The sequence below is a fragment of the Magnolia sinica genome, chromosome 11 (genome assembly GCF_029962835.1).
Source record: "Magnolia sinica isolate HGM2019 chromosome 11, MsV1, whole genome shotgun sequence".
In the NCBI taxonomy this organism is placed as follows: Eukaryota; Viridiplantae; Streptophyta; class Magnoliopsida; order Magnoliales; family Magnoliaceae; genus Magnolia; species Magnolia sinica.
Genome location: NC_080583.1, coordinates 44,876,321 through 45,020,499, shown reverse-complemented (window position 1 = coordinate 45,020,499; position 144,179 = coordinate 44,876,321). Strand labels below are relative to the sequence as shown.

The window sequence follows — 144,179 nt, the reverse complement described above, 5'->3', positions numbered from 1 at the left end:
TTTATTAAAAATGAAGCCGCGTGGGGGGGCATGGCCCAAAAATATGAGATATGGTCACATATAACGTTTACATGTATACTTTCAAATGAAACTTTCTTTCCTTCCATCCTGCATACTGCGTATATTAGAACATCTTATCCGTCCAAAATGTGTGCTGAATGATGAAGATCAGCTGGTGAGAAAGCTGGCATGATCCATTTATCAGGCGAGCTACACTGTCTAAATCAGTATAGCAGATGGTTTGAATTGATTTATATGTGCGCCCCACCTAATGAGTAGATTGGTACGTTTTTTCGATCAAAGTGGTTTTTATTGTGCGTTCCACCTTTTGAGTTGTTCAGATGTTCTAGAAGAATGAAACTCTAACAGAAAAGAGAATATTAATGTATGTGAAATAGAGCTGGGCATCGGTCCGAGTCAGATCGGATTGGGTCCAACTCGATCTGATCTGAAATCTCAATGGCCTGACTTGAACTCGATTCGATCCAGGACCGAGTCTGGGTCACCTGACTCGGATCGATCCGAAATGTGTATTGCCTGATCCGATCCGAATCCGACTCAGTCAGGAAAACTAGTCGGATCGGATTGGGCACGGTTCGAATCTAACCGTTCGGCCAGATGATCTACATGGTTGGTCCCACTTGATACACAGTTCTCATGTCTTACACATGTGACAGACTTGCACGTGTAGACACACTAGCTGATAAATACACCCATCCTTTCTACCTCTGGTGGACTCATCAGTCATGGTGGGTGTAGTGCCATCTCTTCCTTTTCAACATTTTTTGTAAATTTTCAATCTATATTCATTCCATTCAATCTAAATAAATTCAAGAACCAGGCATCCAATTTCTAATTTTCTCAAAAACTTAAAAAACATTTCATTCATTGAAAGTAGAAAAAGAAGATATCATAATTACATGAAAAATTACCTGGTGGGTTCGGATCGAGCGTTGAAGAAGAAGAGGAGAGGAAGAAGATCGGGTATGTAGTGCTCGTTCGTTTGGCCGGGACAAGGACGGACGGCCGGACGAACGGGATACAGGCTTTAGGCAGGCAGCAGCTGGTGGGTTCGGAATCTTCAGATCGAGCGTCGAAGAAGAAGAGGAGAGGAAGAAGATCGGACAGGCAGCGGCGCAGCGCTCGTTCGTTCAGTAGGGTAAGAAAAGAGGGGAGGGGTAAACAATTTAGGGTAAAAAAATATTATTTATACTACCACCGGATCGGGTCAAACATGCCCACCTCTAATGTGAAAGTTAACATACAATGTCGTATGCAAACATTTTATTTATTATTATTTTATTTTTTTTACACACGCACGCACCACACACTCATGCACGCTATAGTAGGATTTCACCACCTATGGGTTTCGAACCCAAGACCTTGTGTTGAAACTCCTCAAAGTCTACCACTCGGGTAAGGACTGGAACTCAAGTGGTAGACTTTGAAGAGTGATTTTCAGACTTGGCTACCTAATGCTCTTTCCTTTTTTTTTCTTTGGGCTTTTTTTTTTAATGGTTGACTTCCTTATATATATATAACGACATGAGATTTGCTTGAATATACAACGTCACCTACGCTCTTTTCTTCTTTTTCTTTTTTTACAATTTTTTTTAAAGAGAGAGAGAGAGAGAGAGAGAGAGAGAGAGAGAGAGAGAAGATTTGCTTGAATATGCATTGATGTATTGTTACACCACACATGAGACATGGGGGTTTCAGTCATTGGATGTGGGTCATCTTTCAATGATTTAAAACAGGTTCTAAAGATGCGGTATTTCTCTAAAAGTGACAAAGATATTAAAATCGGCTACTAAAATTAGTATGGCGGTTCCCATCAAAATTTCTAAAATAAACAAAGAGAGAGGCAGGGTGTTCATCCTCATTGTCACCAATTCCTGTGACACGTAATCCATTGAGATGTCAATTGAAGAATGATAGTGTAAACACAGTAACAGGACAAATAGTAGGATTATAGGCAAGGAGAGTCGAAATGTGTGATACGATTATAGCAACCGTCAAATCGTGGGAAGCATCCATATGGCCCAATCAAGGCTATAAATAACAAAGAAATTGAGTAAGAAGATTTATCTCATATCAAGCAAACCAAACACTATATATTTTTCAATTACCCGTCATTTACATTCCCTAGTGTAATCACTCTACATTTTTGCGAGTCAATTACATTTCCTAGTATAATCCTTTACTTTTTGTCTACTGTTTGCATTCTATAGTGTAACCTGTAGCAACAATCAAGTAGCTAGTAATTTTAGCTATAATTTAGGACTACACACTACAAGAAACAGACTTTTACTGGTGGTCAAAACTGCCAATAAAGGCCCCAAAAACTGCTGGCATTAGCTTTACGGGTGCTTGTCAAGCGCCCGTAAAAGAGTATGTCAGCAAACCTTTATCGGCGCTAAGCCACTTTTACCGGCGCTTGTCTGAGCGCCAATAATTATGGACTCTTTTTCGGCCCCTAGTCTGACTCATGCAATGGATATAAAGAGTCTAATTGATTCAAGCCATGCTACTGGTGCGAAGGTTTCATCAAAATCAATACCTTCAATTTGAGTGTAACCTTATACCATAACCTAGCCTTGTTTCTAATTATATTGCCAAGCTCATCAGACTTATTTTTGAAAATTCATTTGGTTCCAATGATGTGTTTATCTTTAGGTCTAGGTACGAGATACCAAACATCATTTCTCACAAATTGGTTAAGTTCTTCTTGCATCGCAACAATCCAGTTTTCATCAGCAAGAACTTCTTTTACGTTAAATGGTTCTATCTGGGATGTAAAACATACGTAATTACATATATCCTCAAATTGTCTATGGGTACGAACACCAGTGAGAGGGTTTATAAGAACTGTGTGGTTGGATGATCTTTAACAGTTCTCAGTTCAGAATCAGTTTGATTAGATGAAGTATCAGATTTATCAATTACGAGAACTTCATCATTATCTGAACTTAAGACTGGTGTGTTTAAGTGATCATTAATGACTACATTGATAGACTCTTGAATCACACCAGTCCTTTTGTTCAGAACCCTATAAGCTTGACTATTTAAAGAGTATTCTAAAAAGATTCCTTCATCACTCTTCGTATTAAACTTTTCAAGATTTTCACGATCTCGTAAAATATAGCACATGCTGTCAAAAACTTGAAAGTATTTGACAATAGGCTTTTTATCGAACCATATTTCATAAGCCGTTTATTATTACCTTTACTAGTGTAAACCCGGTTAATGATATAGCAAGCTGTATTGACTGCTTCAGCCCAAAGATTCTTAGAGAGTTTCATACTATTCAACATGACATTAGCCATTTCTTGAAGCACTCTATTTTTTCTTTCAACTATACCATTTCGTTGTAGAGTTTTGGGCGCTGAGAATTCATATAATATTCCCTGGTCGCTATAGAACTTTTCAAAATTGCTATTCTCAAATTTAGATCCATGACCACTATGAATCTTACTAACTTGAGAACCTTTTTCAGTTTGAATCCTTTTGAGAACCTTTTTCACTTCTTCAAAGATTTCTGATTTGTCCCTTAAGAAGACAACCCATATATATCTGGTAAAGTCATATACTATTACCAAGATATATCTTTTGCCACCTCGACTTTCCGTCCTGGTAGGTCCTACAAGATTCATATGGAGAAGCTCAAGTGGTCTTGATGTGGTATTGGAATTCACCTTTTATGTGAGTTCCTCGTTTGTTTCCTAATCTGGCATTCACCATATATTTTATCTAATTTTTGTAGTTTGGGTAGACCTCTTATAAGTTCCCGTTTGCTCAATCTATATAGATTTCGGTAGTGTACATATCCAAGTCGTTTGTGCCACAAATCAGTCTCGTCTGTATAGACCATGTAACATGATTGATTAGATGAGCTGGAGTCGCTAATAATATAGTAGTTTTCAGACGTTCTACGTACAGTTAGTATTACTGAACCTTTGTTGTTTAGAATCTCACAGCTTTGATTAGAAAACTGTACACTCTGGTTATTATCACAAATTTGAGATATGCTTAGAAGATTATGTTTCAGACCTTTAACATACAAAACATTTTTAAACAAAGGAAGGTTATAGAGTTGAACCGTACCTTGGCCCATAATCTTGCAGTTGCTTCCATCACCAAAAGTAATTGACCCTTCAGTCATATCTTTAAAATCGGTGAATAAAGTCTTATCGCCTGTCATATGCCTGGAGCATCCACTATCTAGGTACCACTTTGAATGACTTGCAGCTTTGAAAGCAGTGTGGGCAACCAAGCAGGCAACCTTAGGAACCCATTTCAAAACTGTTTTGGGTTTGGAAATATAGTTAGTCTTCTTTTGTTTGTTGTTATAAGAATGACCTACTGAGTTAGATTTTAAGAGCTCCTTGAGTAAATCAACTATCTTTTCAGCTAGTGAGTTTCTATTCTAATTTTTGAAGTTGACATAGCTGCTTTTTGGTTTTTGAAAAGCATTTGTATTTTTAGAAAAACCTTGACTACTATTTTTCCCTTCTAAGTTAGAGGACTCTCCTTTCACAAACTTAGGAGGAGTATTCTTTTGTTTAGGAGGAACATTTTTATCGTAGCCCAACCCAGATCTGTCACGACATTTTCTAGATCTGGATAAAAGTTTTTCTAACTTTGGAACTCCTTGGGCATACCTCCATGTATCCTTTTAAACTTAGAAGAGAAGATACTTCATTTTTAAGTTTCTCATTTTCAGATTTCAGATTTTCAATCAGGGAGGTTTTGAATTCTAAATTGCATTTTGATTTTTCAAAACAATCTGAAATTTAGGATTTTTCTAAAATAAGATATTCAAAACATTCTTTGAGTTTTAAAAACTTTTTTTTTTAAGTTTAAGTTTGACAGCAATTTTATAACTTTCCTTGTATAGGGCATTGTAAGCGTCTTGAAGATCATCTTCATTTTCAAAATCACTATTCAGATTTTCTTTGCTAGTTGAATCATCATGATCTAAAAAGTGAATTTGGCTAGAGTCATAAGGGCTTTAACTTCACTGCCCAACTCGGTTTCAGAATCTTCTAATTCAGAAGAAGCTTCAAAATCAGACGATTCATCCCAAGTAGCCAACATACCCTTCTTTTTGGGTTTGTCCTTTTTAGGACACTTATTTGCTAAATGCCCATATTCTTGGCAGTTGTAACATTGACTATCTTTTAAAAACTTCCAAGTTTTAGATTTAAGTTTTGATCTAATCTTTTCATTTGATTTTTGAAAATCAACCCTCTTTTTACTCTTGAAAATCTTGTAAAACTTTTTCACTAAAAGAGCCATATCATCTTCAGAATCAGAGTTGTCTTTAGAAGATTTAAGAGCGATAGATTTACTTTTAGGAGCTTTAAAATTTAACTCATAGGTTTATAAAGAACCAACTAGTTCTTCTACCCTCATATTATCCGTATCACGAAGTTCCTGGATCGCAGCTACCTTAGAGTTGAACCATTCAGGAAGTGAGCGTAGTATCTTTGCACACACTTTACTTTCTGGGATTTTATCGCCAAGACCCCACATTGAGTTTACGATGTCATTTAATCTAGTGTAAAAGTCCATAAACATTTCATTTTCCTCCATATGAATTTCTTCAAATTTGGTTCTGAGGAGTTGGACTTTAGATTTTTTGACAATTGCAGTACCCTCGTGTGTCATTTCTAATATATCTCAGGCTTGCTTTGCAGTATCACAGGATATGATTCTTTTGAACTCATCCAGTGATAGTGCGCAAGTGATTGCATTTAGTGCTTTTGTATTGGCACTATCATTTTTCTGAAGGGTGGTCCAAGAGAAATAAGGAGTTACTCTCATTGATTTTGAACCATCGATACCAGTCACTTCAGTGGTAGGTGGGTTCTATTCAGTCACGGTGGCTTGCCACACACTCTCATCCATTGATTTGAGGAAGATCCTCATCCTGGCTTTCCAATATGCATAGTTGGAGCCATCAAAGGGTGGAGGCTTAGTGACTGATAGGCTATCAAAATTTGACATCTTATATAAAGCTTAAATCGTTAGCTAAGGAATTAAATCCAAATAAGAAAGAGAGCTATTAGGCTTTGATATCACTTGAAATGGCCAAGCTTATATGTCCTAGAGGGGGGGGGGGGGGGTGAATAGGACTATGCTAAATTTAAAATAAATACAGCGAAAATAAAGAAAGTGAGATAGCCAAATAAATAAATCAATACACAATGCTGAATGTAATCTCAAAATATTGATTGTTCTAAGGACAACCGTGTACCATAAATATGGCAGGGCAACCTTACTAAAACAATTAGAGAAACTGAAGCTCAAACTAATAAAGAAATAGCAAGGAATAAATTGTAGAAATATAAATCTAAACTATTACAATTCTCCACTGAGCTTTGAAATAAAATGATTACAATCATTCACATCCACGTATACATCCCACAAATGAATAATTAAAGATGAAATATAAATCACACAACCACAAAACACAAGGGATTATAGTGGTTCACCTGTGTGTACACCAACTGTTAATAAACAGCCACACAGCGCTACTCCACTCCTAATATCCTCACACAGGGGATATCAGCGTTCACTATCAAAGATAGGTTTTCCAGGTTCACCCAAAACCTTCACAATTGTGTTTTTCTTTATGGGCTTACACAATTAAAAAAAAAAACCCCTCTTCTGAGTTTTCCAAGCACTCCTCAGATAACCAATACAATGAGATTTTTCTAGCAAATCCCAAAACAAAACCAAATGAAAGTAAATTAAATAAATGTAAAATACCTGACTTTCTCCTTCGTTGTAGCAGCCCAGAAGAACCAAGTCAGAGAAGAGATTTAAATGTCAAAGTTCAATGTCCAATACTCACTTTATAATGGTTCTACGTTCTAATAGATTTTAAATTAAACCAAATGGAGCATAGCTCTATTTAATTTTGATTCCAAGAAGACGGAATACAGCAATTCCTCATTTCAAATAAGATTGGAATATAGGAACAAAATCAAATAAGAAAAGCTAAAGAAAGAGAATATTAAATATCCACACTTAGCTTAAAATGGAGCACAGACTTATCTCTCAGAAAGCTGAATTAAATTAACTTGAATTTCATATTTTATTCTGAGATTTGTACTCTATTTATAGGTGAACAAATCAAGTCTTCGACTAGTCTAAAGATCTCTACAACTAGTCGTAGAACCAACAAATATTTAAAAATTCAGGTGCGATAAGATCTAGCGGTTTTACGACTGGTCGTAGGTAGTCTACGACTGGTCGTAGGTCTCCTTCGATTGATCGTAGGTTGCTCATGACTAGTCGAAGCTAGACGAATTTCAACACTGTACTTTAAGTCGTAGGTTTACGACTGGTCGAAGCAACAGTCGACACTGTTCATACGACTAGTCGAACAGTCCCTACGACTAGTCGAAGCCTAACAGAAAATATCCAAATTTTACAACCAACTTACGACTGATCTAGGAAATTCTTAGACAGGTCGAAGCAGTGCTAGGACTAGTCGAACAAGGTCCGGGACTAGTCTTAGAACAGCCTAAACTCACTTATATAAACCATATGAATTATGTATCCAGAATGGCCTACTCTAAAGGTCAACCTAAGGTCAGTCATACCTCAATAGTGAAGTAAGGACATTGAAAATAGGAGATGAGTGACCTTTGAAAGTAGTGAAGATTGAAGTCTTGATGTAGCTCAAACTTGAAAGCTTCTTGAGATCTTGAGCTTGAACTGTGCTTGTCAATCAAAGCTGATCTTAAGTAGAGCTTTGTCTTGAAAGCTTCTTGGGATCTTGAGTTGTGCACAGTGCTTGTCAATCAAAGTTGATCTTGAGTAGAGCTTTGTTCTTCACATATGCAAGCTTCATAACAGTGTCTTTGGCACCACAAATTTGACAACATAAAGAGCTATAAATTATAGCACTTACAGCGTGGCCGGCTGGTGCCAACAAGCTCCTCAATGACTAGAATAACACCGATTGAACACTAAGAGATCCACCCGCCCGATGGTCTCATCCGCTAGAAGATGAAGTATCTCCACTTCTTGTGAAAGGAGACGAGCTCTAGGCCTTTTCATGGTCCCATCCATTTTTGAGCTCATGTAAGGAGATCTGTCTGTGATCTACTAGGGGTCATCCAAGCCGTGATCCCATATGCGGGGCCATGCAGCGCAGGATTTACGGTGAAGTCCCTATACCGTATGATAAGATGAAGAGGATGGTCATCCCCAATGTCATCTATACTTCACCAAGGAAGGGAGTTTGGCCTCAGTGCTTGGATACAACCCTTAGTGCTCGAGTATATCCTTCATGGGCAGGTCGACCATAGTCCATAGGAGAGCCTAGTTCAAAGAGCTCTTTGTGAGGCCTGTATCCTAGACTATACCATTCCATAGGCTTCCACGGTCCTCCCGGTCGAATTCCAGTGACCCAAGATGCGGAGATAGCAGTTGCGCACAACTCTGAGTCGTATCCCGTATTCCAGAGTCGGCTCGACCCGATACTTGTACCCTTGCGACCACGCCGTCATCGCGGTTCCGATGCCGCTCTCGTGCGCTGAGGCGATACCCAGACCAGGAGATGTGTGCCCGCGTTCAGTTCAAGGAAAATACCGCGCTTTGTAATCCCAAGAGAATCCATCACATCAAATGTCAAGTACACATCCCATCACTCCCATCACTTACACCCATCCCCAAGTACAATACCCATCCCCAAAGTCAACTCTCCCTCTTACACATCCCTTACATGTCAAGTACATCCATTACCTTTCACCCATCACACCCATCTCTTACAACCCTCTCTCTCATTTCTCCATCCATTCTCCCAAGCAACCATCCTAGCAAAAGAGCTTCCATAAGAGAGAGCTTTGTGCATGGTCCACCTTCCTACCACCCAATCCCACCCTCCATGATCAATCACAACCGTTGAATCATGTTCCATTAGAGCTCTAGCATGCATTGGCAGAAGAAGGAATAGGAGATCTAACGGTGGGTGTTAATCATCTCAATTTTTATGATTTAAGGGCCCACATATGGTGAGACCCATCTTGATGCGTGCAAAGTACAAGGAGGGCCCATAGTGGCGGGGTCCCTCCCATTCACACATTTCTTCCTCTCTATTTCTTTCTCTTTCTTTCATTTTTATGATGAGGTGTATGGCCCACCTGGTGTGTGTGAGTGTGTGGCCCACCATGAATGTATTTTATCCATACCATCCAACCAGACTGGATGTGGGAACACCTGGACGGATGTATCGACACCATTCGTCTAGAACATCCAGAGGATCTGGACGCTGACTCATGTGGGATGTACATACATATATATGGTATGTATATATTATATTATAATATGATATAATATTATATATATATATATATATATATCTGTACATGTGGTGTCACGCCCTTTACTCAGAAACTGGGCTCACAAAATTCCAGATCACCAAATCAGGTGCTGAAAGCCTCCGTAGTACCACATTCTCGGCTCCCGGCATCTATACACTAGGTTCCAATCCTGGGATCCTACAAGGAAGATTTCAAACATGATTTTGATTCAGTATAAGCATAACCCACAAATAATAACCACAAGAACACCATCATAAAATCTACTATGATCAAAAATTTTGAGTACAATGCGTATGAAAGAGAAATACAATATAATGAAAGTAACAGAAACTCCAGAAGCTCGGCTGCACACTCCAACTGCAGTGAGGCTATGGCTGCGTCCTAGTGTCACCTGCACGCATCAATCATGCATAAGCTTATAGAAAGCTTAGAGGGTGGTGTAAGTGTGTGCGCAATATGAGCGTGCTCAGAATGCAAGGTCAGAGTAATGCGAAATCGTGCTGATGAGTACATGAATAATGCAAGCAGCCGTACCAAGGCTATGAGGTGTAAGATATGAATGCTATCAGCCAAATTAAGACCATGCGATGCATGACGTAACTCAAGTATACTAATCCTCATCAAATATCAGTACAGTTCGCATTTTGGATAATTATCGGGATTTAGTACATTCCAAATGGCACTGCCCTCTCCTAACCACACAGTCCAAGTGAGCGTAAGAAATCTCACTATCCACCTGGCCAATAATCTGTCAATACCTATCCGGCATGTCGATAGCGGACCCATTCACGAGCTAGTCAAACTCAGCCTAGTAATGCCCCCTACCCTCAGGCGAGTAAGGCCACACCCCCTTCCAACCGACCACGACACAGTGGGAGATACAACCTCCTGGTATTTGGCCCTGGTGCACTCATATATCCACTCAGTCTCGATGTTGGAGTCATCCTCTAGTACCATCGGGTTTAGAAATTTTTACCCAGGGACATCTACGGCACTCCGATGATAGAAACAGTATTTTCGGTATCCAATTCAGCCACCCACGATGTGTCTGTGGAGGCTATGGCCCTGATGTTGCTAGAGCATACAATAATCACAATCACACAAATGCAAGTGCATGAATCACCCGACTAGACATGCAACAATCCTGCGTATACCGGGCGCTCATAAAGGGCAACTCCGCCTATTAGGGAGCCCATAAACAATCTACTCGATGGCATATGCTATAATCAGTCACTCCTCATATCAAACATATGTATGATGCGTATGAGCATGAATCATGGATCTATACTAAACATGTTATATGGTGATGGACTCTATTCATAACAAAGATGGGCCTAGACAGCCTACACACTACAAGTATGGGTCTATCAATGGGCCCTAGGGAGAGTTATAATGCGGACATTTAACCATCATTGTTCTTACAATGTGGACGTCAAACCATCATTGCTCCCAAGGCACGGCCGCCAAAACATCATTACATAAATCATGGTGGAATCACACATTGCAATGGGCCTTACATACATCAAATGTATCACATGAGCCGTATCACATGGGCCTCATAAATATCAAAGTGGGCCTCAACAACAGGCCACAAATACATCAAGATGGGCCTAGTCACATGGGCCTCATATATATATATATATATATATATATATATATATATATATATATATATATATAAAGAAATATATATATATATATATATATATATATATATATCAAAGTGGGCCTCAACAACGGGCCACTAATACTTCACAATAGGTCTTAACCCATGGGCTCTAAATACATCACAATGGGCCTCAATCCATGGGCCCCGAGTACATTATATTGAGCCTCTCAAATATAACAAGTAGGCCGCACCATTCATCCATCTATAGAGATTATGTGGAGCATTATCCAAATAATGAATCAGGTCAAAAGATCATCTGGACCATACCACAATGACAATGGTGATGATGATTTCCACAGATATATTTCCAATGGGCCCACTACAGTATGTATTTTCCATCCATACTGTTCATAAGGTCACAAGGACCTGAACAGGGAAGGATTGGTGGGTGTTCAACAACACTTTTCCGTAAGGTGGTCCACTTGGTATTAGATCTGCCTTATTATTATTATTATTATTATTATTATTATTATTATTATTAACTCAGCCTTAAAATGAGCTAACAAAGGAATGGACGGTAGGATTACGTGCTGGACGATGTGGATGAGACCCACACACGTGGTGTGACCCATCCAGCACTGTTGAGAAATGGACGGCTGGACTAAGCCACATGGGTCCCATGTGGGGCCCAACATAATGTTTATTTTCCTCCCAATCTGTTGACAAGGTCACGTGGACCCAGACGAAGAGGAAAACAAATTTCATAATAATTCAAAACATCTGCAGCTTGAAAGGGTTTCAATGGCAGACATTTAATTCAACACTGTTCCATGTGATGTGGGCCACCTGAGTCGTGTATATAGCTGATTTTTAAGCGTCTCGCTGCCCCGAGGGGGACCACCCAAATGCACGGTGCAGATGTTCTACACACATCACGGTGGGGGCCACAATTGGGACCCACGGTCCCCTGACCACTTATGCCAAGTAGCGTAGGACGCCGTTGGCATCCTCTGTCAGCAGCAGCAGTAGATGCTGCTGTTGTTTTTTTTTTTTAAATCATGTATTTTTGGGATTTTTCATATGTGAGGCCCGCATCAGTTGAATCCACTCTAGCCATTGAATTCCCTGGCTCAAGACAGTCCGAACGAGGCCAATGTTTGGGGTATTTTGGTGTATAGAAACATCAGGGCGAATTTCAACGGTAAAAAATACTATTTTCTATCGTATGACCCGCCAGAAAATTGGATTCATTTCATTTTTTAGCTCAACACCTAGAATGAGCTGGGGAATGGAATGGACGGCTTGGATTAGGTCCATGCATCAAGGTGGGGCTAGCATGAGCAACCCACCCTAAGGCTCAAATATATATTATATTATATTATACATTTTTTTGTTAACTTGTTGGTATACACCCATGTCAGTACGCGCACTCCATGTTAGCCACACCCGTCCAGCATCCAGAGACGCTAGACGGCATGGATATAACTCAAGCATCATGGTGGGCTCCACACATTGCCATGGTGGAGTCCACGTGTTGTGCTCAGCACGTTACCAAGGTGGGCCCCACTTCCTCTTCATGGACAGGGTGGATCACGTACATAAGCGTAGGATCCACAGCACCAGCACCGTCCAAGCTGTCTGAACAGTGGATAACACATATATCATGGTGGAGATCCACCGTCCCAACCAGGAACGGTGTGGATCTAGTTGGCCACACCCATCACAAGAGAGAGAGAGAGAGAGCGATCGGTGAGAAGGGGAGGGACCCCGCCTCTACGGGCCCTCCCTATACAATGCATACATCATGATGGGCCCCACAACAAGTGGTCCTTAAATAAAATGAAATCTAACGGTCAATCACCCACCTATTGCACTCTTCCTTGATCCCTTGGACTCCTATGCTCTTTGCCTTCACTTTTGATGGTGGTTGATGGAGTTTTGTTGGCGGGGATGAGAGATGAGAGGGTGCGGCACACTTGAGTTGCTCTTGGAAACTTGGGGAGTTTGGACATGGGATGTTGCTTATGGAGTTGGAGAGTAGAGATAAAATGAGAGAAAAAAGAGAATTAATGGATGAAAGGGATGGGTGGAGTGGTGGTTGTAAGGAAAGGAGATAGATGGGTAAGGTTTGGTTTGAAAATTTGTAAAAGAGGGATGGGTAGGGGGGAGAGAGAGAGTTGACTTATGAAAAAAGGAGGGATGGGTGTTGTACTTGGGGTATGGGGTCTACTTAACTTGAGTGATTGATTAATTGAAGGGACATGTCGTAGAGATTCCCTTAAAATTCGCAACGCGTGGCGTTTCTTCGGAATGAACGCGGACCCACAACTTCTAGCCTGGGTATCGAATTGGTGCGCGAGTCACGGTGTTGGAACTGCTGCAATGGCACGGTCGCTAGAGTACAAGTTTCAGGTTGAGTCAACTCAGGTATGCAGGACTCGGCTTCGGTTCACATGCAAACATCGAACACGGGTCGAGGGTTGTCGAAATTCGACCGGGAGGACCGTGAAAGCCTACGGAACAGTACGGACTAGGGTACAGGTCTTATAACTCTCCCCTCTAAATAAAAATTTCATCCACGAAATTTACACAATCATTGCAAGTAAACATAACTTATAATAGAAGAGGAAATAAGGCATTGTCGTATAAAACTAGGAGACACCATAAAAGATACAACATATCATCAATCATCAAAGAGATGGGGATAGCGCTCTTGAATCTCGGCCTCACGCTCCCAGGATACCTCATCAACAGAATGGTGACCCCATTGAACTTTCACCAAGGGAATGACCTGGTCCGAAGGACCTGTCCTTCCGATCAAGGATACGTACTGGCTGCTTAATGTAAGAAGCGTCCTCAAGAACCTCCAACGGCTGCCAATCGATAACATGAATTACGTCTGACCCATACTTCCTCGACATAGAGACGTGGAAAACATTATGGATGATAAACAACTAAGATGGCAAGGCAAGTCGATAGGCCACGGCACCAACGCGCCTAGTGATCTCAAAAGGTCATATAAATCTCGGGGCAAGCTTGCCCTTCGCTCCAAATCGAACTACGCCCTTCATAGACGAGACCCTGAAATACACATGATCCCCTACATCAAACTCTAAGGGATGACACTGGCAATTAGCAAAACTCTTCTGTCAGCTCTGAGCTATGCGCATCCTCTGCCTGATGATATCAATAGCATCTGAAGTTTGTTGCACAAGCTCGAGACCTAGGAGACGCGGCTCTCTGACCTCGGTCCAACAACTCGGAGATCTGCATGGTCTGCCATACAATGCCTCAAAAGGAGTCATGCCAATGGTCGTCTGATAGCTATTGTTTATATGCGAACTTAGCCAATTGTAGATGCTCATCCCAGCTACCCACGAAATTAATCGCGCAGGCCCAAAGCATATCCTCAAGGATCTGGTTGACCCTCTTGGTCTGGCCGTCAGTCTGCGGATGATACGTGGTGCTGAGCTGTAAATCAGTGCCCATCGCTCTCTGAAAGCTCCTCCAAAACTGAGATGTGAACCTTGGGTCTCGGTCAGAAATGATCGAGACTGGAACGCCATGCAGTCTCACAATCTCCTCGATGAATAATCTCGCAAGCCGGTCCAAAGGCCAAGTCAGACGAATCGCAAGAAAATGTGCCGACTTTATCAGACGATCAACAATGACCCAGATAGCGTCGTGACCATGCTGAGTCCTCAGTAAGCCCATGATAAAATCTGTCGACACGTGCTCCCACTTCCACGTCGGACGCTCAACGACTGCAATGGACTAGGGGGTCTCTAATGATCAGCCTTGACACGTCGGCATGTGTCACACTTGGCCACAAAACTGGCGATCTGGTGCTTCATCCCCGTCCAAAAATACTATCTCCTCATATCACGAACATCTTCGTCGAGCCAGGGTAGATAGAAAACCGTGATCGATGTGCCTCAGTCATAAGATCTCTGCACAACTCAGGAATATCTGGGACACATAATCGGCCTCTAAAGTGAAGTCCACCATCAACACCAATCTTCTAATTTGTCTAACTCTCAAATGCTACCTCTGCTCAGTAATCCTGTAACGACTCGTTTGTCTGTTGAGCCTCGATCACCCTTGCGACAAGAGAGGTTTGAATCGACAGGCTCGATAGCTGAACGATAAAAGACTGCAGACCAAAATCGAAGTCATATTCTGCTATATCCTCGAAAATCCTCCACTCCTAAATCATCATGTGTGCCCCAGGCCTCGTGGCTGACAGCTGAGGGCATCCGCCACCACGTTCGCCTTACCTGGGTGGTACTAGAGATCAAAATCATAGTCCTTCAAAAGCTCCATCAGCGCCTCTGCTTCATGTTCAGCTCAGACTGAGAGAATAAGTACTTCAAGCTCTTGTGGTCAGAGAAGAGCTCAAACCTGACCCCATAAAGATAGTGTTTCCACACCTTCAGTGCGAAGATGACTGCTGCCAACTCCAAATCATGCGTGGGGTAGTTCAGCTCATAGACCTTGAGCTAACGAGATACGAAAGCTACAGGTCTGCCGTGCTGCATCAGGACAACACCTAAACCAATATATGAGGCATCAGTAAATACAACAAATCCATCACTCCCAGAGGGAAGAGTGAGGACAGGAGTGGACATCAGACGGTCCTTCAGCTCCACAAATGCCTACTCACATGCATCAGTCCATACAAAATCTATGCCCTTCCGAGTCAACCTGGTCAACAGGGTTGCAATATGGGAGAAGCCCTCAATGAAACTTCGATAGTATCCCGCTAAACCAAGGAAACTGTGGACCTCGGACGTAGTTGTGGGCTGACCCCACTGACACACTGCCTCAACCTTTAAGGGGTCTACAGCGACAACCTCCCTCGTCACCATGTGACCGAGGAACTTCACCTCCTCCTACCAGAACTCGCACTTCTCCAGCTTCGCATACAGCTGGTGGGCACGGAGAGTCTACAATGCGATCTCTAGATACTGCATGTGGTCCTCACGGGTCCTCGGATATATCAGAATGTCGTTGATGAAAACCACAACAAACTAATCGAGATATAAACGGAAGACCTTGTTCATCAACTGCATGAAGACCGCGAGTGCAATGGTCAGTCCGAAGGACATGACCTAAAACTCAAAATGACCATAACGCGTCCTGAAAGCCGTCTTCGGGATGTCCTCCTCTCGGACCCAAATCTGATGATAACCAGAATGCAGGTTACTTTGAAAAGAACTGTGCACCCTGCAGTTGATCAAATAAATCATCTATCCTCGAGAGCGGGTACTTGTTCTTAATCATGACCCGGTTGAGCTCACGGTAATCCACGCAGAGCCTCAATGAGCCATCCTTCTTCGTAACGAAGAGTACCGACGCTCCCCATAGAGAACTGCTCAGACGGATGAATCCCAACTTTAGCAACTCATCCAACTGCCGCTGCAGCTCTTGCAACTTCATCAGTGCCGTACGGTATGGGGCCTTCGAAATGGGCACGGTACTGGGCACGAGATCAATCTGGAACTCAATATGCTGACGCGGCGGCAATCCCGAAATCTCCTAGAACACATTGAAAAAATCACAAACCATCGGCAACTGATCGATACACGAGGCAACGAGCTCCTCAACTACGCAGGACATGAGGCAAGACAACGACTCTCCTCTGGGCTCGACAATGAACTGGAACTGTGGCAAGCCGGGTATAAGGAATGTGACGGTCCTCACGAAACAGTCTAACACGGTGTGGTACTCGGCAAGCCAATCCATGCCAAGGATGACATCGAAATCTGACATCGGTAGCACAAATAAATCGGCGGGTAAAAAGATATCACCGACCAAAACTGGGCAAGATGAACAGAAACGGCCCAACACTATAGTCTTCCCCAAGGGCGTCAATACGGTCAACCCCTTGCGAGCAGACTCTATCGGCAATCCAGTCAAATGATAAAAATCCTCAAACATGAATGAATGTGATGCATCGAAATCAAACAGTACACATGTGATACATGCGGAGACAGAAAGAATACCCTCAATGACTCCTCCTAATGACTGTGGATCCTGCTGAGCCACATAGAACCTAGCCTGAGCTAGCTGGGGAGGTGTCTGTCCCCTCTGAGGTCCCTAGTGGCCTGTACTGCTGTCTCTGCTACTGCTGGGGCCTCGGCAGCTGAGGTAGCTATAGTCACTGCTGATGGGGTCACTGTTGCGCTGGAGGCTGCTGCTGAGGTCGTTACTGCACTGGAGGCTGATGTGGCCCTCTCGTCTACTGTAGATGAGGGCGAGGGCACTCATACATGCGATGCCCTGTCCCACCACATCCATAACAAGTCCCTGTAAATGGCTATTACTGGGGTGGCGCTGGAGGTGTTGCTGGGGCTGTCGGTGCTCTAGCAAGTGAGTGGCTCCTGTACCTCTGTGGTCATTAATGCTTCTGGGATCTACTGGAGGGGGCTTGTCTCTTCCGGCCTCTCCTCTGATCTCGATCGCCCTGTGAGCCAGCCCACTCAGTCTCGTAAATCTGGGCCCTCCGCACTATCGCTTGAAAGGTCGGGAGCTCATGCCCAATAACACGGCCTCGAAGACCGTAACGCAAGTCGTTCTTGAAACGACGGACCTTCCGTCCCTTATTATCAACCAGATACGGCGTAAACCTCGATAGCGCCACAAAACGGGGCACGTGTTGCACCACAGACATGTCCCCCTACACCAAAGTCTCGAACTCTAATGCTCTCTGATGTCGAATGTGGTGAGGGAAGTGCTGCTGCTCGAATCGGTCAATAAAATTCTCCCATGTCCACACATAACTAGGTCCTACAACACGGGTAATGGAGGTCCACCGGTGCTCGGCCTCTCCCTGGAGAAGAAATACAGCCAACCGGACTCGCTGTTGGGTCGTACATGCCATGGTATCAAAAATCTTCTCCACATCGGAGCACCACCTCTTAGCTGCTGTAGGATCTGGCTCACCCTAGAAATGCAGAGGATCGAGCTGTTTGAACTCACGAAGAAGGGCGCTTGCAAGCTCTTGCTCGGCCTGAGCTGGCGAAACAACTGGGGGCCTGCCCTGTCCCTAAAGCACGGCTGTCACAGCCTGTAACATCTGATGTAACTGAGAGGCACTCATAGGTATGGTCAGATCCGCACTGGTCTCGGGTAGAGGAATGACATCCTCAGGCTGGGGAGTAGGGATCTCTATGGGTGGAATGGGAGTTGCAGATGGTAAAGTTGGAGCCTCAGGTGGTAGAGCGGGAGCCTCAAATGGTGGAGCAGGAGTCAATCGGGTTACTCTCCTGTGCAGCATGTCCTATAAGAAGAATAAGGACGCCGATCAACCTTGAGAATAGCATATTAGGGAACTCAATCGGAAGGTTACACACTCGGAACATAAACTCATAGCAAACATGTGATGTTGTTCTCGCTTATTCCCAAGTTATGTTCTGATACCAACTTATGTCATGCCCCAAACTTGAAAACTGGGCTTACAAAATTTTCGATCACCGAATCCAGTGCCAACGGCCTTTGTAGTACCCCATTCTCGGCTCCTGGCATCTATACACCAAGTTTCGATCATGGGATCATACAAGGAGGATTTCAAACATGATTTTGATTCAGTATAAGCATAACCATAAGCATAACCCATGAACAATAATCACAAGAACACCATCACAAAATCCACTATGATCAAAAACTTTGAGTACAATATGTATGAAAGAGAAATACAATATAATGAAAGTAACAGAAACTCCATAAGCTCGGCTGCACAGTCCAACTGCAGCGAGGTTATGGTTGTGTCCTGGTGTCACCTGCACGCATCAATCATGCATAAGCTTATAGAAAGCTTAGAGGGTGGTGTAAGTGTGTGCGTAATATGAGCGTGCTCAGAATGTAAGGTCAGAGTAATGCGGAATCGTGCTGATGAGTACATGAATGCAAGCAGCCGTACCAAGGCTATGAGGTGCAAGATATGAATGCTATTGGCCAAATCAAGACCATGCGCTGCATGATGTAACTCAAGTATACTAATCCTCATCAAATATCAGTACAGTTCTCATTCTGGATAATCACCGGGGTTTAGTGCACTCCAAATGGCACTGCCCCTCTCCTAGTCGCACAGTCTAAGTGAGTGTAAGAAACCTCACTATCCACCTGGCCAATAGTCTGCCAATACCTATCTGGCACGTTGATAGCGGACCTATTCACGAGCTGGTCAAACTCAGCCTAGTAATGCCCCCTACCCTCGGGCAAGTAAGGCCACACCCATTTCCAACCGACCACGACACTGTGGGAGACATAGCCTCCTGGTATTCAACCCTCGTACGCTCATATATCCACTCGGTCTCGATATTGGAGTCATCCTCTGGTACCATCGGGTTTAGGAATTTTCACCTAGGGACATCTATGGGGCCCCGATGCTAGAAACAGTATTTTCGGTATCCAATCCAGCCACCCACGATGTGTCTGTGGAGGCTATGGCCCTGATGTCACTAGGGTATACAATAATCACAATCACACAAATGCAAGTGCATGAATCACCCTACTAGACATGCAAAAATCCTGCGCGTACTGCGCACTCATAAAGGGTAACTCTGTCTATCAGGGAGCCCATAAATAATCTGCCCGAAGGCATATGCTATGATCAGTTACTCCTCATATCAAGCATACGTATGATGCATATGAGCATGAATCATAGATCTATACTAAACATGTTATATGTTGATGGACTCTATTCATAACAAAGATGGGCCTAGACGGCCTACACACTACAAGTATGGGTCTATCAATGGGCCTTAGGGAGAGTTACAATGCAGACATTTAACCATCATTGTTCTTACAATGTGGATGTCAAACCATCATTGCTCCCAAGGCACGGCCGCTAAAACATCATTACATAAATCATGGTGGAATCACACATTGCAATGGGCCCTATGTACATCCCATTGGGCCTTGGCCCATGGGCCTCAAATGTATCAGATGGGCCGTATCACATGAGCCTCATATATATCAAAGTGGGCCTCAACAACGGGCCATAAATACATCAAGATGGGCCTAGTCATATGGGCCTCATATATATATATATATATCAAAGTGGGCCTCAACAACGGGCCACAAATACATCATAATGGGTCTCAACCCATGGGCTCCAAATACATCACAATGGGCCTCAATCCATGGGCCCCGAGTACGTTATATTAAGCCTCTCAAATATAACAAGTAGGCTGCACCATTCATCCATTTATAGAGACTATGTGGAGCATTATCCAAATAATGAATCAGGTCAAAAGATCATCTGGACCATACCACAATGACAATGGAGACGATGATTTCCACAAATATATTTTTAATGGGCCCACCATAGTATGTATTTTCCATCCATACTGTTCATAAGGTCACAAGGACCTGAATAGGGAAGGATTGGTGGGTGTTCAACACCACTGTTTTCCGTAAGGTGGTCCACTTGGTATTAGATCTGCCTTATTATTATTATTATTATTAACTCAGCCTTAAAATGAGCTAACAAAGGAATGGATAGTTGGATTACGTGCTGGACGATGTGGATGAGACCCACACACGTGGTGCGGCCCATCCAGCACCTTTCAGAAATGGACGGCTGGACTAAGCCATATGGGTCCCATGTGGGGCCCACCATAATGTTTATTTTCCTCCCAATCTGTTGATAAGGTCACGTGGACCCAGACGAAGAGGAAAACAAATTTCATAATAATTCAAAACTTTTGCAGCCCAAAAGGGTTTCAATAGCAAACGTTTAATTCAACATTGTTCTATGTGATGTGGGCCACCTGAGTCGTGTATATGGCTGATTTTTGGGCGTCTCGCTGCCCTGAGGGGGACCACCCAAATGCACGGTGTAGATGTTCTACGCACATCATGGTGGGGCCCACAACTGGGACCCATGGTCCCTTGACCACTTATGCCAAGCAGCGTAGGATGCCACTGACATCCTCTGTCAGTAGCAGCAGCAGACGCTGCTGTTGTTTTTTAAAAAATCATGTATTTTTAGGATTTTTCATACGTGGGGCCCGCATCAGTTGAATCTGCTTCAGCCATTGAATTCCCTGGCTTAAGACAGTCCAAACGAGCCCAATGTTTGGGGTATTTTCGTGTATAAAAACATCAGGGCAGATTTCATCAGTAGAAAATATTGTTTTCTATGGTATGGCCCGCCAAAAAGTTGGATTGATTTCATTTTTCAGTTCAATGCCTAGAATGAGCTGGGGAATGGAATGGACGGCTTGGATTAGGTCCATCCATCAAGGTGGGGCTTGCATGAGTAACCCACCCTAAGGCTCAAATGTATATTATATTATATTATACATTTTTTTGTTGGCTTGTTGGTATACACCCATGTCAGTACGCGCATTCCATGTTAGCCACACCTGTCCAGCGTCCAAAGACGCTGGATGACATGGATATAACTCAAGCATCATGGTGGGCTCCACACACTGCCATGGTGGAGTCCACGTGCTGTGCTCAACACGTTACCAAGGTGGGCCCCATGTCCTCTTCATGGACAGGGTGGATCACGTACATTAGTGTGGGATCCATAGCACCAGCACCGTCCAAGCTGTCTGGATGGTGTGGATAACGCGTATATCATGGTGGAGATTCACCGTCCCAACCAAGAGCAGTGTGGATCTAGTGGGCCACACCCATCACAAGAGAGAGAGAGAGGGAGAGAGAGAGAGATTGGTGAGAAGGGGAGGGACCCCGCCACTACGGGCCTTCCCTATACAATGCATACATCATGATGGGCCCCACAACGAGTGATCCCTAAATAAAATGAAATCTAACGGTCGATCACCCACCTATTGCACTCTTCCTTGATCCCTTGGACTCCTATGCTCTTTGCCTTCACTTTTGATGGTGGTTGATAGAGTTTTGATGGTGGGAATGAGAGATGAGAGGGTGCGGCACACTTGAGTTGCTCTTGGAAACTTGGGGAGTTTGGACGTGGGATGTTGCTTATGGAGTTGGAGAGTAGAGATAAAATGAGAGAAAAAAGAGAATTAATGGATGAAAGGGATGGGTGGAGTGGTGGTTGTAAGGAAAGGAGATGGATGGGTAAGGTTTGGTTTGAAAATTTGTAAAAGAGGAATGGGTAGGGGAGAGAGAGAGTTGACTTGTGGAAAAAGGAGGGATAGGTGTTATACTTAGGGTATGGGGTCTACTTGACTTGAGTGATTAATTGATTGATTGATGGAACATGTCGTAGAGATTCCCTTGAAATTCGTAACGCGTGGCGTTTCTTCGAAATGAACGCGGACTCACAACTTCTAGCTTGGGTATCGGATCGGTGCGCAAGTCACGGCGTTGGAACTGCGGCGACGGTGCGGTCGCTAGGGTACAAGTTTCGGGTTGAGTCAACTTAGGTATGTAGGACTCGAGTTAGGTTCGCACGCAAACGTCGAACACGGGTCGAGGGTTGCCGAAATTTTACCGAGAGGACCACGGAAGCCTACGGAACAGTACAGACTAGGATACGGGTCTTACATGTGGGCCCCATGTGGGACCCACCTTGGCTGTGAAGCAGATTGGCTGGTGTGGCCCCACCTCATGTATATGTTTCACCCATGCCAGCCACCATCCAGATGGGATGGTGGGGCCCTGTACGTGTGGCATCCTCACCATCGAGTAAGGATGGTGGGATCCACCATGATGTATGTGTCTCATGTCCACGCTGTGGCTGTGGGACCTACCCTAATGTACTTGTTTCATCCACCATCCACGTAGGGGCGGTTGGACCCACCTGCTGTTCGAGTGGGGTCCACCATGATGTATGTGATCCACACCGTCCACGTGGGACGTGGACCCCCACGATGATGTATGTGATGTATACCATGCCGTTCGAACCAGCTGGGTGTGAACCCCACCATGATGTATTTATTTCATCCACACCATCCAGATTGTACTGGACGGTGCTGGACAATGTTTGGACAGTGCTGATTTACATGGACAATGTTTGGACAGGGCCGTGGGCTCCATCGCGATGTATGTAGTACCCACGTTGCGCATCTGGTGGGGCCCATTTGTTGTGTATGCGAGGCCCACTTGTTATGTATATTAGGCCCATGTGATGGGGCCCACCTTGGTGTACGTATTCTATATTCACACCGTCTATCTTTAGATGGTGCCACGTGGGGCCTACCATTGATGCATGTATTGTATATCTATGTCATTCATTTGTGCAGCCTACCATGATGTGTGTTGCATGCACACAGTTCATCCTCTTTTCTAGGCCCATTGGTGTGGCCCACTTGATGTATATGAGGCCCACTTGATGTTTATGAGGCCCATTAATGCGGCCCACTTAATGTATATGAGGCCCATTGGTGCGGCCCACTTAATGTATTGAGGCTCATTGGTGCGGCCCATTGTGATGTGTATTAGACCCAGGTATGTGGCCCGTTAAGATGTATTTGAGGCCCTGGTATGTGGCCCGTTGTGATGTATTTGTGACCCATTTGATAAGGCCCATTATGATGTATTTGTGGCCGTATGGCAAGGCCCGATGTGGTGTATGTGTGGCCCTTAAGTGAGGCCCAATGCGATGAATGTGCAGACCGATGTAATGTGTGATTTCACTATAATATATGTAATGATGTTTATGTGGGTCACTGCTTGGGAGTACTGCTGGTTAAATGTCCACATTGATGGACAGTGATGGTTCAATATCCACATTGTGACCTTCCCTTAGGCCCTTTGTTAGGCCGATTACCGATTTCGATTGTCGAGGTCGATTTCGATTGTCGAGGTCAATTTCGATTATCGAGGCCAATTCTGATTGTCAAGGCCGATTTCGATTATCGAGGTCGATTCCAATTGTCGAGGCCGTTTATCGAGGCCGACTCTGATTGTCAAGGCCGATTATCGAGGCTGATTCCGATTGTCGAGGCCAATTCCGATTGTCGAGACCGATTATCGAAGCCGATTTTGATTGTCAAGGCCAATTGTCGAGGCCAAATGTATAGGCCGATTATTGATGCCGATTATCGGTGCCGGTTGTTGATACCGATTATGAGCATGTGACAGCATAGCATCATAATACATGCCCATACGCATCATCCGCATGTATGTTATGAGATCTGGTTGTCCATTGCATATGTCATTGGGCAGGTTGTTATGAGACTCTCTGATAGGCGGAAATTGTCTCACATGAGCGCACGGTATGCGTAGGATTGATGCATGATTGGATTGTATGACTCATGTATCTTACATTGTGTGTTGTGATTACTATACGCCCTAGCGACATCAGGGCGGTAGCCTCCTCATGCATGTCGTGGATGGCTAGATGGGACACCGAAAATTTGTTAATAGTATCGGGGCGCCATAGATGTCCTTGGGTGAAAGTTCCTAAACCTCCGTGGCCAGGAGACGCCTAAACATCTAAACCGAGTGGATACATGAGTGCCCGAGTGCCGAATACCAGTAGGTCACGTCTCTCACTGTGTCATGGTTAGTTGAGAATGAGGTTATGGCCTTACCTGCTCAAGGGTAGTGGGCATAGCTAGGCTATGTTTGATCAGCTCATAATTGAGTTCGCTATCGACGTGCCGGGTAGATATTGGCTGACTATTGGACAGGTGGTTAGTAAGGTCTCTTCCACTTGCATAGTTACGCGTCTAGTGGGCGGCAATTGCATGTAGAGTGTACTAGACCTCGGTGATGATCTCAAAGATATACAGTACTGATATGTAGACCTATTGAGCAGTAGTTGTATACTTAGCATTTTACTCATTCATTCATTCATTCACTATCCACTCGGGCTGGTGGTGTGCAACTAATTGATATGTGTACCTTCTCAATGACCAGGATTTTGGTTGGGGCGCGCGACCAACCTTAGATCAGGAGTTTACCACATTGAGTATGATTATCCAAATTAGGTATGAGACTGGTTTGGATAAGAGTCCCTTGTGATGGACCCCATAGCTTGCGATAATATGGACTATCATCCCGACTTCACACTCCTGCATGGTCATTTCATTTGCACCGCATATTACATTGAATCCTCGGCATCTGATAGTTGGCTCTCTATGTCTCCGCATTGCATATTCGATCTGCATTGCATACTCTGATATTGTATAATTTATAGACTTGCCAGTATTTTCGACATGGTACGATTATGGACCTGTATTGTATACTTAGCACTTACCTTGTGCACACACTTACACCACCATTTAAGCTTTCTATAAGCTTATGCACGATAGATACGTGCAGGCGGCGTTAGGTCACAGCAGCGTTGAGCTTGGAGCATGCAACTATCTTATGGAGCTTTGATTATTGATATATGTATTTCCTTTTCAACATTGTATTTAACTGTTTATATTAGTGGATATGTGATGATGATGTTGGTTTTGTGATTTGGGTAAACTTGTGGTCATGCTTGTTATGAAACAAATGTACGTTGAAAATCCTCCTTATAGGATCCTAGGACCGGAATCTAGCATATGAGCATTGGGAGCCGAGAATGGGGTACTATAGAGGCTGTCAGCACCAGATTTAGTGATCAGAAATTTTGTGAGTCCGGTTTTCGAGTTTGGGGCGTGACATCTTCCTCAGCACAGTTGAAAAGATCGGCTCGGATGCTAGACCTCAGTCTCCAACCACATGTCTTCAGAGGTCAACCACTTGATCTTATCATTGCCAATGATCTCGCGAAACGGTTGAGAAACAACACCTGATAAACATACGCCTATGATTCAGGAAGTGTTTTTCTCCACATAATTGACTCGTGACCTATAAATAGAGGCCTCATTTACAGTGAAAGGTATGCATCAGTGACCCCTCAACTCTACTGGACCTAGTTTGCTAGATTCTAACTTAGGCATTGGATGGTCCCCCTGCTGTAGCAAGGGTCTCTTTTGTTTCTTTCGTGTGTAGCCACTCAGAGGTTTGGTCCAGTGAAGGTTAACCAGATTTATGCATCAACAATTTATATTGCATAAAATTTTTAAATGTTATTTGATTATTGTTGAAGCATTGATCACTTCAAGCTCTATTGTAAGTGAATATCTAATTATAAATTATAAAGTAAACAAATTACAACTTAATCAAACAGGACCACGTATAAACGAGTTATTGACTTTACAGGCATCAAACAACCCCCGTATAGCCCAAACAAATGACACTGAGCATCGGGCAACAAAAAGAGGTCATTTACGTGTTACGCGTTTTCTTGGCATCCAAACAGCCCCTGGGTAGCCAAACAAATGATGCTGAGCATAAGGCGACAAAAAGAGGTCATTACGTGCAGCGCGTTTTCTTGGGACGACGGTCCATGGCATCCCTCCCCCCTCTCTCTCTCTTCACGAGGACAGAAATAGGCATTATAAAAAGGCGGACAAAAGCGTGCCTTTTCCACAGCACTCCTCTTATAACCCTCTTCTCCGCAGTCGTTTGTTTCCATGTGTGAAGATGAATTGGACTGGGTTTTGGTCCCTCGCCCTAACGAGATCGACGTATGGAGCTCGACCGCCGCCCAAACCGAACCGGCCGACATTCCACTCAAGGTCCGGTTCGCCGCTCCCGCAAAGCACTGGACCGATGCCGTTCCCATCGGCAACGGTCGACTCGGGGCCATGGTCTGGGGTGGGGTCCCCTCCGAGAAACTGCAGCTCAACGGTATTATTATTTCCTTCCCTATTTTTTCCTTCTCGATTTCGCGTCCATTCTCTGTGAGAGTCGCCAACCAGATATCATGCCGATTCACTCTTCAGGTGGGCCATATTGTAGAAAACTAATGGTTGGCACGCGTGCATGCTTATGGATGAGCAGGGCTCTACTCACGTGCGGGCTTAGGGAAACTGTTTTTTTGCCTCGGTTGGTAGGACTATACCTTAGGTCCAACCTGCGTAGAAAATTACCATTAATTAAATATTAAATTAAAGCCAAAGTAGAGAGGAAAATAGAGTTGCGGGCTTGGGTGGACCCCACTGTAGTGCTCATGTGAAATATACTCGGATGATTATATACATCACTCCACGTTAAGACCAGGACCAAAAAGACAGTCTCATATGTGATTAAGGGTGGACTACACAATTAAAAACAGTGTACATGCAAAATTTATTTTTCAGACTATTCTCTTGGTGTGGCCCATCTGAATCACTAATGGGCATTATTTTTTGGCAAAAGGACAAACTTTTAATATGAAATCTAATGGTGGGAGCAGATTTAATATAATTATAATCATGAGTCCTGTAAAAATTAAGCATAAATGTCTTTCACTCAACTGGTTTATTATTATTATTATTTTTTTAATTTTAATTTTCGTGGCCTTCTTGAATCACGGTAGAGAGTAATTCTTATGGATCTAGGTCTGAAATAGAATTACAAATCCAATGGGCAGAATGGATCTCTCTCTCTCTCTCTCTCTCTCTCTCTCTCTCACACACACACACACACACACACACACACACACACATAAGTGAACTGCTTTAAAAATTAAGAATGAGCTTCAAAATAAGTTAAATAACTCGAAGAGGTCACTTCCCAAAGTGGGAGCGGTGTAGGTGTTATATGCGTTGCCTTCATTTTCGGCACTGGTTGTGTGGACGTGCCAGAATTGAAATTATGTCTTCAATTCAAACCAAATAATAATGACCCCAAGCGTTGATATAGGTAGACACGTAATGTATGATCGAGATTTGATGTGACTGGTCGCCTATTTAGCCACTCGCTCAATGTGTAAAATCAGATCAGGTAATATTCAAAGGGTGGGGTTCGTCCTCTGTTGATGAGTTACACCTTTACTTTTTGTATGAAAGGACTTTTCGATAGAGAATAAATGAGATGTGAAAAGGGATTCTTACAGTCGATCGCGAATAATAGCTATGGAACACCCTTTCAACCGATGAATTGAATCCAACGCATGAGCATATACTCAAATTACAACTAAAGACTACTAGCCGGGGCTGTACACAAGCCAAGCTAGCTCGGAAAGCTCGCTCGACTCGGATCGATCTAGCTCGGCTTGAAAGATGGCTCGAGACGAGCCAAGCTTCATATGATCCAACTTGTTTTGAAAACAAGCCAAGTTTGATCATAGTAGATCTTGACTCGACTCTACTCGAACTCGGTTTGGCTCGAAACTTGAGCTCGAGCTCGGCTCGACTCGAATATTATATATATATATATATATTATATTTAAAAATAAAAAGACTTAAAACTTAAACCCTACCCTATCCGTCCCTTTCTTACCATTTTCCTTCCTTACCCAACTCACTCGCTTGAGCTCCATAGTCTCTCTCTCTCTCTCTCTCTCTCTCTCTCTCTCTCTCTCTCTCTGAGCACCACTAACAAGGTACCTCTATGGCATTATCTAATATATTATATATATTATTAATTGAATATTTGATTTGGGCGTTGGGTCGGGTGTGGGTTGGGTCAGTTAGGTCAGGTGGCTAGGTTGGGTCGAGTGGTTGGATTGAATCGGGTGTATGAAGTAATCAGTCGCAACAATTATAAATGAATCCATTCGTGATGAAGGTGGATGAATATGTCCTATCAAGTCGATTACCCAACCTCGACATGGCCAGGGTTTTATTATGAAATGTATTTCCACGCAGGTACATGCTGGACTGGCCCATTCTTTTGGCAAGCCTCACAGCTCATAGCATACTGGACATAATCGGCCAGAAGTATCCGTAACATCTAAGCATGAACCTCATCTTCCTTCTAGCTTGGTGGGCCACACAAATGCCTTCATGGACTTCCCCTATTGCTAGCAAGACTTTTTTCTTAGATGGGCATCAGAGCAAGACTCCATTGGCGCATTTGCGATACAATTCGTTGTCGATCATGATGTACTTAGCGGGTGATCTCCTCACATTTCTATTAGTTTTGGTATGTAGGCTCTACAAATAACCCATGAGGGGGGTCCTCCAATCCTCTTCCTTTAGTTCTATCTGGCATATTTCTATTATATTCCCTCTCTAAAAAATAGATGGCAAGGACCTTTGGTGGTGATCATCCGCTCAGCCGACCCTCTCAAGGCGTCGAGCCTTGTAGCGAGCTATGCCATTTCATTGACATCCGTGTTATGTTCTTTGGTGACATGCATCAACTCCACTTTTTCGAAAAGGTCAAGCATTTGGGTTGCTAAGGCATAATATAGAAACAAAGCCATACTAGTACATTTAAACAGCCTTTCCATTTGGTTGATCACCAATTGTGAATCCCCTATAATAGTCACGGTCCTTGTGCCCAATTCCAATAATAACTCCAGGCTAATTATCATGGCTTCATACTTGGCCTGGTTATTGGTACAACTAAACTCCAATTGGAATGTAAATTCCTACCTGTTTCCATTAAGAGCGATTAAGATTACACCAACCCCAGATGCATCATGTGTTCTCGACCCATTGAAGATAAATTTCTATGGTGTTAATTGCACACAATATAAATCTAAGATGCTCTGGGGTATATGTCCCTCCAGATCGGATGGGTGTTCAGCCTAAAAATCGGTTATGGCCCGACCATTCACTGCCTTCCGTGGAACATAATGGAGATCGAACTCAGATAAACTAATACCCATTTGCCAATTCGACCATTCAAAATCGGCCGATTCAACATATATTTCACCAAATTGGTTATTGTTGTTATATTTACTCACTCGGTCAACAAATAATGCCTTAGTTTAATGGTCACGAAATACAATGACAAACAATTTTCTATAGCAGAGTACTGTCTCTTGGCGTCGAGTAACGTCCGACTTAAATAATAGATAACACACTTCTTCTATATATCATCATCCTGGGCTAGGAGAGCTCTAATCGAGTCTTTTAAAGCCCTGATGTATAGCTTAAGCGGTCGACCCTCAACTGGTGGTATCAGAACAGGTGGTCTCATTAGATACTCGTTGATTCTGTTGAAGGCCATTTGGTGCTCCACCTCCCAAACGAACTCGGACCCCATTCTTTTTTACTAATGGAACAGAACTACATTTGACATCCATTCAACATATTTGATAAACCAAATAAAACCAGCCTTCAAGAGTCGTTCGATTTCTTCCTTGATCTTGTGGGTAACTTTGGCCATCATCCGCCTAGGCAGCTGCTTGTGCGGTCGATATCCTTCCTTCGTGGGAAACTTATGCTTGACTAGACACCGATTGAGCCTTGACATTTCATGATAATCTCCTCTCGCAAAAGAATCGGTAAACTCATGAAGTAAATTCATCAATTGTTCCTTCTCACAAGGCTTCAATAAGTCACTGATGAATGTGGACTTTGGATCCCGTTCGGTCCCTAAATTGACTTCGACCAACGGATCTTGGACTTGGTGTCGAGAGTCTTCCATCTTGTCAGGAGCCTCTTCAAGCTCGATGCCGCCTTCTTCGGCCGAATCCTCGATATTGGCTAATTCACAAGGCAACCATCATCCATTTCTTTCAGTCTCTCGTCGAGCTTTTTATTCTGGCCGTGAAGTCGGCTTGGTTGACTTCATTCCTTGGCCTTCTAATCATGGAATCTCTTCAATTGTACAACATTAGAATCAAGTGTGTCATTCTGTTGAAAGAGAATTATTCTCCACATTAGAATCAAGCGTGTCATGTGGGTGGAATAGAGCATCATCACTATGTTTGAAAATTACTTGTGAATCTCGATCATTAACTTGGACTGTAATTGAGATCGACACTTTGGAAAACTAAACCGTATGCTCATGATCATAATCCAATTCCTCATTCTCAAATTCAGTATGCTCCACAAGCGAGGTGGAATCACTCTCCTCACTTTGTGTTTCTAAATTAGGTTGAGGCTAGGATAAACTAGCATCTTCCTCATTAATAGGGTGCGACTAAATTTCTTGAATAGATGATTTAATCAACTCTAATGATTTTATAATGTCCGCGAATGATTGCGTGACATGTTGGTTGAATTTTTCTTAAGCATCCATGTATTTATGAAGTGAATTCTCTTGAATTGTTTTTGGTTGGATCTCCTAAGTAAGTGATCTAAGAGGATGGTCACTAGAATCCATGGTTGGTACACCTCTCCAATTTAAACTTTGTTGCTTCCACAAATTAAACTCATACGGATCATAGGTGGGAGTATTTAATGGTTGTTAGTAAGCGTTATCACGCATAATGTAATCGCTCGTTGTTTTCTTTTTTATTGATGGATGATATTGTTCTCCCTTCTATAATCCACGTAGTGATTTCTTAATCTGTGGAGTATAATTGTTCTCCCTCATATGATCGCGTATAAACTTCTTAACCGGTGGAATATCATATCCCGGTCGGTTCTTAATCATGGTTTTATTAAATTTTTAAGACAAGTTTTTTTCTAACATAATCATCTGATAGCCTTCAACGTATCTCTCATCTTTTAGAAGTAGATTAGAGTATTCACGTGTCCACTCTTGCATGAACATGATGAAAGTCTAATTCTAAATCTAATCCTAAAATAAATTCCTATAGAAAAATCCTACAGCAATATGGAAAACAGGTAGGTGGAGTAAGGGAAGATGTTACCAAAAGAGAGGAACTAGAGTGAAAATCCTATAAAACAGAAACAATAAACAATATTAGTAATGTTGGAAAAAAAAATGAGATAAACCCTAAGAACAAAATTCTGGAAACTGAAAAATTCCTAAAACCTTAGATTACAAAAATTCAGAAAACAAAAAAAATCTAACCTAAAACAAAAATAAAATCTAGAAAACCTAAACCTAATTGCGTTTAACGCTACTCCCTGGCAACGACGCCAAAAACTTGTTCACAACCCGAAGTGCAAGGCTGCGCTGTAGTAATAACTCGGTGAGACCGAGGTCGAATCCACATGGAATAGAGAACACGGCCTAGAAGTAATCTAAGTCCAATGGTTTGACCGAGTTTTTAATCCAACGATTTAAACAAGGGTAGAAACAAATAAATAAAAATCTAAGGATCTAGGAATCCACTCATAGCAATCTCAATATTCGATTTACTTGATTCAATGGATAACTCGATTGGAATCAAAGTCCTATCCTATCAAATCGGATGATGGAGCAGTTAAAACATAATGGAATTCTGAACTTTCATTGGATTAGTTCTCTCATGAAACACCATTGCAATGAACGCGGGGAATTCATGTATCTACCATGCTTATAGAAGATGGTGGATCACAAATTTTATAGATCACACAATTCTAAAATAGATAAGAAGATATCTAAATTTTCCCCAGCATTTACTGTAATTGTAGTCATAATAAATCATAGAAAACTGAAAATATTCCTTTATTCAAACTATAAACCATGAATTGTTCAATATAAAATCCAAATAACTTGAATCAAAGCAAACTAAACATTAAGAAGAACTACAAGCTTCATCCCTTAGCCTTAGCTAAGAGATTAGCCAGTCATAACTAACTAAAAAAAAAAAAAAAAACTTAAAAAGATCTATAAGAACCCATGAAGAAATCAAAGTAGAACATTGTCGACGCTCCACATAAGCCTTCTCTCCCTTTCCAAACCCTAGAAGATGATTTTGAATAGCATAGGGACTCATTTTAATAGTCTTGGTGCTAACTTCTTCAAAAATCTTTCACATCGCCTCGGAAAAGTTTGCAAACCGCCTTTGAATTTAAACAGTTACTGCGGACAGCTTCGATGTCATCGAACTAGCTTCGATGTCATCAAAAATCATATCATTGAACTAACTTCAATGTCATAAAAATCATCCAGAATTGTCTAGCGAGTTGAGCCTGAAATTCCTGAATTGTTGATGTCATCGAAATAACTTCGATGTCATCGAAGTCTATTTTTTAAATTATTTCAAGACTGTCTTTTTAGACCCGGAATTTTAGAATGTAATTTTTATTGCCAATTTTCAGGATTCATTTTCTTCACTTCAAATATTTGATTCTCTTCATTCCTCAAAATCCACTCATTAGATACAGTATCGACAGAAAGGGTTTAAGAACAAACGCATATATACAAAGCATCTTGTAACTTAGGAATTACCATTTTTTATGAGCACACTAGCGGGCATAGTGGCCGAAGTTTCTGTAAATGAAGTAGGTTATGTTTGACTTTTACTGTTTTTTCTTTCCTTTCCCCTTCTTAAGATTTGGAGGACGTGTTGCGGACTTGTGTTCTTGGTTGTTCTTCTTCGCCTTCTTACGAGCTTTACAATGTCTCCTGTTAGCTTTTCACTTGTGGGTCTTTACTATAAAGGCTTTAGCCGAACCTTATTGAATTTCATTCATTTCAACCTCTCGTACCAAATGGCTACAAAAGTCTCTGAATGTAGTGATAAAATCAGTATTGTTCAGAATCCTTTTGATTGGGGGCCCAAGATTTGGGCAAGGAACGGTGAATTGCTATTATCTTTTAATTTTCAGTCAATTTATACCCCATATTTCTAAGGGCACTTATCATTTGCTTCATCTTGTGAATATGATCTTTTTGATGGGGGCAGACGACTAGCATCCTGTATTTATGAAACTCTAATTCTATTGCCCGAACTTTTACATTCGACTTCTGCGCATAGACATTTGCTAGTGCATTTCATTGTAGCCCAAATTTCTTCTAAATTTTCTTAACCAATATAGGTTCTTCTTGAACCTCATCCAGTGTATGCGATATGTCATCTTCGTCCAGAAAGCTTTGCACCGCGCGGGACCAATCTTTATAGTTGTCGCCGTCAAATTGTTGACCTTTGAATTGTTTAACGATTAATGCTTTAGTGGCCATCTCTATATTGCATCAAGTATCACTACTTAGCTATGATCGAAGGTACTGACACTAATCATTAGCATTTCTCTGTGTTATTCAAAATTTCAAGGTATAAAAGTAGTTAACCTACCTTAACGAGATCTGAAAGTCCACATAACCAAATGAGCGGTGTAAATCAATCAAGTTCTCTTATTTAAGATGAATATGATGTTTTTATAAGAATATATTTGTATAACATGCAACCTTCCATTACAGGTTGCATGCATCATTTGGTGGAGGTGACCTAATTCCTACTCCGGTTATGCACAACCTTTTTATAGGGAGCATCCTAAAACTAAGTTTTATATTTTCTAATGAAAAAAGAGCTTAGATCTAATCACATCAAACCTAATTATATCACACCTATAAACCTTATCATTAGATTTTAAGAAAACAAGTGCTTAGATGTTAACAGAGTCCTATCATCACTAATGATCATATCCATTTGTGATGGATTCGATCATTACCGTTAATGATCACCGTTAATAATGGATAATCTCATCAACGTTGGTGATCATTGTTCATGGTGGTTTCGATCAGTGTTTAAAATGTCGGTGATTTTATCAAAATATCGCCGATAATATTGGTGTTGCTCCGAATCGCTTCCAAGTTTCGCCGATAATCTCACCGGATTGTCGGTATTTTGAAAATATTTCTGATATTTCGCTGTTCCCACCAACCACGGGTGGGAACTGTAGCCAACAACCCCCTTTATCGATAAAAGGGGGTAGTTGTCGGCGATAAAATCTCAAAAAACTAAAAAAATACTGTTTTTTCGCCCGGTTCTGGAGGAAGAAGTGAATTCATAGCCTTGAGTGCAGATCGGCAATTTCCGGTAAGATTCAACCCCAAAAATTTCCGTTTTTTCTGTTGAAAAATCCTCTGCAACTTTTCGAATCCGCTTGTGGGCTGAGATCTTGAGGATTTTTTTCTTATTTAGGATGAGGGAGAGGGATTTTCGGGTTGAAAATCTGGAGAAATTGGTGGGAAGGAGATAAAAATTTGAAATTTCTAGATGGGGAGAGGGATTTTCGGGGTTTTAGGTAAATTGGGGATCGGGCGGGCGTAATTTGGGGATCGGGTGGGTGTGAAATGGATTGCGTACGTAGTTAATACGCTCTTAACGTACTGAGTACACTCTGTTGGGCCCACTGAGAACGTATATGGTCTATACAGGCGGTCCATCCGTTTTTCCATCTTATTTTAGGGGTTGAGACCAAAATTTAAGCGTACCCAAAGATCGAGTGGACCATACAATTGGAAACAGTTGGAATAATGATTTCCACCGTTAAAACCTTTCTAGGGCCCACAGTGATGTTTATTTCTCATCCAACCTGTTCATAAGATCACACAGACATGGATGAAGGGAAAACACAAATAGAAGTTTGATCCAAAACTTCTGTGGTCCCCAAGAAAATTTCAACGGTAGAGTTCAATTCATACTGTTTGCTACGATGTGGTGCACTTGAGGTTTGGATATACTTCGTTTTTAGGCTCAAGACCTAAAATTATTTGTTAAAATGGATGGACGGAGTGGATAAAATACATAAATCACGGTGGACACCACAGTTGAAACCTTCCTGGGTTCAACAGCTCAAGTGAGCCGTACTAAAGGAAAATGTGGTCAGGGAAATTCCTACCGTTGAAACCTTCCTGGGTTCAACAGTGATGTTTAGATGCCATCTATACCGTTAATAACGTCATTACTATTGGGATGAACTGAAAACAAAAATATTGGCATGAATTAAAACTTCTGTGGCCCCATGAATATTTCAACTATGGATGTTTAATTATCATGTTTTAGGCTCACTTGAGCTTTAGTTACGGTTCATTTTTGGCGTCATGTCCTAAAATGAACTCACAAAACGGATGGACGGGGAGGATTTTTCACAAACATCATAGGGGGCCCCACCTGAGCTTGCAGCGCAACAAGGAAATCTGAGTCCCGCGCTGTTATTGAAAGGGGCGTGGATGGAAGCGGATTGCGTACTGAGTACATGCAGCATGCTAAGCGTACTGAGTAAACTTCGTGGGGTACACCGTGATTTATGTATTTTATCCAGTCTGTCCATCCATTTTACAAGATAATTTTAGGGCCTTAGATCAAAATCGAAGGATATACAAGGCTAAAATGGACCACACCACAGGAAACACTGTGATTAAAGTTATACCATTGAAAAATTGTTGGGGGCCACAGAAGTTTTGGATCAAGATTATATTTGTTTTTTCCTTTCATCCATGTTTTTTTGATCTTATGAACAGTTTGGATGAAAAATAAACATCACTGTGGGGCATAGAAAGTTTTCAACAGTGGAAATCATTATTTCCACTGTTTCCTGTGGTATGGTCCACTTGAGATGTGTATAAGCTTCAATTTTGGGCTCAATGCCTAAAATGAGATGGAAAAACGTATGGAAGGTGTGGATAAACCACATAAATTCACAGTGGACCCAACTGAGTTTACTTAGTATGTTAAGAGCGTATTGAGTAACTCAGTACGTAATTTGATTTTGGGGTGGATTGGCTACTGACAAGAGCCGTAGCCAAATGAAATGGATTGGCTACGCCCCTTGCCACCAGCCAGTGGCTGGTGGTCGGTGCTCTGTGGGCCCCACCATGATGAATGTGTTTCATCCATGCCGTCCATCTATTTTTCTACATCATTTTATAGAATGATACCAAAAATGAGGTATATAACAGTCTCAAGTGGACCACGTTATCGGAAACAGTGTTGAATAAACTTCAACCATTAAAAACTTTTTGAGGGCCATAAAAGTTTTGGATCAAGCTTATCTTTGTTTTTTTTCCCTTCATCTGGATCTATGACCTAATGAATAGATTGGATGTCAAATAAATAGTACAGTGGTCCTTAGGAGGATTTTAATGGTGGATATCCAATCACTATTATTTTCCTGTGGTGTGGTTCACCTGAGATTTATATTCCTATCATTTTTGGTATAGAGCCCTAAAATGGTCTGTAAAAATGGATGAACGGAATGGATGAAACATATACATCATGGTGGGGCCCACAGAGCACCGACCACCGGCCACGGGGCTGGTGTTAGGGGGAGTAGCCAATCCGTTCCCATTGGCTACTGAAGTGACGTCACCAAGCTCTGTGGACCCCACAATGATGCATGTGTTGTATCCATACCGTCCAACCATTTGTAGACATAGTTTTATGGCATTACAAAGAGAATGAGATAGATCTAAATTTCAAGTGGACCCATCGCAGAAAACTGTGGGAGTCGTCACACCCACCGTTGAAACATTTATAGGGCCCACAATGATGTATTTTTGAGATCCATCCTATTCATAAGTTAACATAGAGATAGATGAAGTGAAAACAAAAATATCAGCTTCTTCGGAAACTACTGTGGCCCCTAAGAAGTTTTGAATGGTGGATGTCATTGTCGCCACTATTTTCTATGGTGGGGTCCACATGCATCTATGGTCTTATAGTCGGTATCCACTTTGGGAGCCGATCAGGTGTTACCAGTGGGTGTTTGCCTAACCATGAGGCCCACCTTTATGTATGTGTTATATATCCAAGCCATCCAACAAATTTTCTAGCTCATTTTGGGGCATATTCCCAAAAATGAAGTAGATCTAAATCTCAAGTGGACCACACTACAGGAAACAGTGGTCATTGAACGCCCACCATTAAAAACTTCCTTGGGCCCACCATTCTTAGACATTTCTGTCCATCCTTATTCAAATATTTATTTTACTTGGCTTCCATTGATAGATCAACTTAATAGGAGTGAAATATATGAAATCCCTCACTAATCCGATTGTAAGTTCTCCCCAGGATTTATATTGAGGGTTTGACCTCCAGATACAAATCTAACATCTTAGTCCTTGAAATGATTTGGGCTTATTACACTGAATACGAGCTGATGCACTTTTTTTTTTTTTGGTCGATTATTGCAAATTTGTATACTACTAGGGAGCAAAATGTCGTCTGGATCGGGAAAAGGAGCAAGGGACATTGGGTGGAAACATGGATGGCCAGTGGAGGGGAATAAATATGGAGCCTTATGTAACTATTGTGGCCAAGTGATACAGAGTGGGGGAGTGTCTAGACTAAATGAACATTTGGCAGGGGGATACAAGAATGTGAAAGATTGTCCAAGTGTAACAAGGCCAGTGAGAGAGGAGATGAGAAGAGTGTTGACTGAAGCGAAGTCACGCAAGCTGTAACAAAAGGATTGGGAGAGGGATATGAGGGAGGAGCTATGAGTCACTGGATGGGGCCTAGGTGCTATCGACGAGCACGATGATGAGGGGATCGCGTACCCGATAACTGTGTTACGGCTCGAGAAATGAGTGATTTTAGATAAGTGATTCGTGAATCTCGGGCTTCAGAGTGGGATGGGGAGCAAAGAATACGGGTTGATGAGAGTAGGCCGTCGTTTGGGACGTCCCGACATGAGGTTGGTGGGAGCAGCAGACGATTTGAGGAAGGCAGCGGGCATGACCTACAACGCACGCAAAGCGCTCGTGTCCCAGATGCACCCATCGCAGGCGTTAATAAAAAAAGATTAAAAAATGTGTGGAGTAAGGGGCTCAGGTAGAAAGTGGGTGGCGCTATATCTAGGTGGTTCATCTCGAGACATGTACCAGCAAATGCAGCAGCCAGTCCTCACTTCAAAAATATGATTGAGGTGTAGCGTGTCCGGCTTGGCGTGAAGCCTCCCACGCCACATGAGATTCTTGGCGTCTACCTCGATCGGGAGCACGAGGAGATGCAGGCTTGGGTACGTGGACTCAAGCCGAATTGGAAGCAGTACGGGGTGACAATCATGTGTGATGGGTGGACAGGGCCCACGAAATTGTTTATTATCAATTTCATGGTGTTCTGTAGAGGACAATCAGTTTTCCTCAAATCCATTGATGCATCGGCCAGAATAAAAGATCACGAATGCATATATGCTCTCCTAAAAGGAGTGATTAGAGATGTTGGGTCCCAGAATGCTGTCTAAGTTGTGACGGACAATGGCAGTGCGTTCGTTAAGGTGGGGAAGAAATTGATGAAGTTCAATCTCTATTGGACCCCGTGTGCAGCACACTGCATTAATTTAATGCTTGAGGAGATAGGCCAGAGGGATTCTATCAAGAACACTATCCAGGATGCGAGGAGAGTGACAAACTTTATATACAATCACTCGTGGTTGTTGGCTGCAATGCGTGAGTGTTATGGAGAGGACATCGTTAGACTAGGCGCGACACGGTTCACCACGAACTTCATTCACTCGACAGCTTATACAGGCACCGCATGGGTCTTAGAAATTTGTTCAGATCCGAGAAATACATGGAGTGGAATCAGAGGAAGACTGGGGGTGCAAAGACCTGTTCGAAGATAGTGCTTTCCGATTCTTTCTGGGATAAAGTTCACAACGTCGTTTCTTTCCTGCATCCGATGTACAAGGTTCTACGAGCCATAGATAATGAGATGTGGCCTTCGATGGGGTCAATGTATGAGCTTATGAGAATTATGAGAGGGGATAATGACTGCAATCCCCAGTTTGTATCAGTGGGTGATCAGTATCATCGATCATTGATGGACTGGGACTTGAGCATCCACTCCACCAAGCTGGTAAGTTTGTTAATACAACTAAGTACTTTAAGCATCACTTCTGTTCGCATGTTAATACAACTGAGTAACTAATATTTGCGTTTCAGCATACTACCTGAATCCCAAATTTCATTATAAACGTCGGCTCCATGTGAATTAAGATTTGACGATGGCCGTCCATGAGACGTTCGAACGATTGTTCCTAAAATCGACAGCGCAAGCAGATTTCGGTAATCAGGTTGGTCGCGTGCCCCAACCGAAATCCTGTCCATTGCGAAGGTACACAACAATTAGTTACGCACTACCAGCCCGAGTGAATAGTGAATGAATGAATGAATGAGTAAAATGTTGAGTATGCAACTCCTGCTCAATAAGTCCATATATCAGTACCGTACATCTCTGGGATCATCACCAGGGTCTAGTACACTCTACATGCGATCGCCGCCCACTGGACGCGCAACCATGCAAGTGGAAGAGACCTCATTATCCGCTTGGCCAGTAGTCAGCCAATATCTACCCGGCACGTCGATAGCGGACCCATTTACGAGCTGATCAAACTCAGCCTAGCTATGCCTCCTACCCTCGGGCGGGTAAGGCCACATCCCCTTCCAATCGACCACGACACAGTGGGAGACGCGGCCTACTAGTATTCGGCACTTGGGTGCTCATGTATCCACTCAGTTTAGACGTTGGAGCGTCTCCTGGCCACGGAGGTTTAAGGACTTTCACCCAGGGACATCTATAGCACCCCATGTAGAAAAAAATTTCTGGTGTCCCATTTGGCCATCCACGACATGCCTATGGAGGCCACGACCCTGATGTCACTAGGGCGTCAGGTGGTCATATCACAAAATGCGAGATGCATGAGTCATACCATCCAGTCATGCATCAAACCTGCGCGTACCGCGCGCTCATGTGGGGTAACTCCGTCTCTCGGGGAGTCCCATAATAATCCGCCTAATGGTATGTGCTATGATCAATCACTTCTCATAACAAGCATACATATGATGCGTATGGGCATGTATCATGATGCTATGCTGTCACATACTCATAATCGTTATCGATAATTGGCATTGATAATCGACATCAATAATTGGCCTATATGCAAGGCGGGTCCATAGATGAACAACCGATTTAAACCAAAATATAAAGATCAACCCTCGGCCATGGATATGCTAAATCCGGTAGCACGGAGCCATTCGTCTACGGCGATGATGAACCATGCAACATCAATGGGGCCCAATGATTTGGGTTGACCTAGAATAATGAGAATGGGCCTAACAAATGCCTAAGGGAAGGTCACAATGTGAATATTTAACCATCATCGCCCATCAATGTGGACATTTAACCAACATTGCTCCCCAGGAGTGGCCCACATAGAGTTTAACATATAGTGGGCCCTGGTCTCACATAAGGGCCCAATACACATCCCATTGGGCCTCATATACAAAGGTCTCATACACATCATAATGGGCCTCATCATATGAGCCATATATACATCACATTGGGCCTGATACCTGGGCTTCAAATACATCACAATGGGCCTCACACCTAGGGTGCAACACATGGGCCTCCAACATATCACAATGGGCCTCATATCTAGGCCTCGAATACATCAAGTTGGGTCTCTTGTATGGGCCCAATGTACATCACATCAAGGTGGAACCCACACACTATATTTTCATTTTTATTATATCTCCACCATGCATCTATTTTTAGAGATCATCATAGAGCATTGCCCAGAAAATGAATCATATCGAAAGATCGTCTGGACCATACCACAAATAGCAGTGGAGATAATGATTTTCACCGTTAACAATTCACGGGGGCCACCCTAATGTTTATTTTACATCCAATTCTGTTCATAAGGTCACAAAGACCTGATTTAAAATCAATTCTCATATTGATCCAAAACTTATGTGACCCCCAAACGGTTTCAATGGTGGACGTTTAATCTTCCATTGATTTTTGCAGTGTGGTCCGTCTGATAGACGATTTGGATCTAACACACATATCACGGTGGGTCCCAATCCAGATGGACGGCTAGGATGAAACAAATATATGAGGCGGGACCCACAGAACTTGCTGACGTCAGACAGTAGCAATGGCTGCTGGGCCAGCCATCAAATGGATGGTTTGGATGTAACACATACATCAATGGTGGGTCCCACAAAACTTACTAACGCTGCTACAGCAACTATATAGCTGGTGTGAGGTGTCCCAGCCAATCAGCTTCCAAATCAGGTGGGTCCCACGTAGGTGGGGCACCCCACTTCTCTATATACATATATAAACTATATTATATTATTATTATATTAATATATATTCAAACGTCCAGTCCTGGACGTCCTTCTTACGGACGGTCTGGATATGGACCCTATGTGGGACCCATAGTTCGGACGGTCAGGATGACCCACCATTTAGGGTCTGGACGGTGGAGTCTAACGGATGGCATAGATAAGATGCATAAATCATGATGGTCCCACGTGGCACCATCCAAAATGGACGGTGTAAATATACAATGCATACATCGAGTGGGCCCCACCTCCACACGCGCAGCATGTGTGGAGTGGGTCCCACACGGACGGTTTAGTGTATAATGCCTACTTCATGTCAGACCACAGACAACAACAATTGCTGCGTGAGATACTCCAGCCGATCTGCTTTCATCCCACCGTCTGGAGATTGGATGGTGAGGATACAACACATCCATCATGGTGGGGCCACATGTGTGGCCCACCAGCCTCAATCAAGCTAACCTTTGTACTCTCCCATCGTCTGGCAATGGACGGTGAGGATGGGATGCAACTCGGTGGGCCCTGCAGCTCTTGGGTTGCTGGCCCAACCAATGGACAGTCAGGATATAGCACACGTCCTGGTGGGACCCACGTCAGCGTGGCCCACCCCACACAGCATGGATGAAAGACATGAATCATGGTGGGGTCCACACGGACCAAGCTGATATTTGTAGTTTCCCTCCATCTTGGCTGACCCAAAAATGGGCAGCAAGGTGGGCCCCATTCGTTGGACATCTAGAAAATCTGGACAGTCCAGATTGTCGATCACATCAAGTGGGCCACACTCACACATTATCACATCATAAAAGAAAGAAAATAAAGAGGTAAGGAGGGAGAGAGAGAGAGAGAGAGAGAGAGAGAGAGAGAGAGAGAGAGAGACGTGAGGTGGGGGAGCTCCGCCACTATGAGCTCCCCTAGATGGGTCATATACAACACATACAACAAGATGGGTCCTAAGTCATGTGGGCCCTATAACAAAATCACGATCTAGTACTATGAACACCCTTCGATTCCGCTTCTTCTAGGCTCCTTGGACTCCCTAGCTCCTAGGCTTTCCCTTTGATGGTGGAAGAGGAAGATTGAAGGGTGGAGATGGGACATTAGGGGGTAGGAAGTGGGCCACAAACTTGGCTATCCTTGGAGCTCCATCTCCACGGACGGTCCTCTCTCTCTTGGTTGCTTGGGTAGAGAATGAGAAGGATAGGATGGGTTGTAAGGGAGATGGGATGGAGAGTATGGGTTCTCTTGACTTTTGGTAAGAAAGGAATGGGCTACGCACAAGGTGTTCCGTAATGGTAACGGTGGCTGTAACGGCCACCACCGTTACCGTTATGATACGGGCCGTAACGGCCGTTATAGCCCCCGTATTGGCCGTTACGACCATTTTTTATTTTTTGAAAAATGTACTTCGTGAATTGTTACGGACCGTTATGGGGCTGTTACGGGACCGTTACGGCACATTTTTCTGTAACGGTCGTCACGACCGTTACGGCTGTTACGTAACTGATTTGGAATACCATGGCTACGCATGGGTTGCTTTGACTTTGGGTGAGAGAGGGATGGGTGTGATGGGATATGTACTTAACTTGTACATTGATTGATTGATTTGATATTTTGTAGAGATTCTCTCAGAATTCGCAACGCGTGGTGTTTTTCTCAAGATAAACGCGGGCCTACAACTCCTGGCTTGGGCATCGCATCGGCGTGCGAGACGCGGCGTTGGAATCGCGGCGATGGCGCAGTCGCAAGGGTACTAGTCTTGGGTCGAGTCGACTTAGATATACGGGACGTGACTTAAGGTCGTGCGCAAATGCCGATTATAGGTCGCGGTTTGTCGGAATTCCACTGAGAGGACTGCGGGAGTCTAAGGAACGGTACGGTCTAGGATACGGGTTTGACACTTGTACCATAAAATGACATGGAAGAATAGGTGGACGGCATGGATGAAACACATACATCATGGTGGGGCCCACAGAGCACCGACCGGTAGTGACAAGATGAGTAGCCAATCTGTTTCCCAAACATGAAGTGGGATGGCCTCCAAGCAATGGGATTAGACGACAATCCCTGACACAGTATAATCATTACATTTGGGTAATTCCATCCCTAATAAACCCATCTAATCCCATGCTCCAAACACCACCTAAGGCACTTGCAATGCCTTGTTGGTTTATCATCTCTCTTCAGACTTGGTCCACATGTTTAATGTGGTTGAGATCATCAATCTTCAAGCAGGCTGCATAATGCGTTGCACTAAAGTTAGTTCTAAGCGCTAAGGTTTTAGATAGAAGATGTGCTTAACCTTCATATTGAACTTGTAAATGAAGGCATTGCATATGAAAAATGTTCTTGATCTAATCACATTTTGGGAGGTTTATCTTCATATCTAGTTTGTAATTATTTTGCAAATGATCTTCATGTGAGCCTGTTATTCTCTGATTTTTATTTTATTTTTTGAAAATTTTAATTGTGCTTCTTTTCCCTTCCTTCAGATGCTTATGTTTTCTCATCCTCCTTGAACCTACCCTTTTTTTTTTTCTTCCAAAATAGCTCATGTCATTTGTTACAACTTTGTGTAGACGATACTCTCTGGACTGGGGTACCAGGCGATTATACAAGTCCGCAAGTGCCTAATTTTCTATCTAAGATCAGAGAATTTGTTGATAAAGGCCAATATGTAGAAGCCACTGATGCAGCTCTTGACTTCCCTGGTCATCCACCAGATGTATGTTACTTGTTCTGTTTTTAGTTAAGCATGTAGGTTATTCGAGATGATATGCATGTTATTCAATGCCGATCTTTAATAGATGTGATTGTGTAATACACCTGAACTCTTATACTACTTTAGAGAACCATTGATTGAAATCTCATGTGTCGCTGCCATTTTGAATATCAAAGTCTTGGTTTCTACTTCTTGTAATTGTACTTTTGTTATATGAAGTCAATTTGCTTCCAACTGCATCTTCTGTTGCTCATCTCAGTTGCAAAGAAAACTCCAAAGTCCTATGCAGTTACCATTCTTCATTTGTGGCAATTAATCCATGGAGGAAACTCCATTATGTTTGTTACAAAATGAAATTGTTTGATCAGGGTAACTCCATAATGGGAAATAAACAATGAGGGGCATACGCTTCTACCATCAAACTCTTTGATACAGAAGAAGAAGAAGAAGATGATGATGAAAAACTCCTACTGTAAGTTTGTAATCAAACATAGGTACTGAGCGTTAGGAGATAGTGGCCCATTATCGTTGACTTATCGTATGTCAAGTTTGCTATTGGAGAAGGAGACATTAGCAAACCCATCATGGATAATGGTATAAAAATGGTGAAGAAATATTTATAATGAGAAGGTTGAAAAAAGTAGGAGTGATCACCTACAACCAGTTTTACGCCTCAGCCTATTTTTTATGCCTAAAAAATTTATTTATTTAAAAAAAAAAAGAAAAAAGAAAAAAAAGAGGCATGATGTCCTTGTCGTAAGTGCAAATTCTTTTAAAAGTGGGTCACTGGGTTGTAGTTTAACCTACAAGCAGTTGCTTTGCAGGTTATCGGTTCTTTTCTCTTTCTTTTGTCTTGATGTGTCATGATCACCTTTCTCTTTCTTTTGTCTTCATGTGTCAAAGAATTTCATTAAACTGGAAAATGCCTTACAATAGGGGCAGTAGGTGACCAGAAGAGAATGACGCTCCCATCTCTTCCTCAGAAGCAAGGCTTTCAGCCATCTCATTGACACCTTTGGGTACCACCCAAAAACTTTTGCCCAACCAGGCCTTAGACACAAAATTTCCTTGATGTTTGAGGTTGGCAGTCCCGATCTTCCTAAGCCCAATGAGAAACAATGCTAGAACTTCCTTGATTATGAGGTTCCTAGAACCTGAGGGTCCAATTTCAGACTAGGTCCAACTGCTATGGCTATGAAGATCACCAATAGGTGCTCGACCTTCCCACAGTACCCACAAAAGGCTCAAAAAATCTGCCCCTTATCATCTCTCACCCTCACACCAACACTAGACAGCCCGAACTTCCCATTGAGTTGAAATTAATCTTTACAAAAAAAAAAAAAAAAAAAAAAAAAACCCGTCTTGGGGAGGGTCCCATGTCAACTTAACCACTCTTTCAGACCCTTGTCGTCCCTTTGCATTATCCATTCCGATCTCGTCATAGCTCCCCATGGGACACACCAGAGAACTCTGGAAGCCCAACAGATCAACTCATTCATGGAAATATTCTTCCTTTCATTAAATGAACTGATGCCTCCTTGACATAAAAAATCTTTTTTCCTTTCTTTCCAGAGTCCTCCCCAAGATAGCAAATGGCAGCATCTTCCAGGTAACTTTCCCCTTTGTCTCAAATGGACCAGGATGCCACCCATCAACACCTCCTCGAGCAATTCATTAAAGACCACTGGCTATCAACAAGTGGATGAACATGTTGATCTGGAAAGAGACTAAACATAACACAAATGGTTGATTGAGAAAACATAACATGAATGATTTATAGAGGCCTCACCACTGGACTAAACATTTCAACCTAGTCATGTCCGTGTTCTTGTAAAAATCCATGAGCAACTAGTCATGCCTTGTTACCTTGGGTAGTACAACTAGGAGCATACTTGAGAGTGTAAACCCATCGATGCTTAACGATTATTCTGTTAGTTGGTTTCGGTACAAGCTCACTAGTATGACTGTTGTAGAGCATGAAATTTGACATCCACGGCATGACACTGACTTGATCTGGACTTGAGAGCCAACTTCTATGATGAAGGAATGTAACAGGATGATATCAGCTAACATCATAGGTCAGGAGTGAGATGTAAATCTATACACAGGCACCAGTTCAGTAACTTGCAGACACCACCACTGCTTTAGCTGGTAAGTCATACACAGAGTGATGGTGCGTAAAGATCCTAACAAGAATTATTGAAAGAAATAGAGTTTGGATGCTGCTTGCAAACACAATCAGATTGAAATGAGCATCTCAAGTGACAATCTCTGTACGAGAGGAGTTGCCAAATACATCAGGCATGGCGATAGATGTGGAAGTACAAGTAGAAGAATCTGAGTTGGATCACTCGGATTCTTAAGAAGAATATGTAATTGGTTCTCTATAGTGAATTTTGGTCAAAAGTAGTATGCCTAGAGATGATTACAAACCAATGTCCGCATCCCATAGTAGGATGATAGCAGCAAAACCCTTTGTGTAAAAGGTATTGGGATGAGCGGCTTTTAGAATTTACTCCTAGACCGCATTTGGGTTAACTACTTGATTGGATTTCTGAAAATTCAGCAGTAAAAAGGTACTATTAAAAAAATCAATAGTAGAAAGGAAAAAATTATTGTCCTAGTACTAAAAATGAGAAAGTAGACTCTAATTTGTATCTATCTTTCTTTCAAGTCCAACTTATAAGTAACTTTATTGCAATTTGGATCCGAGGCCCTCATACAAATTTGCAACAAGGGAAATTATAAAGGGTTAGTTCCTCTTGGTTAGACTAATAATGGGTATTCAATTCACTAGTGCATCCAAATGCAACCGTGCGTAAGAGTTTACAATCTCAACTGTTTAGTGCTACTGTGCATGCTCAACTTTCTTCTTTCTTGTTAACAGTGTACAGTTCTCTTTATACTTAAGGTTTATGGTGTAGAACGGAGCATCTTGATTTCTTGTTTGAGACAAGACTACATCATTATATATATAAGCTGGGAATTGAGAAACAAACATTCATTCTTGCATGGTGTACTCTCATTTGAGGTCCTGCTCATTTAACAAATTTCTTTGTCATTGTGAAGGTTTACCAGCCTCTCGGTGATATCAATCTGGACATTGGCGATCCCAATGTTGCCTATACTGCAGAAACTTATGAAAGAGAGCTTGATTTGGAGACAGCAACAGTAAAGGTGAAATATGCTCTGGGTGCTGTAAAATTCACAAGGGAACACTTCGCTTCGAACCCACATCAAGTTATTGTGACCAGGCTTTCTGCAAATGTATCAGGTTCACTCTCCTTCATGGTATCTCTGGACAGCAAATTGCATCATTATTCACAAGTAAACGATGCGAACCGGATCATCATGGAAGGAAGTTGCCCTGGTGAAAGAATACCACGCAAATCAGATGCTAACGAAAATCCAAAGGGAATTCAGTTCTCTGCAGTTCTTGAACTGCGGATTAGTGATGATGCAGGAGCAATAAAGATAGTAGATGGTAAGAAGTTGAAAGTAGAAGGAACAAGCTGGGCTGTATTGCTTCTGGCAGCTTCATCCTCGTTTGATGGGCCTTTCACTAAGCCTTCAGATTCTAAGAAGGATCCTACATCAACATCTTTGGATATTCTTAATTCAATAAAAAACTTATCGTTCTCCGAGCTTTATTCATATCATTTGGATAATTATCAAAAGCTTTTTCATCGTGTCTCACTGCAGCTTTCTAAGGGTTCTATAAGTATACATAAAGAACAAAAGTTATCTCTTTCTAGCGACACCAATATTAAAAGTCTAGACACAGGCCGAACTCGGGTGAAGGGAAATGTTTTGCAGGGACGAGAGAAAATCATGTTGTCAACAAGTACTTACACTGAAGAATATAACGAGGATGTGATATCTACTGCTGAAAGAGTGAAATCTTTCAAAGATGACGAGGATCCATCCTTGGTGGTGCTTCTGTTCCAATATGGTCGGTATTTGCTCATCTCTTGTTCCCAAGCTGGAACCCAGCCTTCAAACTTGCAGGGGATATGGAGCGAAGACATTGAACCGGCGTGGGAGTATGTTCTTTACCTACACCACTGCATACTGTTTTCTAAATGCTTTCTTTTTTTCTTTTTTTCTTTTTTTTTTTCTTTTGAAATGTAGGATATTCATCTTTTCTTTTCTTCTTCTTCTTCTTCTTCTTCTTCTTTTTATTTATTTATTTTAAATGGGGACATTATTCCTTTCTATCACAGGAAAAATAATAATAAGATGAATGCTACCATGAAGCACATGGTTCAAATGTTCCTGTAGTGCACACCAAAACCATTTCTACTAATGGCACTTATGGATAGTGATCAGTTGTGTTGATTTGGAGGGCTACCATGTGGATGGGCTAAAAGCTAAATAAGTTAATCGAAATTTGGTAGTCATCCAATCAGTTGCCTGAAAAAGGGATGGCTAACTCAAATATGAGCAGAGCAGGTCTCCTCATTCAGCTGGCAGAACTCACAGCAGTCGGAATGTTGGATTGTCAGTTGTCCAATAACTACAAGTTTTGGGACATGACCCTTCATGTAATGTCCAAATCGCTATACATGTTGGCATGTATGGTAAATGTGACACTTCATGGATTGCATATAACCAATAGGTACCCAAAAAAGCTTCTTTTTTATGATTATGAGTTGAACTTCCAATATGCATGTGAACGTAAATGAAGAACTAATGCCATTGATAGAAATCGCTTGACTCTGCTATGGTGATATTATTTTAGCACAGAAGCAAAACGCTTTTCAACTCCAGAAATACATGTTCATATCTTACTGGATATTTAGATTTTTCCTAGTAATGAATTTGTTTGTATATTGCAGTTGACCTTGCCTAATTTCATCATGCACTCTGTTTTATCCTCATTGTTCCGGTTTTCTTAGCAAAAGCAATGGTATTACTATTAATTGTTTTTTTGAAAAAAAAATTGTGCCATTATCAACCAGAATTATACGCTTCATTTTATGTCGAAATTCTGTACAATTTCAACTTTGTTTATCCATTTTCTAAACTATGTACATCTCTAACATCGTATTTGTTTTTTTTTTTTTTTTTCTAAATATTTTCTATGTACATGTTTTGAGTGCACAATGGATTCTTTATTTCTTTGGGAATTATGTATGCTTGATCCTGAAGCCATCTGCCTAGCTACAACACAAAAATAAAACGGTTTTTACCTTCCAGTTATTAGTTAGTGTGATGCTCGTACTGGTTTGTATCCAGAAAATTTATCGACGCTTTACTTTTCCAGTGCCGCTCCCCACCTGAATATCAATCTTCAGATGAATTATTGGCCTGCCCTTTCTTGCAACCTTAGAGAATGCCAGGAGCCCTTGTTTGATTATATTTCCTCCCTTGCAATCAATGGGAGTAAAACTGCCCGGGTAAGATCCTCTTCCAATTAGCTTGTTCTATCATTTTATGTGACAGTCAGGCATTAGACACAAAAGTGAAATGTTTCAAGAAAATCTAGAAACTGACATTTTACCTGTCAAAGACTTATGGACAGGCTTACTGAACTTATTATTATTATTATTTTTCTTAAATTCCTGTGAAGCTGTGACACAATGAATCAATCCTATACTGTTAAATGCTTTTCTGTACATGTTGGGTTGGTAGGGGCATCATTTTTAAAAAAAAAATAGTTTGGGTTCCAAGTATATTTTTGCTATCAATTTATGCTGCAGCCAGAGACTGAACAACTAGAAATGAGCAATTTTCATTCTCATATTTCATCATGTCATCTTTGGTATAGAATGTGAGAAGTTTCAAGAACAACTAGAAATTAGCATTTTACCTGTCAAAGACTTGTGGAATGCATTAGTGGAACTTTTTTGCTTTTCTTGACCAACTGTGAAGTTGTGATGCCATGAAATCTATGTTTTAAATGCATTCATACATTTGGGTTTAGTTTGGGAATTTGGATTCACATCAATTTAAAAGGATAAAGCTCTTTCAAAGTGTTACTGCTATAAGAAAATTTTAATATGCAGCAAATCAATTGATGTAGCTCAGTTTTAGCTTTAAATCTGTATCTTTTTAGATATCAGATCTGGATCTAAAGATTCAATGAGGCCACAAGAGAAACAACATAAATGGAAAAAGAAAAAGAAAAAAGAAAGGACTCAGTTGATGTGTGCAAGCATTCACATGGTACTTTACATACCTAAATATGGGAAGTTCAAAAAATCCGGATTTTTACTATTTTAGACCAAAAGATAACATGAATCAATGAGAAAGTGAGACACATGGATGGGATTGCACACCAACATATGGCCTAGTGATGTACAAATGGGGTATACAATAAGGATTCTCATATGTTGGGGTATTTTGGATATAATTTGGCAAGTGGTTGTCTTTTCTAATTATAAGTCTCCTATCACACTTGTTATCAAGTGGGCACACTTTGGCTCTCCTCTATTACCACACTTGTGAATTGAAGCTTGTGTAGGAGAAAGTGTGGGTGTGTATGATAGTGTACTCTCGTGGGAAATATGTGGTGTATAGTGTGTTTATGGTTAATTTCATTACAAATAAGGTCTCAAGGGCTCAAGGGGATATTACACTCTCTAATCCCTTTTTTATTTTTATTTTTTCTAGTCTTCATTCTCTCTCTCTTTCTCTCTATTTTTCTCATCCATGAATGTTATTATTATAGTATCAATCAAAGCAAGGAAAGGGGTAGCTTTTCCTTCCTTTTCTTGTTCCTCATTCATTTTTTTTCTTTTTTCAACTGGAGATCCAACCATGATCACCAACAACTCCTGATGTCACCAGCAGTCTAGATGCGAACATTGTTGAAAAGTGGTTATGAAATGGCTGTATATCGGTCATCCTCGTTTAGCTATAGGGGGTTGAACTATTCAGTCCAAAAAATGGGGTGTCTCAGCCCGTATTAGCAAATACAAGGCAATTGGTGTTGTTATGTCTGTGTTGTATCAACAATGCACCTATATTTGTAGACCTTTTTTTTTTATAAAAAATTCATGACCACTTTAATTGAATGGCATGTTTTTTATTATTATTATTAATTGTGTGGAACTTATGTATTAAATATGTTTAGTGGGTTATAAGGGTTCCTCGGGGAATCTCTCTTGTGGGTCCATGGGGAAGGACCAAAGTGGAAGAGTTATAGCACCACGGTCTCAAGTACCTTAAATTCCATAAGCATTCAATCAGGTTTGAACAATCTAGGATTAGTTTTATAGTTATCCTATGTGACAAGGAACCAACGAGGAGTTGGGATGGATTAATCTCCAGCACTTGGCATTTTATTTCCTATAATTGTCACCACATGGGAATGTGAATGTTCACTTATTTACTGTAGGTGTATGTGTGTGTGGCCCTCTGACCGGGCCAACAAGTCTAACGAGTGGGCCTTATGTGTTATGGGTCTTAGTCCTTAACTCTCTCTTTTTATCTTTCCTTTATGCTTTTCTTATTTGCCCCTTAGTCTTTCTTTAGGTTTCATAATAAGCGCATATATGTAATTGTACTTTTCTTCTCTTATTATAAATAAAGAAAGGGCTAGGCATCCCAACCCTACATGTTATTTTTTCTCTCTCATACTCTCTTTCTCAAATTCTTTCCTCCTCTGACATGGTATCAGAGCCTAAGTACTTCTAGGGTTCTTTCTTCTTCTTTCACTTCCATTCGATCTTGGGGAAAATCGGTATTGAAATCCACCTCTTTCTTGAAAAATTTCTCCTTCCTTTTGTAATCTCCTTTTTTTTTTTCTCTTCTTCGTTCTTCTTCTTTTCTCTTCCTTTTTTTTTTTTTTTTGAGAGTTGTGAGGTCCTTTCCTCACTGACTTGGTGTGATTCGTGGGAGGGGGTGTCTTGCGGCTGTAATTTTTAAGGTTTTGAATCGTGTGTTGTTGGATTTGAAACCTCTTTGATATGCGATCGAAGCCCTTGTTGAGTTTTATATTGTCCGTTTGAAGATGTTGTTGGAATTTCTTGTTCAATTCGTTTTTTTTTTTTTTTTTTTTCTGAAGATCTTTTTAAAGGATTTGTTGTTTTTTTACTGAATAATTGAAGGAATTGCTAGATACTCAGGATTGTTAGATTTTTGAGCCATTTTCCTCCAAAATTTCAACATCTAATTTGCAGTAGTAAGAGTTTGTTGGCTATTATTGTTTAGCCGTAAGGCCCTTCCTCTCCTCCTTAGTTCTCTCACTATTTTTTAAAATTATATGTGGCATCTTCGTCGTCTTCTAAGGTAGTTGATCCTATTAAGTCTAAGATGGAATAGTTTATTGTTCACTCTAAAAATCTAGGTTTACAAATTCCACACACAAACTTAAGTCCAACAATTACCTTCAATGGTTAAGAGCCGTTGAGATGTTTATTAGAGTAAAACAGAAGTTGGGTATATAGATGGCAGTATCACAAAACCGCAACTGCCTAACCCTTCATGTGGAGACTGGAAATCAAATAATTTGCTTGTCAATGGTTGAGAGCCAATCTCATATGGAGAATGGCTTCTAAATTTAATGGAACCAGAAGTTAGTGTAGGCTTTTTGTTACTATTTAATACTTGTGAGATCTGCTAGACTGCCCATGAACATTATGCAGACTAAAATAATATCTCTCGGGTTTATAATATTTATTAGGAGATTGGAAATCTGAGAAAGTAGGAGCAATTATTGTCAGACTATTATGCAAGGCATGCAGTCTGTGGTAGGAATGATCTTTTTTGGATGATCTTCATTTTGTGTGTTCCTAAGATGTAGAGGCATAAAAGGAACATTGAGAAGAAAATAATTTTTGAGTTATTAGCAGGCCTGCCAGACTACACATGAACAGTATGCAAATCTGAATAATATATCTTGGATTTATAATATTATAAGGAGATTGGAAATCTGAGAGAAAAACAACGATCATTGTCATACTATTATGCCAAGATGCATGGTTTGTGTTAGGAATTATCATTTCTGGATGATCTTCATTTTATGTGTTCCACAGACGTAGAGGCATATAAAAGGAGCATTGAGAGGAAAAGAATTTTTGAGTTATTGGTAGGTCTTAATACAGAGTTTGAACTAGTTCATGTTCAGATTCTTGGTCACCCTATTTACCATTACTTAATAGCGTCTATGCACTATTGTTGCACGATGAGAAGTGTCATACTGCTATGGGATTGACCGTGGTTAAAAAATCTGCTATAATGATATGTTTTTGAAACTTCGATAATGCTAATGCTGGTTTTGGTAGAGGATCAGGGAAAGGATGACTTGATGGTGGCTGTGGTCATGATGTGGCATTGATCGATTATGCACTCGTTGTGGTGGAAAGGGACATACTATGGATTATTGTTGAGTTCTTCATGGTAGATCTTCGGGCTGAGCTGGTAACTCTACAGCTTCAGATGTTAGAGATTCTCAACCTACTGCTAGGAACATGGTTCCTTAACTGAGTTTCACTTATAGTTCCATCGATTGGTGATGTTGTTCATCTCTCAAAATTTGAGTATGATTCTTTGTTAAGAGATGCCACTTAGAATAATGCCTACTCATCCAGTTCCTTGGCTCATACAAATAATACATCTATTGCTTTTCATGCTAACTCTGCATCAAACCCTTGGGTCATTGATTAGGGGGCTACCGATCATATAGGTACATCTAGCTCTTTTTCTTCTTTTACTCCTAATTTAAATTTAGGTTGTGTGAAATTGGTAGAAAGTACTACCTAAGACCATAACGTCTGATCATGATGTAAACTTTATGAGCTATTTTTGGAAGACACTATGACACATGATGGGAATAAGGGTTCAATTTTCATCTGCCTAAGGTTGTCAATAGGAGTCTTGGAAACTTGCTTAGATGCCTTATGGGTGATCACGTCCGAACTTGAGATATTGTTTTGCCTATAGCCAAGTTACTATATAATAGTTTCATTAATAGGTCCATAGGCATGAGTCCATTTGAGGTTGTGCATGACTGCAAATCTAGGAAACTTATAGATCTCATACATATGTTTGTCCCATAGGCCATCTAAGTCAACACATGAGTTTGCACATCACATACATGAGTTGCATAGTCAAATCAAGAAGCGAATTAACGTTAAGTAATGAAAAATATAAAGCATTTTCTGACTCTCATCACAGGTTTCATGAATTCCAAGTAGGAAATTACGTCATAGTTCGTATGAGGCCCGAACGGTTCCCACATAGGGCCGTTAAAAAGTTGCAAGCACGTAGTACAAGACCATGCAAAATACTGCAGAAACTGGGTCCTAATGCGTATGTAGTAGACCTTTTGCCTACCATGGAAATTAGCTCTACTTTTAATGTGGAAGATCTAGTATGATACAAGAGTTCTGCTACTTTGCCTTATGATCCATTCTCATGACCTCCCATAGGCCATGGCCTAGTCCCAAACCCATTGTCCCTACTTGACTAATCATCCCAGTCATTGACACCCTTACCCTCCTTGCCTGCTCGAAGTGAACAAGTTGAAGACATACTGGATGCACGTCGTTTCCACTTGCAATGGCAGATTTCAGAAGTTCTTCGTCAAGTGGAAGCACAGGCTGATTCAGATAGTACTTAGATTACAGAGGACGAGCTATAACATTTAGATCCAGATATTTGAGAGCACTATAAGAGCTATAGCCTACCAGAGGAAAACACTTTTCAGTCAAGGAGAGTTGATGAGGACATCACTTCACGTATACCTTTGCGTACATATCAGAGGGGGCAGGCCATACTGATTTCCCTATGACTAGGTGAGTACCCTTGATCATGTTAAAGACCCCACGTGCGTGTGCAAGCATCTGGAACACTCCACACAAGGAATATGCACATGAGATGCTTTAGGGAGTAATTTGGACCGTCAGATTCGAGTGACGTGACGATCGGGCTGTTAGATTGCATGGATCACATGATCGGGTCATTAATCGTGGATCATCTTCATAAGTTTTTAGATTTTATCATCTTTTAGGATTTAGTTTATGATTATTTTATGTTTATACACATTATGAGTGATTTAGTTTATTTTTCTTTAGACTAGGGTTATTTTCATTAAATTTTATAAGACGGTTGAATTTGTAATTTTTGAAATTTATTGAAGCTATAAAAGGTGGGTGGGCGTGTGACCTCTCTTCATTGGTTTTTTTAAGAAAAAGAAAAGAAAAGAAAAGCTCATTTGCTTCTTCTTCCATCTTCACAAGATTTGAATATGTCTTCTATGTGAATTGGAAGGGAGATTAATGCGAAGCTAATATTCATCAACGGATGTATGAGGTCTCCATTTATCCCCACATTCTCATCCCTTCATCAACCATCAAGGTAATCTTCTACATTATTCAATTTTTATTCTCCTTCATTCCAAGCCATCAACATCCTCCCGATTTTCATCCCTTATGCATCCAAATCCTAACCCTAAACGTAAAAATCCCAAATCTTCATATTTTCCCAAAATAGCAAACCATAATTCTACAAATCCTTCAATAAGCCGAAATCCTTACAATCCTTTAATCCAAAACCCTAATTCCCTTATCCTAATACCTAAACCCTTTAACACTCTACCCATTTACCCCATTAGCTCTAATTTTAAGTTTTCCCCATTTTTCTCCAAACCCTAATTTCACCCTATATAGTATTAGGCATTCTCCTTTAAAATAGGATTTACCCTATTCTACTTGGATGTCTTTACATCCATTTGATCCTAGTTTTCCTTATTTAATGGCCATGTAGGATGATGCTTGTTAACCTAGGCTAGAATCATGCATGATCTTCTCTTGGGATTTGATATTTGTGATGATGATAGCAAGTTTGTGAGTTCATACATCGGTCCTACATCAGTTTGATGGGACCAAAGGTTGCTGAAATTGTGCAGCTTTTTCAGCAACACGGGACCTCTGAAGCTAATCTAACCTCGAAAGCTAATCTAAGTATGATCAATTGAGGCTCCTATGGCTTAAGGGATGATCAATAAAAGATTTACCTAATAGGGTTAAGATCATCTAGAGGTTTAGATTGTTTTAGGTCAATGGTTAGGATCACCAGGAACCTCATATACATGTTTTTGGCTCCTTGATGCTCAACCTCCACTTGTGTCTTTGGTCTTCAGCTTCCAAGGGCTCAACCGACTACATGAGACAATGTACTCACGTGATTGACAGATAAGATGCAAAAATCAGTGCACTAACATGATTAACAAGGGATGTGATTATGAAAATCCCACATTAAAGCTCGAACAGATCTTGTCCTCCATAGGGGTTCACAAACACAAAATGCAAGAGCAAACAACTCAATGAGAGGCATAAGTTACATAAATAGCAACGTATTCACAAAAAGTTGAGTTTCATATGGTGGCGTGTAGGTCTAAAAACAACTGAAGAGGGAAGAACTGTTGGAGCATAAAATTTGGTTAAGGAAAGGAATCAAAGAAGGAAGATTGAAGTGAAATATAAAAAGAAAAGAGAAGTCATGTTGCGCGGAATGGGAGTTGCGCGGATCACAAGTTGCGCGGGAACAGGAGTTGCGCCGGACCGCGCAACTCATCATAGTTGTGCTAACTCGCGCTACTCTCCAAAGGGACAGTTGGATTGAAGCTAGTGAAGTGGTGCGAAGTGGGGTCCACAACACGGGATTCGAGGACCTGCACGTGCGGAAGCCTATAAATACCCCCTTACCCCCCTCATTTGAGGGATCGGATTTCCAGAAGACTAGTGCCTCTGATAGGAATTGGAGAGAGAAGAGGGAGAAGAAAGAAGGCGGAGCCGCCCGACTCCTTGTGAGTTGTGCGGGCCCGCGCAACTCGTCAAGGAGTTGCGCAGATAACCTATGAAGCAACATCGTGTCATTTTTCTGGAATATCTCAAGTCATTTCAAAATTGTTCAGGGATTCCTGACATTCTTTTATTATGTTGATGAAAGAAGACGTGTGCGTGGAGAAGATCCGCATAACTCATCTCTTATAGAGACATGAATGATATAGCTGGAATGTTGCCAAAATTTATATTTGAATCTATTCAGCACTTATACTTTTTTGTTATAAAGTCTCTATCCTGGAATCAAAGGATCAAAAGGATGTGATGAATTCAGAATGAATAAATTTGATGATTATTCTTTCTATTCTTTCTCTTTGTTATTATTAAGTAAGATAATCCCCCAAATCAAATGCTTTCGTTTCTGGTCGAAACAAAATGGCGACTCCGCTGGGGAATAAGTTTCTATCTTACTTAGTATTGACTTAGGAACAATCTAGAGAATTTCATCATTGTTTGGCGTCTTAGAGGACGCCAAAATGGCGACTCTCGATGGGAACATCCTTCCTTTTATCTCCAGGATAAAATGTATTTGCAAACAGATACTAATCAATATCGTCCATGTCCTCTGACAGAATTACAATACGGTATACACATCCAAGCTATAATCAATGGCGACTGTGGTAAGCGAAACGATCTTTTACTTCATACCCACAGGATTCGTGGTGGAATATGCTTGTAACCAGTCCTTGGTCCATCAAAAATAGCTCGCATTGAACGGAAAAGACAAGTTTCAATTCACTGCTGGAGTTGTTACTGTCTCTCTAATCGCACAAGAAAACGACTGGATCGTCGTGTCACACCAAGGATCGAAGGCCTGAAATATCGCAACTGTTAGGATAAGTCCATCGACACTGACAACCAGAGGACCGGTGACACGAAATGCGGCAAGGAAAAATCTTGAACTTGCTCCCCCAGCAATATACCCTGGAAAATCTTCGTTCTCGCTGATACCACAAGATTTCCTGGCTCTGCCCGCTGCAAGTGCCCGATGGACGAAGAAACAAAAGGGCAAACCACACATGGAAAGTCCACCAGTCTACGTATCGCCTCAGAGCGTATCGCCTCAAGTTGTATCACAATAGGCCGACCTCTGTGGAAGTATTGAAGAAATGAATAAAACTCCATTTTCAATAAGCCCCGTCACACTAGCATATTTCCGCTCCACTCTAATGACTGCTTTGTCAGGGAACGGAGGAACCGCCGTATGTATGGCCGGGACAAGTAAAGATCCACCGCCTAATACTGAGGATCGTATGGTTGAAATGGCCCAAGCGCAGAAAACACTGATGGAAGAGTGTAGGAACCTCCGGGAGGCCTTGGCTACTCTTACGCATAACGTAGCCCAGATAATAGCACCTCCAATGATGGCTACTATGAATGAACAAGAACAACCCGAGGGGTTCTTAACCACCAAGAGCGGGATCACATAGATCCACTCCCGTGACGAGGGTAATCACCCAAGAAGCGCGACAGGTGGTTGCAGAAGCTGTTAGAATGGAAAGGGAATGCGATAACACAGGAAGGTTTCGATACCGGCATATCTGAGATAGGTGGAAGACATACCTTTTCCAGTTAATTTTAAGCATCCTAAGTTTCAAAAATTCAGTGGAGACAGGTCCCTAGACGAACATTTGATGCATTTCATCACATCCATGGGTAATTTCTCCACTATCCCCCAATACTGCTTGCGGCTGTTCGGGTCTTCTTTGACAGGCAAGGCATGTCGATGTATTTTGGCCTGGCGCCAAGATCAATACAAACTTGGGAACAGATGCAGGACGCATTTATGTCAAATTTCTTTTCGTCAGATCGTGATGTCAGTATTGTAGAATTAACATCTGTAAGGTAGGAGAAATTTATTAGCAGATGGAAAACTTTAGGAGCATCGTGTCGACAATTACTCGAAGAAAGGGAACAAGTAAAAAATGTGTCTAAGCTCCATGGAGACAGGGATCGCATTTGGACTCACCGGTGCTAACATAAGGACTTTTCGAGACCTGGCAACCAAAGCACATGCATTAGAGCTGATGACTAAAAAGATGCCAGCATTTCAAATTAGAACAGAAAAGAGGGCCGAACAGGGCAATAGTAAATGCTGTCGATCAAGAGAAGAAGAAAAACACTTTTCGCGATAAACGGGAAACAAGAAGGGAAGATTCAGATTGACGAAGGGATTATAAAAATGATAAACGACCGCTATCATCTGATTCTCATAAAGAATACGCTTTTGACAAGGAAGATGAGTTGCCGATGATGGAACAACTACTAGCTGTTGGAACCATCAAGTTACCTTCGCCGAAATATCCAGAAGAGGTCGAAATGACTAAAGAGAAGAATTACTGTCATTACCACCGTTGTCTAAGGCATCATACAGAAGATTGCTTCACACTAAAAAATTATATTGCAAAGGATGATAAAGCAAGGAGAAATAGTTCTGAAGAAAGATGATGAGCGACATAGGAGAGCAACTATAAATACGATATCCTCGAAGGAATTGTCAAAGTCTTTTGTTAGAAAAATCAGTCTAAATGACCTAACTTTTGCTTATCACCAAGAAGATGAACCGGTAAAAGAATCCATTAGTCAAAGGAGAATTTTGGGGGCACGCACATTTGAAGAAAATGACATGCTTTGTATGATGAATTGACTGCTAATAGCAGATAAAGTCGAGTTGCCATGACCTAAGTGCCCGAATGAAATGAAGCAGATAAGAGAAAGCGATTATTCCTATTACTATCATTTCCTCGATTTTATGATACCTTACGATCCCAATTGAGGTGATCATCACAATCAGGATACGAAGCCGCAATATGAAGCACATTCATCTGGGGGACGAATCCGCATTAATACGCCTGTCAATACCCGGTTTATCAACAGTACATCAATTCCGAAGATGGCCACAATTTTGATTTCGAAGAATATTAGCATAATACTTCCAAACCAAAAGGGGGCAAGACAGATGAATAAGGGAAAAGCTTCAAAAAGTTAAAACTTTGTATTTCTCCTTGTATGTGAATAAAAGTGCCAAATTTTCAAGGTCAAGCGCCAAATGCCAAGCACCAAAGGTTATTGGTCAAGTGCCAAATGCTAAACGCCAATGATTATCACCAAATGAAAAGTGCCGATGATTGTCGTCAAATCATCAAAAGCCGTCATCACCATTGCCATATTGTTAACACAGGCCGTTTTATTATCTAAATTTATCGAAATTAATAGCACTGCCAAGCTGATGCACTATTCTAACCATAATTTTATTTTATTTTTATTTATTATTATTATTATTTTTTTTATATCTTCAGCAATGGCGATGTATCAATTTCGATTTATTATTTTCCGCAGGGCCTATAAAGCCAACCACGTATAAGTCCTACGGTAGACAACGATGACGATCTATCATTTGCGGCAGTGGAATAAGCTTATAAAGCCAACCACGTATAAGTCCTACGACAGACAACGGTGGCGATCTATCATTTACGGCAGTGGAATAAGCTTATAAAGCTAACCACATGTAAGTTTTATGAGAGACAACGATAGCGATCTATCATTTATAGTAGCAGAGCCAAGCCTATAGGGCCAACTATAAATAAGACTTGTTGTTATTAGCGAAGCGATGAAATCATTCAAGCAGCAATGAGAAGCCTGTGGCCCTAAAAAGCCCGTAAAGAGCATCACGTGCACCCATGCGGGCAATTGATAAAGCAATCACGTAAGGCCCATGCCGTTTGTACAGTTTCTGACAATGTCACGAGGGCTGGTGAGAAAATGCCCGACCTTGCAGATGAAGAGAAAGTGAGTCTCTGAAGCAAGATGACTCCCCAGATCCCTAACATGATTTCAGTAGTAACTCATGAGGACAGGTCTCTGAAGCAAGATGACCCCTCATTGATGGATTGGCGGCCCTGGATTTGGTACCCGAAGGTAGCCTTGTGCACCCCGTGAACTCTAGAGAGTTACTATGGCCAACCCTGTGCGTAAAACCCACCGAGTTCACTGCCCTGGTAGGTTCACTGGGCCCCTCTGATGGATCGCGGTTTGTGAACTCCCCGACCGCGATAAGTCCAGCAAACTCACAAGAGTTACAGAGACCATTCGCGTAAGACCCGAATCCAACTACTTATGAGTCTAAAAACTGTGATCGCTCCACTACTCATGAGCTTAAACTGTGTGTGAAAACTAACTGAAATAGAAATTTAGCACTGCCTATAAAAGAAAACATGTAGACAACATCATGCTAACAATCAAAGATACCATACAGAAGCATGTTTGCAAGAATTGATCATTTCTTATATATTCATAAAATTTTTGAATTATCAAAATTCATTCATGATGTTAAAGAACAAGTATGAAGGTGACACTAGGCATAAAAGAAAATTCATTTATCTTCTGACATTCCTAATGCAAGCATGTATTGTCGAAAATTCTCCTTTAATTGCACTTTTGCAGTTGCATTGCCCAGCTCAGCGTTGATGATAAGCTTAACCTGATCAGGAATGTTAGTCAGTTCTTGCTCCAGGGAAATTATTGCTGCTTTCCCCTTTGAAATCTCTGATCATTTTAGATCAGCTATTCGCTTATTGACTTCGATATCAGCTTCAAGCTTACTAGTCCTCAAATGGGCTTCGCGCTGTTGGACCTCCAAGTCAGAGATTTTTTGTTTAAGGCTCAAAATCTTCTTGCTTATGATCGCCGAAGAATGCTTGGAAGCTCTCCCCTGCTCTTTGAGTGAGCTGAATTCTTTATCATACCCAGAGATTGTTGTTGCTACCATGGAAACTTTATCTCTAAGCTGCGATAACTCTCTTTGGCGAGCAAGAATCTCAGGAGCGACAGTCATGTCTTGAGCAACTCCTAATTTGCGAAATGTCTCGCAGAAATGAGAAAGAGATTCACGCGAGGGAGAGATGTTAATCTTTGCTATCCTCACAGCATTTTCTAGGGATGTCAGTACTATTTCCAAATCCTACCATTGTGTGGGATCTTTGAAAATATATATAGCTGCTAATAGAGAACTCTTCAACAAAATCAGTGCGGGAGGAGGAATCTTCTCTAAGGATATTATATTCGAGACAGTAGCAATAGAGTTGGAGCTTGCAGAACTGCTGGAAACAGGGTGAACTACAAAACATAGATGAAAGAAAGCATGAATCAGAAGATGATTTGCAAAATACTATTATAAAATAGGGGAATGGGATAAAGTATACCTGCAGCCGTCAAAATCATTGGAGCAGGAATTGGTGTCTTTACAGGCTACATTTCTTCAGGAAGAGAAGACGGGCCAAGCATGTCTGAAGCCATGTCAGCAAAAGATGGTGCTCTGGCCTCGGTGCTAGACGCAACTGTAGTTGGAGTAGCAACATCAATTGGCTTTGTCGGGAAAACTATTCCACGAGCCACTGTACTAGTTTTAACTAGGAGCTCGAGAGATGCCCTAGCTTTTCTAGCAGAGCGCTTACTAGAAGGAGCAACCATAATGGTTTGATTAACGCTTGTGGAAATTGGGAGTCTCTAGAATTGTTGCGATATCGGCCGAAGGATCCGAAAGCATTGTGCGTGGAAGGGGAGAATAATTGCTACTGAATGATATAGTCAAGTCAGCTCCAGGTCTATCTTCATACTCTTCATAATCGAGAGGCTCTTCTTCTTCGCCAACTCTTGTAGTTGTGGTATGGGGAATAACGTCCTCTTGAGGGACTTCTTCGTCGACTTTGGTAGGTGTGACGACCTGCTCATCATCATCCACATCTACCTCTTCTTCTTCTTCTTCTTCTTCTTTTTCTTCATTTGCATTCAATTCACCCTCTTCCCCCGAGTCGCCAGAAGATGATTCACTCTCAGTAGAAGAAGAATCACCGGAAGAGGACCCTTCACCTTTTTTCTCTGAAGATGATGAAGATGACGATGAATCCGTGACTAGCTCTTCAACAACCACCTGTTTCCCTTTCTGCGCAGATTGTCTCTTCTCAGCAAGGACAGGATCTTTTGTGGCAGTGATCATAGGAGATGTAGAAGACCTAGCCCGAGTCTGCAATTTGGTAACAGGAGATGATGAATATCTGCAAACGGACGGTGGTCGAGGAACATATGGAGATACTGTTTGAATTTCGGAGGGTCCAACAGCCGCTGGAGTTGGAGTGGGATCAGTTGGTGCAGGAATATGAGAGATTTCGGCAGCATTAATAGTAGCATCTTCCCTACCAGTATGCCTTCTTTGAGCCTTCAGATGTTCCAAGGGAAATCCATGGGCAATCTAACCCTCAAGGGTGTTGGCAAGCTTAATCTCACGAATCGGTTCTTCTAAAGAAATTTTTACATAGGCTTCACCAGGAGCGGGGGCACGGTCTCGTTTGACAGTATGTCTTACGCCTACGAGATTACACTTTCTGGTTCTACGAGCAGGTATCCATATGGGGGAATCCACTGGCATACAGTGACGAATCAGGAAAGATTAGTGCGTACACCATCTCATCCATTGGTATGTCGTGTGGACAAAACATCCAAAGCTGGGAATGATGACTTTTGAATTAATTCGTGCTGCAAGCAACTGTCTCCAAATTAATCCCCAATTGTAGGGTCCTACACTGTAGCTCCTCATAGTGCGGGTCACCACTTTAGGATGCTCAGGAACGGTTTGATCATACCCAAATTGTCGCGCGAACCTGCTTGGGTAGTAGGGTTCCCTCCAGAATTCACTGCCTTCCCGCAATGGTAGACTGTTGGACCATATCGAAATAACGAAAGCCCGTTCAGCTGGAGGAAGTTTTTCGTCATCAAAAGCCTCATGATCCACAATATACTGAGAGAATGAGAATGGATAAAAGTCGATAGCATTAGTCGACTCGATCATGTCGATTACCCATTCATACATTCTTTTCGGCATCACTCTCTTCTGATAATGACATAGTGGAATTCGTGAAGGATGAACGTAGGCTTTCTCTGGGTCATCATATGTCCAAGGAAAATAAACACCTAGCCACCCGGAAAAGTAATGCCATGGTGTGAATGCCGAGCTGACTTCGACAAATGGGTTCTGACAATGAGTAGCAGCATCACCAAAAGCCCTGTATAGTGAACAAAGAATGGGGGGTGCTAGTGAATATTTCCGACCCTCTGCTAGTCCTCCCTCGACAGCAAATACAGAAGGTCTAATGGCATCAGCCCATTTGGAGCTTGGAAGTACGACGATGCTGAGCGAATATGCAATGAAGGCTGCCAATTCACCCTTGGGAGTATATTCTGGAGGATTCCTTATTCTGCGACGAGCGTTCTCCAAGTCATCAGAATGACTGTTTTTAAATCTGCAAAGAAAAAAGAGAAGGGTAAGTAAGATGAGTGTGAAATGCATAAAGTCATGATACAAGGCAAAGAAATATATCGTAACTCCTGAGAAAAATGAGCCAGCCAAAGAAATTGGGGGATCTTCTTGACATCAGGAAATTTGGACATTTCTCTGAACAATTCAACTGAGGCATTAGATACTAATGCCCGTCTTTTGGAAGGCGAAAAATGTGAGAACTCTTCATTCGTGGGGATACATTCATCATAAAAGTGACCCGTTATAGGGAGTCCTGCCATTATGTGTGGTCCCAAAGGGTAATACTAACCTCACCCAGAGGTAGGTGGAAGGAATTGGTGGTAGGACACCAATAGCTAAGGAATCCCTTATAGACCATATGGTCCTTGTGGAAATATTCAGAAGTGGCTTCAATAGCCCCATAAAGGCCAACTTCCGTCAGTGCAGCATAGTGTTTATTGAGGATGGCTTTGGCCCAGTCAGCGTAATGGTTGCGTGAGGGTAAGAAACCGTATTTTTGGAATTCTTCATTTCCCCACAACGATCTTCTATCTTTAAAGCGCTGGCGTACTGTTTCGTAGAAGGCTGTGGGAAACAGTTCGTGGGGGTCGTAGCAAGGAACGAGGAACCGCATAGGATGGATGTTGCTGACCTGTTGTTTTGATCCTCTCTCTGAGAAGATGCCTTCCAACATCCTTGATTCTTTCATGGACCAGTATGGAGTATACATCATTTTACTTTGAGTCATCCGATCCGTGGGTTCGCTTTGAAGGATAGACAAATGACGACGGATGTTCAGAGGGATTACTATCAGCGCATTCTTGAAGGGGCTATTGAATTTTATGATACCGTCTTGGCCTTTCGATTTCTTTTTCTTCTTCTTGGAGAAGGAGATCGGGTGATATCAGTACGAAGACTGGCTGTTGATTTTAGCCATGTTTCCCAGTCAATTTCCCGGCCTTGTTTTGGAGGTCTAGCTATATCTCTGGCGATGATGGCTTGGCATATTGGCCAAGAAAGTGTCGTTATTCTATCAGAAAAATCAAGAACTGGTAGAACGGGTTCTTTTATATAGGCAGGTTGCTTCTTGGTTACTTTGATTCTTTTCTTTGGCCGTTCTTCATGAGTAAAAGGGGAAGAAGCAGGTTCAGGAATTGAAGAAGGTGCAGGGGAAGAGGAGGTAGGGCCAGGAATAGAAGAGGGTGCGAGAATAGGAGAGGAGGATTCAGGAATTTGAGGGCGAGTTGGAGAGAATGGGAGGTTAGCATGAGAGGGTTGGTCGGTTGGAGGATCTACAAGGCGATAGGTTCTTTTTGTACGAGCCATTATGGGAAGATCGGAAAAGTGGCTAAGTCTGGAAGATCAGAAAAGTGGCCAAGTCTGGAGAGTAAAAAAAAATTGGCGGAGTTTCAAAATAAGGATTTTGCACTAAGTGAAGAAGAGTTGCGTAGACTCTGAATTGCGCGGACAATGAGTTGCGCGGCAAAGGGTCCAGGCTAAAGGAAAATTCTGAAAGTGAACAAATGATTGGGGGAGTTTAGTATTTATAGTTGATGGGATCCGATTGGAGTGGCGCGGGACCCGCTTGCGAGTTGTGCGGAGCCGCACAACTCAGTTCACAGGCAAGAAATTTTGATCCTTCAAGTTGACTTGATAAGTAGTCAAATTTCGGATCAAGGGGGCATCTGTTGGAGCATAAAATTTGGTCAAGGAAAGGAATCAAAGAAGGAAGATTGAAGTGAAATATAAAAGGAAAAGCGAAGTCATGTTGCGCGTAACGGGAGTTGCGCGGGAACAGGAGTTGCGCCGGACCGTGCAACTCATCATAGTTGCGTTGACCCGCGCTACTCTCCAAAGGGACAGTTGGATTAAAGCTAGTGAAGTGGTGCGAAGTGGGGTCCACAACACATGATTCGAGGACCCGCACGTGCGGAAGCCTATAAATACCCCCTTACCCCCCTCATTTGAGGGATCAAATTTCCAGAAGACCAGTACCTCTGACAGGTATTGGAGAGAGAAGAGGGAGAAGAAAGAAGGCGGAGCCGTGCGACTCCTTGTGAGTTGCGCGGGCCCACGCAACTCGTCAAGGAGTTGCGCGGATAACCTATGAAGCAACATCATGTCATTTTTCCGGAATATCTCAAGTCATTCCAAAATTCTTCAGGGATTCTTGGCGTTCTTTTATTATGTTGATGAAAGAAGACGTGTGCGTGGAGAAGATTCACATAACTCATCTCTTATAGAGATAAATGATATGAGACGGAATGCTGCCAAAATTTATATTTGAATCTATTTAGCACTTGTACTTTTTTTTTTTTGGTTATAAAGACTCTATCCTAGAATCAAAGAATCAAAAGGATGTGATGAATTCAGAATGAATAAATTTGATAATTATTCTTTCTATTCTCTCTCTTTGTTATTATTAAGTAAGATAATCCCCCGAATCAAATGCTTTTCGTTTCTGGTCGAAACAAGAACCAACAACAAGGCTCAGGGGATGGTTGAAAGAAGCATCAATAGCACCTCATAAGAGATGCTCAAGCACCAGAACATACACGATGAGCTCTAGTGTATTGTCAAACCCCCCAAGATCTAAAAACAGCATCGTCGATCCACATTTTGGCTTCATAACACATCCAAATCCACTTCCCACTCAGAAAAGTACCATGAGCAATTAAATGTACTGGATCCGATCCACTATGTGAAGAAAAACACAAAGAACAACTACCGATTTGAGCAAAATCAAAGAAAACCAGAAAATTTTGGGTTTTTTCTAGCAAATGAGAAAACCAGTCCAAACACACCTCAGATTACCTCCAAAAATCTTGCAAAAATCATCATAAATCTTTTAAAATCGAGATGTATTAAACCATCTTCTTCTTGATAAAAAAAAAATAGACGCATGGAATGTACAATTGATGACGTCAGTAGATTCCTATGGAACCAATCAATGCCAAGATTCCTGCTCTGATACCAAATTGGTTTGAGAGGATTTAGGTAGAGGAATGAAAAAGAGAGGAGGAGAGAGATGTGAGAGAAGATTAAGTTTTGAGAGAGAAGCTCTTTTGTGAACACCACACACAAACACACGCACACACCCTCCCTTATATTGTTAAAATTGCAAATGTACATGCACACACCTAAAAAGCACATAAAAAACTCACCACCATGAATATATCGCTTGCACTCTCTATAAGATCTTTTAATTTCACCTTTAAAGTGTTATAATGAAACATTGGACATCCAACAATTGAATCCTTTAGTGCTCTACCTCTTGTGCTTGCATGGGATTTTGGCCGACGATGGACACCAAATATAGTGGAAGGATTTGGTCAATTTGGGTATATAGATAGGCAAGATTACAAACTTTTGATGATGTAGGGCATCTTGAAGTCTGTAGGGGTTAGAGCCACCATATGTTGATTAAAACCTTGAACTCCTATAAATAGATCCTATCCCTAGAGGGGATCTTCTATGAAAGCTTGGGTTTTGTTTGGGGAAAGAAAAGGTCTAGTGTATGACTTACTAATAGAGAATAATATTTTAAGAAGAGAGAACAACACTTGTTGACTTTTCAAGAGTACGCCACACTAATCATAGATCGACCTTTTTCTTGTAAGAAGGATGGAGCGGTTAACATGCAATAGCCATAAAATGATACTAGGTGAACTCTAACAACTCACATAGGTTAGTGTTTCGACAAGAAACAAATGTATTTGATTCGGGTAATTATCATTCAATAATAACAAAGAAAGAATGAGAGAAAAAGCATCACAAAGTATTTTATTCGTTCTGAATTCGTTTACATCCTCGTATTTCCTTTGATTTTGAAATAAAGTATTTACATAATACAACACAAATATTAAATATTTTAATGTTAATTTCTGCAACATTTCAGATCGTATCATGATCTTCAGTATGGAGATGTTGTTGTGCTAGAATAATATTCATCCTGATTTGTTCCATGCTCCTAAGATACTTTGATCTTTCAACCCAGATTAGGGTCCTTTTTTATCTTTTCAAGATGAATAATCCTCATTTAAGCTGATTGTCCGCACAGTGGACCCATTGTGCGGATATGTCTGTTGTGCGCACTCATTGTGTGGACCACCCATTGTGCGCCCCTCATCGTTGTGCGGGTCACCCATTTGCACCCCTCTTCGTTGTGCGGACCACCCATTGTGCGCTGCACAACGGACACTTCCAATACCTGGGTTCTTCTGAAATCTGGATTCTCTGCTGCTCCGGTGTTGTTTGAATGAGTCAACTATAGAAGATAGCGGGGTATTTATAACCTTCCGCATGTGTGGGCCCTTCACAAAAGACTGATTTGTGCGGATATACCCATCGTGCGGATATGCCCATTGTTCGCCGCATAATGAAACTTCTGTTGTGCGCCTCACAATGATACCAACTTCCGTTGTGCGCCGCACAACCAAGTGTTGTATAACTTCGTCTTCTTTAGAATCTTCTTCTCTTCTTATGATTGATTTTTATGCCTCAACGGATGCCCCCTTGATCCTTCATTTATGACTTTCTGTCTTCGAAGTAAAAATGTAGGATCAATCTTGACAAATCTTGTTCTATTCCCTCTCTGTGCACAACCAGACTCCTTGTGCACAACCTAGGTCCAAAAGCACTATATAAACAGGAGTTGGCTTCATTCCATTCATTCGGACTCCCGCCTATTCCTCTTTGCACGCTAAGTTTCCTCCGCACGTGTCATTGTGCACAACACATTCCAGCGCACAACGCATGCCAGCGTGCAATGGATTCTGCGCACAACCCATCTTTGCGCACCACCATCCTAGCGCACAACCTATCTCTGCGCTCAACGAATCTTTTCACTGAATTTTCTTCGTCTCTTCAATGGCTCGTTCTAAAAGACTGCATACTTCTCTTGATGAATATGCTGCTGAATCTTCAAATCCTCCAACATCAGAAAACCGTCCTCAAAAAAGAACTCGGTCAACTGAGGATTACTCCTCTCTTCAAGGTACCAGATCCACCAATTATCAACTTTGCTGATCGTATCCAATGTCTTGCTGACCCCATTCGCCATGTTGTATTAATGAGGGAACTGGAGGGACCGCCAATAGAGGGTCATGAATCTGATTGGGAGAACTAGTTGAAATCTGCTGCTAACTTCCGAACTGACAGATCTTGCCTTGCTCTTGCTGAATCTTCTCCTCCCTTCTCTTTTTCGAAGAGCAAGAAGCACAAGTAAAGATGAAATTTTTCAATAGAAGATAAGAGATCACAATAAGAGACGCTATCAGAACGTCTTGGATATGATCAAGTCTCAGGCAGATCTAATCAAATTCAAAAATGCTTATAAGGATGAGACTGTCATTATTTCGTCAAGTCTTTAACGTCATCTTTCTATGATTCAAAGCGAACCCTCCGATCATATGATGCAAAACTGGTTATTATACGTGGCGAATTGGGTCATAAAGGAACCGAAGATTTTGGAGGGTTATCTCACGGAAAAAGGTTTAGTACAAAAGATTGGACCAATATCGTACATGCGCTTCCTTACTTCGTGCTATAATCCTCATACTTTGTATCCCACCCACTACTTTGAGACTGTTCAGCAGCGCTTTCGTGATCGAGATTCTCTATGGGGGTAAAGATGAGTTTAGAACACATGGTCTTCCATCTCATCGTCAGCTCTATAGCTCATGGGTTAAGGCCATTCTTCAGAAATATAAAGAAGTCCTTGGTGCAATGAATTTATACATCGCCATAGAAGCTACTTCCGACTTCTTTCATAAAGACTCGGTTGAGGCATAAAAATCAATCAAAAGAAAAGAAGAAAAATTCTGAAGAGACAAAGTTCTACAACACTTGGTTGTGCAGTGCACAACGGATGTCTTTGAGAAGAATCATTGTGCGGCGCACAACAAGAGTTCATATCTGCACAATGGATAAAAAGCGCACAATGAATGTATGCACGCAATGGTTGTGCGGCACACAAAGGGTGTTAGCGCACAATGGGTATTAGCGCACAACGGGTTTTGTGAAGGGTTTGCATGTGCGGAAGGCTATAAATACCCCGCTAGATTTTTTAATTCATTCATTCGAACAACACCATAGTAGCAGAGAAGAATCCAGACTTTAGAAGAACTTGGGTACTGGAAGTACCCGTTGTGCGCTGCACAACAAGTAGTCTGCACAACCGAGTGGGGCGCACAACGAGTGTGCATAAGCAGCCGTGTTCGCACAATGGATCCACTGTGCGGACGGTCAGCTAAAGTGATAATTTTTCATCTTGAAGGGATTAAAAAGAACCCTAATTTGGGTTGAAGGATTAAAACATCTTAGAAGCATGGAATCAGTCAGAATGAATATTATTCCAGTACGATAACATCTCCAAACTGAAGATCATGATATGATCTGAAATACTGTAGAAATTAACAATTAAAGCATTTGATATTTATTTGTATTGCATTTTGTAAATACTTTATTTTGGAATCAAAGGAGAGAGAGGATGTAAACGAATCTCGAATAAATAAAATATATAGTGATTGTTCTCTTCATTCTTCCTTTATTATTATTGAGTAAAATAATTCTCCCAAATCAAATACATTTGTTTATTGTCGAAACAAAATGGCGACTCTGCCGGGGATTTTTCTATTTTACTTGATATTAACTTAGAAACAATACAGAGAATTTTCACCACTGTTTGGCGTCGTACAGACACCAAAATGGCGACTCTCAATGGGAACATCCTCCCTTTCATCTTCAAAGTAAAGTATGTTCTTATTTAAATACTGATTTACATTGTTTCTCAATAACAGAGGAAAGAAAATACTACGACCAACTAATGGCAACCACTACGAACAAGATGGTCTTTTATTTACACCAACTGGGTTTGTTATAGAATATGCTGGCAGACAAACTTTGCACTGCAAGAAAGAGTCTATGCTAGTTAGACGCAACGAATCTCGAGCCACTACCGCAGATGTAACCGCCTCACCGTTGGTACAAGAGGATGGGAATGATTGGGTCGTCATGTCACGCTGAGGATAAAGAACCTGAAACATCCTGACTGCTAGGATGAGTTCGTCGGCGCAAAAAATCAGAGGGCCGATAACGAGAAACGCAGCCAGAAAGAACTCGAACTTGCTCCTCCGGCAATATATCCTGGGAAATCCGTTCCTTCGTTGACATTGCGGGATTTCCCAGCTTTGCCCGCTGCAGGTACTCCATGGACAAGGAAATAGAAAGGTAAATCACTAATGACAAGCCCGTTAGTCCCTGCATCGCTTCAAGCTATATCACAATCAACTGAGTGCTGTGGAAGTACAGGAAAATCGAATGAAACTCCTTCGATAAGCCCCATTATATCAATGTATTCTCATTCCACTCCAACGACAACTTCATCACGGAGCAAAGAAGCTACTGTTCATATGGCAGGAATTAGTCAAGGCCCCCCCACCAAGTGTTGACGAATGTATGACTGAAATGGCCGAAGCTCAAAGAATCCTAATGAAAGAGTGTCGAAGCCTTCGAGAAGCTTTGGCTACCCTTGCTTAAAACGTGGCTCAAGCGACGGCTATGCCAGTAATGGCCGCTATGAATGAACAGGAATAACAACCCGAGGATTCATTGCCACATAGAGCAAGATCGCACGGGTCTGCTCTAGTTACTAGAGCTGTAACGCAACAGGAGATGCGACAGATGGTTGCAGAAGTCGCCAAGGAACGTGAACATGCTGAGAGATTTCGATACAGAACACTGTATCAAGAGAGGTGGAAGATGTTCCATTCCCGACAAACTTCAAACAACCAGACTTTCAGAAGTTTAATGGAGATGGGTCTCTAGAAGAACATCTTGTACACTTCATTACAACAATGGGTAACTTCTCCACCTGTTTCACAATACTGCTTGCGACTGTTTGGTTCGTCCTTGACAGGTAAAGCATTTCGATGGTATTCTAATCTAGTGCCGGAATCAATAAGAACTTGGGAACAAATGCAAGATGCATTTATATCTAACTTTTTCTCGTCAGACCGCGATGTTACTATTGGAGAATTGGCCTCGGTAAGACAGAGAGAAAATGAACTTGTGGAAAAGTTTATTGACAGGTGGAAAACTTTGGGAGTTTCGTGTAGATAGTTACCCGAAGAAAAAGAACAAGTAAACATGTGTTTGAATTCTATGGAACCGGGAATTGCCTTCGGGCTCACAAGTGCTAATATAAGGACTTTTCGAGATATTGCAACGAAAGCACATGCATTGGAATTGATGGCTAGGAAAATGCCAGCATTTCAAATCAGAACGGAAAGAAGAGGATCGAATAGATTAATGGTAAATACCGTTGATCAAGAAAAGAAAAGAAATACCTTTTACAATAAGTGAGAAATAAGGAAGAGGGAGGATTCGGATTGTTATAAAGATGGAATAAACAATAAGCGGACTCGATCGTACGATTATCATAAAGAATACGATTTCGAAAAAGAAGACGTTATACCAATGATGGAACAATTATTGGCTACTGGGACCATTCAACTACCTCAGCCTAGATGCCCAGAAAGTTGAGATGACTAAGGAAAAGAAGTATTGCTGTTATCATCGTCATGTGGGACATCCAACGGAAAATTGTTTTACACTAAAGGACATGTTGCAAAGGATGATAAAACAAGGTGAGATAGTGACGAAAAAGAATGAGAAGCGAGACAAGAAAGTGATTGTGAACACGACATCTGTCGAAGATTTGGAAAGATAAAGGAAAGATTGTTGCGACAAGAGAATGGCCGGTTGCGACAAATTTCATTAAAAATTCTCGTTATTATTCGCAGTTTGCTGAATCAGCCTCTAAAAAAGTCAGTTTAGGTGATTTAGTTTCCATTTGCCAGAAAGAGGATGAGTCAATAGAAGACTTTATTAATCGATGGAGAATACTGGGGGCATCGTGTTTACAGTTGGTAAAAGAAGAAAGAGAACAAATCAAATTGTGTATAGAATGCATACGGTCAAATATTGCATTAAGTCTTGTCTGTCCGAATATACAGACATTTCAAGATCTGATCAAGAAGGCTTGTGGTTTAGAAAGGAGCAGTGCAAAAGTGTCTGATTTTTATGTAAGCCAACTGTCCCCAAATTTTAAGAGAAATTCAGCCAATATAATCGAAGAAGAAAGAAAAATGAGGAATCGACAAGATGGGCAAAGAAAATTTGATAAAAGAGAGATGAGCAAGCCTGCGGCTAAGAAAATAAAGAAAGAATTCGGACAGTCCAAGAGCTATGGAAGGTTTTTGTTCAAAGAAGATGATATCCTCCCTATGCTGAACAAATTGTTGGCAGTGGGAAAGAGCAAATTGCTATGGCCAAAACGTCCAAAGGAGATGAGGAAAATAAGTGAAATTGACTATCGTTATTATCACCGCTTCCTCAGACATCGAACTGAGAATTGCTTCAACCTAAAGAATATATTACAAGAAATGATTGATAGTGGCGAAATAGGCATAAGGAAAGCGTATGATAAAAGAGAGAAAATAAGAGTACACAAGCTTGATTAAAGCGATTTTTCATATCTTTGTGATCGGAATGCAAAGTTATAAGACAAATGTATTCACGAAACTAGGGGCGATTTTAATTCCAGATAACCCGTACGCAATGATAAGGCATCAATATATTTGTCAAAATTCACTGCATCAAGATATATTGTCTCTGAAGATCGCTGTGATTTTGATTACGAAGATTATCGATACAATACTTCCTAATCAAAAGGGTGCAAGACGAGTAGATAGATGAAATAGCCTCAAAAGGCGAAGTCTTGTATTCTTCTCCGTATGAATGAATAAAAGGTGAATTCTCATGCAAAGGCAAATTCTTGAGCATATCAAGATCAAGTATATCAAAAATGATATTATCATCAATTATTGTCAAGCGCTAATGATTATTGCCAAATTAGCATTTATCGTTGACACATCCTATCGAATTTTTATCATTACCTAGCCGAAGTATCTATTTTAATTATGAACATTATCAAAACATTATCAGTAGTGGCGATATATCAATTATCGATTCATCACTCATGGCAGTAGAACAAGCCTGTACGGTCAACCACACGTGAATCTTATAACAACAATGGCAATTCATCATTTACGGTAGCATAGCCAAGCCTATACGGCCAATTACGCATAAGACCTACCATCATCGGCAGTTCATAAAATTATGCGGGCAGCAGTGAGAAGCCAGTGGCCCTAAAAAGTCCGTATAGGCCATCACATGCTTAGACCCATGCGGGCAGCGGACAGAGCCAGCGACTAAAAGCCCTAAGAGGCCAAAAAGTCCACAACGGCCAGTTACGTGTGAGACCAATGCCGTCTGTACAGCTTCCAACAGCGTCACGGGGGAAGGTGAGAGAAAATGCCCTCCCGTGAATGGGTCCGACCTTGCAGACAAAGAAAAAGCGGGCTGCAGTGTCCACTCTTTGGCTTGTCCATGATAGGCCAACCATGCGTAAGACCCCCTAGATTCCTGGCTTGATTTCTGTAGTAACTCATAAGGATAGGGTCTCTAAGATAAAGTACCCCTCATTGATGGACTGGCGGCCTTGGATTTGGTACCCAAAGGTAGCCTTGCGTGCCTCGTGAACTCTAGAGAGTTATTGCAGCCAACCCTGTGTGTAAAACCCATCGAGTTCACTGCCTCGGTAGCTTCACTAGGCCCCTCTGATGGATCGCGGTTTGTGAACTCCCCGGCCCCTATAAGTCCAGCAAACTCTAAAGAGTTGCAGAGACCATTCGCGTAAGACCTGACTCCAACTACTTATAATTCTAAAAACCTGTGATCGCTCCACTACTCAAGAGCTTAAACTGTGTGAAAGTGTCAAGTCAAGTCAAGTCAAGTCAAGTCCAGTCAAGTTAAGTCCAGTCAAGTCAAGTCCAGTCAAAGTATGTGTAGCATCAAAATGCTACAAATACATTGATGCTGTGAATTCATATGCTCGCCTATTTTACTAATCAAAAGCTTAAAATATGTTCAAAGATGCAATTGCCTGATATGATAAATTATGAAGATCTCAGATACTGATTCGATAAATGTATAGAAATGTATTTCTCTTGAAACAGGTGTAGCAAGTGCAAATTACAACAACAAATGCTTCCAGAATGTTTATAAGATTCTATTCTAAAACTCACTTTTCGTAATCGGCTATTAGTCTTCAATTATGATATGCTTCTCTTTCCGACGAGAGCTATGGGAATTTTCTGCCTCTTGCTTCTTTGATGATGAGGGTAAATTATCTCGTAAAAATCTTAGAGGCGGCGGAGAATGAAATCGTAAAGGAACGCCAATTATGATGAATGTTTACTATTCATCATTTTCTTCTGGAAAATTTGATGATTCGGATATATTCTCTGAGCTCTTCAAAGGAACGCCAAAAGCTATCCATCCTTCAAGGGTATCAGCACATTTTACTTCATGAGTAGTATCTTCTGAAGAAATTCTTATACAAAGCTGACCTGAACAGGGGGCATAATTTGTCTCTTCAAAATAACATATGCCTTGGTCTTTCTGATAACTCCTTAGCTGTGGTGGAAGAATGCATATGGCATGATCTACTTGATAATATCTACGTACCAAATAGTATTGTCTCTGGCACCGTCTAATCAAATCCAAATTGATGAGCAAATTTGCTCAGATAATATGGTTCGCACCAGAATGTGCTACCTTCCCTCAGTGGAAGAGTATTGGATCTAATAGAAACAAGGAATGAATGTTTGCCAAAGGAGATAAAATCGTCATCAACAACTTCTATACCCTCCGGATGGCTGGTGAATAGAAATTGATAAGTCGATGGGATCACTATCCTCTATCTTTCGAGTGACCCAACCGTTCGATTTCTCAATCATCTTCCTTAATTGATAATGCTGAAGAGGGAGCTGATGAGGGTCTGAATATGCTCTTCCGAAGTCAGCAAAGGTCCAAGGAAAGTATACTTCTAGCCAGCTTATGAAGAAATGCCGGGGAGCACAAACCGGAAAAGATTTAACTGTTGAATCTCTAGGACCAGAGATGACGTCCCCAAAAGCACGATACAGGGAGCACAGAACTGAGGGAGCTAGCCAATATTTCTGACCCTCTGCCATTGCACCCGCGACCATGAAGAAAGATGGTCTGATGACATCCATTTGTTCCAAGTCGGGAAATATCACTAAACTCAGCTAGTAAGCTAAAAAAATGGCTAATTTGCAAGAGGAGTTGTATTTGGTAGTACTCTCAATGTTCTCGCGAATAGTTTTGAGATCTTGATGATTATGGTCTGCAAAACTGTCAAAGCAAAATGATATGGTTATTAAAACAAAGATGAAGACTCAGAGAGAGAGAGAGAGAGTAGAAAGGAAGTAGTATACCGTAGTTTTTGAGAGAAATGAGCCAGCCATTCAAGAGAATTAATGTGATCAGGCTGTGGAAAGTTAGCCATTTCTCTGAAGAGTTCAAGTGTGGTCCTCGAAATCTCAGATTTACTATCTCTTGCAGAGACGAGAGCAAACTCTTTGTTTGAAGGAATGTACACATCAAAGATATTGCCCATGATGGGAAGACCTGATATGTAGGGAAGATCCCATAAGGTGATACTCATTTCACCCAAAGATGGAATGAATTGGTGATTGGAGACCAATGATTGAGGAAACCCTTAAAGATAGCTGCGTCCCTGTAAAAATGTTCTGATGTGGCTATGATTGTGTCAAAAAGGTTAATCTATTCCAAGGTAGCAGTATGTTTTCGAGCAGTGGCTCGAGCTCAAGCACTATAGAAATCTCGAGGCGATAGAAGACCTTTGGCTAAAAAGTCGTATGTCCTCCAGGTGGTACGACCATTGAAGAAATGTTGCTGAGCGGTTTCGAAGAAGTGAGTAGGAAATGGCTGATGAGGATTGCAACAAGGATGTAAGAATCGCATTTTATAGATCATGCCAGCTTTCTGATGAGATTTGTTCCCTTCCAAACGACCTTCTAGAATTCTTGGTTCTTTCATGATCCAGTCATCCATAGAAACAAGGCTGCCTCGGTGGGTAGGTGGTTCACTATGAAGAATTGACCAAAAATGCTGCAAATTTATAGGAATGATAGTTGTTTTGTTCTCAGAAGGGTGGTGGAGCTCCAATACTTCATTAATCTCTACACAGTCCCAAGTATGTTGGGAAGTTTGTTCAAATGCTGAAGAATATGAATAATTCTTTCTTTTTGAAGGCTATGAATGCTTCATGCTTAGAAAATGAAGGCTATCAGATCAAATATAGGATTACAAGATGAAAGGAAGGAATTTAAGGTTTAGAAGAAAATTCGGTAGAATTCTGATTGCGCAAAGTTCGTTGTGCGCAAAGTGCTGTTGTGCGTAGGGCTTCGTTGTGTGCAGGTATGTATTGTGCGCAAGGAGATATTGCGCAAAGAAGGTTTGCACACAGAGGAAGTCGGGCGAAAATTTTGAATGGATGGAATGAACACAAGTCCAGTTTATATAGTACTCTAAATTCGGGTCTATTGTGCGGACCTGATGGCACAACGAGCAGTGGTTGTGCACAAGAAAGGAAATATGATGAAAATTTTTATGGATTGATCCTCCATTTCATCCTAAAGAAGGAAAATCAGAAATGAAGGATCAAGGGGGCATCTGTTAAGGCATAAAAATCAATCAGAATAAAAGAAGAAAAATTCTGAAGAGAAAGTTCTACAACACTTGGTTGTGCGGTTGACAACGGATGTCCTTGAGAAAAATCATTGTGCAGCGCACAACAAGAGTTCATTTCTGCACAATGGATAAAAAGCGCACAATAAATGTATGCACGCAATGGTTGTGCGGTGCACAAAGGGTGTTAGCGCACAACGGGTTTTGTGAAGTGTTTGCACATGCGGAAGGCTATAAATACCCTGCTATCTTTTATAATTCAGTCATTCGAACAACACTAGAGTAGCAGAGAAGAATCCAGACTCCAGAAGAACTCAGGTACTGGAAGTACTCATTGTGCGTCGCACAACGAGTAGTCTACACAACCGAGTGGGGCGCACAACAGTGGAGGCGCACAACAAGTGCGCACAAGCAGCCGTGTCCGCACAATGGATCCACTGTGCAGACAGTCAGCTCAAGTGATAATTATTCATCTTGAAGGGATTAAAAAGAACCCTAATTTGGGTTGAAGGATTAAAGCATTTCAGAAGCATGGAATCAATCAGGATGAATATTATTCTAGCACGATTACATCTCCAAACTGAAGATCATGATACGATCTGAAATATTGCAGAAATTAATAATTAAAGCATTTGATATTTATTTGTATTGCATTATGTAAATACTTTATTTTGGAATCAAAGGAGAGAGGATGTAAACGAATCCAGAATAAATAAAATATATAGTGATTATTCTCTTCATTCTTCCTTTGTTATTATTGAGTAAAATAATTCTCCCAAATCAAATACATTTGTTTCTTGTCGAGACAGACACCATGATTTATAAAGGATTTCTGAAATACTGGTCTTCTGCAACAAATTCCTTCCATCTACAGATTGGTGAAGTAAGCATTACTTTATGGGATCTTCATCGAATGGCCGATCTTCCCATTACAGGATCTTTTCTTGATGAATTTATTCTTACAAATGTGGAATTCGCTTATCTCGCTCTTGGAAGAGATCCTCACATCTCCGCCTCTACTATTGAAACTCTTTAGAGAGATGTCGCATTCCCGATGTTCACAAAATATCTCCACTTCAGTGGCTTGCACATTTCACAAGCTATTTGCGGTATATTATTTTGATATTCCTTTTCCTTTCCTCTTCTTCCTTCTCTCTTTTTCACACACACACACACACACACACACACACACACATATATGTTTTCTCATAGTCTTTTTCTCAGATTTTTTGGCAGTCATTCTCTAGAATTGGAATTTGCTCGATGAAAGATTAGAGGTCCTGCTGTTTTTAGTCCTGAAACTGAACTGGCTACTTTTCTAGCATATTGGCTTAGTTTAATTGTCCTGCCAAGCTCAAAATGGTCAGATTACGTTTGTCCTACTTTATTGGTTGTTGCTGGAGCCATGATAGAGGGCAAGAAGAAGTATTCTCTAGCTCCACCTGTTCTATGTTCCCTGTATAGAGCTTTTGGAAATATTGCAGCACACTGTTTAAGCCCGGCAATCGAAGCTTCGTCTTCATTTACTCCATGGCATTACTTTTCTGGCTGGTTAGGAATATATTTTCCATGGACATACAACGATCCTGAGAAGGCCTATTGCAATCCTCAACGTCCTCCTCTATACCATTATCTTTGGCGAAAAATGGTGAAGAAAGGATACGAATGGGTTGTTGACAAAATTGAGAGCATGGAGTATATCGACTTCTTTCCATTCTATTTAACTCATCAAGCTAAAGATAGAGAAGTTAAAGACAAGAATGACCTGGAACCTATTGAAAGAACTTTTCTGATTTGCATCAGGTCTTGCAGTTTACCTCTTCGTGAAGGAAGTGAATTTTGGAGAGAGCCCTACTATCCTAGTAGGTTCGCAAGACAATTTGGTTATGATCAAACGGTGCCACAAGCAGGAGAAGAAGTCACACACATAATGCGAAGCTATGGAGTAGGTCCATACAACTGGGCCTTGATATGGAAGCAGCTCCTAGCTAGAAATTTCGGTTCTCGCTTCGTTCTTCCTGGTTTCAATCACCAAGTGTAGGCTTCATATGCTTGGATGCGTTGGTGGTTGCATCAGTAGTACTTGGTACGCAATTGTCTTCCAGTTGATCGTCCTATCTAGATTCCTCCTCCTAGATTGGGGAATTACAAACCAAAGGAATAGGCTAGAAAGATCACGCTGCAACTCCTGGCCAACCTTGTCGAAGAATTTCCACGGAAGAGCCTATCAGGGAAATAAAGCCACCCAATACACTCGAAGGATGGATAGCCTTCGGCTCTCCTTTGGATCTTATAAAGCGAGCAGAGAGACAAATTACTCTTGCCGACGAATTTGAGACTCTTGGTGCTATTCTTTCTTCCCCTACTCGAGAAACAGAAGGCCAAACTGTAGCTGCGGCTTCTCCTACTGTGGATCAAGCTATGACTGCAATTTCTCGTATTGAGGGTTAGACTGTGGCTGTGGCTTCTCCTACGGCGCATAAGACTGTAACTACAACTTCTCCAATGACTCGTTCATGAGCTAAATCTGTCTCCTCAGGCTCAAGCTTCACAAATTTCTCCTACTGATGATGTTTGCCTTTTTCCTATTAAAGAGGGCCCTTCTCCTAAAGGCAAACAAGTAATTTCTGAAGAAAGCTCATCGGAATATTCAGCAGAAATTGAAACCTCTGGTACCTCTTCTTCCACAAGTTTAACTGATGAAGGAAATATTTTAGTAGATGACAATCAAGAAGCGGATGCAGAAGTGGACGTTGGTGAAGAAGGTGAGATCAAGACTAATGTTCCGACCATTGAAATCCAGCCAGATCATCAAGATATTTCTTCTCCCGTTAGCATGGCTTCTCTTGAAGAGGAACAACTTGATTATGGGGGTTCTATTTGTTCTCCAGGCGCGAACATTTTCATTTCTTTTGATGCTTCATACTCTCCCTATATTGTGGAAGCTATTGATGTGATTGAACAAGGCCCTACTTCTCTTCCAGCTATAGCGGAAGTTTCTGCATCCAGAGAGGTGGAGATTCCTTTACCGGACACTCACATAGAAACAGAGACTTTATTTTCTCCTTAGAGTATAGAAGTGAATCAGGACACTGCATAGGTTCCATCGGTTGCTGCTGTAATCACTGATGTTCCTGTTCATGTTGAGAAATCTTCCACTGCACATCCTTCTCCTATCCAACCAGTTGCTCGGAGCTTGGAATTTCTTTCTGATCTCGTTGATATTCGAACTCCAATGACTTTGGATTCGAGTACCGGAGTCCGAGAACTTTCTTTTAATGTTGCCATTGCTGCTGAAGAGATTCCTGTTTCTTCCGGAGTAGGAGTACCTTCTATACTAACCACTTAAGTTGCCCCCAGAGAGGGTATGTTCTTTCTTTTTATTCTTCCTGTTTTCATATATTCAACATTGATATTCTTAATCGTGTTGTTTCTTTTCCTTTTCAGCTACAATTGTTCCAACTTCAAGTGAATCTGCAGGTTCTAATTCAGTGGCCACAATTTCTGATAAAATTTCTCTGGAAAAAGTATCACCTCTCATGCTTGTGTTTTTCAAGAATGCCATTTTTGTCATTGTAAATGCCTTCAAAGATCCTGCGCAATGGCCTTTCTTAGATAGTGCCTTAGCTGTTCTTGATCATTCGGTGAGGCTGGCCCACATCAATGTTCTTCCTCTGCACAACTCTTTGTCGTAATTCTATGATTCTATAAATAATTTGGAATCGGCACGGAGCGTAGTTATTGCCCCAGATATCTTGGATCGTCAAAGAGAATTGGTGTCCCTCAAAGAGAAGATTTCCCGACTAGTTACGATGTTGAACATCAATCTCTTCACGATAGGCTGAAGGCTTCTGATAAGAATTGGATAATCATTGATAATCATATTGCCTTTCTGCAGAAAGAGATTGCTTTGCTTGAAGTCAAGAGACAAGAAGAGGAATTGAATATCCACCAGATCAGGGAAGAAATTGAAGTTAATGTTCGTATTGCTGATATTGAAAGAGCTGAGCAAATGAAGAATAAAGTTGTTGCCTCTCTAGGACAATAATTGGCCGATGTTCCTGATCAAGCCAAAATTATTCTCGAGGCTGAACAGATTAATACTGCGGCACAAGTTCAATTGAAAGATGTATAGAGATACATGATAGCATTGGGCATGTCAGAAGATTTGTAGAATTTTGCTCTTTATCATTGTATGTAATCTTTTTGTCTTGTGAAGTTCGTGAATGAATTTTAGTGTTTTGTTTAAAGCGAGCACATTTTCAGGAATCTTAGCAAGACAATCAATTTTGAGCACATGCTTACACAATATTGTCTCTGTTAATTCGTATAGTCATGCTTTAATCTATCATGTAATTTAATGACAATCTATCATGATTGTTAGTACAGTGTCCCCTATGTGGTATTTATTTTAATGGACGGGGCTAATTTTGGTTTAAAGTTAATTTGACACGCAGTTTAAGCTCTCGAGTAGTGGAGCAATCACAATTTTTTAGACTCATAATTAGTTGGAGTCGGGTCTTACGTGAATGGCCTCTGTAACTCTTTAGAGTTCATTGGGCTTATCACAGTCGGGGAGTTCACAAACTGCGGTCCATCAGAGGGGCCTGGTGAAGCTACCAGGGTAGTGAACACGGTGGGTTTTACGCACAGGGTTGGCCGTAGTAACTCTCTAGAGTTCACGGGGCACTCAAGGCTACCTTTGGGTACCAAATTCAAGGCCGCTAGTCCATTAATGAGGGGATAGTTTCGTCTTAGAGACACCGTTCTCATGAGTTACTACTGAAATCAAGCCAGGAATCTAGGGGGTCTTGTGCATGGTTGGCCTATCTATGGACAATGGCCAAAGAACGCACACAGTTGCCCGCTTTTTCTTCGTCTACAAGGTTGGACCCATTCCCGAGAGAGCATTTTCTCTCACATTCCCTCGTGACGCTGTTAGAAGCTATACATATGGCATTGGTCTTACCCGTGATTGGCTTTTTATGGACTTTTACATTTTGAGGTTTTTTTAGTCTCTGGCTTCATCCGCTACCCGCATGGGTCTAAGCATGTGATGGCCTATATAGGCTTTTTAGGGCCGCTTGCTTCTCGCTGCTTTCCGCATAATACCTTATCAGGAATAGTAGGTCTTGTGCATGGTTGGCCTTTTAGGCTTATTCCACTGCTATCATGAATGATAGGTCGCCATCGCTATCACGGGACTTGTGTGATTGGCCATATAGGCTTATTTCACTGATAAATCGGTAAATAATATATATCACCATGTCGATAATAACATTCTTGATAGTGTCTTTAAAGTAATATATCAATTCTGGCGATAATATCGTTTTAACGATAATAGCTTTGTAATAATGGCCCATAACGATTAACGATGGCGATAATATCCATTTGGCAAGAATCATGATCAATGCTTGATAATGGTCGACGATAAGATTGATATGCTTGAATATGCTTGAGAATTTGCCTTTTATTCATATAAGAAAGAATACATGGCATTGCCTTTTGAGGCTGTTTTATCGTTTTGCTTGTTCTTGCCCCCTTTTGATATAGAAGGATTTTACTGATAATCTTCTTGATCAAAACCGTATCCATTTTCAGGGATGATATATTTTTATGAAGCGAGCATTGACTGGTATGCTAGTCCATCTTGGTCCACTCTGTAAGCTCCATTGGAGTATACTTCGGTTATTATGTACGGACCATCCCACTTAGGGTCAAACTTGCCCCCTGTTCTGCGGGTGACCACTATCGGTCTTTTTAACATCAACACCATGCCTCCTTTCTTGAAAGAATGATGCTTGACTTTCTTGTCGAAGGCGGCAGAGATTCTTGCTGGATATAATTGCAATTGCTGTTGAGCTGCCAGTCGTTTTTCATCGAGCATATCCAATTCTGCTAGCCTTATTTTTGCATTTTCATCATCTGTTATTGACTGATGTACTGCTACTTTGAGTGATGCGACTTGGGTTTCAATCGGGATGACGGCTTCAGCACCATAAACTAATGAATACGGCGTAGCTTTCGTCGCAGTTCGATGAGTAGTCCTGTAAGCCCATAGAGCTTCTTGTAACTTCTCGTCACAGTTGTGCTTATTTCCAGTGACAGTTTTCTTCAGTATTTTCTCGATCGTCTTGTTGAATGCCTCTGCTAATCCATTGGTTGGCAGATAGTAAGGTGTCGAAAATGAGTGGTGAATACTGAATTTTTGACACAACTTTTTCATACCCCTATTCTTGAAAGGAGTACCATTGTCGGTGACAAATCTTTTTGGTATGCGATGGCGATATATTATCGCATGTCAGATGAAGTTCATGACATCTCTTTCTTTGACGTTTCGCAATGCGATCGCTTTTATCCATTTAGAGAAATAATCTGTTGTTGTTAGCATATATTGTTTTCCTTTAGATGACGACGGATTTATTGGACTTATGACGTCAAGTCCCCAGGCGGCGAAAGGCCAAGAAGCTACTAACTGATTCAGGAGGCACATGCATGACATCACCATGGATTTGGCATTCATGACATCGTTTCGCATAATCTATAGCATCCTAGAACATTGTGGGCTAATAATATCCCATTCGATGCACCCAATGGAATAGATTTCGACCTGCTTGATGTGCTCCGCACTCTTCAGAATGGGCTTCTCGTAACATTTGATTTGCTTCCTGCGTATCTAGACATCGCAACAATATTTCGTTGTAAGATCTTCTGTATAATATTTCGCTACATATAATGAATCCCTTTGATCTCTGTTTGATTTGCTGTCTTTGTGCTGAATCCTCTGGCAAAATATCATACTTGAGGTAATCTACGAAAGGTTGACGCTAATTGTCTATTGTAACCTCCAAACACGATATAGGGAGTGCTTCAACAGCTTCATTAATAATTTCTGATGATGGCAAGAACCTTCTTTATTCTATTGTTACCTGAAGAGGACTTCGATCTGGATAGGATAAAGTTGCTGCTAGGCTAGCTAAAAGCATCTGCCCTTGCATTCTTACATCGCGGTACATGTTTGATTTCAACATGATGGAACTGCTCTAGCAATTGCTGCGCTCGTCGACAGTATGGCAAGAGCTCTTGTTTTCTTATTTCGAACTCGGTTGTTAGCTGATTTATAATCAACTTGGAGTCTCTAAAAATCTGCAGTGTTTTTATTTTCATTTCTTGTGCTATTTCCATTCCAATAATGAGAGCTTTGTATTCAGCTTCATTATTTGTACATGCAATACCCAATGTGAAAGAATAAGGTAACAAATCACCTTGAGGAGTAATGAATATCACTCCAGCACCTGTTCCTGACATTCGGGAAGCACTATCGAAGTACATTTTCCATGGGTTTGGAGATTCAATCATCATAACTTGTTTATCAGGAAAGTCATCACTAATAATTTCATTGTTTGTTACGGGATGAGCTGCCAAGAAATCTACCACTGCTTGCCCTTTCACTGCTTTTGCCGGCTTCTAAGTGATTGTATATTCTAAGAGCAACAACATCCATTTGGTCAATCTTCCTGGTAACATCGGCCTTGTCATTAAGAACATTATGGGATCCACTCGTGAGATTAAGATTATATCGTGAGAAAGGCAATAATGTCTTAATTTCTGCACTGCAAATATTAATGCCAAGCACACTTTCTTAATCGGCGAATAATTGCACTCCGCGCCTATTAGAATTCGACTCAAATAATAAAGCGTGATTTCCTTGCCGTGTTCATTCATCTGTGCCAATAGAGCCTCTAATGAATTCTCAACTGCAGATATGTATAGAATGAGTGGTTTACCCTTTACAGGAGCTGCTAGTACTGGAGGCTATTTCAACAATTCTTTGATCGAATCAAATGCATCTTGACAGTATTTGTCCCAAATAAATTCTGTTCCTTTCTTCATCAGATGAGAAAATAGTTGACATCTTACCAAGTTTGAGATAAAACGGCGAATATATGCCAACTTTCCTCGCAAGTTTTTTAATTCCTTCAATGTTTTTGGCGGCCACATTTCTTAGATAGCCTTGACTTTCCTCGGATCGATTTCAATTCCTCTATGTCGAATTATGAAACTGAGGAACTTTCCTGATGAAACACCAAAAGCACATTTGGCCGGATTCATTTTTAATTGTTTCTTCCTGAGTCGCCTGAAAACTGAAGTCAGATGTTCACGATGTTCTTCATGGTCATTTGATTTGACTACCAAATCTTCTACATAGCATTCAACATGCTTGTGCATCATATCTTGAAAGATATTCTGCATTGCCCTTTGATACGTCGTGCCGGCATTCTTGAGACCGAATGACATGACTTTATAGCAATAAATCCTCAACGAAGTTCTAAACGCTGTGGCTTCTTCATCTTCAAGAGCCATTCTTATCTGATTATACCCGGCATAACCATTCATGAAGGACATGATAACATATTTTGTCGTACTGTCGATTAACAACTCGGTTTTTGGTAACGGGAAATCGTCTTTTGAACAAGCCTCATTTAGATCTCCGAAATCAACACATAACCTGATCTGTCCGCTTTTCTTCTTTACCGGGACGACATTCGATATCCATTTTGGATATTTAACCTCTCTGTTTAACCCGACTTTTATCTGTTTGTTTATTTCTTCTTCTATCGGAGGAATTAAGTCTGGATGGAATCGCCTTTGCGCTTGTTTAATCGGCCTCTTGTCTTTAGAGATATTCAGCCGATACATCGCTATCGATGGTTCCAGGCTCAGCATTTCTACGTATGTCCACGCGAATACATCTTTGTTTTCTTCCAAAAGCTTGATATACTGATCGGCTTCTTGTTTAGGGAGGTTGAAGCTTATGATTGTATTCCGTGGTTCTTCTTTCGTTCCTAGATTTATTTCTCGCAAACTGTCAATTGTCGGTTGCCCCTCATCTTTCATCTGTTTCAAAGCTATTTCAGGATGTTTGATTTTCAAAATCTGTTTCTTTTGCTGAGTCGACTGCAACCATATTCACCGAAGACTCTACCCCCAATCCTTGGAATTTCTCTCACTTTTTCTCATTGACTTCGATTGGTATTTGGATTCCTTTTCCATAATTTAAGCCAGTTGGTTCTTCATAATCAAAATCCATGTTCTTCATGATTCTTCTGCTAGCTGGATTATACCTCTTAAGATCTTCGAATGTCAATTTTTCACAACTCATGCTGTTATTGGCCTTTTCTTCTACTTTCGCTTTCGAAGGGGCATAAAATTCGATCAGCTCTGGATACTTCGAACTAGATTTGATGTGAAAACTTTTCGAAATGGCCAGAAATGGCTTGTTCCTTTTAGCATATGTCAGCGGCACTGTATAGTTTGATTGTAGAATTTCCAGCTGTTTGGGTGATAATAATGTTAACGGAGGTTGTCCTGGTTGTCTCAAGCGTTTTGGCACGAAATAAAATTTCTTTTTCGTGTTTATTGTCCCAGATAATTCTGCCTTTGCAGCTTCCTTTTCTATCATCTCCATATGAGCATTTCTTGGGGCTTTATTTTCATCATTCTTCTTTTCTTCCTTACTGGCGAGTCCATTAAAGTAACTAGCATCGGCAAAGAAAGCTTCGACTTCTGGATATGGCTTTGAATCGGTCATTACTTTATATTGGATTCCGTCCTTGCAATATTTGAAACACTAGTGGAGGGTAGATGGTATAATACCGTACTGATGCATCCATCATGGTCTTCCCAAGAGGAGGTTATATGTTGTCACTGCATTGATAGCATGGCAAACAACATTTATAGTTAACTCTCCTATTTCCAGTGTTAATGTAATCTTACCAAGCGCACGTTGCCCATCTGGGTTAAAGCCCTGTATCATCATTCCACTAGGGCATAAGTTAGAGCGACGGTATCCCAATTCATTCAACATTGTTAATGGCAACAGATTCACTGCGGACCCATTATCCAGCATTATTCGTTTAACCTGTTTACCACAAATATGACCTACGATCATCAACGGCCTATTGTGTTCTTTATTGCAGGTTAAATCATCATCAGAGAAGGAGACTACTGGCATGCAATCCTCCTGCTCTTTGTGTTCCACATTCTCCATTTCTATAAGCAATGCTTTTCTAACATCATTATGGGATAAGGCTTGAATCAAGCTATGCCGGGAGTCTTCCGATAATCTTAATGCATCGTAAACACTCAATCGAGGCAGTATACCTTTCAGATGACTTATCACATCATAAGTTACTGTCTCTGTCTTACTCTTTTCTTCTTTCCTATCACTACCACGATAATTCTCAGCTGCTTCTCCTTTTGCCGTTTCCGCTTTCTGTTTCTGGGGACTCGTTGCTCTTTTTCCTGATCGTAACGTGACGACTGCGGCTGTGCCTGTCATTTCGCGAGATTCTTTCCATGCTCTTCCATGGGTACCTTCTTGGGCAGTTAATACATTCACCGTTGCTTTTCCATAATTCTCCTTTTCTTTTCCGATTATTATCTTGCCTCTATTTATCATTTTTTGTATTATGCATTTTAACGTGAAGCAATTTTCTGTTGGATGTCCTAACAGACGATGATAACGACATAAGTCTCTTTCTCTTGCTTTTGCTGCTTCTTCAAGACATTTGGACGGGGGTAATTCTATCGTGCCAACCTTCAACAATTGATTCATCATAGGGACTACATTTCCTTTTTGAGTGCGAATCCCTCATGAGAATTCAATGACCTAGGTTTCTTATCACCAATTTTGCCTTTGGCATGACTCGGTTCTTCGTTCCTTTTTGTCTTCTTTCCTCTCACTTCCCTCGTGTCATTATTTTTCTTTTCGTGGTCAACTACATTTGTTATCAGCCTATTGGGTCCCCTTATGATTGTTTCATAATGAAATGCTGGCATTTTCCTAATTAGTAGCTCTAAAGCATGAGCTTTTGTAGCCAAGTCACGAAAAGTTTTTATATCGGCACTGGTGAGACCAAACACGATTCCCTTCTCCGTGGAATTCAAACACATCTTCACCTGCTCTCTCTTATGGCAACTGTCCGCAAGAAGCTCCTTATGTTTTTCATCTGTCTATGAATTCTCCACTGGCTCCCCTTCTCTTTGTCGTATTGAGGCCAATTTTGTAATACTAACATCACGCTCTGACGAAAAGAAATTTGACATAAAGACGTCTTGCATCTGCTCCCGAGTTCGTATAGATCCTGGTGCTAAACCAGAGTACCATCGAAACACCTTCCCTGTCAAAGAAGAACCAAACAGCCGAAGGCAGTATTGCGGCACTGTAGAAAAATTCCCCATACTTGTGATGAAGTGCATGAGATGTTCCTTCGGCGATCTATCCCCATTGAATTTTTAAAAGTCGAGGTGTTTGAATATATCTTCTACCTCTCTCGGATACGGCGTTCGATACCTGAATCTTTTGGTATTCTCGCGCTCTCTTTCTGTTCTGACAGCTTCTTCAACTACCTGTCGTACTTCCTCTTGAGTTATTGCCCTCACCATAGGAGCAGTTCCGTGTGATCTTGCTCTCGATGGTTGAGAGCCTTCAGGTTGCTGTTCTCTTTCATTCATGGTGCCCATCATTGGAGAAGCTGCGATCTGAGCTACATTGTGTGCAAGAGTAGCTAAGGCTTCCTGGAGATTTATGCATTCCTCCATCAGTGTTCTCTGTGCTTGTGCCATCTCAGCTATACGATCTTCAGTAGTCGGTGGTGGGCCTTGACTTGTCCCGACCATACATACGGCAGCTTCTCCATTTCCTGACGAAGCGGTCATTAGAGTCGAATGGGAATATATCGATATAATGGGGCTTATTGAAAGAGGAGTTCCATTCGATTTTACTGTACTTCCATAGCATTCGGCTGATTGTGATACAGCTTGAGGCGATGCAGGGACTGACGGGCTTGCCATCAGTGACTTACCTTTCTGTTTCCTTGTCCATTGAGTATCTGCAGCGGGCAGAGCTGGGAAATCTTGCGATGTCAACGAAGGAATGGATTTTTCGGGGTATATTGTTGGAGCAAGTTCGGAGTTTTTTCTGGTTGCATTTCATGTCATTGGCCCTCTGATTTTTTGTACCAACGAACTCATCCTGGCTGTCAAGATGTTTCGGGCTCTCGATCTTTGGTGTGACACGGCAACCCAATCATTCCCATCTTCTTGTGCCAACAGTGAGGCGGTTACAATTGCGCCAATGGCTCGAGATTCATTGCGTCTAACTAGTGTAGACTCTTTCTTGTCGTCCGGAGTTTGTCTGCCGGCGTATTCTATTACAATCCCAGCTGATGTAAAATAAAAGATCGTCTTGCTCGAAATGGTTGGCATTAGTTGGTTGTGGTTTTTCCTTTCCTGGATTATTGAGAAACAATATAGATCAGTATTTAAATAAGAACATGCTTTATTTTGGAGATGAAAGGGAGGATATTCCCACTGAGAGTTGCCATTCTGGCGTCTGTACGACTCCAAACAGTGGTGAAAATTCTCTGAATATTTTCTAAGTTATCGTTGAATAATAACAATTCCCCAGTGGAGTCGCCATTTTGTTTCGACAAGAAACAAATGTATTTGATTCGGGTAATTATCATTCAATAATAACAAAGAAAGAATGAGAGAACAATCATCACAAAGTATTTTATTCATTTTGAATTCGTTTACATCCTCGTATTTCCTTTGATTCCAAAATAAAGTATTCACATAATACAACACACATATTTAATATTTTAATGTTAATTTCTGCAACATTTCAGATCATATCATGAAAAAAGGACCCAGAGACCCAGATTAGGGTCCTTTTTTTATCTTTTCAAGATGAATAATCCTCATTTGAGCTGACTGACCGCACAGTGGACCCATTGTGCGGATATGTCTATTGTGTGCACTCATTGTGCAAACCACCCATTGTGCGCCCCTCATTGTTGTGCGGGTCATCCATTGTGCGCCCCTCTCCATTGTGCGGACCACCCATTGTGCGCTGCACAACAGACACTTCCAGTACTTGGGTTCTTCTGAAATCCGGACTCTTCTCTGCTGCCCCAGTGTTGTTCGAATGAATCAACTATAGAAGATAGCAGGGTATTTATAACCATCCGCACGTGTGGGCCCTTCACAAAAGACTAATTTGTGCGCATATACCCATTGTGCAGATATGCCCATTGTGCAGATATCCCCATTGTGCACCGCACAATGAAACTTCTGTTGTGCGCCGCACAATGATACTTCTCAAGCAACTTCCGTTGTGCGCCGCACAACCAAGTGTTGTAGAACTTTGTCTTCTTCAAAATCTTCTTCACTTCTTATGATTGAATTTTATGCCTCAACAATTAGTAGTCTAAGAATAAGATAGTGTAAGCAAGATACTATGAGAGATTTCAGAAATTAATTCTTTAGAAGGAAACTATTGAATGATAATTAAAAAAATCATATCAAACATGCAAAAGACGGTACAAACATTAAAGCATGACAGTTATTTTTATTTTCACCATGGAGAAGTATATTTTAAATTGTGTGCTTTTGTAGTGATCAATGATTAGATGTACGGACAACTATCTTTTTAATAAACGACAACTTTATATCACTAAATGAAACATTTTTAGTATCTATATGTTGTGTTCATGTTTTGCTTTTGGCAGATAGGATGGGACTTGGATTGTGAGCCCAAAGTCATGCCCCACATATCATAAGTGTTTGGACACAATGGTCCATGGCGTACAAACATTTTGAAAAACTTCTTTGTTATATGCATTATACAACAATTCAAAAATATGACCTAGGATTGGATTTTCATATATATGACCCTTAGATTTTTCTATCAACAGGTCGACTATGAAGCCAGTGGTTGGGTTACTCATCACGACTCTGACATATGGGCAAAAACATCTCCTGATCAAGGTGATCCTAGATGGGCTTTGTGGCAAATGGGTGGAGCATGGCTATGTACACACTTGTGGGAGCATTATACTTACACTATGGACAAAGTAAGCAACTGTTGTCTAACACATTCTAGTGATTTGGTACCATCATCATATACTGATCCTTCTAAGTTTTGATTTCTCCATTGTTAAAGTGTATCTATTTATACATATGCTCATGCAGTTCATTGTATTGTGTGTGTGATTGTCATACCACAGTTTATTGTTCCTGCAAAGCACCTTCTGCTCTCTTAGTTATTATCTCTTGTCTTTCATACAGTTCTAATTTCCCTTCTCTATCTCTTAGCTCTATTGTAACTTCCTAGTAGAATAAATAAAGAGCAGAAGGAAGGATTAGTTAAGCACTCTCTTTCCTCGTAATTTCCTCTCCTACATTACTACAGCTGTATAGATCAATTTTCCAAGATGTTACTGTTATAATTTTTTTTATGTTTACTAGAGTATCACACACATTACTGTTATAATTTTTTTATGTTTACTAGAGTATCCCTCTCCTACTTTACTACAGCTGTATAGATCAAATTTTCAAGATGTTACTGTTATAATTTTTTTATGTTTACTAGAGTATCACACACATTACTGTTATAATTTTATTTTATTTATTATTATTATTTTTAAATGTTTACTAGAGTATCACACACACACACACACACACACACACACACACACACACACACACTCATGCAGCACGCATGCATGCACAGACACACACACACTGCTCGAAATATCGGTATCGTGTAATGTATCACTGTTGTTGGAAACATAGGGAAATTAGTCGATTTTTTCAATGAAACTTCGGTAATTGTTAGGGAAATTAGTCGATTTTTTCAATGAAACTTCGGTAATTGTTAAAAAAGACACTAATACACACTTATAAATCAAAACATTACAAAAAACAAGTGCACATAATAGGTTTTCTTTGGATGGGGTCCTAATATATGCGCCATCTAACGAAATTGATGCAAGTATATTCAAAGTCTATTCATATAATTTATAAATGTAAGAAGATGTGTGGAAACTCAAGCAATACACTCGAAAGCAAAAGAGGAATCACTAGATTAGGCTATATACATGTTTGATTATATGTTTAGAAATAAAGATTACAATCGATTTACGAGAAATTGAAAATTTTTATTTTTTATTTTTTTTTAAATTTTCCGCAACTCTGCCTCTCCCCTCCAAATCTTAAAATTGAAGCTCCTAATCCATGATTTTTCATGCAAAACAAGAAAAGTCATGAATTTGTAATAATTTGACATTGATTTAACGTGATTTAAAGGAAAAAAAAAAAGGATAAAAAATCGATAATAAAAAATGCTCATTGATTGAACATGTGGGATATACCCTATTACTTGTGCGTTTCATATCGCATAGGTGGGATGCAAGCTATATTGTTGGATATATTGGCTGATATTGTCGATACTTAAAACATTTTGTGGGGGGGGGGGGTGGGTTGGTTTTCATTGACACCAAGTTTCCTATTAGATTCACACAGGGAGGTTCCCTGTGCAAAACAGTTTATAGATTAGGGGGCCAACATTGGTCTATCCAAGCCATTGAACTAAAGGCCTCGCCTCATAATGGATGGACCATTCCCAAAAACTTTCCTCAATCGGTGAACTCTAACCTTCCCATTGTTGTCAAGCAAATACAAGATTTAAAAAATGACATAAGCAAGCCACATTCAATGGAGGAAAGATAAAAGATTCGATGATTGGGATCTTCCGGTCTTGGGAGGGTTTTTTGGGATGGTCCATCTAATGTTTTAAATATCTACGATATCGGCCCATATATCCCACGATATATCTTTTATCCCACCTGTGCGATACGAAATGCAAAGTTAGTGCCAATATATCTCACATGTTCGATCCAGTGAGCATTTTTAATTTTTGTTCCCTTTTTTTATTTATTGAAATTATGTTAAATCAATGTCAAATAGTTATAAATCTATTGGTTCTTCTTTATGTTTTGTATGAAAAATCATGAAGTTTGAGCTTTGATTTCGATATCCATTGGTTCTTCATGTTCTTCATGTTTTTTTTTTTTTTTTTTAATTAATTTATTTATTTCTTTTAACTAGCTATCAGTTGAGACTAATTTCGAAGTATCTGATGAAATGATCTCACATACGCTCTAATTTCAAAATTTAAGTGTATGTGGTCCGATTTGGAGAAAATTGGGGAAAATTCAAAAATTTCTAAATTTCTCCAAAATTGCTTGCAATGTTGCACTCCAAACATGAAATCAAGCATGTATGAGAGCTTATATACTAATTTGTTAAGTCCGTGTCAATTTTCAAAAAATAAAAATAAATTTTAATTAAAAATTAATAAAAAATTATTAAATATTAATTTAGTTTTTTGAAAATTTCCCTCAACCAACTATCAATTAAGACTAATTTCAAAGTATTTATGAGTGTTTGATGAAATAATCATCACACACACTCTAAATGTTATGCATTCAATTTGAATATAGTTGCATTAGGTCGGTCAGACAACGTATAACTTAAGACCCTATAAAACAGAAACCTATTATGTTCACTTCTTTTTTGAGATGTTATGATTAAAAGTTTGTATTAAGGTTTTTTTTTTTTAAACAATCCTTGAAGTTTCATTAAAAAATTCGACTATTTCCCCATTGTTTCCCCATGTTTCCTAAAAAGTGTGATAAATTACCGGATACAAATGATATATCCCATGCGATAACTAATACGTATCTATATCTCAAAGAAGCAATCGTAACGTGATACCAATATTTTGAACACTAGGTCCATCCATGGTGCAGGCAATTAGATCAATTGCTTGGATAGACCAACCGTGGCCATTAAAATCTACAAACTAAGTTTCTCATAGGGAACTTCCATGTGCCAAACGAATAGGAAAAGCCTTTACTTCATGAATGCCATATTTTCATTTGATCATGTATCTGCGAGCCAACCAAAACCCCACACATGCCAATTTTGAGTTGCGTGCACCACCCAAGCTGAAGATGGGCCAAATTTTCTACTATAAGGCAAACCAATTAGAGATATCAGGCCTGCGCTCGACTTGATTAAATTTTTTCTATATATCTCATTGATATTATGTATTAAATATACATGCTACTATTATACATTGTTGTCATCTTGTCATGGACCAAGGACGGCCCATCTTGACCCAACAGATGAATGATCTTGACTTGAGCTTTGACCTATTGGTTATGGGGCCTAAACTTACAGGCCTGATCCACTAGATCAAAACTGTAGGCCCAAATAATCCAAACACACCCTTAGTCTTGAGCAGTACTACAAACAGCAAATACACCCTTAGTCTTGAGTGGTACTAGATCAAAACTATAGGCCCAAAATCTCAACTGTTTATTATTAAGCACACAAACCTCCAAATTACCTAAATACGCTTACCCTTGAACCAAACCCCTTCCCATGTCTTCTAAACATTGCAGGGTTCAGGACTCTCCAGAAAGTAATTCCATGGAAAAATTGTCTATTGCTACTCGCCTTACATGTAGTAGAAATTATTGTTGTCGGCAAATTCTTAAGTATTGAGTTTTCTGACCTAAGGATCTTATTCATATTGCCCAGGACACCGCATTTTCAGTTTCCATCTCATGCATGTCCATGCATTCATTTATAAATAAATGGATGCTCCAGATTCATGTCTTTGCTCTCCATTGATATTCCATCTCATTGGACTCCACATTGATATTTTGGCTCTCAAATATGAGAGCTTGTCACATAATAAATCAAGGGCACCTGTTATTGTGTTAGTCCATGTGCAAGATGGTGAGTCCTATGAGTCAACTATGTTCTGAGCTACGAAAACCCTCACAAGACTGAATTTGGAATGGTGAGCCCATGCAAGCAGGTAATACTAGCCACCACAGAATAGCATTGGTTTCATTTGTAGCCATACCTTCTTTACTAACTCTAGAGTAGACATACTATTGTTGTCTTAGGGTACGTAAGACACATTGCAAGGATCAAGCCATATTGGTACAATTCCATTTGTTGACATGTTATTTCATTGGGAGTTTTAAAATCAGATGCTAAATACTTTCTTTAGCTCATTGTACTTTAGGATTGATTCAAGTCCAAACAGGTCTATCTCGTTAAAGACAAAATGATAAAACTGATTTTTTGAATAACTTTTGTCTTTTCTGTATGTATTTAGGATTTCTTAGAAAATAAGGCATACCCACTTTTGGAAGGATGCACATTCTTTCTGTTGGATTGGCTGGTTGAAGGTCATGGTGGTTATTTGATTACAAACCCATCAACTTCTCCAGAACATCATTTCATTGCTCCTAATGGTAAACTCGCAAGCGTGAGCTATTCAACAACTATGGATATGGCAATCATAAGAGAGATTTTCTCTTCAGTTATTTCTGCTGCTGAGGTAATAGTTATTCATTGAAGGTCCTATTTTCTACCTTGATGAACCTTGTTCTATACATATTCCTTTCTTATCTGTATTTTCATATTGATTAACAAAATCCAAATTTCTTATGAATATAGGTTCTGGGAAGAACCAATGATAATTTAGTTGAAAAGGTCAGAAAGGCACAGTTAAGGCTTTACCCAACAAAAATTTCTAGGGATGGTTCCATCATGGAATGGGTAAGTGAACACTTGATCGAGGGATGTTATTTGTTATGCTGGAAGATTATTATGATTCATGCACACGCACACCTCCTTTTTACATGTAGCTTACATGTTCCTAGGCCTGAACCATCTAACCTAAATCAACTTTGATTGGATGATCCTAAGTTATGATCAATGCATTCTTTTATTTCCTTTCCCCCCCCCCCTTTTTTTTTTGGTTGAATTCAGATCATTGATTATTTTTCAGTTTACCCATCCATTCAATGGCCTTCAATTACACATATATGGTTGTCTTTTAGTGGCTTTTTTAATCGTTCCTTTTTGAGCCATATAAAGTGGGACAATGATGTGATGGTTTGGATTAAGGTACATACACAAAACATATAATATGGTTGTTTAAATGGATATGGAATGTCAAACTCTGGAAGAGCATCGAGTAATTCCTCATAATTTATATCTTCAACTTGGGTTGCTTTTCATAATTGCATGGCAGCTTGCTACAATTATAGATAAGTAACAAAATGGAAGCTTTGTTTCTCTATCTCTTAAGAAATCCTCTATGTTTGTCATAGGCACAAGATTTTGAGGATCCAGAAGTACGTCATCGGCATCTATCTCACCTGTTTGGCCTTTTCCCGGGTCATACAATTACCCTTGAGAAAACTCCAGACTTGTGTAAGGCTGCTGCTTACAGCCTTTACAAAAGAGGTAACTCAAGGAAATCAAACAAGAAGATTTTTTTCATCATTGTGCTGTTGAACCATTTGAAAATTTTAACTTTCTATATACCTGTTTGAACTTTCCATATGAATGTTTGCAGACCCAAAGTTGTTTACATAATGATACTCTCTCTCTCTCTCTCTCTCTCTCTCTCTCTCTCTCTCTTTTTCTGAATGATTTCTCAATTTCATGTTTTCTAATGCTAGATTGTAAGAACACGGGTTATTTTCCATTGATATGTGACATTGATAACTTACTAATTGATGCTGGACTATTGCAATTCAAGTGAACATGTTAAGTCCTCTACTGTCCCATATGGATAAAATGCCCAGAATTGTTAGCCACTTTATAGCATTGAGTTTAATTTACCACTATTCAAAGTATTTGTATCATACTGTGTTTGCCCACCTTGGGATATGGAAAATATCTTGGGAAACATTAGGAAATATTGGATGCACCATGTGATATTTTCCAGTCTGAGGGGAGCATTGGGGGAACTCTTGGAAAATGGTGAAAATTTTCAGTGATTGCTGACCAAAAGGTATCCCATAATGACCATTTTCAATATCTTGAATCAAGAATTCAACGAGTGGAGAGACTGAGGAGGATGTTGCTCATAAAATTAGAGTTGAGTGGATGAAGTGGAGATTCCCTCTGGAGTTATTATGTGATTGCTGAAGTGGAGATGTGCCTCTAGAGTTTTCTGTGATTGCTGCATACCGTGAAATTGAAGGGGAAATTTTATAGGATAGCTATAAGACCAGCCATGCTTTATGGGACAGAATGTTGGACAGTCAGGGAACAACATGTTCAGAGAATGAGCATAGTGGAAATAATGTTGAGTTGGATGAGTGGCAACAAAAGGATAAAATTAGGAATGCGTTCGAGGAAACTTTAGGAATAAATAATGGGAAGTAGACTAAGATGGTTTTGGACATGTGTAATGGAGATTGAGAACTGCACAGGTTAGGAGTGAGTCAATCCAAGTTGAAGGCTCGCGAGGGGGATGCCCAAAAGGATGTGGGTGGAAATAATTAAAAATTGAGGACCTATGGTTTAACTGAGACAGTGCTTCGTGATAGAGTGGATTAGTATAACCAGATTCGTGGAGCTGATCCCAATTAGTTGGGATAAGGCTTAGATGAAGATGATGATAGTTTTCCATTCCTTACTAGACAAAACTATGTTATCGTGAATAAGCAATGCAATAATATCCAACGTGAGTTCATATCATTCAAATGTCCTATAATACAAGCAATAGAATACAAGCTCAAGAAAAGTTATAAAACATAAGCATTAAACCAAGAACTAAAAAGAACAAGAAGTATACCTTTGTCTAACATCCAAATGGAGTTAGGAGCTGGTCGAAGTCATTATCCTTGTTTCTGTTCACCAGAGGGTGGGTCCCATGTGGTTTGGCCTCTTTTTGTTAATCATTTTTATTTCTTTCGTTTGAAGTTGAATTACAAATTCAACTTTAAATGAAGATTTAGATGAAGAGATATAGATAAGACCGGATAATTTCTGGTCTCATCCAAACTCCCCATCCTTCCCTATAATTGGGAAGAGGTTCTCTTGTGAAAAACACATCAAGCAATAACAAGAGTAAAAAGAGAAAATTGAGAGATTGATATTTTTCCATCTAACTTGTCCTTTGAACGATCAAAGCCATAGATTGCAATCTGAGGCCATCTATACCATAAAATCAAAGGGGTGATTAGACCCATTTGCTCCAATAGTGGTTAGATGGACCGCTAGATCTGAACCATTTATCCTCGACTTTGTTGAGGTCCCATATCGTGTATACCCTCAAATCTTGAGGGCTCTCTTCTGCACAGACTTTCAGTGGTATTAGAGCAACTCAACGACAGATCTTTGATTTATTGTTTTAATCACAATAGGTCAGTGGCCCTTTTTATTATATTCTATATTTTATTTTAATTATACATCGATCATTTATATATTTGCTTATTATTTGTTATTATTTATTTTCTTCTTGAGGTATGAGGATTAAATAATAATAATAATAATAATAATAATAAGAGTAATATCAAATGTATGATATCTAGATTTACATCCTATTAGCCTGAGAAGATTTTTTTTTTTTTTTTTAACGAGTCAATCTTAAGGATTAGTAAAATCAGACATTAGATATTTGATTAATCCCAAATATAATGGCGTACCATAGATTGATTTGAGATAGAAATCAATAATAAGGGAGAGATTGAGGGTCAAACAAAAAGAAGCCTTTTTTAATAGGAAGCAATTTTTAATATGCACCACCTCTCTTATAATACAATAATCATAAGAGATTGATGACGGTGTATGTTTATCATTCTCCTCTAATGAATATGTAGCTAGAATGTGCATCAATCCGCACTTTTTTAATTGTGAGGTCTTTTTCTTTTATGGATGATAGCCCAGAAAAACACTAATCAATCTATCTTAGCTTATCAAATTGATGGGTATAAAATGGATGACTAAAAGGTAAATAATCAGTAATTTAAATCCATTTTTGTGACATTTTTAGGCCCCGTATTTTAAATGTTAAGGATTGGGGTATATATTTGCTACTATAGATGAATTACCACTAATTATTTTATAACTACTGAAGGCTTGAAGTCCCATTAGTGAAATCAATGGATAACAATTTTGTCTAATTAATTATTATATAAAGCTTCCTTAGTCAGGTGGGCTTAAATATGGACTTGGGCCCTTTTTCTTGTAATAGCATTTTTTTTTTTTTTTTTTTTTGTGAAACTATCCGAATCTACCTTTTGTAACAAATATAAATGGACCATCATTAGCAATACATGAGTGGTTGGAAAGCTCATATGGACCCTATATAAATATACAAATTCAAATGGGCCGGAACTGAAGCCCAATTCACTTTCTTTCAAGATTAAATATATCTTGTTAAGGGTTTTTAAATCAGCCATTTGTGGGTTGATTTAAGGCAAGTAATATGAAGTGACTTGAGGTTTTTTTTTTATTAGCAAGATTTAACCTATAGTGCGGTCCGTTTTTATGATTAATGGTTAAGATCACTTGAAATGATAATGATCGATGATGTATTAAAATAGATGATTAAAAAAATTAAATTTTTTGTAATATTGATTATGATATATTAGTATCATGATTGTAATCATTTAAGGTGGGCTACACATTTTTGGAGTTCGACAATCAAAATGTATATCTCACATGTTTCTTGATTATTATATGTACGTATGCGTGCATGGAAATATAGTTTCCTTGATATATCCTTCTATTCACTATTGATCAAGGGACCATTAGTGATCGGAACCATCATCAATCGTGATGAGAAGATCCATCATCAATGTTGATGAGAGGATCCATCATCAACGATGATCATTAATAGTAATGATCGGATCCATCGTGAATGGATATAATTATTGGTGATTATAGGACTCTCTTAATATCTAAGCAGTTTTTTTTTTTTTTGATGATAACATTCATATGTGTGATATAATTAGGCGATTAGATCTAAGCTCATTTTTCATTAGAAAATAGAAAACTTAGTGCTAAGATGCTCCATATATATAAAGGTTATGTATAACCTGAGTGGGAGTTAAGTCTCCTCCACCAAATGATGCACGTAACCTGTAATAGAAGGTTGCACTTTGTACAAATATATTCTTATAAAAGCATCAAATTCATCTTAAATAAGAAAACTTGATTGATCTACACCACCCATACAGGTATGTGGACTTTCAAATCTCTTAAGATGGGTTGACTACTTTTATACCTTGAAAATTTGAATAACACATAGAAATACTGATGATTAGTGCTAATACCTTAGATCATAGCTAAGTAGTGATACTTGATGCAATGTAGATATGGCCGCCAAAGTATTAATCGTTGAACAACTCAAAGGTCAACAATTCGACCGTAACAACTATAAAACTAGTCCCACATGATGCGAAGCCTTCTAGAGGAGGACGACATATTGCATATATTAGATGAGGTTCAAGAGGAACCTATATTGGCTGAGAATGAAAATTTAGAAGAGCATAAGGTTGCAATGAACTGCTACAACAAGTAGTGTAAACAAAATTATTTTGCCTGTAATGTCCTAATTAGAATAATGCACAAAGAACTTCGTATGAAGTGCATGACACTGCTAAAGGGATTTGGGAAGCACTAGCAAATGCCTATGCGCATAAGTTAGACGCAAAAGTTCGGGTAATAGAACTAGAATTCCAAGAATACAGGATGTTAGTCAGCTGCCTTATCAAAGATCATATTAGCAAGATGGAGTAAACTATAGGCGCCCTTAGGAATGTGGGGAGCAAATTGATTAAAAATCAAAAGATAATAGAAATGCACCGTTCTTTGCCCAAATCTTGGGCCCCAATCAAAAGAATTTTGAACCATACTGATTCTATCACTATGTTCAAAGACTTTTGTGGCCCTTTGGTACGAGAGGTTGAAATGAATGCAATTCAGCCAGGTTCGGCTAAGGCCTTTCCAACAGAGACTTAAAAGTAAAAAGTTAACAGGAAATGGTACAAAGCTCACAAGAAGGCAAAAAAGAATGACCAAGAACAGAAATCCACAACACCTGTAAATCTCAAGAAGGGAAATGGAAAGAAGCAGAAAAAAAAGGCAAACTTAATTTTCTTCGTTTGCAGAAATGCTGGCTATTATGCCTGGTAGTGTGCCCATAAAAATATAGTGATTCCTAAGTCATTAGATACTTTGTATGTAGGCGTTTATTTTGAAATCCTTTCCGTCAATACTCTATCTAACGAGTGGATTTTGAATTCAAGCGCAACAAAGCACATGACACAAGGTCGTCGAGGACTCGAGGAATTCCGACCTGTAGCCATTGAGAGTTACAAGGTGTATATGGAAAATAATGTTGTTGAAAACGTACTAGGGATTAATGTTTACCATCTTCATACGTGCATAAGGGCGAAGAAATCATTCCCTAAAGCGGTTAGGTCTAAGGGCCTACTAGAGATAATCCATTCAGATATCTGTAGACCCTTGAATATACATGCTAGAAATGGATGTCAATACTTTGTTACTTTCATTGACGATTACTCGCGCTATGGCCATGTGTATCTCATCTCACACAAATTTGAAGCTTTTGCTTTTAATTATTTTCTTAAATATAAAGCCAAGGTGAAAAATTAGCTTGAGAAAAAGATTAAAATCTTTCAATCCTATAGAGGTGGTGAGTATACATTGGAAATGTTCAAATCATATTTTGAGAACGTTGGCATTGTCTGGCAGTACACAATGACTTACACTTCACGACAAAATAGTGTTGCAGAGAGAAGGAATAGGACATTATTGGACATGGTTAGATTGATGTTGGCATAAGCCAATATCTCTACCATATTATGGAGAGACATACTGCCAACAACTGTCTATGTCCTTAATAGAGTCTCATCCAAATCCATTCCTAAGACCCCATATGAGATGTGGTTTGGGAGGATTCCTCTTCTAGCCAACCTACGCCCTTGGTGATCTTTGGGATATGTTTTGCTACCTGCCCGGCATAAAAGTAAACTTGATAGTAAAACCATTGAATTCATATTCATAAGGTACCCCATGCATTCAAAGGGATACATTTTAGTTTATGAGGACCATGGATGATGGATTGATATAGAATCTTAGGACGTGACCTTTGCCGAAGACAAATACCCCAGCCGAATGAAGCAAAATGTTGCAATTGAACTTTTTGAAATTCCCAATGTATCCAAGGAGAGTGGGAGTTCTACTTCTCAAAATGAAAATGCTCCTATAGTTCGTTCGGACAGTAGGAGAATATCTCAGTAGGCTCATGACTTACGTCAAAGCGAAAGAGGATTAATTCCCTAAAGATACTTCGATATTGAGGGGCAATCATTCTCTTGCATTGCAGTTATGATGATGAACATGATTCTTATCAAGATGCATTATTGTTTTCTAAGTCAGCCGATTGGGTGGCTTCTATAGACGAAGAGATCACTTCCATAAAGAAGAATAAAGTCTAGAAACTTGTAGATTTGCCTTCCAATCGCAAAGCGATAGGTAATAAGTGGGTACTCAAGATCAAAAGAAAGGCGGATGATATAGTGGATAAGTACAAAACACAATTAGTTGCTAAAGGTTTCACATAGAAAAAAGGTATTGATTACGAGAACACTTTTTCACCTGTTGCAATGTTCTCCTAAATTTGCATGATATTATCCATTGTCGCAAGTTTAAACTTAGAATTATATCAGATGGATGTAAAGAATGTGTTCTTAAATGGCGACTTGGATGAAGAGATACACATGTAACAACCCATGAGTTATGTAAACAAAGAACATCCAAAGAAAGTCTACAAGTTGTTGAAATCTATCTATGGGCTGAAACAATCTTCAAGACAGTGGTACATGAGGTTCCACTTAGCCATCACTACTTTTGGATTCACATTAAGTGAAGAAGATCATTGTGCATATATGAAACGGTCTGGAAGATCTTTTCTAATACTATCTCTATATGCAGAAGATATCCTACTGGCTGGTAATGACATACGATTGTTGATGTTGACTAAAGATTGACTTTTCACGAACTTTGAGATGAAAGATCTTGATGAAGACAACTTTATTTTTGGGGTATAAATCATCATGGATCGCCTTAGGAAATTTTTAGGCTTGTCTCAAGCTAGTTACATACAAAAGATCTTAGAGCGGTTCAGGATGGAAAATTCAAAAGTTGTTAAAAACCTTATGTACAAAGCTATCAAGTTAGACAAAAAATCGTGTCCCCAGACTGAAGCCAAGAAATTGGCTATGTCCTCAGTACCTTATGCAAGCGCAGTAGGGAGCTTAATATATGATATGCTTTGCACCAGACTGGATATTAGTTATGCAGTTGGCATAGTCAGTCATTATTAGAGTAACTCGGGATAGTCTTATTGGCAAGCCGTCAAACATATATTCCGTTATCTTAGAGGAACGAAAGACCTGCTACTGTGTTATGAAGGCACGAGTCTCAAGTCCAGAGAAAATTCTGATGTTGCTTGGGGTAATGACACCGATGATGGAAAGTCTACTTCAGGATGTGTCTTCTTACTTGGAGGGGGTGCTATCTCATGGTCGAGTAAGAAATAGACATCCACAGTTCTTTCATCTGTGGAGGCCGAGTACATTACATGTTGTGCTGCAATTCAGGAGTGTGTATGGATTCACAGATTTTTACTAGGTCTAGGTGTTGTACCGAGTGTTTGTCAATATATATTGCTGAAAATAGACAACACTTATGCCATCGACTTGGCAAAAGACTCCAAACACTACCAGAAGTCCAAGAACATTGAGATCAAGTATTGTTACGTCCGTGATCAAGTGAGAGATAAGAAGGTAGAACTCTACATTTCTACTAAAGAGATTTGGTTGATCCCATGACGAAATCTACAGCTAGAGATCTATTTTTGGTTCACATCAGACAGATGGGATTGAGGAGAGCTTGAGTGATATGCTTGTATCAAGTACCTTTGATCTTTCACTAATGAATAACATATTCCATTTATTCAGTTTTAAGGACTTATATAGACCAGGTGTGTGGATCATCAACATTTACCATGAGATCATGTAGGATTTCTATTATTTGTTGGCACGCTAGTAACCCACTCGCACAGGTTGACCAACCTTGAATGTACAAGAGAGGTACATTTGGGCTGATGTTCATACACTGAGCTATGGACTTCTCTTTATTATGAATAATAGAGGATGAGGATGTGAGTCATATCCGCCTACAATCTTAAAAGATTGAAGATGAGACTGATCAAGTCGAATAACATAATTGCACTATTACTTTTCATGTGATTAATGTTATGGCTTGAATTAATAGGCAAATATGAGATGAGTCGTGTCTCATGTGAAATAATCTACGTATTGTAGACCCAACATATACCTAGTATTGTTTACTTTATGACGTGGATTGTAGCCACGTGCTGGGACATTTTACCTATAGATTTCTTTGATTCGATCTAATCATTACAACGTTCAAGTAGTCAGTCTTGTAAGTGACTCCTTTGTGTACTTAGCTACCTTCCTCTTGTGTATAGAAGGATGAGATTGAGTGTTGCTACTTTAGTGTAATATGACAAAAGGCCCTTGATTGGCCAAACTCGGTTATACTAGGAAAGCAGCTTGATCGATTCCAAATTACACATCTGCGTAGGGAAGATCCCTTAACAGCTACACCAAGTTTCTAAAACTATAAATACGCATTTGAAGACTTATCCGCCGATAGTATCAAGTTTTTTAATAGACTTTTGCAAATGATATTCTTTCTTAAAAGAGTGTGTGTGTGTGTGTGTGTGTGTGTGTCTATATAAATATATAAATATATATATATATATATATATATATATTAGTATTATTTTAAATTGATTTAAGTTGAAGTTTGCAAAGACCGAGTTTTCAGAATAACTTGATAAGTTGGATAAGTGCGTATGTTGGCCGAGTACTCCAGCCCGGGAGTTAACTCCATCCGATATGGTCATGCGGAATAGGATAGGCATTGTAAATATTGGGTTATTGAGTACTAGTAAGGTAGTCACTTAGTACTCAAACATCAGTGAAAAGATAATAGTGATCCAATTGGTCTCACGTCTCTGATTCTTTTGATCGCGATGTTTCGTTTTGATTGTTATGAGGCAAGTTAGATAATAATTTTTTTGTGCCTATCCCATAATGTGATTGAGTGGGAGTTGTTGGACATAGGCCAGTGGGACCTACTAGTGGGAAATCACTAGCAGGTGGGTCCCATGTGGTTTAGACTCTTTTTGTTAATCATTTTTATTTCTTTCATTGGAAGTTGAGTTACAAATTCAACTTTAAATGGATATTTAGATGAGGAGAAAAAGATAAGATCGGATAATATCTGGTCTCATCCAAACTCCCCATCCTTCCTTATAAATGGGAAGAGGTTCTCTCATGAATAACACATCAAGCAACAATGAGAGTAAAAGGAGAAAATTGAGAGATTGATATTTGTTCATCTAGCTTGTCCTTTGAACGATCTAAGGCATAGATCGTAATCCTGGGCCATCTATACCATAGAATCAGAGGGTTGATTATACCCATCTACTCCAGTAGTGGTTAGGTGGACTGCTAGATCTAGATCGTTTATCCTCGGCTTTGTCGAGGTCCCATATCGTGTAGATCGTCAGATCTTAAGGGCTCACTCTTCTGCACAGACTTTCAGTTTGTACCAAGGGGGACATAATAATGTTGCTTAACGTAGCTGTAGTATTGTGCCCATCACATGATGTTATGATACTAGACCATGTAATCTCAAACATATCGATGATACTCATCTTGACTACTGAGCAGTTGCCATAACTATCATTGTCACTTCCAGTGGCATAGGCTATGGCAGGGTTGTAGATGTGGCTAGATACCTCCATACCCATCTCTGAATCCTAGATATATTTGTCCATGGCCATTCCCCTGTCCATATCTATAGGCATATCATGACCATAGCCATGCCCCTTTCTGTTTCACTCGAAATCCCTCTCTATTAGATATTTGTCCACCAATCCATTGTCTGGATGAGAAACTACTTGAGTGGAGTCATTAAAACACACCTAGGAACAGATTACCCCAAAATTTTTTGGCCCAAACATCTTTTCTTTTTTTAATTTTTATGATTTTTTTTGCGATATATGTTGTTATTGTCGATACTTGTAATTGATCAATACTTCGTATTTAAACAATAGGATGGGATGGCGATACATGTAATATATCAACGTGGACTGACCATTGTCATCATTGTAATTGTTTTCTTTTCCCAAATGGTTTTATATTGCTAACCCAGCAACATTGGTATGTCTTCTGCCATTCATACATAGAACATTGGAATTTATGTAGCAATGAAGTTACATGTCAACTTGAGATATGGTTTTCATTACAAGGCCCTCAAGCTATTGTTGAATCTCAGTTTGTTATCTGGTGGTTCTGACTCTTTATCAGTTAGCTACCAATTGTACCCTCAATTGTATTTTCATCACTTGGACAGGAGAGGAGGGCCCAGGATGGTCAACCGCATGGAAGATAGCCTGTTGGGCACGTCTTCACAACAGTGAACATGCATACGGGATGGTCAAGCATTTGATTATCTTGGTAGATCCTGATCATGAAGCCAGCTTCAAAGGGGGGCTCTACAGTAATTTGTTCGCAGCGCACCCTCCATTCCAGATTGATGCAAATTTTGGGTAAGCAATATTCTATATGCCTAAATAGACAAAGGATTACAGGAGCATCAAGATGTGAATAGATCCCCATTACGCCAGTTCATACAAGCAGGGAACATTATTCAGTTATCTAAACTGTTGATCTGTTGCTCCATGCTACTTTGTTGTTCTTTGGGTAGGGCTGGGTTTTCAAAAATCTCCAGGTTAGAAGATTCTGACCCTTTAATCAGCAGGATAGAAATAGAGATTTAAGAAAAGAACACAACACCAACCCAGAGAGAACTCCCTAGTTGAGATGGCTAGGATTATTTCTAGAAGATTCTGGGAAGGCCATATACATGGTTGGCCCATCAGATATATCATTGATCTATATCTCCACTATGATCTCCCTTGTACCGATTGTGTATATGAGAAGACTTCATGGTTTGATGCATTAGGACCCGATAACTTTTGAAAGGTAAAAGAAGAATGGGTTGCTAATTGCACCTGATGCATGCCCTTCCATTGTTTTCATGTAGGCAGCAGAACCCACCCACCTGAGTGTGTCACCCTTTTGCCACTCAGTTGGCTACCTAGGTGAGCCAATCAAAGAGCGTATAAGAATCTTTTTCACATTCACATGTGAATGTGGGATTAACATTCCTCTCATAACTCTATGGATAAATTGCATGCCTAAAGAGAGGAACATGTTACATAGGAAGAACAAAAGTTAAATTTGCAGTGTGAAAAGTTGCTAAACTAATGTAATTTCATATGTCAGTTTCACAGCTGCAATTGCGGAAATGCTTGTCCAGAGCACTGAAAGAGACCTGTATTTGCTTCCTGCCCTTCCACATGATAAATGGGCAAGTGGGTGTGTTAAAGGACTGAAGGCTCGTGGTAATGTGACCGTCAACATATGTTGGAAGGAAGGGAAGCTTCATGAAGCCAATCTTTGGGCAGAGAATCAAAATTCACACAGAAGATTGCATTACAATGGAACTGTTTCTGTGGTTAGATTTTCTGTTGGCACTATTTACACATTCGACGGACAGCTGAAATGCTTGAAGATGTGCTCTCTCTCCAAAGCAGCTATTTCATAAAATAGATGAGATCAAATGAAGTTCAGGAAGAGCTTGTTTTGATTCTTTCAGTTGGCCTTTAGGGGGTCCACTTGTGTCACTTTTGTGCCCGTGTGGACCATTCTTGGTTCTTATATGCTTTTGTTTTGTTTATGGACTTAAACATGTGTTTGGGCTTGGTTTTAGGCGCATGGGCTATTGTATTATAGTAACTTTTAGTAAGAGGAGCATTACTTGTCATTGAATATCTTTTAGTGAAGCCCTAATTTAATAATAAAAAATTTAGGGGGGGAATGATATTATTAGACCGTGATTGAATTGTATCCTTTTTTTAATAATAAATATATATATATATATATATAGATATTAACATTGATGATTTTATTGCTAACAAGGTGAAGCCAAAGACTATGAAAAAAAACTAGTCACAGATTAGCCCAGTTAGTAGGGAATTGAGATGACACTATGATTGAATATTTGACTAGCAATTCCTTTATAAGATTTATGGCAAGGTTACAAACTGCCTTAACATTTCTTTTCCGATTCCTAAAACATTTATTGTCAACAAATTAACCAAATCTCAGCTAACAAACATACACGCCAAACCTTCTTTCCAACGTTCCCTTCAAACCCCGCCTTGCCGCAATATGAGAAGAGACTCAATAGAGCCTGGCAAGACCCACTGAATGCCAAACAAAATAAAGAAACTTATCCATAATTTCCTTGCAAGTGAACACTGAATGAAAAGATGATTTCCCAATTCCCCATCTTGATAGCATAGAAGACACATTGGTAGAATCATATGCCTCTTACGAAGATTGTCTACCATGAGCACTTTCTTTTCTCCCACCACCTTTGGAGAAGCCCCATAACTCCATACGGAAGCTATGTGACCTGCACTAGCCCTTTAGCCATTGATCATGTAGCGGAAAGATTTTACTCATATTTGTCATGTAACCATCTTAACGAATCCCTTTCAGAAACTAGGGGATGGACCTTATTTAACATTTGTAGCAAGTTCAACCACTCAACTTCGATCTCATCCAAGTTCAACCTTCAAAGGGATGTCCAAATGATTTCATCCCCTTGAAGAGAAAAATACCTTGCCACATTCATTTTATGTTCCGGCGAAATCCCCTCCAAAAGGGGGTAAATCTCCTTTAGCTTTTGATCCCCTGAGTAAATATTCTCCCAAAATCATCTTTCTTTGTCATTCTCTAAAAAAGGCCATCCCTTCCCAAACTTTGATTATTAGTGAGGTCACTATTTTCCATATAGACAATGCCTTATACAATAAAGAGTCTTTTGTCCACCACAAGCCCTCTTAAAGCCCATACTTTCTCAATACTAGTTTCCTCCACAAATAACTCTCATTTTATCTTTTTCCTTGATCTTTCTTTTGACCTATTCTTGAAGGCTTTTATATTTTTTATACCTCAACAACCTCGAGGCGGTACAACACATGAATCCGATGAATTACATAACACGATTTGTTCATGGAGCGACTATTTGCGACATCCAATCCTTGAAGTGATTTAACACCTATTGCGGATTACTTACATTGATTTGTGCGCTATTACAAAAAATTAATGGAATTATGTGTCGACCAAGAGGGTCATTACCTAGAGTATATTACGTCTACGATAAAATATTTGAATCACTAATTGTGAGACTTCTAACACATCACTTACACCAAAGGGGAAATAAATTGAAGCATAAGAGTTTTGAAATTTCAAGACGCATGTCCAAGCCATGAAGGGAGGTAGCACAAGACTAACCTAATAAAAGAGAAAAGTACCATTAAACTATCTCAATAATAGAGAAAAGTAGTAAATAGGCTAACTCAACAAGAATAAGAGGAAATGAATAAATGGTCAACTCAATATAAAGTAGAAGCATACATCTCTCTCAAAATCGACAAAAGACAAGGCTTGTATCCATCACCCCATATAAATTAATAAAAATCACACTTAATTAAAATCATACCTTAACCATAATTTTCAAAAAGATAAATTATTGATAATGGTAAATCAATTAATTGCATGAAAAATCACAGTAATATAACAGAATGTAAAAACAAGATAAATTATATCACTCAAATTGGTGTAACCTTTAAAGGAATCACTCACTTTAGCCTTATATCTAAATCCTAGGTAGATATCTATGTAAGAAAGCTTTTATATAAATCATGATATTGCTTGATGTTGAGGGTCAAATATTGCATATTAGACCCCAGTTAGTACCTGATTTTACGTACATGATAATGCTTAACGTCATATTTTAATCATGTTTTTATTGCAAAGTGAATTTAAGAGCTAGGACTGAAAAGGGGCACTAAAGCATGGATTTAATGCGTAGAAATCACCAAGGCAAGGGACAGACCTTAGGGGACCGAGATTGAAGAAATTACATGCCAAAGATCCGAGAAAATCAAGCAATTGAAGTCCAAGAGGCCTGCAAATCGTCCTGAATGTAAGATCACAAGGTTCCCACCATCCGTTTGGCTCAAAACTTTATATCTGGCCTGAGGACCCTAAATTAACCGTACAAGTTGAAAATCAGCCCTTGGATCTTTGTGGAAGTGGCCCAACGGACAGATCAGCCACTAAATTACTGATTTGGTGCCCACCTGATATTTGGATACGCCTCAATTTTGGTTTCAACCCCTTAAATTAGATGAGAAAACGGATGGACGGAGTGGATTTCTCATAAACACTACAATGGACCCCACTTATGGGGGTGTGTGTGCACAATGTGCACGCATCAGCCGTGCATTAGAACTCATGAGATCGGTCAGCACACATTGACTGATTCTTTTCTTTAAAAATTAGAAACCCAACAACGGGCGGACACTGTCCGACCGGGAGTGCTCAGTGGGCCACTGTATTCATCCCAATGGAAGATCAGGACCGTCCATTTACTTCGGGGGGTGGCCACGACCCTTGCCAAAGTTTCCTTTCGGCCTCATGCACACGTACACGCGTGGATCGCCGAAAAATGCAGGATGAATGGCGAGGTGATTTGATACAGTGGACTGCACCAAAACTCGACCAAAACCATTCCTTTCCGACCAAAATTTTGCCAGGAATCTAATGAACATGGTGGATTTCTTCGAAAACATCACTGTGGGGCCCACCGAGCACCTCAACGCAGGTTCTTTCGCATCGTAAGCACGTCCGATTTTCCCGGACGTTGCGGGATGTTGTATGGCCCAGATAATGGTCGGATTTTTGATCTGAACCGTCTAACAGCTCGGGAAGGGGGTCTTTACCCCAATCATGGAGCCAAAATTTATTCTTGGACCCTCCATCGGCCGAAAAGTAACTCCAAACACAAGTTGAGTTGCGTTTTCGTTACGTGACATGCATGTGCTGCGAAAGCACGATCCAACACCGACTTCCAGCCCTCTAAACCGCCCCTGGTGCCTATAAAGGAGAAGAGGAGAGAGAAGACATCTTGGGGACGTGGGAGCAAAGGAGAGAGAGTGTGTGTGGAGACGCCGACTTCTTCCTTCTTCCTTCCTTCATCTTTGTTTTTCTTCTTTTCCTTCATGTTTTTCCTGGTTTTAGCGTGATCATGTCAGGCTAAACCTCTTAGCTAAGGCTAAGAGGTGAATCTTGTAGCGTGATGGGGTGTTTTTTACGGCTTTATTCATACTATGTTGAACTCTCTTTGATTATAGCTTGATTATATGGAATATTTATAGTTTTTAATGGTTTGTTGTGACTTAAATTACAATGGATCTGCGATATCTTTGAGTATTTTACATGCATGTATAGAGGTTATGGTCGTCGGAGCCCTGTTGTTTACCATCGTCTCATGGACATGGTTGGATGATGGAATCCTTCCTAACGTCCATAACTCTCTCAAATTAGATGTGGATTGGTTAAATTCTGTTGTGTACTTTATCTCATAGGCATGACTTTATGATGGAATCAAGTCTAATTCTCATACCTCTCATCTCTTGAAAACTAGATCAAAGGAAGTTCAGATTTGATTTTTAAGTTTATATCTTCCAACTGGATGAAGATGGGACTCTAAGTCTATTTGAGTTCATGAATCAAGCATAGATCTCCCTAATCTCTACTAGTGGATCCTCAGAAACCCTAGTTTTCCACCTTTGAATATTATAAGTTTTAGTATAATATTTTACCATTATTTCTCTTAAAATTCCCTGATTTAGATTACATCTTCTTCTAGTTCTAGTTTTGGTTACTTTCAAATTACGTACAAGGTTCAGTCCCTGTGGATTTGACCTCGGTCTTGCCGAGATTATTACTACATCGCAACCCTATACTTGGGGAAGTGAATAAGTTTTTGGTGCCATTGACAGGGATTGACGGTTACATGTTTTTGAGATTAACTAGTTTTAGAATTAGGTTAAGATTAAGGTTTTTCTAGTTTTTAATTCTAGGTTTAGGTTTCTATTTGATTTCTAGAAACTAAACTAACTTTCCTATTTTGTAGGACCTTGATATAAGCTTTCTAAATTGGTAATCTCTTTCTAATTTTTCTATCTTTCTAATTCTAGAATTTCTTTTATTTTAAAAAACTAACTTACTTTCTAATTTAGGTTTAGAACTTTCCTAATTTGTTTTTAGAAACTTTCTATTTTTTTTAAAAAAAAGGAATTTTCCCTTTTTAGAAACTAGTTGACTTTCTATTCTTTAGGAACTTTCTAATTTTAGAAACTGACTTGTTTTGTTTTGTTTTGGAGGATCTTAATTTAGGAACTTCTGATTTGGTAACCTCTTTCCAACTCTTTTCTTTCTTTCTAAATTTCTATTTCATTTCTTTCTTTTAGATTTAGGTTTAGAATCTGAATTAAGGGCTATGAGTGTTTCATACCCAAGTGGGGTCCGTGAGAACACTCGACGTCTCCTGACTGAAGGAGGATTGATTGAGAGTTTGACTATCCATCGCAGGACTAGACACCGTTCAAGATCCCCAAAGTTAATTGAGGTTATGGCCGCAAATCAACTAGCCAATCAACCAAAAGGACAACCACAACCTAGGGTTGGGGAAGTCCAGAATGAGAATGAGGTGCATCAAACACCCCCGCCTTGTACTTTACGAGATTATTTACAACTGGTGGGAGTGAGCACACCCTCATGCATGGTTTTTCCAGAGAATACGGGACACATGGATATCAAGCCAGGGGTGATCCAACTCCTTCCTAAATTTCATGGGCTTGAGTCAGAAGATCCATACTTACACCTGAAAGAGTTTGATGAGATCATAGCCACTTTATACTTTCCTAACGTGTCTGATGACACGGTCAGACTGAAACTCTTTTTCTTTTCTTTGAAAGAGAAAGCTAAGACGCGGTTACATTCACTACATCCTCGATCTATTGACATATGGAATGATATAATAAGGGAGTTAATAAAGAAATTTTTTCCACATCATAAAACAAACACCTTTAGAAAATCAATCATGAACTTCGCCCAAAAGGAGGATGAAACATTCTTCCAATGTTGGGAGCAGTTTAAGGATCTTGTCAGTTCATGCTCACAACACGGATTTGAAACGTGACGCATTACATACTTCTTTTATGATAGTCTGACATCTTCCATGCACCAATTGGTCGAGACAATGTGCAATGGAGAATTCATGAATAAAAATGTCGATGAGGTGTGGGACTACTTGGATGGACTTACTGAAAATGCACAATCATGGGACACATACCCAAAATCAAGCACCATGTCTAGGTCGACTCAATCCAAGGAGAGGGGTGGAATGTATCTCCTGAAAGAGGATGATGATATCAATGCTAAAATGACTTATCTTACTAGGAGACTCAAGGCCATTGAATTAAAGAAGGATAAGGATAAGGAAATTGTTTGTGGTATTTGGGCTTGCAATGTTCACACGACTGAAAATTGTCCAACATTATCTGCCTTTCAAGAGGTGTTGAATGAGTAATCCAATGTCGCGAACAATTACCAAAGACCTTTCAATGGACCTACCTCCAATACATACAATCCTGGTTAGAGAAATCATCTAAACTTCAGTTAGAGGAATAGACAAACTGCTACCCCTCAAGCTTTCTTCAATTAAAATTCAAATCAAGGGAAACTTCAAGAAGAACCGGTTCAAAATTTCTCACAAGAGCTTATTCAAGCAATATGAGAACTTACAAAATTTATACAAAAGATGGATTCACGTATGACGGTTATAGAAAAGGGATGCTTCCTACTCAACCTCTACCCAATCCTAAACCGCAATATGAGATAAGTGATCCAAGCTCTTCAAATCAGATGGAGCAAGTTAAATCTATCACCACTCTTAGGAGTGGGAAGACCATTGACAAAACCATTCCGGTTAGGGCTGAAAAGCCTAAGGAACCGAAAGAGGACAAAGATGATGGATCTAGCTATGCTCCACAAGAATTAGAATCGGAACCTCAAGGGAAGTTGGTTGCTCCATTTCCCTAACGGTTGGTTGCACCAAAATCTCACTCTAACTCTCTGGATATTCTAGAGTTATTGAAGCAAGTGAAGGTCAATATTCCTCTACTTGATGCCGTAAAACAAATACCTTCATATGCCGAATTCCTGAAAGACTTGTGTATGACCAAAAGATGGCAAAATATTCAAAAGAAAATCTTATTGACTAAGAAAGTGAGTGCCATCCCAAAGCAAGATGTGCCACAGAAATTCAAAGATCTCAGTATCCCAAATGTACCTTGTGTAATCAGGAACTACCAAATTGAGCACTCACTTCTTGACTTAGGAGCGAGCGTAAATTTGATTCCCTACTCGGTGTAAAAATAATTAGGTTTGGGTGAATTAAAACCCACCTTAATCACATTACAACTTACTGATCGCTCTGTTCGTGTACTGAGAGGGATAATTGAGGATGTGTTGGTCCAGGTTGATAGATTATATTACCCTGTAGATTTTATCGTCTTGGATACGGAACCCATCAGTAACATGAGCGCTCAGATTCTCGTCATTCTTGGTCGCCCATTCCTTGCCACTTCAAATGCAATCATTAATTGTAGGAATGGAGTCATGAGTATGTCTTTCAGGAATATGACATTGGAGTTGAACATCTTTTTTAATACAGGCAGACGGTTAGAGGATGATGACGATTTTCATGACATGTATATGATCGACTCTTTCGTGGAAGATAGAACGCCTTTGACCTTATCCTCTAGAGACATGCCTTGCTCACTCTCATGATTTGATGATGATATGATTAGGGAGATGGGTGCCATGCTTGATACTATGCCGGTACTTGAAGTTTAACCAGTGGAGGCTACAATTTGAAGAGTTACCCCAAATTGATGAAGTGCTTCTATCGTTTAACCTCAAAGCACCGAAGCTTAACCTAAAACATTAGTCCTCTGATTTGAAAAACGTTTATTTAGGTCAAGATGAGACATACCCGGTGGTAATTTCATCCCACCTTGAGCAAGAATAGGAGAGTATGCTCATATCTACTCTCATTGAGCATAAGGGAGCCCTTAGATGGACAATTACAGACCTCAAGGGAATTGACCCTTCGATTTGCACTCACCATATTTATCTCAAGGATAATGCGAAGACCTCTCGACAATCTCAACGTAGACTAAATCCAAACATGAAGGAAGTGGTTAAGGCCGAGGTCCTTAAACTATTGGATGTGGGTATTATATACCCTATATCTGATAGTTAATGGGTGAGTCTAACTCAGGTGGTTCCTAAGAAGTCCGGAATCACCATCGTAGCCAATGCTGATAATGAACTCGTACCAACTAGAGTTACTACTGGTTGGAGAATGTGCATTGACTACAGGAAGTTGAATACCGTCACGAGGAAGGACCACTTCCCTTTGCCCTTTATCGATCAAATTTTGGAAAGGTTAGCAGGTCATTCCTATTACTGTTTCCTTGACGGTTATTCGGGCTACAATCAGATAGAGATAGCTCCTGAAGATCAGGAAAAGACTACATTCACATGTCCCTATGACACATTTGCTTACCGAAGGATGTCATTTGGACTATGTAATGCCCCCGCCACTTTCCAGCGATGCATGATGAGTATTTTTTCTAATATGGGGGCAATATTTAGAGGTCTTCATAGACGATTTCTTTGTCTTTGGTCCATCTTTTAATGAGTGCTTAGAGAGTCTTAAATGTGTGCTGAAAAGATGTGAAGAAAAGAACTTGGTACTTAGTTGGGAGAAGTGTCATTTTATGGTTTGTAAGGGAATTGTCCTTGGACATATCATCTCGTCCAAAGGAATCGAGGTAGATAAGGCTAAAATCGATCTTATCTCTAACTTACCTCGACCCAAGAACATACGAGACATGCGATCCTTCTTAGTACACGCTAGATTTTACAAAAGATTCATAAAGGACTTTTGTCTCATCTCTCGTCCTCTATGTAATCTACTTTAAAAGGATGCACCATACGAGTGGACTGAACAATGCTAGGAAGCTTTCACTAAACTTAAAGGCATGTTGACCACCGCACCTATCATATAGCTACCCGACTGGAGCCTTCCTTTTGAACTTATATGCGACGTGTCTGATTATGCTCTTTGTTTCGAATAAAACACAAATGCATTTGATTTGGGAGATTATTTTATTCAAATATAACAGAGAAAGAGTTCATTAAGAACAATTATCATATTATTAATACTGAGTTCATTTACATCCTCGGGTATCCTTTGATTCTAAGATAGATTATTTACAATACAGAAATTGACAAAGTTCAAATGTCCAAGCTGGATTTCAAATTTGGCAGCACTTAGACTTCTAATTTGATCATCTCTTTAAGAGGAATATTGTACAGATCCGTTCAGTTGATTTCTCTCCTTGAAGCTTAGACAGAAGAAGAACTGGAGCTTGATCATTTCGGTAGCATTTCGGCCTGATCCCCATTATAGATTGCATGGCAGTCTGGTTGCGCGGACCCGCGCAACCAACATGGTTTGCACGGGTCCGCGCAAGCCATTGACTTCTCTTCAGTCCTACCTTCAGTCTTCTCTGCTGCTCTGCACCTCCTCCAAAATCTTCGATCCCTCAAATGAGGGGGGAATGGGGTTATTTATAGGCTTCTGCACGTGTGAAACCTCGATCTTGGTGCCAAGGGACCCACCTTTCATTGCTTCGAATCATTTATAGAGAAAAAGTCTTAAAGTTAGTTGTGCGAACCTGCGCAATTGGTATATGGGTTGCGCGAACCCGTGCAATCAACATCGTTTGCTCGGACTCACGCAAACCCCCTCTAAAAGTACTTGTTCTTCTTCATTTTCTATTTCCTTCCATTTTTCACTTTTAATCTTCTTTTTCTTTAATTCTTTCTTCTCATTTTTATGTCTCAACAGATGCCCCCTTGATCCTTTCTTTGTTTTCCGAAATCAAAGAAAAAGGATCAAATCTTCAAAAGGTTTGCGCGGGCCCGCGCAACCAATACCCGTGTATCGTACTCGGCCATATGCACTATAAATACTCTGAGCTTCAGCTCATTCCCCATTCAACGCACTTTGCAATGAACCCTTGTTCTTCCGCTCCACCTTCGCACAAACAACTTTCTTTGCGTGAACACACACAACAGATTTCTATTTGTGTAAGGCTTCTGACCGTTACACTATTTCACGCAAAGGACTTTGATTGTGTGAGTTCACGCAACCAACACTTAGAGAAATTTTCCAGCTTTAACTTTTCTCTTTCTCAAATATCCTCAGGACTTGAAACCTCTTTTCACCATGGCCTGCATCAATCAAACATATCGTGCTGTAGACCCTTCGACCGAGCAACCCTCTCATCAAGACTTGCCGGACCCATCTTCTTTCTGTCCTTCCCCTTTCTCAAATCAACCACCACTGAAGTGTACAAAAATCACCACCCACCATCCTTCTTATTTTAAGGAGCCCGTGCTCCTAACCTTCAATTTTACTGACCGCATTTCCTCATTACCCTCTCCCATTAATCGAGCAATCGCAATGGGAGATATATAACGACCTCCCAAGCATGGTCGTGAATATGATTGGGATGAGTGGCTAAAATCGACCGCTCATATTCATACTAATAGTCAGAGACCCCCTGTTCGAGAAGACACACCTCCTACTTATCGTTCAAAGAAAACTCGCCATAACAAAGCCAAAGAGTTTGAGGAGAAGATTAAGGAGTATAACAAGAAGAAGCTCCAAAACTTGTGGGAATCAATCAGAGTGATCGAGGGCATTATGAAATTTGATAATCTGCACTCGAAAGGTATGACTGTGATTCCCCTCAACCTTCATCGGCACTAGTCCATGCTCGATTGCGAGCGGAGGGATCACATAAATGGAGAGAAGATAATGTACACTTCTTCGTGGTCATCAAGAGAACCGCACATCTTGGAGGGGATATTGCTAGCACATAAGCCGCGACAACGCATCGGTGAAGTCTACCTGATGATTTTTCTTACCTCTTTTCACAATCCTCACAACCTATTCCCCACATACTTCTATGAAATGGTCAAGCAACGCTTCCCAGATCATGAGCAACTTTGGGGACCCGAAGAATTCCGAATGAGGGGTCTCCTAACTTCACGACGTTATTATTCGGACTAGGCGGAAGCCATCTTGCAAAAACACGTGGGTATGCTTGCTAAGATAGGCTTGTATGACGCCATAGAAGTTACATCCTAGTGCTTCTACAAAGAGCCGATTGTGATAAAGGGCTTCCTCGATTATTGGTCTCCCACCACCAACTCCTTTCATTTGCCAATAGATGAAATGAGCGTCACACTTTGGGACCTCCATCGGATGACGGGCCTTCCACTAACAAGGAAGTTTTATGATGAATTCGTCCCATCTAATAAGGAATTGGCCTTTGTTTCTTCCCCTGATCGCAAGCCTTCTATCTCCGAAACCAACATTGAACTCCTCAGAGAAATGTCAAAATTTTCAAACATACAGAAGATTTCTCCTCTATAATGGCTTGCACATTTTTCCAAGGCCCTCAGGTATTTTTAAGTTTACGAACCAACTTTTTTTTTTTAATTATACATTTCCTCACACTAACCTTTTATTTTTCCTTGCAGATTCCACGATTATCGATCTCAGGAATTAACGGAGCTTCACTACAACATTAAGGAAAGAGCAGAATACAACTTATACGGGGAGCTCGCGGCCTTCTTAGCCTATTGGCTAAGCATTGTGGTACTTCCAAGCTCAAAATGGGTAGATGCTATTCGCCCTACAGTCTTTGTTGTTGCTGGTGCCTTAGCAGAAGATCACAAGTATTCACTTGCACCCCCGGTATTATGCTCTATTTACAGAGCCCTTGGGGAAGTAGCTACTCATGTCAAGAATCCTACCATTGGAGTTTCCTCAGCGCAAACCCCATGACATTATATAATTGGTTGGATAGGAGTCTATTTTCCTTAGACTTTCGAAGCACCGGAGAAGGCATATGTTCATCCTGCTCACCTTCCGCTCTGGTTTTTTCAACAAAGGACTATGGCAAAAAGATCATATAACTGGGTAGTCAACAAAATTCGAGACACTGATCAAGTTGACTTCTTTCAATTTTGCCTCCATCGCTATACTGAAGATACTGACATGGTGGATAAAACAACACTCGCTGTAGGAGAAAGGGCTTTCTTCATCTCTATACGCTCTCACAGCCTGCCACTACGAGAAGGAACAGAGTTTTGCAGAGAACCATATTATCCCAGTCGCTTTGCTCGTCAATTTTGTTATGACCAGGCCATTCCAGAAGACTGCAGATTAGTCTTCAGAAGAATGCTCTGCTATGGCATTGGTCCTTACAATTGGGCCATGATATGGAAATAGCTACTAGGTAGTCGTGTTGACTCTACCTTCATAATCCCCAGTTGCAATCGTATAGTTCGTACTTCTTATAGCTGGATGCGGTGGTGGGATCACCAATCATTCTTGATCAACAATTGTTTGCCAGTAGATGCACCCATCTGGCTTCACCTGCCCAGGCTAAGAGGTAGAAAGCTTGAAGACGGAATTGGCTATATACCAAAGAAGAGTCGCTCACCTTTTCATGGTGAGATTTGCAGAAAAATATCGGCCTAAATCATGGGAAAGGGATCCAGATTCCTATTGGGGTTGGTCAGAAAAGGGGAGGAAAATTTCAAGGATTGGGGGCAGAATCATCAATGAACATGGTCATAGTTGAACAATTATCAGAGACAGATACTGAAGTAGTTGAGCATCCTGAAATGGCCCCAAAGCAAATGGAAGACGGGGGGCAGCCAACGATAGACATTTTATGGGAAATAAATCTGGGTACAGAAGAAGAACCAAGGAACACATTTATCAGCGCCGGTCTTTCTGAGCAAGAGGCCAAGAAATATGCCGAACTTCTGAAAGAAAATAGAGATGTCTTCGCATGGACATATGTGAAAATGTCAAGTTTGGAACCATCAGTGGCGATGCATCAATTAAATATTTCTAAAGACAGATGGCTGATTAAGCAAGCACAAACACGATTTTACTCGGATTTGATTCCTCTAATAGAAGAAGAAGTGAACAAGATGATAAAAGTTGGGTTTATTAGGGGGGTCAAATATCCCAAGTGGATATCGAACATTGTTCCTGTAAAGAAGAGAAACAGACAAATCAGGGTGAGTGTTGACTTCAGGGACCTGAATGAAGCCTGCCCGAAAGATGATTTTCCTCTCCTGATAACCGAATTGCTGATTGATAGTACGACTCAGTATGCTATCATGTCCTTCATGGATGGTTATGCAGGTTATAATCAAATTAGAATGGCACCTGAAGATGAAAAAGCAACAACATTTAGAACTTTGCTAAGAATTTACTGTTATATGGTCATGTCATTTGGTCTCAAAAATGCTGGGGCGACGTATCAGAGGGCAATGCCGAATATCTTTCAAGACATTATACACAAACATGTTGAGTGTTATGTAGATATTTGGTGGTCCGGTCAGGTAATCATCACAAACATCACGAACATTTGGCATCGGTCTTCCGTCGACTTAGGAAGAAGCAGCTAAAAATGAATCTAGCTAAAAGTGCATGTGGGCTGTCATCAGGAAAATTCCTCGGTTTTGTTATCAGGCACAGGGGCATTGAGATCGATCTAGGGAAAGTCAAAGCCATTCAAAATATGCCACCTCCGAAGACATTAAAGGAATTGAAAATTTTACAAGGAAAGCTAGTACACATTCGCCATTTCATTTCAAATTTGGCAGGGAGATGTCAGCTGTTTTCTCATTTAATGAAGAAAGGAACAAGTTTGTATGGGACAAAGCCTGTCAGAATGCATTCAACTCGATAAAGGAATTGTTGAAACAGTCACCGGTATTGACAACCCCTATAAAAGGGAAGCCACTCATTTTATACATATCTGCAGCCAAGAATTCGTTTGGAACCTTGTTGGCACATGTGAATGAATCTGGGAAAGAGACCGCTCTTTATTATCTAAGCAGAACTTTGATGGGCGCATAATGCAATTATTCCCCGATTGAAAAGGAATGTTTGGCGTTGATATTTGCAGTGCAGAAGTTGAGGCATTATTGTCACTCGCATGACATAACTTTAATCTCAAGAGTAGATCCGATAAAGTTTTTAATGACAAGACCAATGCTATCAGGAAGACTGGCCAAATGGATGCTACTACTTTAAAAATATATGATCATGTATGAGCTGGCAAAAGCAGTAAAGGGGCAGCTAGTGGCAGATTTCTTGGCAGCACATCCCATAATAGAGAGCGAGATCATTAGTAAAGATTTTCCTAATGAACAGGTTATGTTAGCCGAGTCGCAAAGCCCATGGCAGATGTATTTCGACGATGCTTCTCGAGCATCAGGGGCAGGTGCCAAGGTGATATTCATTACTCCTCAAGGTGACTTGTTACCTTACTCTTTCACGTTGGGTGCCGCGTGTACAAATAACGAAGCCGAGTATAAAGCCCTCATCATTGGAATGGAAATTGCTCAAGAAATGAAGATAAACACGCTACAAATCTTCGGGGATTCTAAATTGATCATAAATCAATTGACGACTGAATTCGAAATAAGAAAGTGAGTGCTCTTGCCATATTGTCGGAAAACACAAAAGTTATTAGAGCAATTCTACCATGTAGAAATCAAGCTTGTACCGCGGGTTGAAAATGCAAAAGCAGATGCTTTGGCCAGCCTGGCAGCAAATCTGTCTTGTCTAAAACGAAGTCGTCTCTAGGTGATTATAGAGGAAAGAAGATTTTAGCCCTCTTTAGAGGTCATTGATGAAATTATTGAGGCATTTCCTATATCGTGTTTGGAGGTGACGACAGATGATTGGCGTCAGCCTTTCAAAGATTACCTCAAATATGATATCTTGCTAGAAGACCCAGCGCAAAGACAGCAAATCAAGCAAAGGTCGAGAAGATTCATCATATGTAGCGAAGTGTTGTATAGAAAATCCTATAATGGGATGCTGCTACGTTCTCTAGATGAACAAGAAGCAGGCCAGATATTGTGAGAAGTGCACTCTGGAGAATGTGGGGCGCATCAAGCTGGTTGAAATTTATTTCATCGGATACATCGAATCGGGTATTATGCAAAGCGATGTCACGAATATCAGATTCACGGAGATGTTATACACATTCCTCCAGAAGACCTGCATCAGTCAGTCACCTCTTGGCCTTTCTCTGCATGGGGACTTGATGTTATTGGCCCTATAAATCTGCCTTCGTCCAAAAGAAAATAGTATATTCTAGTGGTGATAGATTACTTCTCCAAATGGATAGAAGCGATTGCATTGTGCAGTGTCAAGGAGAAAGATGTGGTCAATTTCATTCGACACGCAATAATATACCACCATGGCATCCTGAAGAACATTGTCACAGATAATGGCACTCCTTTCAAGAACAGAGGCATGGAAAAGCTGTGTTAGAAATACAGCATTCACCATTCGTTTTCAATACCTTACTATTCACCGGCCAATGGATTAGCAAAGACATTTAATAAAACAATAGTCAAGATACTGAAGAAAACAGTGACAGGAAACAAGCGTGACTGGGATGAAAAGTTACAAGAGCCATTATGGGCTTACAGAACTACACACCAGACAGCAACAAGAGTAACACCGTATTCACTGATTTATGGCGTAGAAGCAGTCATCCTGATTAAAATACAAGTTACGTCACTTAGAGTGACAGTACATCAGTCAATTACAGATGATGAAAATGCAAAAATATGGTTAGAAGAACTAGACTTGCTCGATGAGAAACGCTTGACAGCTCAGCAGCAATTGCAGTCGTATCAGGCAAGGATATCGACCGCCTTTGATAAACGAGTCAAGTACCACTCTTTCAAAAAAGGGGAGATGGTGCTAATGTTGAAACGATCGATAGTGGTCACCCATAGGATAGGGGGAAAATTCGAGCCCAAATGGGACGGGCCGTACATAATAAAAGAAGTATATTCCAATGAGGCATACAACATTGTTGATCAAGAAGGACGAGGTATAAGTATATCGGTCAATGCTCGCTTCATCAAAAGATATCATCCTTGAAGAAACATCTGAGTTTGATCTAGCATATTATCATAATAATATGTCTGCATCAAAAGGGGGTAAGAATAAGCAGGTCTTGGCCATGTACTGTCGGATGAATGAATAAAGAAGAAATTTGCGAGTGCACCAAGATTACATATCAACGAGTGTTACAAAAGGAAAGTGACCATCATTATTATCATCAATCGAGCTTTACAAAATTTTGTTGAAATTGGTATCATCACCAAGCTGATATACTATGAACAACACATGAATATCATTAAAGATATTAGCGGAAGTGATGATGTATCAATCTCAATCAGAGATATCTGTCATTCTCACGACAACGATGGCTACTTTACTATTGTCTTTTAAAGCAGCCTAGCCAAGCCCTAAAAATCGCTAGCTACGCATAAGACCTATCATTTTTGTCATTCGCGCAGCAGGGAGAAGCCAGTAGCCCTAAAAAGCCCGTGAAGGCCATCATATGCATACCCATGCGGGCTGTGGACGAAGCTAGCAACTAAAAGTCTTAAAAGGGCCAAAAGTCCTCAACGGCTAGTCATGCGTAACACTCATGCCGTCTTTATAGCTTTCCGACAGCGTCACGGGGAATGGATGAAACTGCCCTCCCATAAATGGGTCCAACCTTGCAGGTGAAGAAAACCCGGGCTGCAGTGTGAGCTCTTTGGACATGTCCATGATAGGCCAACCATGCATAAGACCCCCCCAGATCTCTGGCTTAATTTCAGTAGTAACTCATGAGGAATGGCCTAAACCTATTCATCGATGGACTGGCGGCCCTAGATTTGCTACCCCAAAGGTCGCCTTATGCGCCCCGTGAACTCTAGAGAGTTACTGCGGCTAACCCTGTGTGTAAATCCAACCGAGTTCACAGCCCTGGTAGCTTCACTGGGCCCCTTTGATGGATCACGGTTTGTGAACTCACCAGGCTGTGAGAAGTCCAGTGAACTCATAAGAGTTACAGAGATCCTCACATGAGACCCGACTCCACTACTCAAGAGTCTAAAAAATTGCGTGGCTCCACTACTTAAGAGCATAAACTATGTGTGATTATCTGACTAAACTGAAACTTATTGCTGCTAACTAGGATGAGAATCATGTAGGAAATCCCTTACTAATTGTCATAAGAGATGCTTAAACAAGAGCATAATTCATCAATCAGAATATCGCATAAACATATATGCAAAAGAAAATTTAAAAGACAATCATTTCCAAAAAACATCACAAAAAACTTGTATAGCTTACAATTCAAAAGGTGCTTGTAATAACAAAAGAAAATACAACAAAGTTTCATCTGTCATAACTCTCCTACCATGGCTAATACTGCTAAGTATTGTTGCAAATTTTCCTGAAGATGAACATGAGCAGCTACATGTTGGCATTTGAAATAATTCTTGTGGGATCTAGAATGCCAGCTAACTTTTTCTCCAATGAAGCAATTGGCTCTTCATTCTTGGCTAGTTCAGATCGCTCGGCATCCACAAAATGAAGACTAGATTGTATCTTTTCTTGTACTCTCTTGATATTCAAATCTTCCTCCAAATCTTGCATCTCCAACTGGACGATCTCTTGCTTCAAAAGAGCAATACGGTTCTGGATAGTCGTCTTATTATCAACAAAAGTCTTCAATTTCTCTCGCAAGGATAACTGTTCTTGGTCAGGACGAGAGATGATGGGAATAATCTGGGAAACTTTGTCTCGAGAAGATGCTAACTCTCTCTCATACTCCAAGATTTCCAGTGAAACAACCATAGTTTCAGCTTTAAAGCAACTATCGAATTATGAAATCTCAAGAGAGCATCACGCACAGAAGAAACATTGACTTTGGCCATCCTTGCAGCACTATCTAGAACATCTATAGAACTGCTAGATCTGACCATTGATTGGGGTCTTTAAATATTTCGACGACTGCCGACATGGAGTTCCTAATCAATGTTAACTTCTATGCGGGGATCTTCTCAAAAGATAACATATTTGACAAAGTAGCAACGAAACCAGAACTTGCTGTGCCGCTCTGAGGTAAGTTCCCTGTTAAGAAATGAAAGGGTAAAGTTATAAGAAAACTATAAATATGAATGGCAGGAGAAGCACAAATAAAGAAAGGAATATACCTTCTATTGGCACTGGAACAGCAGGAGATTGTATTTCTTTAGTAGGAGGAGGACCAAGTATCACCATCTTGGCAAAAGAAGGAGCTTTAGCCTCAGTGCTTGAATCTATGGTAGTGGGAGTTGGTAGATCAGTTGGCTCCACCGGAAAAATAATTTCATGAGCCACTGTCCTTGGGGGCGCTAAAGAGACCCTCGGGGAAGCTATTGGTATAGTAGGAGGAAAATCCATAAGGGAAGTACCCTCCATCCTAGCACTGGCAACATAAGCACCTAAAATGGAATACATAATAATAAATAAGAAAAATGATGATGGAATAAAGAAAAAGAAAGTAAAGAATAATAAAAATTTTCTTACCCGGCGAATATCCATATTCCCCATAGTCTAGGGGGTTCGACTTCTCCTTCCTCCACCACTAGTGAAGTCCTTGTAGGGATAACAGTGTCAGGAACCGCTACAGAAGTTGAAGGAACTTGTTCTTCATTGGCAAAAACACTCTCCGTAGCAATATCTTCTTCGCCATCAATGTTGACTTCTCTTTCCTCATAGTCATCATCTTTATTCTCCCCTTTAGTCTCATATTCACCAGAAGCAGTATTTTCAGATGAGGAGATAGAGCCCTCATCCTCTGAATCTCCTTCGCTTGCTTCTTTAATTACAACCTGCTTCCCTTTGGAGAGAGGAGACGAACTGGTCCCTGGCTGAAGAGTTGTATTGACTAAAGCCGGGGAAGCAGAGGCAACAGTCCCTTCTTGCGGTGAAGGAGGAGGGCTTGAGAGCGCATTCGAGACCTTCTCATCGGCGATGAAGGATAGGGATGGATAGTCCTATGGGCTGGAGAAGAAATTGGCTGATCTTGAGGATTGACTGAAGAAACTGGCTAATCCAGATGAGGATTGACTGAAGAAACTGGCTGATCCAGAGGATTGGCAACATCTTCTTGAATTGGAGAAGCAGCTCCCGTTGTCTCCTCAACTGTCCTCTTAAGGTGGCCTCGGGGAACTCTTTCAAAATCTCGAATGACTCCATAGGCTACCCATCCTTCCAGAGTATTATCAGGTTTCAGCTCGTGAATGGGGTCGTCTACGGATACCTTAACGTAGAGATTGACCAGAAAAGGGGGCATGACTTGTTTCTAGTATAAATCCTACCCTTTCTTCGATTGAACGGCCCCTGAGCTTAGGTGTTGAAAGCCAGATAGGCTTAGTCACCAGCAAACCTTTCCTTACCAAATAAGATTGGTGAATCCACCATCTCATGTGATTGTACGAGGCCCGAGGGGTACGATCGGGGCTCGGAATAATGAAGGAAGAATTGACTCGGCCACCCAACAATTGCTTCCATATCATCGCCCAGTTATATGGACCAGTCTCGTAACCTCACATCCGTCTGGTCACTAATCCGTAATCTTCCGAAACTGCTTGGGCAAAACCGAATTGATGAGCGAAACAGCTTGGGTAATATAGTTCTCTCTAAACTTCTGTTCCTTCCCTTAGCGGAAAACTACACAACTGGATCGATGAAAAGAACGCTCTTTCCTCCCAGGTAAGTGATGCCGTGTCTGTTTTATCTGTATCTATCATATAATGATGTAGGCATAAATGGAAATAATTGATCTGGCCGTCGGAAGAAATTGCGTCTTTCACCCAATCATAGGACCGCTTCGCCATAGTTCTTTTCTTAAAGAACCAGAGTGAAATTTGGGAAGGACGAATGTAAGCTTTCTCCGAAACTTCAAAAGTCCAAGGGAAGTACACACCAAGCCAACCAATGAAGTAGTGCCATGGAGCGTAGGTGGAGGCAGAGCCAACGGAGGGACTTTTCACATGACAAGTGATCTCTCCAAAAGCTCTATAAATCGAACACAAGACGAGAGGAGCAAGGGAGTACTTGAATCCTTCGGCCATAACACCAGTAACCACTGAAAGTGCCCTGGTTTGTCAATTAGCGTGAGTGTTGAGTCAGCAAGACAAGTGAGCCCCATAGGAAGATCATTCAAGTGTCTGGCTCAAAAGGATGTGGCTTCAAATCTCTACAAAGGTAAACTTAGCCTCACATCCCATGACCCAAGACACCAGGTATATAAAACCCTTAAAAATAGTTAGAACAACATAGGGTTTTAGATGCGGAAACTGTTTTGCAAAATCAGGAAATCTCTAAGTTTTCAGCCTTTGTCGATTTATCAATAGTGTTGCGATGAAATTGGACTTTGTTAATCGATGACCTCGATACTCATTCGATGTTATCGAAATGAGGACTTCAGATGTCCAGCAATCAAAATGAATTTTGACTGAATTCTCGATGAATCAATAACAGGCTCGATATCATCGACTTTCGAATCCCGAGCTCATCGAAACGCCTCGATAAAATCGACAATTGGTCAGTTTGTGTCCAATAAGCAATTAAGGAAAACCATGTGATTTTCGATATCTCGAAGAGATCCTCGATATCTTTGAATTACGAATCTCGATGATATCGATGGACCTTCAATGATATCGGATTAGGACACAAAACTATCTAGTAAGCTTTTCAGGTAAATTCTTTTAAATGTTTGAGGTATCGAGAATCACTTGATGATATCGATATTCAAAGATCGATCATATCGAGACCAGGTCGATGTCATCAAATTAGGTAACAAAACTGTTCAGTAAGTTTATAGGAAAATTCCTTGAAAAGATCAATGAATCGAAATTGGTATCAATATCATTGATATTCAAAGCCAGATGATATCGAGGGATGATCGATCACATCAATACCTGTTTAGTTCAAAAGGTAAATCTGCTCTCAGGTTTTCAAATGTTAAGGAATCAAACCATGGGTCTGAAAAGGCCAAGCTATATGTCCTAGAGGGGGGTGAATAGGACAATGCCAAATAAAAACTTATAACAGCGGAATAATAAAGAAAATGATAGCCAAATTAAATAACAATGCAGGAAAGAAAAACAACCTCAAAATTCAGATCTTGAGAGGTTGATACAAACGTTATTCTAAGGACAACCTTACACCAAAAACAGAGTTTATGGTAGGATAACCTTATTTCTCGAAAGGTCTTTGTATCAAGTCTTAAATAGAAGAGGAATACAAAAATAAATATAAACTGAATTGAAATAACTTGTAATTAAAGATGTATTGTTCTAGGGACAGCCATACACCGTAAAAATGGCAGGGCAACCTTGCTGGAACAACTTTCAAATGAAATTGAAAATCAAGCTTATAAAGGAATAGCAGAAAGTAAATTCTAAGCTATTACAACATTCTCACAAAGCTTGAAATAATTACAACATTCACCACCATACATACATCCCACAAAAAGAATACAAATTAGAAGAATAAAACAATCAACCACAACTCAAGGGATTATAGTGGTTCGCTTGTGTGTTCACCAACTGTTAAACAACAGAGCCACACAAAAAGCTACTCCACTCCTAATATCCTCACACAGGGATATTAGCGTTCACTAAAAATAGGTTTTCCCAGTTCACCCAAAACCCTTACAATTGTGTCTTTGTATGTGGGCTTACACAATTTAAAAAACCCCACTTCTGAGTTTTCCTGGCTTTCCTCGGATAACCAAAATAACAAGATTTTTGCAAATCTTGAAAGAAACCAAAATAATAGAAAGGAATTTACAATATGTAAAATACGAAAATCTCCTTCGTAGCAGCCCGGTAGAACCAAATCAAAGTAGATGATTGAATGTCCAAGTTCAATGTCCAGTACTCGATTACAATGGTTCTAGTTCTAATAGATTTTAAATTAAACCAAATAGGGCTTGCCTTAATTGATTTTGATTCCAAAGAAAGGGAATAATAATTCATCTTTATCAAATCAAATTGGAATATAAGAAACAAAATCAATTAAAATAAAGCTAAGGAAAGAGAATATTAAATAAGCACACTTAGCTTAGATGGAGCACAGAATTATCTCTCAGAAGTTCGACGAAGATTGGCTTGAATGGATTAAGTAATTCGATAATTTCTTCTGAGATTCGTGCACTATTTATAGGTGAGAAGATCGGGTCTTCGACTGGTCTAGAGTGCTCTTCGACTAGTCGAAGCAACAACAGATATTTGAAAAATCCGGCGGGATATGCTCTGACCGTTCTACGACTGGTCGTAGGTCACCTACGACTGGTCGTAGGTTTCCTTCGACTGGTCGTAGGTCCTGTAAACCTTCGCTGGACTTCGAGTCGAAGGTTGTACAACTGGTCGAAGATCAGTCGACACTGTTCCTACGACTGGTCGAACAGATTCCAGGACTAGTCGAAGGCTAACAGATTTTATCCGGAATTTGTAACAAACTTACGACTGGTCGAGGAATTTCTTAGACTGGTCGAAGCAAGTCTAGGACTAGTCGAAGAAGGCCTAGGACTAGTCGAAGAACAGGCCAATCACATGAAAAATAACATTTGACTTATGTATCCGAAATGACCTACTTCTAAGGTCAACCTATGGTCAAACAAACCTCAATCATGAAGTATGGACATTGAAGCATTAGGAACAAGTGACCTTGAAGTATCAGTCTTGAAGTCTTGATGTAGTTGAACTCTTCATGTAACTCAATCTTGAAAGTGGCTTGAGTTTCAGCTTGAGTCTTGAGTTCAGCTTGAGTCTTGTCTTGTGAGCAGTTCTTTCATTCCAGAGTCTTGTCTTGTGAGCAGTTCTTTCATTCAAGATCTTGAGTCTTGTACTTGAGAGCTTTGCTTGTTGTGAGCTTAGCTTGTTTATGAATGTTGATCCTTGAGAGAGCTTCACTTATGCAAGTTATATATAACAGAGTATAATAGTGATTTTGGCACTACAAATTTGACAACAAAGAGGGATAGAAACTATAGCACTTACAATCTCCCCCTTTGTCAAATTAGTGACAAAACACATAATCAAGATAAACAAGAGTAAAACAACTGGTTAATACCTGTAAATCAATATTCAACATTCAACATTCAACTAGTTTCAACATTCAACCATTATCATTCAACAAGATCAAACATATATTCAAGATCAAACATATATTCCCCTTGACACCCCACTCCCCCTGAGTAACATAACCAATGCTACTCCTCTCACAATCATATTAACAACAAACCATTCTCCCCCTTTTTGTCACAATATGACAAAGGAGAACTAAATAAAGGAATGAGAGTAAACAGAAGGAGGAAATAGAGTATAGCAAAAGAGTTATAGAGATACTCAAGATAGCATCATATATATCTAGCATAAATATTACATCAAGAACAAATATCCAGCATTAAACATAGATAGAATCCAAATCAAAATCAGCCAAGTGCTAAGTAAGAAAGTTATTACATACAAAAAGTCTCATAGAAACTAGTCAGAACTAGAACTTGAAGATGGAGCAGGAATAGAAGGATCAAGTTGGTGCATGCCTTTGTTCAAGCGCCTAAGATATTTGCGCATATACTTGAATTGCAAATCATGAGCAACTGACATGATTTCCAACTTAACATTTATATCCTCAACTTTACCCTCTAATGCACTCAGACGTGCATTAACATCAGATGGTACAAAATCTGAATCATTTGCTGAGTCAGAATCCAGTTCCTCAAAAATGTCATTCATATTAATGTCATCAACATCGAAGAATGCCCAAAAAATTCATATTTCTTGCAAATTATACAAAAATTGAAATACAATCTAGCAAATATATACAATATTATACAAGAAGGCATAAATTATCAATTTAAAATGCACATGCCAAGATCAAATTTCATCTTTTTGAACCTGCTTTTATCAAGAGGTTTTGTGAAAATATCAGCACGTTGATCTTCAGTAGGAATATATTCTAGAGATATAACTTTTTCTTCTACTAATTCCCTTATATAATGAAATCTAATGTCAATATGCTTAGTACGAGAATGCTGAATAGGATTTTTTGAAATATTTATCGCACTGGAATTATCACAATGTAATAACATAGAATCCTGTTTAATTCCATAATCACTTAGCATTCGTTGCATCCAAACAAGCTGTGTACATGCATTACCACAATATACTCAGCTTCAGCTGTGAAAGTGATATAGAATTTTGTTTCTTACTAAACCAGAAACTAGACAATTTCCAATGAAAAACAACCACCACCGGTTGATTTTCTATCATCTAGATTACCAATCCAGTACCCAACTAATTGAACATTGGTTTCATGAGGATACCAGAGACCAAGATTTACGATTACTTGCGACATATCTTATAATTCGCTTGACGGCAATCAAGTGAGATTCTTTTGGATCAAATTGATATCTTGCGCAAATACCAACACTTAGAGAAATATCAGGTACTAACAATTAAATATAACAAACTACCAATCATACTCCGATAAAGTTTTGAGTCAACATTTTTACCATTAGAGTCTTTTGATAGTTTCAGGGTAGTACTCATAGGAGTATCAAAATTTTTGCCATTTTCAAATCCAAATCTCTTGATTAGGTTTAAGGCATACTTAGATTGAGAAATGAATATTCCTTCAGGTTGTTGCTTTACTTGCAATCCAAGGAAATAAGTCAATTCCCCAACCATGCTCATTTCGAACTGTGATTTCATCAAATCTGCAAACTCAGTAGTCAAGTCAGTACAAGTTGATCCATAAATGATATCATCAACATAAATCTGTACCATTAAGATATGATCATTATGTTTCTTAACAAACAGAGTTTTATCAACAGATCCCATTTGAAAATTATGAGTTAAAAGAAATTTTGTTAGTTTCTCATACCATGCCCTAGGTGCTTGTTTTAATACATAAAGTGCCTTTTTAAGCCGATATACATGATCAATATTTTTGGAATCTTCAAATCCCATTGGCTGTTCAACATAGACTTCTTCATGTAATTCGCCATTTAGAAAAGCACTTTTCACATCCATCTGATAGATCTTTATCTTTCTAAAACATGCAATGGATATAAATAGTCTGATAGATTCAAGACGTGCTGCTGGTGCAAAGGTTTCATCGAAATCAATCCCTTCAATTTGAGTATAACCTTGTACCACCAGTCTAGCCTTATTTCTAATTATATTTCCACATTCATCAGACTTATTTTTGAAAATCCATTTTGTTCCAATGATGTGTTTATCTTTAGGTCTTGGTACGAGATACCAAACATCATTTCTTACGAATTGGTTGAGTTCATCTTGCATCGCAACAATCCAGTATTAATCAGCCAGAGCTTCTTTTACGTTAGATGGTTCAATTTGGGATGTAAAACATACATAATTACATATATCCTCAAGTTGTCTACGGGTGCGAACACCGGTGAGAGGGTTTCCAAGAATTTGTGTGGTTGGATGATCTTTAACAGTCCTCAACTCAGAATCAATCTGATTCGATGAAGTATCGGGTTTATCAATGATTAGTACTTCATCATTATCTGAATTAGAGATTGGTGTGTTTAAGTGATCATCAATGACAACATTAATGGATTCTTGAATCACACCAGTCCTTTTATTCAGGACCCTATAAGCTCGACTGTTTAAAGAATATCCTAGAAAAATACCTTCATCACTCTTCGTATCGAACTTTCCCAAATTTTCACGATCATGTAAAATATAGCACTTGCTGCCAAAAACTCAAAAGTATTTAACAGTAGGCTTTTTATTGAACCACAATTCGTAAGTCGTTTTATTATTATCTTTGCTAGTGTAGACTCGGTTAATAATATAGCAAGCTGTGTTGACTGCTTCAGCCCAAAGATTTTTAGAGAGCTTCATGCTATTCAACATGACATTAGCCATTTCTTGAAGCACCCTATTCTTTCTTTCTACAACTCCATTTTGTTGTGGAGTTTTGGGAGCAGAGAATTCATGTAATATTCCTTGGTCGGTACAGAACTTCTCAAAATTGCTATTCTCAAATTCAGATCCATGATCACTACGAATTTTACTGATTTGAGAGGATTTTTCAGTTTGAATCCTTTTGAGAACTTTTCTTACTTCTTCAAGGGTTTCAGATTTATCCCTTAAGAAGACTACCCAAGTGAATCTGGTAAAGTCATCAACTATTACCAAGATATACTTTTTCCCACCTTGACTTTCTGTTCTGGTAGGTCCTATCAGATCCATGTGGAGAAGTTCGAGTGGTCTTGATGTGGTATTTGAATTCACCTTTTTGTGTGAGTTCTTTGTTTGTTTGCCTATCTGGCACTCACCACATATTTTATCTAATTTCTGAAGTTTGGGTAAACCTCTTACAAGTTCTCGTTTGCTCAATCGATATAAATTTCGATAATGTACATGTCCAAGACGTTTGTGCCATAAATCAGTCTCGTCTGTATGGACCATGTAACATGTTTGATTAGATGAGCTGGATTCACTAATAATATAGCAATTTTCAGACGTTCTACGTCCAGTTAATATTACAGAACCCTTATTATTTAATATCTCACAGCTTTGATTAGAAAACCGAACATTATGGTTATTATCACATATTTGTGATATACTAAGCAAGTTGTGCTTTAGGCCTTCAACGTATAAAACATTTTTAAACACCGGAAGATTAAAAAGTTGAACCGTACCTTGGCCTATTATCTTGTAGTTGCTACCATTACCAAATGTGACTGAACCATCAGTCATATCTTTCAGATTGGTGAATAAAGCTTTGTCACCTGTCATATGCCTGGAGCATCCACTGTCTAGGTACCACTTTGAATGACTTGTTGCTTTGAAAGCAGTGTGAGCAACCAAGCAAGTAACTTTAGGAACCCATTTCATTACTGTTTTGGGTTTAGGAACATAGTTGGTCTTCCTTTGTGTATATTTGTAGGAATGACCTGTAGAGTTAGATTTTAAGAGCTCCTTGAGTAAATCAACTATCTTTTCAGCTAGTGGATTTCGTTTCTGATTAAAGTTGACATGGCTGTTTCTAGGTTTTTGAAAAGTTTTTAAATTTTTAGAAAAATCTTAATAAGTACTTTTCCCTTTTGAGTTTGAGGACTCTCCTTTAACAAACATAGGAGGAGTATACTTTTGTTTAGGAGGTAGATTTTTATCATAGCCCAACCCGGATCGATCGCCACATTTTATTGATCCGGATAAAAGTTTCTCTAACTTTGGATCACCTTGGGCATATTTCCATATGTCCTTTAGACTTAGAAGAGAAGATACTTCAGTTTTAAGATTCTCAATTTCAGATTTTAAATCAACAATTAGTGAGCTTTTGAATTCCAAATCGCATTTTCATTTTTCAAAACAATCTGAAATTTGTGATTTTTCTAAGACAAGTGATTCAAAACAATTTTTGAGTTTAGAAAACTTTTCTTTTTGAATTTTAAGTTTGACAGCAATTTTACAACTTTCCTTATATAGGGCATTGTAAGCGTCTTGAAGATCATCTTCATTTTCACATTCACTATTCAGATTTTCTTCACTTGTAGAGTCATTATCTGAAAATGTGAATTTGGCTAGAGTCATAAGAGCTTTAACCTCATTGCCCCACTCAGTTTCAGAATCTTCTGATTCAGAAGAACCTTCAGAATCAGATGATTCATCCCATGTAGCCAACATACCCTTCTTTTTGGGTTTGTCCCTTTTAGGACATCTATTTGCTAAGTGCCCATATTCTAGACAGTTGTAACATTGACTATCTTTCAAAGATTTTTGAAATTTGGGTCTAAACTTCTTTTTGTCATTTGATTTTTGAAAATCAACCCTTTTCTTGCTTTTGAAAATTTTGTAAAATTTTTTAGCTAAAAGAGCCATATCATCTTCTGAATCAGAATTTTCTTCTGAATTACATTTAGAAGATTTTAGCGCGATAGATTTACCTTTAGGAGCTTTAAAGTTTAACTCGTAGGTTTGTAGAGAACCAACTAGTTCTTCAACCCTCATATTATCCGTATCACGAAGTTCCTCGATTGCGGTTACTTTAGAATTGAACCGTTCAGGAAGTGAGCGTAGTATTTTTGCACACACTTTACTTTCTGAGATTTTATCGCCAAGACCCCACATTGAGTTTACAATGTCATTCAATCTAGTATAGAAGTCCATAAACATTTCATTTTTCTCCATATGAATTTCTTCAAATCTGGTTATGAGGAGTTGGACTTTAGATTTTTTGACAATTGTAGTACCCTCGTGTGTCATTTCTAATATATCCCAAGCTTGCTTTGCAGTATCACAAGAAATGATTCTTTTGAACTCATCCGGTGATAGTGCGCAAGTAATTGCATTTAGTGCTTTAGCATTTGCACTACTCTCACTTTTCTGAAGGGTGGTCCATTGGTAATATGGTGTGACTTTCATTGATTTTGAACCATCAACTCCAGTAACTTCCATGATAGGAGGATTCCATTCAGTCACTGTGGCTTGCCACACATTTTCATCCATTGATTTGAGGAAGATCCTCATTCTGGCTTTCCAATAAGCATAGTTGGAGCCATCAAAGGGTGGAGGCCTAGTGACTGAAAGGCTATCAAAATTTGACATCTTAAATAGCTTAAATCGTTAGCTCAGGAATTAAATCCAAGAATAAAAAAGAGCTATTAGGCTCTGATACCACTTGAAAAGGCCAAGCTATATGTCCTAGAGGGGGGTGAATAGGACAATGCCAAATAAAAACTTATAACAGCGGAATAATAAAGAAAATGATAGCCAAATTAAATAACAATGCAGGAAAGAAAAACAACCTCAAAATTCAGATCTTGAGAGGTTGATACAAACGTTATTCTAAGGACAACCTTACACCAAAAACAGAGTTTATGGTAGGATAACCTTATTTCTCGAAAGGTCTTTGTATCAAGTCTTAAATAGAAGAGGAATACAAAAATAAATATAAACTGAATTGAAATAACTTGTAATTAAAGATGTATTGTTCTAGGGACAGCCATACACCGTAAAAATGGCAGGGCAACCTTGCTGGAACAACTTTCAAATGAAATTGAAAATCAAGCTTATAAAGGAATAGCAGAAAGTAAATTCTAAGCTATTACAACATTCTCACAAAGCTTGAAATAATTACAACATTCACCACCATACATACATCCCACAAAAAGAATAAAAAATTAGAAGAATAAAACAATCAACCACAACTCAAGGGATTATAGTGGTTCGCTTGTGTGTTCACCAACTGTTAAACAACAGCCACACAAAATGCTACTCCACTCCTAATATCCTCACACAGGGGATATTAGCGTTCACTAAAAATAGGTTTTCCCAGGTTCACCCAAAACCCTTACAATTGTGTCTTTGTATGTGGGCTTACACAATTTAAAAAAACCCCACTTCTGAGTTTTCCTGGCTTTCCTCAGATAACCAAAATAACAAGATTTTTCTGGCAAATCTTGAAAGAAACCAAACTAATAGAAAGGAATTTACAATATGTAAAATACCTGAAAATCTCCTTCGTTGTAGCAGGTAGAACCAAATCAAAGTAGATGATTGAATGTCCAAGTTCAATGTCCAGTACTCGATTACAATGGTTCTAGTTCTAATAGATTTTAAATTAAACCAAATAGGGCTTGCCTTAATTGATTTTGATTCCAAAGAAAGGGAATAATAATTCCTCTTTATCAAATCAGATTGGAATATAAGAAACAAAATCAATTAAAATAAAACTAAGGAAAGAGAATATTAAATAAGCACACTTAGCTTAGATGGAGCACAGAAGTATCTCTCAGAAGTTCGACGAAGATTGGCTTGAATACTTTAATTAAATCGATAATTTCTTCTGAAATTCGTGCACTATTTGTAGGTGAGAAGATCGGGTCTTCGACTAGTCTAGAGTGCTCTTCGACTAGTCGAAGCAACAACAGATATTTAAAAAATCCGGTGGGATATGCTCTGACCGTTCTACGACTGGTCGTAGCTTTCCTACGACTGGTCGTAGGTTTCCTTCGACTGGTCGTAGGTCCTGTAAACCTTCGCTAGACTTCGAGTCGAAGGTTGTACGACTGGTCGAAGATCGGTCGACACTGTTCCTACGACTGGTCGAACAGATTCCAGGACTAGTCGAAGGCTAACAGATTTTATCTGGAATTTGTAACAAACTTACGACTGGTCGAGGAATTTCTTAGACTGGTCGAAGCAAGTCTAGGACTAGTCGAAGAAGGCCTAGGACTAGTCGAAGAACAGACCAATCACATGAAAAATAACATTCGACTTATGTATCTGAAATGACCTACTTCTAAGGTCAACCTATGGTCAAACAAACCTCAATCATGAAGTATGGACATTGAAGCATTAGGAACAAGTGACCTTGAAGTATCAGTCTTGAAGTCTTGATGTAGTTGAACTCTTCATGTAACTCAATCTTGAAAGTGGCTTGAGTTTCAGCTTGAATCTTGAGTTCAACTTGAGTCTTGTCTTGTGAGCAGTTCTTTCATTCCAGAGTCTTGTCTTGTGAGCAGTTCTTTCATTCAAGATCTTGAGTCTTGTACTTGAGAGCTTTGCTTGTTGTGAGCTTAGCTTGTTTATGAATGTTGATCCTTGAGAGAGCTTCACTTATGCAAGTTATATATAACAGAGTATAATAGTGATTTTGGCACTACAAATTTGACAACAAAGAGGGATAGAAACTATAGCACTTACAGGGTCAATGCAATCAGAGTTCGAAATCTAATGTCATCGAATCATGTTCGATATCTTCAATCAGTTGGCAAAAAGGTTCAAAAACATTTGACAGATTGAGTTTGTTTCATCGAGCGGTCATTCGACATTATCGAGAGTATACGCTTGATGATATCGAATTCTGTCAAAAATATGACTGTTTTATTTCCGTTGAAACTTTTTGCCTATTTAATGAGAGCTTGCTTTGAGGTTGTTGTAAGAGAAGAGAAAAATAGATAGAGCTTTTGAGTGTTTAATTTAGATCACCTACCCTAAGCCCTTTTCTTTCATGGGAGTTCATTCCTCAACCCACCCTCATCATTGATATTCAATAGAGTGGATTGGTGAATGAACTTCCACATTCAAGGATCTTTTCAGTTACCACCTTAATGGCAAATCATTGAGCTGAGATTCCTTGAATGCATAGATCATGGTATTACTCTGTCACTCTAATGATTAATCATTTAATAGAGTAATTACCAACATAACCTTGACCCAACTCGTCGCCTTATATTAAAGCATCATAAATGTTTCGGATCAAGGGAGCTGAAGATTCTTCATCAACAAAGGACGAGATCTTCATCAACGTGCTTAATGGGGCTCATCTACTTATCTGTAAGTCATCAGTGTCCAGAGACCTTGCTGATCATTCCTTTGTACAGGATTGGGTTACAGGTGATTCTCACCCCTTTCAAGTCCTCATAGGAGGCCTCCGACGGGAGAATACGTGTGGGTGCTGTGTGTTGACCCTTGCTCTTGGTGAGCATAAACTTAGGTCCTTAGTATAGGTCTTTGGCCTGTGTGGTCTAAAACCTAGGTGTTGTGTGTTGACCTTTGCTCTTGTGTAGGGCATAAACTCTAGGTTCCTTGTGTGGATCCTTGACCTATGTGGTCTAAAATCTGGGTGTTGTGTGCTGACCCTTGCTCCTGTATGGGGCATAAACTTGTGTCTCGTGGAGACATGTTAAGTACCTTGTGTAGGTCCTAGAGTCAGCCTTGTGTAGGTTGTACTGGTTTGAGGTAAACCTGATTTGAAACCTCCATTAATGAGATCCAGTACACTTAAGGGTTGAGTGCGTCTGCCAGAAGTGGAGTAGACACATAGTCGAACCACTATAAAAATGACTGTATTTGGGATTGTTATTTACCTTTAATACTTATGTGATTTCTGTGAATGTTCTCATAATGCTTGCTTACATAATTACCTAGAACTAATTAGAATCACATTTCACACACAGTCACATCCATCATGAATTATGTTTTTCATCTTGTCTAGTTGCATTAAAGAAATCCTAATATTTACATATTAATTCAGGATAGGGTTGATAGGTTTTAAATCATCATAAAATTTTAAACCCCCCCCCCCCCCTCAGGACACCTTAGCATATTCCCACTTCTACTAAAGTGGTCATTACCACAATTTCATTTGGCATCAGAGCAGGTCTCTCTTAAGGGCTTTACTGCATAGAGAGTGATCTTGACTGAAGTTGGTAATATGGCCAAGGGAGAGGGCTCATTTGTAACTAGACCTCCTGTATTTGATGGATCAAATTATGCATATTGGAAGGCTAGGATGCATTACTTTTTGAGATCTTTGGATCATGACGTTTAGGACATTGTTGAAAAAGGATATGTGCCTCCAATTGAACAAATAGTACTTGAAAATGGCACACCTACCACCACCAAATCAAAATCCAAAGAAATGTGGACAGCATTCGATAAAGAAAACAAACTTCTGAAGCCAAAGAAATGAATGCTATCTACTGTGCTGTGTCCCAAGAAGTCTTTAATCAAATCAGTATATGTGGAACAGCTAAAGAAGCATGGGACTTGTTGGAAACAACTCATGAGGGAACTAGCATAGTGAAAAGATTCAAACTGCAACTCCTAACATCACAGTTTAAAAGTCCCAGAATGGAAAAGCATGAGACTTTCATGGAGTTCTTCACAAAACTGAACATCATCTGCAACTCCATGGGTGGATTAGGAGAAAAAGTTTCGGTCCCAAAAATTTGTAGGAAAATTCTAAGATCCCTATCGGAACGGTTCAACTCGAATGTTACAACCATTGAGGATTGCAGAAACATGGATGAAATAAAAGTAGAAGAACTAGTAGGTTCCTTACAAACATTTGAACTACACTTCAAGCAAACTCCTAAAACCAAGAATATTGTTCTCAAAAGCTCAAAACACACTACTAATGAGGAAGAGGAAAGTGAAAAGGATAATGAGGATGAGGAAGTGGCTCTCTTAGCTCAAAGGTTCAAAAGATTTTTCAACAAAAATCGTAGTTGACCATTTAGTGGTAAACAGATGGACAACAAGCACAATATAGGCAAACCTTCTAAAAAGTCTAGAGAACCTCAGTGCTACAACTGTAGGAAATTTGGACATTTGTCCACTGAATGCCCCAACAGAAAAGCCAAAGGAAAGGCCATGGTTGCAACTTGGGTTGACACTGAAGATTCAAACTCTGATCTCAGTGATTCAGAAAGTGAGGGAGACCAAAAGTCTTTGAAAATACTCATGGCCTCCACATCTACAGTCATCCCAGTGATACTTGAGGAAATTAATGAACCTCGGATCGAAGAGACATTTCCATCTGGTGATGAGAAAGAAGAAGAAGAGGAAGAGAAGGATAAATTACAGGATGCCTATAATCAACTTTATATACATAGCGTCCAGATCTTTAAAAGACTTGGGATGAATGAAACTAAAAATAAATTGCTGCAAATGGATCTAGATAAAACTTCAGAAATCAATACTCACCTGATCAATGATCTTCAACAATATTACTCTGAAAATGATAAGCTGGAAAGAATCAATTTATCCCTCAAATCTGAATCCTTAAAACTGACTATACAGATTGAACTATTGGAAGATCAAAATATGCATCTTAAGAATGAAAACCGCACACTTAGGCTTGATGTAGAACAATCTAGGAAGTCGGTTGAACTAAATTACAAATTCTCCCAGAGTAATGAAAAATTAGAAAAACTCTTATGGATGGGAAGACCTGGAAAAGACAAGAGTGGATTAGGATATGAAAAATTCAAACCAAGTTCCAAAAATGCAACACCAATGATTGAGAAATTAGCTGCATTAAGAAGTAAAACAAAAGCTACTTCTATCTGTCATTCATGTGGAGACTCGGGCCATTTTAAATTTGAATGTATTGCTCTTAGGTGGACTCAATCTAATTTCGGTCCGAATCATATTGGTAAATACAGACAAACCAGAAAAATAGTATAGAATGCCAAGAGTCCACCTCCACCCAAAATGACCAAAAGAATGGAGGAGCTATTGAATGAAGTGGCTAACCAGAATCAGAAAACAAATGATCTAATGAAACTAGGAAAACTAATTCAGTTACCTAATGTACCTAGACATGTTTCTAACAAATCCTCAAGAAAACTTGTCACAACATGGGTAGTGAAAGAAAAGAAAAATTGTCTTGTTACTCACTCAAATCATTCAACAAGCAATAGTACTAAATGATACCTAGACAGCGAGTGCTCAAGACATGTCATAGGTGACAAATCCCTTCTCTCAAATTTCTCAGATCTTGATGATGGGATAGTCACTTATGGTGATGGAAGCACCACTGAGGTAGTAGGGTGTGGAACCATAGAAGGAATGGAGATGCTAAAAAATGAGAATGCTTTTTGCATAAAAGGACTAGCTCACAATCTTTTAAGCATCTCTCAAATATGTGACAACAAACATGTGGTTACCTTTGACAAACTAAAGTTCAAGATCCTGGACTTATCAGGAAAATCAGTTATGGAGGGTCTTCCCACCAGTGACCACTATTATGTCATCAAAGGCAATGGAAAGGTTGATCCATATGCTTAGTAATAATTGAGCATGGAAAACATGTCCAGGCTATAGCATCTAAGTCTAGATGAATACATGCAAATGATGCATTTTTTATGATTATCATGATAAATCAAAGGTTTCTACACCTCAAGAACTTCTTTTTGTGCATAAACATTATTGATGTTTATAAGTTTACTGATTACAACTTTTTGTAAAGATTTTGATTGTATACTGAAGCTGACAAGAAAACAATTGAAGATATACATATATGGAAGATTATCGAAAACTGGAGATAACATGTCCCATCCTTCTTCTCGATAAGTGAATCGTTGAATCGAACGAGTCATCGATATCATCGAAACCGCATCGATCCCATCGATGACCTCTTAAGAATTTGAAACATCGGGTCGATTGGTTTGCCCTCGAACTCATCATCGATAACATCGATTAGGGTATATCGATATCATCGAAACTAAGTTCGATGATATCGAAGATTACCACCCGATAAAAGGCAGAGAAGCGGGAAAATTTCATTTCTTTACTCGAAGCTCGTTCTTCTCTCTGCTGCTCGTCCTCCTCGGCCGTTTTACATGCTTTTTCATTTGTGAGCCTTCCAAGATCACCCAAATCTAGTAATTCTTTGTCTAGTCTCTTAATTTCTCAATATTGCATCTTGTGTCTTTGGGTATTTCTAGATTAAAGCGAGAAGTTCTGTCTAGAAGATCATCAATTCGTTTTCAAAATCCTTCAATCTTCTATCAGATCCCACTCTCCGTCACCCCATTCTAAGTTGTAAACGTTTAATGGGGAAGGACAAAGGAAAAACTCTTGTTACTGGGGAATCCTCAAGATCCTCCAGACATAAAATCCTTGCACCAAAAGATAGGGCAAAGGCTTCTAATCAAGGGACCCCAACATGCTAGCAAAGTTCTAGACAAACATCACGTGGTGGGTCTCAAAGTGCCGCACCTGTCCCTCCTGTTACGGCAGATCCTATTCTGGCAAAATATCTGGGAAGACGGTTAGTACATGAACGTAAAGTTGACAGGGATTGCCTAAAACCCTACAACTTGGAACCTTTGTTGGCTGCAATAGATTGACTGCCTATGCTCGATTTTGGTGGCCCATGTCATAATGAAAGAACCTATAGATTCTTTGCTTCGAGCCATTCTCTTGTTGTAGAACCTCTCTCCATAAATGTCTCTGTTGGGGATACTGTAACGCCCCGAATTTCAAGGGTTGAGTAAAGCTCAACTCCCGAGATCCAATGCATCACTTATGTAACATAAATAATGATGTTTAAATGTTATCCATGTTAGTGCATTAAACATGAGGGGAATTTTACTAAAACAACATATCATATTCCAGAGACAATTTAATTTAGCAAGCGGAAGACTGAAACACATATATATAAGTACGTGAGGGTTTCACAACCTCCAGAGTATGAGTATGATACAGGGCTGAATATAAACATGTATTGTTTTAAAATTTACAAAATATTAAAATGTACATGTCCGACTAATCCATATAATCCCTGTGATCCTGCCGATCAGCACCTAGTCTACATAGACCCGCCTAATAGTTGTACATAGGAGAACTCCTCCTCGTTAAAGAATTCCGTCTCAGATGTATAGACTCCGTCATCACTAGCATCCACACAGAGTCTAGTTGGTGTTTTAAAACACCGTCCTAGAGTGGGAGTGAGTGATCAACTCAGTGATACTATAAGGCAAGGTTAACATGTTATCAATTTAGTCAAGCAGTAATGATAAAGCAGTATAACAATCATATCCTAAGTACTTTTGTTAATGCAGGGATGG

At 40.1% G+C, this 144,179-nt stretch overlaps 1 protein-coding gene across 3 annotated transcripts; it reads left to right on the top strand.

Moving 5' to 3' along the window:
• The first annotated feature begins 26,095 nt into the window (after positions 1 to 26,095).
• Positions 26,096 to 108,708, top strand: LOC131219073 (alpha-L-fucosidase 2-like). 3 transcript variants are annotated; one of them, XM_058214059.1, is made up of 11 exons: positions 26,096 to 26,562; positions 44,088 to 44,233; positions 47,300 to 48,273; positions 49,497 to 49,629; positions 91,714 to 91,872; positions 95,997 to 96,221; positions 96,341 to 96,442; positions 97,000 to 97,135; positions 107,168 to 107,363; positions 107,861 to 107,918; positions 108,103 to 108,218. In XM_058214059.1, the coding sequence occupies exons 1-10, from the start codon at positions 26,346 to 26,348 to the stop codon at positions 107,880 to 107,882; spliced, it is 2,310 nt and encodes a 769-aa protein (XP_058070042.1). In that variant the 5' UTR covers positions 26,096 to 26,345; the 3' UTR covers positions 107,883 to 107,918; positions 108,103 to 108,218. The 3 variants fall into 3 exon arrangements, with proteins under 3 accessions (XP_058070042.1, XP_058070041.1, XP_058070040.1); XM_058214057.1 differs by lacking the exon at positions 107,861 to 107,918 and having other exon boundaries at positions 26,100 to 26,562; positions 108,103 to 108,708; XM_058214058.1 differs by lacking the exons at positions 44,088 to 44,233; positions 107,861 to 107,918 and having other exon boundaries at positions 26,098 to 26,562; positions 108,103 to 108,708.
• Positions 108,709 to 144,179: the final 35,471 nt, after the last annotated feature.

Coding starts and splice junctions, on each gene's coding strand:
- LOC131219073 (XM_058214057.1), top strand. CDS start 26,346: ATGTGTGAAGATGAATTGGACTGGGTTTTGGTCCCTCGCCCTAACGAG. Junction 48,274..49,496: donor GACATTGAACCGGCGTGGGA/GTATGTTCTTTA, acceptor TTACTTTTCCAG/TGCCGCTCCCCACCTGAATA. Junction 96,222..96,340: donor CAGTTATTTCTGCTGCTGAG/GTAATAGTTATT, acceptor TTATGAATATAG/GTTCTGGGAAGAACCAATGA.